Below are 144,179 nucleotides of genomic sequence, written 5' to 3' on the forward strand. Positions count from 1 at the left end.
TCTTACTTCAATTGAGGAGAGAGGAAGTTCAGCATCCCATGTCTTGTACAAAGCAAGTATGCACCACCTGAAGGACCATGGCTGCACACAATCCCAAAAGCTTTAGATTTATCCCAGAGGAAAGAACTTGTTCCTTATCCATAGCCCCATCTATATGTTTTTTTTCTGCTCCAATCTACTTTTGGGGAAGTGTGACAGTTTTCAACTTGGAAAAAATTGTTCATTCCAGGCATGCTATATTTAGATCTGCAAAATGCTGGTACTTTGAGAGTAGAGGTCTAGGTTAGGTTACTTCCCTATTTTACATATTTTTCTGCCAAGGATCATTAAATCAGATAAAACTGTTCCCTTAAGGAAGTTTCTAGAATTTTCTAAATAAGTCTTGGCATTACCATCATGCGAGCAATTACAAGCAGTCATATTCTTGGAAAGTCTCCCAGTGTGATTTCTACTTCATGTGAGTGTCAGGCCTTGACAGTGAGCTTTTATTCTTTATAGTCATTTTAATTAAAAATATGCAGGGGAAATGGACTTTCATAGCAAAGCACAATCCTCTAGTATCCTCTAGTCTGAAGAATGCCTTTGGGATTCACATAGGTTTGATAGGTATTCTTAGAAAGCAAGGGGGGGTGGAGGGGGCTACAGAACTGTATTTGGGGGAATGCTGGCCAGCTAAGCAAAAAAAAAAAAAAGGAAGCTAGGGAGCTAGCAGAATGGATGGCCAGAAATGGACTGGAATAACTTCTCCCAACTTACCTTCCTGGTAAATTGATGTTTTCTGCCTATGTTATTATTTGTCAGAGTGCCCATCAGATCCTCATCTATGTCTAACATCCCAAAATAATTAGTAATCTATTCTTTAGTTATTGCATCATCTACATCAAAGTTTATGACGAGTGGGCAGCCTATGGTTCTAGAGTCACCTGTACCCCACCCTCCCAACCTCCTGCTTTTGAAATCTCTGGCAATGATTTCTGAAAAGTTACAGTTGCTTGCCATTTTGAATTAACAAATATATGGAAACTCTGAAGTAAGCCATTAAAAAAGCAAAGAACCACTCCCAAGTCCCAGATTGTCTTATGTGTCTGATGTGACACCACCTCCTCTAAATTTGGGAAGCTTTAACAATATTAAATGTGTCTCTTGTCTACTCTAGTTTATGAACTTTAAGCAGTAAACCTATGTTTACTTAAGTAAACTTTCAAAAGTTCTAACAACCATTGGTAGAGATCAGTGTGTTTTACATGGGAATCTGATGCTTAGCTCTTCATAAGATTTTCGCATGGGTGTAGATGGGAAAGACCATTAAAATAACTTTGGTGCTACAAGGTCATTCTTCTCTCACTAAGCTTAAGTGGTCAACAGTATCATTGTCATGTCATTGCTATAATTTACCTGTGGTTTGGATCTTTTTACTCTTTTGAAACACAGTTGAAATCAATGACTCTGCAAATGGAAAGCATATTTAATACCAGGGCTGCATTTTCAAAAAGCATGAGGTTCCAGGATAAAGGTGAAAATCGATTTCAGATAGAAGCTACATTTGATTGGTGAAATTAAAATTTGAATTTAAAAAAAATACATGAAGTACAACATATGATTATTCTATATGTTTAAGAACTTTTCCCTTTGACTAAATTAACAATTATAATTTTAAAACAATACTGAAGGTCCCTTTGATACAACTCCATAAATTTTGGGGGCAGAAATATGTTGCATCGCTTTGCACTTTATAAACTAATATTCAGCAAATATTTGTGTCTGATATATGAGACATAGAAGCTTCTGATTGTGAGTTGACTCAGAAGTCATTATGGAAAGGAGTTTTATAATAAATCACTCCATTGGAAAAATTGAAATACATACAGATGAGCAAAATCACAAACACTGGGCTGAAACTCTTGACGAAGAATAGCTGTCATCAGTAACATGACCAAATGTTTTTTTGCAGTGTTTCTTTAAATTGAGTTCTTTTCAAAATCTCTTGACTTCCAATATAACTTGACAATCATGCTTTGTGGGAAGAGTGATAGCAGTGTGGCCTTCTGTCACAGCAGTGGGATAGATGCAACCTGCTACCCATCGCAGCCAATTTGTCCATTGGCTTTCCCACCTTTTCTCCATCTTTGCCCATTTCTTGCCATATTTCCCTTTGTTGAAGTCTCTCTCCTCTCTTATATACTAAATTCCCCAACTATTATCTGTTCTTGCCCCACACTTTCCTTCACTGCTTTTTTTTTTCTTTATGTACCACTTCCTTGTGCGGTTTCTCCCTTCGTTCTACTTTGCCTGCACTGCTTTTCCCAGCTCCCTTCCCTCCCTCCTCCCCCTCCTCCCGTCCTCTTCATACTCATTTCCCCCTTTCACCTTTCTTCTCAGTTTATGACCATATTATTTATTTCATTAACATAGAGACTTACTACAGCTCTACATTAACCAAGCAGAACTAAGATTTTTCTTAAATATATTTCTGAAGAAAGATAATTTCTGGCGATCCCAAAGGTGCTTTTTCAAGAGGCAACTGGACTTTCTGGGTTAGCTAATAGAATGCAAATGACCGGCTGTCTGCAAGGAGTATAAATCCTTCCATTCCCCACCATCCAGTCAGAGCCGAAGAAGCTTCTTGGATGAGAAGCGAAACGTCTTCAAAGAAAAACCAGAAAGTCCAATTGCCTCTTGAAAAAACACCTTTGGGACAACCATGAGCTGGATGACTGAGAATCTCCATAGACAATTTCTGGCAATGTCTTCCCTTATTTACCTTTAATAGTACATATACTCGCAGACAAGAATGTTATTCCGATTGTTAAAGAAAACTGTAATTCCTTAAGTTTGTGTATCTGCTCTATGGGGAAAATAGAATGATCCCTCACTCCAAATTTTTGGGAAGAGAGAGGAACTTGCTTGATACAGGAAAAAAGGAGTTGGCAAAGATCACCTCATTCTTGCCCTTTCAGCAGAAATGTTGCTCTGAATAAAACTGCTGATCTCTTGCAAATCTAGATCCAAACTATAATGTTCATTGGCAGTTATGCTACAGTCTGAGGCAGATTTATTAGGCAGTAAAATATTTAGCTTCTTCCCAGGTGTGAACAGATTGCACCAATACATATTCTTTTTATTATTTTTTTATTTGTCACAACACTATATATAAGCATAAACATGAAAATAACTATATAATATATAAGCATATATAGGAGCATAAGTATGTAATAACTATATTAATTGGATATAATGAAAGGAAACAATAGGACAGGAACGGTAGGCATGTTTGTGCTCTTATGCATGCCCCTTATATCTGTCTATACACTCTGATACGTATCTGTCCGATATACTCTGTCTAACAACAGAATGGTCAATGCCTGGAATGCACTACCTGACTGTGGTTTCATCCCAAAACCTGCAAAATTTTAACCTTAGACCGGCTACTGTTTTTTGTTTTTGTTTTGCATTTATATCCCGCCCTTCTCCGAAGACTCAGGGCGGCTTACACTATGTCAAGCAATAGTCTTAATCCTTTTATATATTATATACAAAGTCAACTTATTGCCCCCAACAATCTGGGTCCTCATTTTACCTACCTTATAAAGGATGGAAGGCTGAGTCAACCTTGGGCCTGGTGGGACTTGAACTTGCAGTAATTGCAAGCAGCTGCTGTTAATAACAGACTGTCTTACCAGTCTGAGCCACCAGAGGCCCCTGTTGACCTCACTGCATTCCTAAGAGGTCTATAAGGGTATAGGAAGCACCAGCGTGCCTACTGCCCCTGTCCTAATGTTCCCTTTAATTGTATTCATTTTATGTATTCAATTCATGCTTATACTTATATATATTATCTAATACGTTCTCGACACATAAATAAATAAATACATTTTGAGAGAGAGGGCTTTACTCCTTGCTATGCAACACACTATAGGTTTTGTGACCTCTTGTATGGTTTGGTTGGTCATGTCGATATATAAAGAGGAAACGCTGCTCTGGTGAAACAATGAGATGAGTTTGTACTTTCTTTCCAGGTCACTGACATTGGCGCTTTTGAAACAGTTTGGCAAGTCAAATTCTACAACTATCACAAGCGAGACCACTGCCAATGGGGAAACAGTTTTGGCTGCATTGAGTATGAATGCAAACCCAACGAAACGCGCAGCCTCATGTGGATCAATAAGGAGACCTTCTTCTGAAGTGAGGCAACTATGTCTGGACAATTGCTTGGTGAAATAACTGATCTTCAAACCAGTGCAAAGCCTTACTCAGGCCCTTGGTTATAGATGTTTTTGTGGAATAAACCGGATTCCTCCCTTTCCCCACCTCACAACACGGTTTGCTTGCAAATAAGTTTCCTTTGAAGCTGACGAGACTTGCTTCCAAGTGAGTAGGTTGGAAACGGTGGTCGTAAGAAATGAGTGTTGCTGGGAAGATGGTTTCCTGCTCCCTCTTTAAACGTGAACGGCCCCTCACCTGCACTGGGGTGAATGGCCAAAAGGCGATATTGCAATACCCAGTAGGCTCTAGAAGCTCCCTTTCCGTAATCATCCTGAGGTGTACTGTTTGTGACGCCCCCAAATCATTGTTTTAGAATGCTATCTGCTATCTGCTACATGGTAATAATGGTTTCTCTATTTTTATGTTCAGTCTGGTTCTCATTCATGCTAGCAAGTGTTGTGAAATGCAGCTTCACTGCTGCCATTGTGCTCTGAAATTCAGGATACCTTCTCCTTTCTATGAATGCTTTTCCAGGACTGAGGAAGTTACTGGACTCATGCTGATTGAGTCTTTTGGTTGTTCTGACCCTCCAGTCTCTGAAAAACCATAGATTCCCCCGTACAGATTACAGCTCACAGTGCTAATTTCAGGCAACGGGGCATCTGATAAAATAGTACTAAATTATTATCTGCTCAGTTATTATTATTTTTTGCTTAGTTTGCACAGCGAAGGAGTAGGATTGCTGAATATTACATAACTTGATTAAGTTTTCGCCTATCAAACCATAAGCAGTGATGGGATTCTTGAAGTTATGCAAAATATCAATGGTTTTAAACTGCGTCATATTTCTCATAATAATTGTATCGGCTACAATTAAATGTATACTAATGTTGCACATCAAAGCCCACAAGTACTCAGATTACCTATCCAGCGATATTTTTTAAGGAAAAATGAAATTAATTTGCCACAAGTAACATTTGAGCTGCAGCAGTTCAGATATTTCAGGTCAAACATGATTTTACCAGGATGCTCTCCAAGTAAAAAAGAAAGCTGTTTGTATATAAGCTTGTGCAGGATTCTGGAATCTGGTGCTATACCCTATATAAACCTGTTTACAGATCTGTGGCAAATGAGAAGCACATCGTTTATCTCTTATTAATTTCAGATAAATGTTGCTTCTTTTACAAAGTACAACTGGATTAATAAGAGGAGGTTGTGTGGATGCTACTTTGCATATTAGTGTATTTGTGCCATTCATGAGAACAATCTGTAAAGTGATACAGCTTTTGATCTTTGTAATAAATGAGTTGGAAACCTGTGTGGCTTATTTAGCATTCTTGGAATAACAATTTACTTGTACCAATTCAGCAAGCAACAGAAAAAATGCCATGCAAAAGTAGGGAGAGAATGCTGAAACTGGCGCATTTCTTCAGCTTCTCAATGTGAGTCAGACCCAGTGGTGGGATTCAGCCAGTTCGCACCACTTCGGGAGAACCGGTTGTTAACTTTCTGAGCAGTTTGGTAAACTGGTTGTTGGAAGAAATCATTAGGGCAGAGAACCGGTTGTTAAATTACTTGAATCCCACCACTGGCCAGACCCATAACTAGAATCAGAAGCAGGGCCTTGAACATAAAGGCTATAGATGATATTTAAAAGTTAAGTCTTTTAAATAACTCATAGTCATCACAGTTTTTTGGCAATGGTATGGAAGTAGATTGCTATTGCTTGTCTTGAGATACGCGTTGATTACTTAAATACTTAGTTCAGCTTTTCCAAACTAATTTGCTTCAGGGGAATTGGTGAATGATCCCCCTAATTCAGATATCTCTGTTGCAAGAATACAGGTAGTCCTTGACTTACAACAGTTCGCTTAGGGTTTTACGATGCTTGCCGTGTCCTGGGGTCATGTAATCACCTTTTGCAACTTTCTGACAAGCCAAATCAATGGGGAAAACCTGATTCACTTAACAAGCTTGTTACTAATTTAACAACTGTAGTGATTCACTTTGATTATAAATTAAAAGAATAGAAGCCAATACAAGCTACAAAAATACAAACTGAAAAATATAAAAGGAAAAAAGGTGGAAAAAAGAGTTCCCCCTTCATGTATTTATTTATTTATTTATTTATTTATTTATTTATTTATTTATTTATTTAAATTTTTATACCGCCCTTCTCCCGAAGGACTCAGGGCGATGTACAGCCAAAAATAAAAACAGCAAGTATACAAAGTTAAAATATCAATTTAAAATACCTATTCAATAGTGGCCGAATTAAAACCGTCAGATTGACCTAACCTAAAATACCCCATATAAAATTACAAAGGATTAAAAATTTAAAATTTAAAAAAAATCTAAAAAATCAGTCCAGTCCCGCTTGAATAAATAAGTGAGTTTTTAATTCCCGGCGAAAGGTCCGAAGGTCAGATAAAGGCAATCTTAATAGCTCTAATTTATCTTTTCACCTAATAGCTCTTCTATAGATTTTAAAAAACCAAATCCAACTTCTTTGTCACCAAAAGCCAGTCAGAGCAACCAGATGTAAATATTTTTCTCTTTTAGTCCTCATCAAATAAACCAGACTCCCTAGGTTTTTAAAAATATCTTTTAAAAAAGAGCCTCAGAATTAGTTTTCTGTTCATCTGTTTCAAACAGTATTTTTTCAGAATTTTAGCAGATTTCTTTTGTCTATCCAATTAGATTCTGTTTCTCACTTTTAATAAAGTCCTTCCAAACCTTAACAGAGCTCTTTTGTATATAAAAAATATCTAAATCAGTTTCCTGGTTCAATATTTATATACCTCCTTTTGGGAATAAAGCGTCCAACAGTTCCATTTGTTAGGCCCACATCTTCTTCCATGTCTTTCTCATTACTTTTTATTAAAAGTAATCTGCTGAACTTGTAATTTCATTACAACAAGCTTTGTCAATCTTATCAAGAAGTGTTATCTATTTTGTGGCAGACAAACCAAATTTGCGCAAGATTTTTTTCTTCATTTTCTTAATCCATTGGCTCCCTCTAGTGTTCAATCGTCAAGATTCCCTTATGAAAAAAAACTCAAAACAATCGCCATTTTACCATGTTAATTTTTTCCCTAATTAACCCAAAACTGGGCATTTATTGTTTATAAAATCTATATTCCAAGCACTCTTGCTGTTTAATGGATAAAGTAATATTTTTCAAAAACATTTAAAAATCGCATTTAAGTTCTTTTTGTAAGGAGAAGGTGACTGTATTAATAAATACAGTATAACTCACTGTTCTAAAGGGTCTTAATCTTTTTAAGACAGCAGGAAAAAAAATCCAAAATGATTGAGAAGTAAAGTGCGGTGGAGCCTATGATTCTTTAAAAAGCTGCATTAATGATTATGAGCAAAGGTAATTCCTCCATCAACTCCCAGCTATTTGACCTGTAGGAAAACCCCAAAATTGATGATTCCTGTGATTTACTCAAGAGTAAGGCTGTGCAGAGTCATGTGGGTTATCTCAAAGATCACTTCTTAATCCAGAGAACCTTTTGGCAGCCAGGATCCTACATCCCCCCACACACACCAATTTCCACTTTGCCATTGCAAAAAGGGACGTTTTAGCTCGCCAGAGCTCTCAGCCAAAAGCTGTATGTTTTCATAGCATCTAATGGATTAATGAGTTCATTGTGAAGCACATCCAACTGCAGTAATTTTGGTTTTTGTGTGTTCATCAATGCAGTGAGGAGCTGAACAACTTTTTCGCATATCGGCTTCCAGCATGACATGGAACTAAATTAAACATTGTGTTCCAAGTTTGTACCATGTGTTAGAGCTGTGCACAATTTCCAAGTCACCTTGGAAGAGATGCTTTTATGCCAGTGCCAGAGCACAAATATGCCAGAGCACAAATATGGCACCTGACTCTTTAAAGCAGTTGCTATGGGGAATAGGAATAGGCTAGAGCAGGGCTGTCAAACTTGCAGGCCGAATGCGTCACGCGGTGGCCACGCCCACACCCCATTTAACAAAGGGGAAAGTCCAGATATGTCATGTGACACCACTGTGACGACATGAGTTTGACGCCCCTGGGCTAAAGGAAGAGATTGCATAGGACAGGGGTCAGGAACCTGTGGCTCTGGAGCCGTATGTGGCTCTTTCACCCCTCTGCTACAGCTCCCTGTCACTCAAAATACGTATCGCAACCGCCAATATGCAACACCCACCGGCACGCAATGTATTGAGCTTTTCAACCTCCGATAGGCCAACCATGGATAAATCCAAGAAAAGAAAAGTTTCAGAAGGAAATAGAATGTTTAATTCAACTACATATGCTAGTTTTGTGGCCGCTCAAGAAATAGTCAGGGTTTTGTGGCTCCCAGTGTTTTGTTTTCTGTGTGAAACGGGTCCAAATGGCACTTTCAGTGTTTAGAGTTGCAGACCCCTGGCATAGGATATATATTGCCAGTTTGGTGTTGTGGTTAAGGCACCCTGCCTGAAACGGGAGCTGTGAATTCTAACCTTACCTTAGGCACAGAGGCAGCTGAATTAATTTGGGCCAATCATTCACTCTTAGCCCTAGGCAAATCACTTTGAAAGTTTTTCCAAGAAAACTACAGGGAGTGGTAGGGGCAGTTGCCAGAAATCAACACTGACGTCAAAGTGTGTGTGTGTGTGTGTGATCAGTGAATGAGTAGAGAAGTGTAGAATTTCTTGGCATTCCATCATAATGTGGAATCTCCCATGAGATAAGTCCAATAGTATTAGTTCGGGGGGGGAATCTTTCATAAATCTAACTATTAAACTATGCAAAGATTATCATCTTGAAAACATAGTATGTTTACTATGGCATCATTTTCTCATCCCTTACCCTGGTCATGGCCATTATACTATTTTATGTGCAAAGTTGCACCTTAGACCCCCAATATTAAGAAAATAATTGCAAAAACCTGACTGGAGTCATGCTAAAATAATCATAGTAGAAATCTGTTAGCCCAGCCTGATCCTAAAAATTATTATAGCTGAGACACTGGGAGATCAATTCAATATTTTCATCAGAACAGGCAAAGTTATCGTGGGCTTTCAAGGACATCCAGATTCCGAAGAAGTTCTATCGAAGAATTTCATGCTTCACCTCCACTTAAAAATATAGCCCACTACATATTTATGGTCACCATAAATGAATAGTGGGAAATCAGATTTTTCCAGCCCAGGTGTAGTAACCATTCTGTTTAATAGTATGAGGAGTCCTTGCTAATCTCTGAGCTTGGTTATTTGCAGATATTTCATTACCCAACTAGGAATCATCATAATGTTACCTAGTCAGGTAATGAAAAGTCTGCAAGAAAATAACCAAGCTCAGAGAGCACCAAGGGCGCCACAGTTCAATCTTGATCTACATATATTCTCTTACTGTAGGAATTTAGCACCCACCCCTCTCCTAGAAGAATGAAATATTTTAGAAAATATTTAAAAGGCAGAATATATTTCCCTGGATGAGAAATGGAGAAACATGTTTTAAAGACAAAGGAGCTCCCTGCAACTTCCTGCCACCCCCCACCTTTGTCAATGGGCCATTAAAGCCTCAACCAAGCTCACTCATTTCCCCCCAGCTTTATCAATGGGTCAGAGGTAGAAACTCAATCCCCCCACCTTTGTTAATGGACCATCATTTGCAACACAATAGAACAGAAACTCACCACATGGCAAGGCAAGCTTGAGAGACAACCTACAAGGCTAGCTAAGACTCCCACCCCCTGGGAGTCTTGACAGCCAATCAGGGTACTCTTCCTGTGCCCCAGAAAGTTCAAAGCTCAGAAAAAGCATAAAACCAGGGAGCACACAGGATCTCAGCCCTTTTCTGTTCAGGAACTCAAGCCATGTGATCCTGACCACCATTAAACCATCTTTCCAAGCAGCCTCCATGATTCCAGTGTCTTTGTCCCCACTTGGAACTGAACCCAGATGGATATTTCTTCCAACATTACACTGAAGGCTAGTACGCTTAAGAGCAACAGTGATTCTTTTGCATTTTTACTTCACTGTCCAAAGAAAATCCACCCTTGTTCTTCCTCTTCCTTGCTTCCTTTCCACCTTTCCCAGGATTAGGTCTCGGGAGAGTGAGATCTATGTACAGTATACCTAAGAATGATAAATTGAGCTTGGTTATTTGTGTCTTTAAGTAAAAAATCCGGATTGATTTGTTTGATATTAATCTGGGTGTTGTTTTTTTTTTTGTCTATTCATGGACTCTCAGAAGTCTTTTCCAATTCCAAAGTTAAAAAACTGTCAATATTGTATCCTGTTTCTTCAAAGTCCGATTTTCACTTTTATAGAGTGTCCTAGGAAAAACTATTGCCTGCACAGTTGCACGTTCTGATTTTTTTGGGGGTATAAACAGATCCTGGCATCTGAATAACTTTTCCAAGGCCCTCATTGCTATTTTGCAGAGTGCTAGTCCATACTAGCACTCTGTGAATGGGGGCACAAATGGCTTAGTGGTTAAAGATGCTGAGCTTGTCAGCTGGAAAACTGATGGCCCGGGTTCAAGACCCAAGTGCCATGCAATGGGGTGAGCTGAGCTCCTGTTGCTTATCCCAACTCCTGCCTACCTAGCATTTTCAAAACATGTAAATGTGAGTAAATTAAGGTAACAGCATTCTGTGCCCCTCAGCGTATAGCCATGCTGGCCACATGACCACGGAAGTGTCTTTAGACAATGATGGCTCCCTCAGCCAAGAAACAGAGATAAACACTGCACCCTAGACTCAGACACAAGTAGACACGGAAACCTGCTCTATGGTATATTCCTTGACTGCTGTTCATTTACTGTTGTTAATTGTAAAGGCAAAAACTATGCACCACTTCAATATCCTTGCTATCAATTTTAAGGCTCGTTGCTGTACCTACTGTGATTAATTTTATCTTCCTTATATTTACTGTTTTTTTTAACTGTGCTCGAGGTGTTATTTTTTTTTTACAAGAGCTTGTAAATCATTTGCATTTTTGGCCTTCAGAGTAGCGTCATCAGCATAATGCAGATTGCAGATGTTTCTTCTTGCAGTTTCAAAATCACGTTCATTTTCTTCCAATCCAGCTTCTCTCAACATGTATGCCATGTATAGGTTGAATAAATAAGGGGAGAGTATACATCCTTGCCTCACTCCTTTTCCAATCTGGATTCAGTCTGTTTTACCATGTTCTCTTTATATTGTGGCTTTCTGATATGCATGTAAGTTTCACATGGGAACAATAAAAAGTTGTGGGATTCCTATTTTTTCTAAGCATTTCACAACTTGAAACAATCAACGCAATTAAAGACCTTTCCATACTCAACGAAGCACATACTGTTTAACTTCTGACATCTCAATTTGCTGAAGCCCAAGATATGAATTTGTAGTCATTTAATTTTATATTGCCTTGCGCTGAGCTTTCTTGAGACCAGAATTCTTATGTTCCATGTTCCCACTGTCATTCTGTATTTGCAGTTTTGGATTTTCTTTTCCTGTATGGCAACATTGTAGAGGTTCCAAAATATTCTCTGTTCTTCCTCATTAGCAGGTTGAGTGCTATCCAACCTGAGGGATCTATTGTTCAGTAAAAGGTAAATGTAAAGGTTCCCCTCGCACATACGTGCTAGTCGTTGCCGACTCTAGGGGGCGGTGCTCATCTCCATTTCAAAGCTGAAGAGCAGCGCTGTCCGAAGACGTCTCCGTGGTCATGTGGCTGGCATGACTCAACGCCAAAGGCACACGGAACACTGTTACCTTCCCACCAAAGGTGGTCCCTATTTTTTCTACTTGCATTTTTACATGCTTTCGAAACTGCTAGGTTGGCAGAAGCTGGGACAAGTAACGGGAGCTCATCCTGTTACATGGCAGCACTAGGGATTCGAACCGCCGAGCTGCCAACCTTTTGATTGACAAGCTCAACGTCCTAGCCCCTGAGCCACCGCGTCCCCTTTTGTTCAGTACTATAACTTAAATCATGTTATATTTTCTATCCACATAGTTTTCTTGGTAAAATATAGGAGTGCTTTCTCCTATGCAGCATGAGATTATGCCTTTGCCATTGCCACTAAACTGATCTGCCTCCAGCATCTTCCTATGCTGCTACTGCCTGCTGTTTTAGCTAGGCAGCATGAATTTTCACCCAACTTCTCTACCAGCCCACGCAATAGCAACAGCACTTACACTTGTATACCACTTCACAGTGCTTTTACAGCTCTCTCTAAGCGGTTTACAGAGTCAGCCTATTGCCCCCAACAATCCGGATCCTCATTTTACCCACCTCAGAAGGATGGAAGGCTAAGTCAACCTTGAGCCTGATGAGATTCAATCTGCCGAACTGCTGGCAGCTGGTGATCCGCAGAAGTAGCCTGCAGTACTGCACTCTAATCACTCCACCACCATGCACCACAATGCACACACACACATTCTTTCATACTCTCATCTCTTCAAATCAACTCAGGTTTCCTTGTTTACCCAGACACAACAATCCTTTCCTGCAGGGATCATTGAAAAAGTTAAGCTTAAAGCCGTCTTCTCCCATATTAGTGCTGGAGAAGCTATCCATAGAGGATAGCTGTGCTCTTACCTGCAGAGATTGTTGGATTAGGGAGGTTACATGGGGAGATTGGGGTTTTCTAGGGTTATTAGGATTTGAGTAGCCTGGATCTGAAATACGTGAGGCAACCCATTCATTCAGATTACCTCATCTGAACTTTCCAGGAAAAGGATACTCCAGAGAAAAGGTTTATGTAATTCTCCTGGCAAAGGTACAGAAGAGATTTGCTGTTAAATTCTTCCACAGTTTGTTTTTTTTAAAACTTCCCAGGCTAGTTTATAAACCTAGGGTTTCCTGGTGTTTCCCATCCAAGCAGTAACCAGATTTGATCCAGGTTAGACTTTTCAAGATAAGCTGTGGTCTCAAAAGCTTGATATTGATATCTATGATTATATATACCATCGATATTGATGATTATATATACCAGTGGTGAAATTCAACTTTTTTACTACCTGTTCTATGGCCGTGGCGTGGTGGGTGGGTGTGGCGTGGTGGGCATGGCAGGGGAAGGATACTGCAAAATCTCCATTCCCACCCCACTCCAGGGGAAGGATACTCCATTCCCACCCCACTCTGGAGCCAGCCAGAGGTGGTATTTGCCGGTTCTTCGAACTACTCAAAATTTCCGCTACCAGTTCTTCAGAACCTGCTGGATTTCACCCGATATATACCATATACCAAAAGCCAAATGGTCAAACCTTTTCCTAATTGCTTTATTTCTGGCAACCAAAGAAAACTTGAAGAATTTGAAGAAGAAGAAAAAATCAAATGGTCAACCTCAATTAAAAGAGTTTCTTAAATGTTATCAAACTATTCGTTTTAAACAAATAGGATAATTGGATAATTTCCCCAAATTAAAAAGTGGCTCACATGAACCTCCCTAAGCTCCTCCTGAGACCCTTCTCAGGGAATCCAAGTTTTCCATAGCATCAATGGCTTATAATGAAAGCCTCTGTCAACTCTGTCAACGATGCAAGCTCCGTCCCTTTTCTTCATAGTGCAACACCATCACGCAGGCACGCAAGGGGAAGAGATTGCATTGTGATGTCACATCACTGAAGGGATTGGACCTTTCTTCTTCAACATTTAAAAGCAACTTCCCTACAGAAATTAAGAGGCAAGTGCAATCAGGTCTTCAATCCACCGAGTGAAAGGAGCACACCTTTATCTTTCCAGTGCTGTAGTATCAGCCGTAATAAGAGCACACAGGATCCATTTATGTTGTCCAATTGCAAAATTCCACATATTTATTTTTTATTTATTTATTACATTTTTACATGGCCATCTCATTATTAAGCAACTCAAGTAGCCTATACACTAAGTATATAGTTCAAAAGAATAGTTCAAAAGAATATTATCCTCTGAAAATATAAGCTTTTGTTACACAATCATATATATATAATCCACTATTTTCTCCCCAAATCTGCTAAATATAGAACATTTTAGAAATATATATTTTAAAGAAGCATTATCTTTATTACATCTCCAACAAAATGCTGTTTATGAGAGTCCTTTATTACAGTATACAAACTATAAAGCACCGTGAAGCGGTATATGAGTCTAAGGGTTATTGTTGTGGCTATAATGGAGGCCAATAAATTCTGAATATTTTTTGTTTGTAAGTCATAATCTGAGGTCCATTGACTCTCTTGAAGTTAAAACACTCTCCCATTGGCTAAACAATATAGGAATCTCTAATTTATTATTTCACATTTTTTAATATTTGCATATAAAATTAATTTAGTGATAACAAATATCTATAAAAGCTAATAGAATGTTTCTTAGAGTTAAAGGGTTTAACAAGTTGTTCTAATGTCTCGTGTGTCTCAGAAGCTGAAAACGCTGCTAATTCAAACAGTGTTCTTAATCAATGTAGTGGTTGTAAATATTGCTATTGGGTTATATCCGATAGATTATATTTATCACTTAACACAAAGTATATTAAAAATCATTTTCATCATTAGCAGTTGGTCCAAAGTCAATGTCCCCACTTCCATCTATTTTTTTACCATATCACCATCTTTTTCCCAATTTGTAAATTTAGGTTTCCCCATAAAATCAATTTGGCATGGGGAAAAGAGTTGATTCTTTTTTTTTAGACATTCTATTCCATAATTTCCTAATTGATAACTTTGTTTCCAGAGATACTAGAGTTTTAGTATGTTTGGATTCTAATATTGGTCACCCAAATTTATCCAAATTGTTGGCTTCCAGCATTTAATACTTGACAATAGATAGGCATGATGATATAGATCCAGATTAGGAAAGCACCCACCTTTTGCATCAATACTGGAATAATAGTATATGGCTTAGAAATTTTTTAAAAATGTCATCTACAAATAAAACCAATTTCTGTGCAACTGGGTTATGTATTCCTTCAAGAGGACTGTAACATTAAGGATATTAACTTGGCTTGCTTTTTACGCTATGCTAAAGTTTGTTTAACTGGCTTATTGATTTGGATAGTTTTCTCACAGGATGATATGCAAAACAAAACAAATGAAATGACAGCTTGTAGAATAATGTTGTTGCACTGATTGCAAATAGAAAGCTTTAGATACTATGCTGAAAGATAAAATATTTAAGCAAAAAACAAACCAAAACCCTTTACAATGCTTATAAGTGAAAAGACAATTCAATGAAAGACATGCCCCTTATTTCAAAGCTATTAGGGTTGCAAACTAATACCGCACAGCAAAAAATAGCTAACATTTACACAAGAACATCTCCAGAAGAGGGAGCTTTTCTATTACAAAGATTTATTTAGTTTCTTGTAATTTTGAGGTCACTTTAAAATATCATACAAGTCATAATCATTTGACAATTTAACCTTTTTTACTGGCAGGTAACTTAATTTTTTTAGGCCCTCTGTAAATGAGTGTATTTTTCCCCCCAAAACACAGTAGCACGTCTAGAGGTTTTGTCAATCAAATCTTATCAAATTACTTTTCAAATGAATCATTTCCCATATATTCCCATTGACGGTCATTTATTGTTTTTGTTGTTGGACCTTTGAAAGCAAGTAATAGAAGGCCTTTGAAAGATACAAATGAAACTGTTACAATAAGAACTGGTGATTGTTTGAAAGCAGTATTCCAACACTAAGTGAAAATAAGATAACATCTTTGGCTTTGGTTCTCTTACCTTCCAGCACATTTAAACTGGCAAAGAAACCTTCTTTTCATTCTGTAAATGCCAGGATCACCATAAATAAAATTCAATTTTAAATAAGTGTTTAAAGTACGTTTGTAAATGCAAACTCAGCTTGTCATGGAGTTGCCAGTCTTACCATTTACTTAATGAGGAAGCCTAATCAGCTGCTTTGGTAGAAATGTCCATGGCAGCTGTTCTGAGAAATCCCTATGGGGGTGAACCATCTCTTCTCTATCCCAGATCTCGGTGATTCATAGCCAAGGGAACGCAATGCTTCTAATGTTCTAATCATCTATTAATGAGTTTTTCGCATTCCCTTTTGGTCTACTTTCTATTACATACTCCTCTTGATAGTTTTAGTTAACTCTTAGCAATGGGACTGGGAATTATACCACGGGGACAGGTGTACACCTGACATTTCAAGCAATAGAAATGACATAATAACCAAGTAAACATATTTTGCATGAGATACACCAGGAAACCACTTCCCCTACTTCTTTATATATTGCAAATGGGGACACATTGGGCTGGATTCTGCAATATTCCATGCTTGATGGTTTTAGTGTTGCATTAAAGAAAATGCAATAGATAGGAAAAGGTAAGAACCATCATATGGCATTCAGTCTGGCAGCACTGCCAATGAAACCCCCTTTTTTTAATTGGTAGAATGAGTTGGACCATATGAGGTTGGGCTCAGCCAAAGACTAAGATTGAAAAGATGTTGGAAGTTAACATCTTCTGCCGAGGAAGTAAAGAAAAGTGTCCTTGAAGGACCCCATTCAAATAGGGGAATGGGTATTTATTAATTAGAGGAGGCGCATGAATGGCTTACCTTTAAAACCACAAATTACAAAGGCTTAACAAAAGACAGAATTCAGTTACCTTTGAATATTGATATACTTTCCTAAAGAACAGAGACCATGAGTTCCAGTTCCAGCTTAGATACAAAGCTAGCTGAGTGACCTTGGACCAGTCCCTCCCTCTCAACTCTAGGAGAAAACCACTTCTGAATATCTTGCCAAGAAAATTGCAAAGACTAATCCAGGTAGTCACCAGGAGTCAAAACTGACTCAAAGGTGTATGCATAGACACACAGGTATACAGAGAGAGAGAGAGACAGAGAGACAGAGAGAACAGATTGTATTTTTCACATCAGTAGGTAATTCTGCATTCAAATTATCCTTGAAAGATAAATATATTTAATGTTATATACTAAATGCATCTTGTTCTTGCAGAACTTGGTGTGCCATAAACAGAGACAATTATCTCATAGCAAGCACAATTATTTATGTATTTGTATAGGGTAACAAAATACATAAATAATTGTTTATTTATAAATATTTATAAATTTATTTATAAATTTATTTATATATTTATTTATATTTTTATATTATATATTTATATATTTATTTATTTGTATATTTATATATTTATTTATAAATATATAAATATATAAATATATAAATTTATAAATATTATATTTAAAAATAAATATATAAATTTATAAATATATAAATTTATTTATAAATAATATTTATATTTATTTTATTTATTTATTATATATTTATAAATAATAAACAATTATTTATGTATTTGTATAGGGTAATGAACTAGGAACACGGTGGCTCAGGGGCTAGGACATTGAGGTTGTCGATCGAAAGGTCGGCAGTTCGGCGGTTCGAATCCCTAGTGCTGCCGTGTAACGGGGTGAGCTCCCGTTACTTGTCCCAGCTTCTGCCAACCTAGCAGTTTCGAAAGCACGTAAAAATGCAAGTAGAAAAAATAGGGACCACCTTTGGTGGGAAGGTAACAGCGTTCCGTGCACCTTTGGCGTTGAGTCATGCTGGCCACTTGACCACGGAGACGTCTTCGGACAGCGCTGGCTCTTCGGCTTTGAAACGGAGATGAGCACCGCCCCCTAGAGTCGGCAACGACTAGCACGTATGTGCAAGGAGAACCTTTACCTTTACTTATAGGGTAATGAGTGGATAGGACTACTTTATTTTATAGATAGAGGATGAGAGCAGTTGAACCCCTTCACTCTCAGCTAAACACTTCTGATATTAAAGCAGCACTGAGGGAAATATTCATGAAACATTTCAACTATTTTCAACCACTTCTGTATAATGGATAAAGATGTGTATTTTAATAATACATGTGGTGATCTTCATAGGAATGCTTCCCACAGACAATTTTTTATTTTCTTTTGTTGGCAAGACTGATAGCCACCACTCAATGCAGCTTGGCCATCTTGAAAAGCACTTAAATGTGTGGAAAAAGTATATTTTAATGGTAGACAAGGTTCTTTAGAGTGAATCAGAATGTAATTTGTAAATAAACTATTGTACTTTGCAGCATCCATTTGAAATGGAAGAAAAACATTCCATTTCCAATTCTAGAAAACAAGTCTACAAGTTTAGAAATATTAGCAGTATAGTTTTTGTTCATTTACATTGTATTGTCACTATCATTTATTCCAGTGGTAGGTTTCAAATTTTTTTACTATCGGTTCTATAGGTGTGGCTTGGTGGGTGTGGCAGGGGAAGGATACTGTAAAATCTCCATTCCCTCCCCAATCCAGAGGAAGGATACTGCAAAATCCTCATTTCCTTCTGATCAGCTGGGACTCGGGAGGCAGAGAATAGATGGGGGAGGGGCCAGTCAGAATTTTTACTACCGGTTCTCCAAACTATTCAAAATTTCTGCTATCGGTTCTCCAGAACTGGTCAGAATCTGCAGAAACCGACCTCTGATTTACTCATGTTTTGTTGAATAAGCCACAAAAAATATGCAAATACTTGTCCAGGCTGTAAAAGTCTGGATAATGACTGGATGGCTGCTGTAAATTTCAGCTTTCAAAATCCCTCTGCTGCTATGTAATGATTATACAAAATTTTCTTTTTCTTTTACCCAAATCTGGTAGCCTTACATCCCAATGGCTAAATTTACATATTATCCTATGCTAATATGATGTTATGGATTAGTGTGATGTATAAATCCAAGCTGGGTTCATACATTATGCTAAATCATGATTTGTTAAAGCATGTTTGTTGAAGAAGTGATAGTGACTGAATTCACACAGCATGCTCAGCTACAGTGGGTGGTTTACGCTTTCACTAAGCAATAAATCAGCCAATCATGTTATGCTTTAGTTATATCTGTGAATGCCTCATATAGTTTAAGAAAAGAAGGGTGGGGCTAGGTTGCATAAATCTAATAAAGTGGATTGCTTAGTTCTCAGTGTACACTGCTTCAATACATCTATAATAAATATTGGCACTGGTGCATGCCAGTGAGAGTTGGACTGTATACAGGAGGCACGTTAGGCAACTGAACCACTTCCACAGGGCCTGCCTCTGTAGAATTCTGAGGATCCGGTGGCAGAACAAGGTGCCAGACACAGAAGTCCTGCCACAGAAGAGCAGGCCTGCCATCAGTTCACACCCTGCTGATGAAAGCCCAGGCACACTGGGCAGGCCATGTTGCAAGGAAGCCAGACCATCGCATCCCTAAACAGCTCCTCTATGGTGAGCTGTCTCAAGGAAAGCGATCGCACGGGGGACAAAGGAAGTGATACAAAGACTCGCTGAAAGCCTCTCTCAAGTCCCTGGATATCAACACCACTTCCTGGGAAACCCTGGCACAAGATCGATCGACATGGTTCATGCTGATCTACCAAGGCTGCCAGACATCAGAGGACAGAAGAACAACCATAGCACAAGAGACGCGAACACTCCGCAAAGCCAGAATTGCAAATGCTGCAACAATGGTGCCCACACATGTCTCCCCAACATGTGGCACAAAGGTGGGTTTCAGCAGGTTCTGATCAGTTCTGGAGAACGGGTAGCAGAAATTTTGAGTAGTTCAGAGAACCGGTAGTAAAAATTCTGACTGGCCTCGCCCCCATCTAGTCTCTGCCTCCCAAGTCCCAGCTGATCAGGAGGAAATGGGGATTTTGCAGTCACCTTCCCCTGGAGTGGGGAGGGAATGGAGATTTTATAGTCTCCTTCCCCGGTCACGCCCACCAAACCATGCCATGCCCACCAAGCCACGCCCACAGAACCGGTAGTAAAAAGTGTTGAAACACACCACTGATATGGCAGAACATTTTGGGCCCTTATAGGCCTTACCAGCCACCTACGGACACATTGTGGATAGCCCACAACCTCTTCGAACACGATGGACGAACATCATCAATAAATATTGGCATTTCTAATTAAGAACAATACAAAATCTGATTAAGATATTTAAACCTGTTATTTTTCTAAAAATCTATGAATGCCTGTATTTCTAGAGTCAGAGATGTGAAAGGAGAGATGAATTATTCGACTCCATTTTCAGAATAAAGCACAACTTGTAGATTGTATCATTTGTAACGTACAAACTATACAATAAATACTATATAATTTGTGTGATTCTTGCATCCCTCCCTTTCCCCATTTTCCACAATGGGGAAATTTAGTCATGAGACCCTAATGACATAGCTTAAATTTATTACATTCTGAATTAAAAAAAATACTAGGCACGATGAAGGCTCCTAAAGGAGAGACAGGTTGTTTGTACAGTATTTGATTGGCCCCAGTGGGAACAGGGACAGCTGTGCAAAGCTTACTTGTTTAATTTTTCTTCTGCATGTACTTGTTATACTTGTATTATGGACTGAAAATAAGGGATTCTATAATTCATTGGCCTATTCATAGAGCTTTATATATTTAATTTAATAAAAGTCCATCATTACACATTAAGCATGAATCTGTAACACAAGCAAAAAGATGATAATATGATCTTTGTTTCAATAAGACTTGGGAAAGAATTTAGGAGAATCCTGATTTTTAATTGTGATACTTTGTCCAATATGTTGAATTCTATTTGAAGAGAAGTTTCTGAACCAACAGGAGCAAAAAAGCAGCTCCTTTGGGCAACTTGTTAAAGTAGTTACATATTTTTCTAGGATGCGTTTTAATAAGTCAGGCAAGTCACTCACACTTCTGCACCATTTCTTTTGTGTTGAATTGGCATTGTGTTTGAGTTCATTGTTGGAATGTATTTTTAATGCAACAACTACAGTAGTATTTACCCAGTAGATGGCATTATTTACAAGTTTGGATCTATGGTATATTTACTCTATGCTTTTTGTTCTAAGTAGAGTTTCCTGTTTCCTGTTACAGTTATATAGTTGAGCAGTAAAGCACATGGTAACTGTACTCTTTGTTAGCTCTGTGTGATGCTTTATATAAACAGAATTTCTAACACGTTCCATTAGCCAGCATAAAATAGCATAATACTCTATTGTCAGTTTTTAGTAATCAAGGCTGAAGGAGACATCAGGAGCCACTAATAAAGGACTTGAGAGCCATATTTACCAGATTGCCATTGCCATTGCCATCCTGTAGTCTTAATCACATAGTTGACACAGTTATGCCATATTCAATTTTACTATCTGTATGCTTATTTTTTTTTTTAAAAAAAATCACCTGCAGTATTCATCTAATAGAAATTCAGTCAGACATTCTGTAAGTTTACATAGCTTGAAAGACAACAATTGTGGGATATGAAGGTAACATATTCTAAAACAAGACTTTGTGTGATGGAATAATTTTTTAAAAAACTCAGTAAATTATTAAAGAGTCACGTTAACTGATAAGTCTAAAAGAACAATGAGTTAGTGTTTTGGTTTAACTTCTGTGCTTCGTTAGTATTTGCATCTGCAGTATTGTGACCAAAACTCGGCTCACCAAAGGCAACCAAATCATTTTGAAGATACAGTATAAATGTATTAAGCATGCAAACAACTGAATTCTGCACAGCTCCCAGCAATGCATTGGCAGCTTGCTGAGCAGCTCCAAAGAAAAATAAAACCATAGCTTACATAGTTCTGTTTGGCCTAGTACATTATGAAGACAAGACAAAGGCAGATACAGTGTAATTACAGCACAACATTGGTATGTTGTTAATAAACTCACTTGGGTGACTTTATTATTTACCTGATTTCTACCCAAACAGAGAAACAGAACGATCAAGTGCAAAAAGAAGCAGTGCGAGTGACTTCCAACTTCCTGCCAGCTTGACTGCTGCTTACAGCTCACCAGCAGCTGATTGTGTAACCAGTCTACCCAGCTTCTGAAGGGTTAGGGTGGGGTCAGTTTATTGAACCTTTGGACAGCAGGGAGTGATGCACCAGCACTGAAGCAACCACAAATATGCCAAATTTTAATCCCATGAGATTCATGGGTCCCAGATTTTTCATGTGTTCTGTAATTTAGCCCATTTGAGCTACCTCAGTTCAAAACCTGTTGTCGTATAATGCATTGTTTCACTCTGTTAGATGTAATAATATGAATGAATAACTTTGGGGAATGAGGAGAAGAGATGCTATCTAGAAAATAATTATTCTGACCCAGCCTTAGCAGAAACAAAAAACAGACTCTTTGTCACGAAAACCCCCTCTTTATTTATCTCCTGTGAATTAATGGCATTCACACACTGAAAAGTCTAGTCCTTCAAAGAGTTAACTGCAGTAACAGACATTATCAGTTCTTTGCGATAATTGCCAGACTGTGAGCTCCCAGGAGCAAAGCTGCAAATTAAGTTCTGGCAAGCAGTCTCTGAGGCACAAAAGAAGATGAGCCAAATCTTCAGAAATCTGAACTGTTGTCTCCTACAACCACCACTCCCCTTTCCTTCTATTTATTCCCCAGCCAGGGAGGGGCCATTCAGCGTCCACGTGTGCCTTGCTTCCCTAGTCGACTCCTTGTCCTCAGTTGTTCACCTCTCCTAACAGCTCTGCACACACGTGCATTGAGAACAGGCCCCAACTGTTCTTCCTCTCACTTATCTTAGCCTCCAAAGGCAGCTGCCTCTCCGGTGGCTGGGAAATGTCCGATGGCCCTATCTTTGCATCCAATGCAGAACATCCATCAGAGCCTTCTCCGGACTCCAGAGCTGGCCCAAGTTCCTTCCCAACCTCCTCATTGTCCAAGTCTGCTGCCAGCTCTGCTGGCAGCTGGCAGGCCACAACAATAATTTGACAAGAGAGGCAGGAGCCTCCAATGATGAGTCAGAGAAAGAAATTTAGGAAGGACACGCCCTCATGGATCTATTAGTTAAAAACATCTTCAGAGTTACAAGATTTTGTTAGTATAGCCTTGCAATAAAGTAGACTTTTAGTTCATCTAGTTGTGTTTCTTGTCTGGTTTTCCTTGAAGGGCTGACCTCAATCTTGTAAGTCTGAAAGTAAAAACTTCACACCACCACTTTTAACTGCTTGATCCATGAAGGCAGGTCCTTCTTAGTTTATTTCTCTTGTTAAACCACCGAGGTCTCTTGCCTCTCTTGTCTGTTTCCTAGGTAGCATCTCTTTCCTTCATTCCCCAAGACCATCCACACATTCCATTACAGTTACAGATACAAGAGTTTTACTTGTATATAGATCAGACCTGGGTGTAGGAGATGACCAGGCTGAGCCCAAAGTTGGGGCCAAGTGCATCATCAGTTTTGAGTCCCTTCATGTCCACAAGAGATCAAAGTCTAGCGTCTCTTGAATTCTACTGACTCTTACCTATTATCAATTTACCTTGAACATTAGTAATTCAGATTCTTGTAGAGAGTGTTAACATGCAATAAACCTGTATTCATTTGAACTGCCTTGATTCCTGATTTCCTCTGCTTGACACAGCATTTTACAGCCTGCAAGCAACATCGGTTCCTTTGGCTGTCCCTAACTGGCATTGGCGGCGTTGGAGGTAGGGGTAGGGTGGCAGCTGGGGATGGGACAGTGGCAGGGGAGACGCGCTATTGGAGTAAGGCACCAGTGGTCCTCCACAACAGTTTCTCATGTGGCATCTTGGGAAAATTAAATGCCCACCCGATATATATAGATCCCTTCCTAGTAGGTCAGAATATTAGCTACACTATCTTTGCGGCATGGTCAGTGAATATAAATAATTTCATTTACAAGGCCACAGATTCTTGTTTGATTCTTCCCCCTCTTGTTACTCAGAGTCACTTCAGCTTGCGATGGATGTTTTTATAAGGCTACTTTAAACAGTTTACATATATTGAAGGAATCTTATAGGCATGGTAATGAATATGTATGGGAGGGGGGAATACCTGTTACCACACTAACAACAACCTAATATAATTGTAAAAAGAAAATGCAGGCCTCTGTTTTAGTCAACACTGAAAACTCTGAAGAAAGGTTGATGTAGATCCTGTAACTGTAATAGCAAATGTGACTATCAATAACAATCGCATTTAGACTTATATCATGCTTCAAAGTGCTTTACAGCAGTTTACAGAATCAGCCTGTTGCCCCAGGGGTGAAATATATATTTTTTTACTACCAGTTCTGTGGGCATGGCTTGGTGGGAGAGTAATGTGACTGGGTGGGCATGGCCAACTTTTTTTTACTACCAGTTCTGTGGGCATGGCTTGGTGGGAGAGTAATGTGACTGGGTGGGCATGGCCAACTTTTTTTTTTTACTTTTAAAAGCATTTTTTCTACAACCCCTTCGGCCGAAGAGCTTTGAAAAATGCTTTGAAAGGATTCTGACGATCCCAGCTGAGTTGCCTGATCGCCAGAACCCTTTAAAAGCTTTTTTTTTATAGCCTCTTCGGCCGAAGAGCTTGTAGAAAAAATGCTTTGAAAGGGTTCTGACAATCACAGCTGAGCCGCGCGATCATCAGAAGCTTCTTTTTTTAAACTTTTAAAAGCATTTTTTCAGCTCAAGAAAAAATGCTTTTAAAAGTAAATAAAATCTCTGATGATCACGTGGCTCAGCTGGGCATGGGGGGGAAGTGGGAGGGCAGGGATTTTTGCTACAGGTTCTCTGAACCACCTGCTGCCATCGCTATCGGATGATCCGGTCCAAACCGGGAGCATTTCACCCCTGTATTGCCCCCATCAATCTGGGTCCTCATTTAACCAACCTTGGAAGGATGGAATCTCACCTTGAGCCTGGTGAGATTTGAACTGCCAAATTGTAGGCAACTTGCAGTCAGCAGAAGTAGCCCGCAGTACTGCATTCTTAACCACTGCTCCACCACAGCTAGATTATACTCTGTTACTGAACGTGTTTGTGTTTTTAAAATGGTTTTTAATATTGACTTTTAGTAATATCTTTTGTTTATTGTGCTTGTTGTTTTCAACCATCATGAGTTGCTTATGTGAGATAGGTGGCTCTATAAACAGAATAAATAAAGCATGATTGTTTGAATTTATAAGAGCAGATTCCTGGGACAGCATCTAACAATTAATTAATTTTCAAAGAGAGGATGGCTTTTGAAACAGAATATATAAAGAATGAATGGGGCAAGACTGATCATCATGGTGGATAGAACTGATGAAGTCCTGAAAAAGAAAGAGGCGACAAATGTAAAGAACAAAAGGCAATGTAAGTAGTGGTCGGTACATGTGGTGGAAGCAACAGTGGTTTGCAATGATGGGAAAGCGTGGAGAGATACAGTGGGTCATATTGATATAAACTATAGATTTATCTATTATTTCCTTTTACTTCATGTCTTAATATCTTTTGTTTATTGTGCTTGTTGTTTTCAACCATCATGAGTTGCTTATGTGAGATAGGTGGCTCTATAAACAGAATAAATAAAGCATGATTGTTTGAATTTATAAGAGCAGATTCCTGGGACAGCATCTAACAATTAATTAATTTTCAAAGAGAGGATGGCTTTTGAAACAGAATATATAAAGAATGAATGGGGCAAGACTGATCATCATGGTGGATAGAACTGATGAAGTCCTGAAAAAGAAAGAGGCGACAAATGTAAAGAACAAAAGGCAATGTAAGTAGTGGTCGGTACATGTGGTGGAAGCAACAGTGGTTTGCAATGATGGGAAAGCGTGGAGAGATACAGTGGGTCATATTGATATAAACTATAGATTTATCTATTATTTCCTTTTACTTCATGTCTTAATATCTTTTTGCCTACTCTTTCTTACTCCATTTTCTTACTTTGAATACTGTTGCTTACCTTAAAAAGAAATAGTATGATGGCTATCTCAGCATATGCTTTATAGCAGTTTTATAGGTGGTGCAGCTCTCTCCACGACGTTTTTTACTTACTACCTAGTCTTTTCAACATTAGGTGAATAACCTTTGTATTTATCTATGCTACTTATAATAATGTCTGATTGTTTTAATTGTGAAGCCTGAAAATATGTGTGTGCATGTTGTGTACTGAAGGATAAGATTTAAAACAGAACCTTTTGATCAATGTTTAAATCTTGTTTTGCCAGCTCATAAGAATGTTAGTATCTCTCACTGTTTGACAAGGGATGTGTACCCTAAGCATGGATTTATGATAAACTTTATTAATAGAAGTTAAATATGGCTCAGGTTATGAGCTTTTCCAGGCCTTTTAAATCTTGAGGTAGTTACATAAATCCAGCACAACTTTACTCAAGATACGCAGTGAAGATGGCAAAATAATATTTAAACTTTCGTCTTTGATCCATTGGCATTGCCAGTCAGTTCTAGTCTAAAGTACAAAAAATCTATTATATGAATTCAACTTACTAAATTCCTATTCTGCTTTAAAATTGTAACATTTCTGCTCAGGAAAAATGATGAGTAAAGGAAATGTTGATTGAAGTGGAATTTAAAATGTGGATGTTTAATAATAGAAACAATAAGTGTAATAATAAATATTGGTAGTTTAAATGACATAAAATGGATTCTGTTGAATCATGAAACATATGCCAGGTATCAAGTAGTAATGTTGTCATCCACACAACCCAAGCTGCTTGTGTAAACAGTGCATATGATGAGAACCATGAATTTTCCTTTCTCCAATGATTCACAAAGTGTACAGACCAATGGCTCCTTGTATTGCTGCTTAAAGGAAATTACAGCTATTCTTCCCTTGAGGATCATAATGATTAGGGGAAAAAAACATAAGTAACTTACAAATGGAAGGTGGCATTATCTTCATCCTTCATAAATTTCTAAAAAGGATGGGAATAACTGCGTAATATAAAGTTTCCTGAAAACATTAAAAAAGAATACTACTCTCTTTGGAATTCAGCTCTATTATATATGGTTATGTAAGATGGATATTAAGAAAGACAGACAAAAGAAATATGGATTGGATGAGATTTACTTTAAGTATTATGAACCACAAGAAGAACTAATCCATCAATCCTGGAGCATGTAAACACCAGAGGGGAGCAAGTGAAGGATACTTTTGTGAGACTATATCCAGTCCTGCTGTTCTTCCATTTGGACTGCAGCCCAGCTAGTGTACTCCATAACCATCCTACTGCAAACAGAATCCCTGACTGAGTTGATGTTTGGTACTAGGTTTATGGTACTAGCAGTTTCAATATCCACTTCACCTGTTTTAATTCTGTTGGTTTTAAACTTTGTTTTGTAACTTTCAAGATATTTGGGTGAATGGCCAAAGTGTACTTTATTTAGTAAGCTAAATAAAAAAGCAGAAATGCAGATACTTTGGATATGTCATGGAGGCAGATTATTGATTAGAAAAAATGATCATGCTTGGCAAGATTGAGTGCAGTAGAAGGAAAAGAACACAGAATAAAATAGATGGACAGGATCAAAGAAAATATTTGAATGACCTTGAAAGAGTACAAGTGACTATCAAAAACAAATTAAGATGGTAAACACATATTCATACGGCCGCAAGAAATCAAGCCCAATTTTATGGCAACTAACCAACTCACACAAATAAACTGCTTCTGGGTACAATTTAAATTCCAATGTATTATTTGAAACTGATTCCCAGTCTCCTCTCCTTTTTAATAAAACCAGAACTTTCATTTTTTAAAGAAATATCACCATTTACTTGCACTATTCATTCAAATTAACAAAATAAGCGCTGAGCTTTACCTTCCTCTTGAGATAAAATAACTATTAATTTTTCCAAGCATATCCTACTAAAATAAGAAAATGTTCATAAATAGTTAAGGTAGTATGCTTACAGCACTTGCAGGTGATTCAAAATTGGGATGGACAGCTAATAACCTTGAAAACAGAAATAACATTCAACCAATGGAATTGGTGGAACGAACGTCTGAAGGTAACAGAATGAAGTCCAGAATATTCACTTAACAAAACGCACAGACAAAGGACTGTAAATCCCTGAAACTGTAACTGTATTTATAAAAGTAAATTGCATGAGTTGAAAATGAGTTACCAGTATTAACAGTATGAATAATTGATATGATAGTGTCAAAAAAGGCAAATGCAAATCACAGGAATTATTCCACCTGGTTCTATCTCATATCAAACATTGTATAAGTTCTTCATTATAAGAATACAGAGAAAGTTCAGAAAAAGCTAACAAGCTTTATTACAGGACTAAAAAGAAAGTCCTATGGAGAGGCAGTAAAAGGGTTGGGTTTGTTTATCCTTGAGAAGAGATTTGATTGCATTCTATGAATATCTGAAAGGCCATTATACGGAAGAAATATTCTCTTTAATTCCAGAGTGCAAGACCCCGAGTAATGGATTTAAGAAGGCATACTCTAATTAAATGTAAACTTCCTAACAATAAAAGTAATTCAACAATGGAAACTATTTTCTAAGGAAATGTGGAGTCTTCACCTGGTTTTGTGCCTAAGGTGGGACTAGAACTCATAGTCTTCCAGTTTCTAGCTTGATGTATTGATGCCAATGCAGCTTATAGCTTTATCCCATATTTCAAAATGTTAATAGATTTAAAATGAACACCTTTATTATCTTTATGCAAATTCTGCTATTTGATAGTGGCCGCCCTTGCAACACTAGACAATTCTATCATATGTCAAAGAGATTTTTCTTTTTCCTACTAGTATAGGAAATATACACTGTATTAAAGCTGTTGGATCTATAGGATTTACAGCCAGTATAGCCTTACTTCTAGCAGTTTAAGAAATTTGGATAATTTGCATACCTGAATATATCTTCTGCCTTAATATAACTAAGAGTGAAACCTGGTGTAAGATTCATGGAAATACAATCTGAGGAAATGTTCTGTAAAAGCTGAAAGCTTGCAGTTCTACTTATAATAAAACTTTAGCTGGCCTAGAGAAGCTAATGCTGCTCCTGGTGTTATGATTTTGTTTTCATTCATGGTCAATTATTTTTTGTTTTAGTTTAAAACTTGCATTGATGACTTCCTGAAAGCTACTCTAATCCCCACATGTCTATTTACTAGGAAAAAAAGAAATATATTTACACATCTCTAATTGTCAGTGAATTTTGATTCTTTTAAAATTCAGAAAAACAATCAAACCAGGATTTTACTGTTATTTTTATTTTGATTTAGTTTACTCTTTTTCACAGCAATACTTATATATGCACACGGGTCTCCCATTAAATAAATTAAAATTTATTTTAATAAATAAAATGTACAGTAAATTCCAAAGGCTGTTCTGCACATGCTAAAACAAGTTGATTGATTTAACAGCAATCATGCTGAAAGCTGTTTGTCTTAGCTTGCAATTGAATATGTATGAAAAATTCTACTGACTTTCTACTGAAAGCCACTGGATTGGAGGTGACAGTTTACCTAAAAGTCTGATTTGGAATTACCTACCTTAAACTTGTAAATTTTCTAAGATAAACTATTTTAGGTTACTGAAAAAGTAGGTATGAAAACGTTTAATATTTGTTGTCTCATTACTTTGGTACATGCAGTCTTGCTCCCAATGTTACTAAACTACACTATAAAATCCTGAAATACAAATTCCACATTATCACTCATGTTAAACATATTATCGTTACATTTGAAAATAAAATCTTTTTTATATTTCCCAAAATGATGCTAAAATTCTTTGATTCTTTAAACAGAGCTTTTACGCTCTCTTTTTTTTCCTGAGTTAGCTAAAGAACTTACAAATATGTATTTCATCTTTTGATGATGTTGGAAGAAATGTCCATCTGGGTTCAGTTCCAAGTGGGAAGAAAGACACTGGAAACATGGAGACTGCTTGGAAAGATGGTTTAATGGTGTACAGGACCACATGGTTTGAGGTCCTGGGCAAAAAGAACAGATGGGTGAGAGAGGGAGAGAGATTTATACCCTCTTTTGGGCCCCGCCTTGGAGCTTCTTCTTCCTGTGTAAGGAATGTACTCGGATTGGTTGTCAGACTCCCAGGCCTGGTTGAGTCTTGCCGGGTGATGATGTAATGAAGGGGCTTTGGGCAATTCCTATTATGGCTTAATGGCTTTGTCCTGGTTTGGATCTTGAGTGAGGGCTAATTCTATCATATCCTGAGGGCCATGTCTTTTGTGTTGTAGATAAGCTGGCCCAGCCTTTGCTTGTAGATAAGTTGTCACCAAAACATCTGCTGGGGGTGTGTCAGGGAGCTGAGGCTCTAAGTTTGTCTTTAGAAACATGTTTCTCCTTTAGGGAAAATATAATATTCTGCCTTTTTAAATAATTCCTAGAATATTTCATTTTCCTAGGAGAGGGATGGGTGCTAACTTCCTACAATGATACAAAGCTAAAGTGGGGAGAGAGTAGTAGTGGGGGAAGAGAGAACTGAATAGCAAAAATAATTTAGGATTAAGGTAATTCCAAAAGCTTTGATGTCAGTTATTTAAAATTAAACCCTGAATTGCCAGTCTCTTAACAAAGAGACTGGCAATTGTTTATTTCCCTCATTCAACCTCCATCATTTATCACTTGGACACTTGCATGCAACCAACTCTTTTTGGAGCATGACAAGCTAAGGAATGTGTGTCACAGTAGTACTCAAAATTGTTGAGCTGTAGTTGAAAACTGTATTGTTGGGTACCGTAATTCCTCAGAAGTATATGAAGTGCCTTCTCCCGCTGACAATTCAAAGTCAATGATATAGCATACCTGTATGGACATATTCATACAATTCTCTTGCAACAATATTAAATTAACTTCCTTAGTTAAAAATGTTTTACTTCCCAATCTTGTCTACAGTTCTACAATTATCAGCCATCTGAGGTAGTCAACATCAGGAAACATGAGCATCAGAGAGTTCAGAAATATTCTTTATTTTTGTAGGGTACAATGACAGAATGTTGAAGTCCTGTCAAGAGTTTTTTCAACATCTTACACTAAAAAAGCAAAGTAGGCTTCTTTTAAGTTTCTTTTTCTTTTCTTAAGACTAATATTTTCTGAACCACCTCCTGTCTTAATACTATAGTTTATTCATCTCTTCCCTGTTCCCAGAGTTAGGATTACCTTCTATCAAAGAAATTCTGTGTGGTTTCCCATCCAATATTAATCAGGCCCAATTCTATTTATGATAAGAAAAGGTTGGCCAACTTCTCTCACTTTTTGAGATTACCACTGTTGGATGTAATAATGGTAGGCTCCTTTGAGTCAAAGTCAGATCCTGGGGATTTCATGAGCACATCCTTGATTTTTTTTTCTCATTCATATGAAAAAAAAGAAAAAAAAGAAACCTGTTTTTCAACTTTTTAAAACAGCTTATAGCATTGGTATTTCCTGCTGATTTCCACCCAAGTGTTAACCATGCTCAGCCCTACTTAGTTTTAGAGATCAACCATGAACTATGGCCACCCAAATGTGGCCATTATTCTTACTGAGTAGTTATTTTTAAGTAGTGTGTGAACAAGACTCATACATGCAGAGTTTCAGCTAACTATTTTATTATATTCTGCCTATAATACAGGAATCCCCAATCTGACAACCTACTCTTAGGAACAATTAGATAAGGCTCCAAGAAATTTGGAGGGTAGACTGGTGATCCTAGCCCTTTTGTGGTTGCACAGTGACTACAGGCTAACTTAACACTTGACCTCCCCTCCTTGCCATGCTGGGTGCTTCCCAACATCATTCCTTCATTATGTAGAAATAACTTATTTGAATTTATTTAAAATAATACTAACAGGTTTTACAGAAATCATACACATATCAGATTTATGCTTTATTTTCTAGTCCTGAAAGAACAGGTACATTCAACTTAGCCTTTAGTAAGTATTTTGCTTTATTTCCCATTCAACAGGCTCAGATCAAATCAAACCAAATGGCCTTAAAATGGAACACAGTTAAAACCTAGTTATTAAAATTAAATGTTACTTTACAGTAATAGCAATATAATAAAACAAATTAAAATATTTCAACTCTCACAATAGATACTTTATGGAACTAGTGCAGTCATATGACAGTCATATGACAATCACAGTCACAGTCATATGGCAATCACAGTCATATGACAATTCCTTACTGCTATCAAACAAAATGTTAACAATTAAAATATGACATTTGCACCTTGTCAGATAAAAGGAACTGAATGTAAAATTTCTCTAAATGTACAAAAAATTTTTTAAAAGACTGAATTAATCTAAGATAGGAATCAGTGTAAAACTGACAGAGAGTAAAGTAGAATACTTTCACTTGATTCAGTCTCACCTGAGTCACACAGATAGAATCTTGAGGATATTGCAATTTTACAAAACCTGTCTTCTAAAAAAAAGAAGTTTATGGTAGAGCATTAAATTGGATTGGGGAGATAGATAAATGAATACCAAAAAACCGCCAGGATAAATCTTTGGAAATCTGTAAGCATCAATACATAATACAGATTCAACTCAGTCGTTCTGTAATGCTGTGTCCTAGTTCCTGTTTAATGGTCGTCTTAGCCTTATCTAGTCCTTGAAATTTGATACATAAGTGAAAGGCCATATGAATGTAATTAGCTTGAAATGCTTTCTCATCATGTAGATCTAAAATTGTCAGATGGTATTAGTGGCAGCAACCCAACTGAGGACAGGATATGCCTTAGTGAAGTTGTCAGCATAACTAGTTGGAACGTTTGGCAGCCTGGCCCCTACTCTTAGTAATGCATGAGGAACCCAGCTAGGGAACTGAAAAAGAGATCCTAAGAAATGAAGTGGAACTTTTGCATAGGAGACATACTTCATATGAGGTCTTAAAATTTACATATGGACTATGCCCTATATAATAACCAAGCAAATGATTTCATAAATAAATAAGTGCTATTGGAATATAATTTATCCTTGTTTTTGATGGCATATATTGGCAAATGTATATATATACACAGATACATTTTCCAAGGTAGTATTCAAAAATTAAAGTATTAGTTGCTTGAGTTCATAGTATCTTTTAATTATTCTCATCTTCAGGCAACAATTTAAAAAATCCATATATCTGGAACATTTTAATATAGGATGGTATTCCTTTTGTTTTATTAAACGCATCTCTTCCCTTGAATTTGGAAAAGTGCTGACTTGACTTTTGAGAAGTAGGTAGTATTGTAACATGACATTTTCTCAAAACATTTAAAAGAAACAGTAACCTTTACTAAAAATATGAGCCTCTATAATAGCAACAAAGAATTTTATTGCCTGTGTACCTTAGTTTTAAAAAGGAGATATTTTGAAAAGGAATTTACAAGGACTCAAGTATTCACATGCTTTGCGGTAAAAAGGAGTTTATAGCTTTCTGATATTCAAAAGAGAAAATCAGTTTATTTAGGTGGGGTCATGAACCATTGTTTCATAAAAATGATTAATGCATTGCAAAGGCAGCAAGTAACAGTCAACTCCAAAGAGGGGAATTGTAAAGGGCAAGGAGCTAAAAATCTATATAAAACAATGTACAGCAATGATATATAGGTCTAATATATTCAGCTCTCACAGTAAAGTTTATTTCTATAAAATGAAGATATATCTTACAAGGTAATCTATAGTTTGCACAGAATAGTTTGAGTATGAAATGGATTTTGCTGGATTTGCAAAAAATACTTCAACTAATAAATTCTATATTTATGTATTTATGAACAACCTGTATTTATAAATAAAGTTACCTCCAGAAGTTGTGGTTCTCCACCACTGGTGATTTTAAGAAAACATGGGACAATCATTTGTCTGAGATGGTATAGGATCTTCTGCTTGAGCAGGGGGGGGTCTGACCAGAAATCCTCCAAGATCCCTTCCAACTCTGTTATTCTGTTAATGTTAAAAAGGATTGCTACTTGTAGGAACTCTTGCTATAGCTGAAACTGGTTGGAAGAAACTGTGAATGAGCAAACTGTAGAAAAGAGCATAATTGCTCCAAAAATGAGAATGAGAAAATTTATGATGTATATGATATATAATGTGCATACAGAAAAACAAACTATTGCAAGAAATGCGGTCAAAGAAAACAACAAATTGTTAAGATTAACAGAAGCAGAGACAATGCAAAAAGGTTGGGGACTCCTGTACTAGTGAATACTACATTACACCAAGAGTGAAATCTAAAATTTTTCCCTAATGGTTCTTTGGGTGTGGCTTGGTGGTGGTGGTGGCCAACTCGATGTCATTCACAGCCATGCCCGCTCAGTCACAAGACCCCCCACCAAGCCATGGCCATAGAACCCGGTAGAAAAACTTTTAAAATTTCTAGTCTGCCTTTTTCCTTTTTGTGAGATGCCTGCAGCTGCAGCCTCTCTTTTTTTTGGGTGGGCCTGGATGCGCTTCTTGTGCTGAAAGATGCAGCGGCTGCAGGCATCTTGCAAACGAAAGTTACCAGTCGCTCCCCTTCTTTTTTTTGTTCAAAAAGTTTTTATTAGTCAAAAAAGGTTTATACAAATACATATCAGGTATGGTAAATTTTCATTTTTCTTATCTAAAATAAGAATTTTACTCAAATTTTTTAACACATACAACAGCCATAAGGCAAGCAGGTGACACGAAGTAGCTAAGTTTGCAAATTTTAAATACGTAATAAAGAAGAGTCAAGAATAAACAGAATATCGTACAAAAGAGAATAAGGAAAACCAACACAATCCCAAATATCTTTATCACTTCCTAGTTTTGGATCTCAGAACTCTGGGTTCAGCCTGACCCAACTCCAGGGCCGCAACAGCGGCAGCCGCTTCAGCCCCATGATCTATAACCTCCCCTTCTTCAATTCCTGGGTCATCTGATTCCAGGAAGGCTTTGTGTTCCTCCACATAGGCCGTAGCCTCCATAATTGTACTGATTTTTTCGTAATGCCCTCCCGGAAAATCATCAATCCCTCTGGCATCAGCCATCTGAAGCCCACTCCTTCTGGTACAATTTGCTTGACAAAAAATAATATTTCTTTCTTTTTTCACGTACCTGTCTGGGAATCTGCCTCAGAATGGCTATCTCCCTGCCCCTGTAAATCAGTGCCCCACTCCTATGTTTTCTAAGAATTTCATCTCTCGTCTCTCTTCTCACAAATTTGACATGAACCTCTCTGGGAACTGCATGCGTGCGTGCATATTGCGAATTAACTCTATAAACTCGATCCACATCCCAATTCATGAAATCAACACCTCTCCCAAGAAATTCTCCCAACAATTTAGTCACAACATCTCTCAAGTCTTCTTGGTCCACTTCTTCCAAATTTTGAAACCTAAGGAAATAAGACATTTTATCCATCTGTAGTCCAAGCACAGCATTGCCTGTCGTCTCCTCTCTTTTCTGCACTGCCCGCATCTCACCCTCAAACCTTCCACTTTCTGCTTGTTTTCTGCTGAAACTTGTTGAGTATCCTTTAAATCCTTTTGGATAGTCACAATTTCTGCTCTTATTTCATCCAATTTCTTGTCCATATTAGATAACTTTTCCAAAATTCTCTCCATCTCTCCAGCAGTTGGTCTCTGACCTTTTGCCATTAAGGAGAAAAAAATACAAAATCCTCAGGCAGGCACGGTATCCTTGTAATTTCCTCCGGATCCACCAGGGGGCACTCACAGGAGCAACGAGTCCAGAGTACAGTTAGTCAACCAGGAAGCCGAAGGGAAGTGATGTCATCAAAATTCTCATAGTGAAGGCGGAAGCTGGGCGCCACCACTGTTCCCCAGAAGGAGGGGCCTCAAACCTTCCCTCCTAAATTTCTCCATCACCTCTTCTCTCCAGAGCTCCACAAAACCGGTAATCTTCTTATTTTAAGTTCTCCTCTCTCCAGAATAACTCGTGCTCCTTCCAACCGCAGGGGAGAGAAAACCCCCCCGCACTCCGGAGCACTCCACTCACGTTTACCGATATTCCCTTCCCTTCTCCTCCTCAATTCTTCTCCGTGCCCTGTTCACCACCAGGCTGCTGCAGTTATAAATCCAATGGCCCGGTGTCACGGGGCACAGCGGCAAGCGGCGACCAAAATAATGGCGCGGCCTGTGGCCTCGAACCCCGCCGAGCCTAGGACGCGCCAGCATCGGTCCCCACAGTCCTGTATGTCGGCTGGGAGACCCCTGGCGAGCCGTCCGTGCGGCAGGTGTCCTTTTCGGAACACCTGGCCCCTGAGGGCCTCGGCGGCGGCCGGATTCGGGCGCTGGAGGCAGGAGAAGCCTTCCAGACGTCCGTTGCCGCTGGATACCGGAAGTCGTCTCCAGTCGCTCCCCTTCTTGAACGTGGCCTTGCCCCAGAGCCGCCTGCCCTTCGTCTTGGTTCGGGGTCTAGGGATGCGCCATTCCCTGAGGACCTGCCTCAACCAGAATGCATGGGGAATGGTGCATTCCCGAACACCAGCCTTGCCCTGGAGCCGCCGCCTGCTCTCTCTTCGCCACACGGCGTGTCCTTACCTTCCTCCAGTGGCTGGTTGCCAAGGAAGGCAAGCCCCCAAAAGTTGCCAGAGCTGTTCTCCTTCTTGAATGTGCCACCGCCATCACCGCCCTGTTCCATGTGCTGGCTGCACAAGCCCACACCCAAGCAGCCACTGATTAATGAAATAAATGGTGTGCACTTGCGCAGCTGGCGCATGGAACAGGGCAGCGATGGCGGCAGCACATTCACATGCTTATCTGCTTTCCACACTGCCTTCCTGGTGTCCCGCTTGCGAAGGCAGGCAAGTGGAAGCCCACGTGGAAGGCAGGCAAGCATGCCAGGGCTGCAGGGAAGCGAGTAAGCTGCTAGCTCCTTCCCTGCGGTCCTGCCAGGCTTGCCTGCCTTCTACGTAGGCTTCTGCTTGCCTGCCTTAGCAAGCTGGTCACCAGGACGCCGGGAAAGCAGCGTGGAAGACAGGCAAGCATGGCAGGGCTGCAGGGAAGGAGGTAGCAGCTTACTCTCTTCCCCGCAGCCCTGCCATGCTTGCTTGCCTCCCATGTGGGGTTCCGCTTGTCTGCCTTTGCAAGCGGGACACCAGGACGCTGGGAAGGCAGTGTGGAAGGCAGGCAAGCATGGCAGGACTGTGGGCCATGGACTGATTTGGGGGCGTGGCCAGCCAGCCATTGCTCCCGGTTCAGTGAACCAGCCCCAATCCCCGCTACCTATTCACCCGATCCGGTAGCATTTCAGCCCTGCATTAGACATTGTGTAAAAGACTATTTTCTTTTTTCTGTCCTAATACTTCCAAGATTTAATTTAATGGGCTGACCTCTGGTTCTAGTATTTTGGGAAGGGAAAATAGTTTTTCCTTGTCCATTTTATACATATCATTAATAATTTAGTACAACTCAATAATACTGCCTCTCATTTACCTCCTTTCTACATTAAAAATCTCAAAATGTTGCAATGTTTCCTTTGGAAGCTGTTCCAGCCACTTGGTCGTCTTAACTGCCCTCTTCTGAACCTTCTTTAGCTCCATTATTTCTTTTTGAGGGGCAGTGACCAGAACTGCATACAATAATCCAGATGAGATTGCACATTTGATTTATACAAGGATATTATGGTTGTGGTATCTCTATTTTCAATATCATTTTTTATTGTCCTCCCATGCTATTGGCCTTTCCCCCCCACAGTGGATGCATACTGCAGGAACACTTTTATTTAACTGTTTACTGTTACAGATATCCCAAAATCTCTTTCCTTAGCAATCACTGCTAAATCTGATCTTATTAGTTTATAGTGAGGACTTTTGGCACCAATATGCATCAATTTACATCTGTTCGTGTTGAATGACCTGCACCATTCTAATACCCTTTCCCTTATAGTTCTATGAACATCCTGGCCCTATGCCTGAGGGAAAAGCCAAGTTTTTACCACTTTCCTGAAGGCCAAGAAGATCACGATCATCCAAATCACTGATGGGAAGCTGTTACACAAGGCAGATGCCATAACAGAAAAGGCATGCTTCCAAGGCCTCACTAGGTAACACTGCTTCACTGACACGAATCAGATCATGCCCACCCTGCCAGATCTAGTAAGATAGGCAGAAACCCTCAAGCATATGCAATTCTAAGTGCTATAATGTGCTCAACATGGAGCTACTTTTAAAGACCATCTGGAAGCTTCGGTTGGTCCAGAAATCAGCAGAATGGCTAGTTATACACATATCACAATACAGCTATTTAACATCTCTACTTTGTAAGCTCTCCTGGTCTATTAGCCTCTAGTGCAATTCAAGGTGCTGTTTGCCACCCACAAAGTCCTTTAAGGAGCACTGCTGGGTTATTTGCAAGACTCCAACCTCCAATTGTATCTGTCTATCCCATGATATCTGAAGAGTAGGCACACTTCAGGCTCTTTCCATGAATCAATACCATCTAATCTAGCCAGACAGTACCTTCTCTATCTCTGTTCCTGCCCTTTGGAACAGCATACCCTTGGAAGCCTTCCATGAGACTTTTAAAATGTGGATGTTCCCTCCAAGCATCCGATTAAGATGAGCTCATCCATTAAACGTCTATGGAGATTCTCAGTCATCCAGGCCTTGGTTATCCCAAAGGTGCTTTTTCAAGAGGCAACTGGACTGTTTTTTTCCTTTGAACACGTTTCGCTTCTCATTTAAGAAGCTTCTTCAGCTCACAGCTCTGAGCTGAAGAAGCTTCTTGGATGAGAAGCAAAATGTCTTCAAAGAAAAAGCAAAGGCCACTTGCCTCTTGAAAAAGCACCTTTGGGACATCCATTAAATGGTTTAGTGTCAAATATATTTGGTTGTGGGGTTTTTTTTGCCTTAGCTTGCGCCATATTAGATTGGTTTTTTTTCTGGCTCTTTTATTTTGCTGTTTTTTTAAAAAAACTCTTATGTTAGCCAATCCAGTCACATTTTACAAGTTGGGAAGAAATAGACATCAATTTAATTGGCTGACCTCTAAAGAAATAAGTAAAAGAAATACTTCGTAGAATGGAGCCCCTGGAGACCATCCAAGGACAAGTATCATCCTCAACTTTAAGTGGACTAGCTGCCACTGCAACAAACTTTTGCTTTCCGTGCAGTTTTCTCCCCCGAACCCCAGGCTCCTAAAAGTTTGCCGGAAAATCTTCTTGTTCTCCTCCAAGTATATTTTATGGTACTAAAATGGAGAGGAGGAATAGTTACACTAGCATCCCCCTAGATGCAGAAGTCTGAATTTAAGAGGACGAAGTCGGTTGAAGTGCCTGTTATTACGTACTGCGGCAGCAGACATCTCACCCTCGCCTCTCCTCCCCTCAGTTGAGGAGCCACAGCCTCCTTTCGCCTCCCTAACATTTTGTGTTGCTTCAGAAATGGGCCGCAGCGAAAGCAGCATTTCTCCATACAGCATGGGCTTCCTCCCAGGCACTCCAACTGACGCCGGCCTCGCCTGCACCATCGCTTCCATTTTCTGCGCTTGTCTACCCAACCCCTCCCCCCACCCCTGCGCGCCTTCCTTCCTTCCTTCCCTCAGTCTTCTTCTCGCCCGTGTGACATCACACGCACGTTCCCTTTCGGCCCTTCGGCGTATGTAAATTTGGTCCCTTGCTTGGAGGAAAGGAGGGAGTTGCCCGGATGTTGGGAAGCACCTCCCCTTTGTTGTTGCTTGCTCGTTCGCGTCTTCGCTCCTTCGTCTCGTCTCCGCCTCCTTCTCTTTTTCTCCCCCCCTCCCCTTTCCCCCTCCCCCTTCTCCAGGTTGCGGGTCAGCGCGAGCCACTGCAGCAGTTAAAACCGTCGGGAACCGCCACGAGCCGCTCCGGCCTTGCACCAAATAACAGCCGAGCGCGAGGTAGAGGCGCGAGGGGAGGCAGGCAGGCAGGCAAGAAAGAGAGCGAGCGAGCGAGGCAAGCGAGGCAGGAAGCAGTCGTGCGCTGCGGTGGCAGCAGCAGTAGCGAGAGAAGACGACGACGACGAAGAGGCGGCTTGGCACTCGGCTGTGGATTTAGCTGCGGGCAAGCCCTCAACACCCTCCCGCCACCATGGTAAGGGGCCGCCGGGTCTCTCCGCGTCCACCTTCCGCGGGCCTTGGCTGAATATTCGAGGACAGTTAAAAGGGATGAGGGGGAAGGCGGGTTTCTCTTTTATTAAAAGAAAAGGGAGGTCCTCCCTCCGCCTCGTCTTTTCCGCCTGCGGAAACGGCAGGCGCTGCTCTCCTCCTCCTTTCGCGTCAGGCCTTCACAGAGCGCCAAGACCCTCTGCGTCAGGGGTTTCCTCTCCTCCTCCTCCTCCTCTCCCCGGCCTAGCAGCCCCCCTTTCCCATAGTTCCCCATCGGCGGTAATGACGTCCTTTTTCACATGGTCCCCGCTCCCTCCGGAGGCGATCCGATCGCCTTTCCCCGCAGCAGCACCCCCCTCTCCCTCCCCCGGGACCGCATGCATTTTCTCTCCTCAACTGAGGCTTCCCCCGCCTTTCCGGTAGTTCCCTTCACCCATTGGTGACCTCTTCCCTGCAGTGCCCCACCCCAGCCAGGCAAATAATGCTTAATGCTCCTTTTTCGCCCGTGAAATGTCCGCTTTTCCCACCTGCATTCCTGAAAGCACACTTCTTTCTATTCTGAACTCCTCCTCCTCATCTCCGTAGGAAAAAAAACCCCTGCGAATTCGCTTCATCCCACGCAGCTTCTCTTGCGCATTCACGTTGCTTCCTACTGCACCCTCCTGTAAATTTTTTCCCCCTTATTTTGTACTCCTGCTACCTACTAAGAACTCTTTCTTCGACTTCCCCATGAATTATTTCTTATTCAGTGTTACCCAATTCTGTGTGCCTCGTAACAGCTTTGTTACCTCTGTGGAGAAACTTCTCTCATGGATGCATGCTAAGAATGGTTGGCTGCATTTAATCCATACAACTACGTTTGAATAGAGAGGAAGGGACATTTCTTAGGGGAGTGCCTTTTTAATTACCTTGACTAGTAAGAAGGGTGTTTAATAACTTATTCAAGAGGGACGATTTATGGTATCAAAAAGGAGCCTTCTAAAACCCACATTATAAGGTTTTGTATTTATTATGGCATAAGCTTTCTTGAGATGGATAATGTCTACTTCATCAGATAAGAGAGAGAGAAACTGCAGCCTAGGCACATCTTTGTGTGCAATGAGCCAGACTGAACACAGTTACACCATTTATCCTAAGTAAATCCAGTGTTAAATAGAATCAGATATGTGTGCATATATAGCATCTTGTTCAATAGATATTTTAACTATTTATATCCATTCTAGATATCCCTGTATTGTACAGTTATACCAAGTGGCTTATTATCCTGAACTTCCACACAGTATATGCTGTTTTGCTATTGTATCTGACCAATCTTATAGTAATAATTGTCCTGGAATTCTCTTTCTTTCCCCCTCTCTCTCTCCTGTTCTCAATGTGTCCGAATTTCTTGTGTAATCTCTCACTAGTATGCTTATTTCTTCATTTGTTTTATTTTACTTTCTCAGGATACCAGCAGTCAAGTCACCCTAATCGTTCTTAAAACTTAGTTCCTCTGGAGGAAATAGATTTTCAGATGCAGTTATCTTTAAAGTATAATTTCCACAACTGATTATTCTTCAGTCCTAAATATGTCTTTGTTGTAGTTCAATCTTCAAACTTCTTCAAGTTTGAATGCAGCAGTAAACAGAAACTGTTGTGGAAAACATACTAGATAGCATTCTGTATATTGACTTGGATTATGTTAAATCTGAAATACAAAATTTGGAACAACTGAGTTTGATTATAATATAGTGGATAAAAATAATAAAGTAGAATAGAATATCTTAGCTGTAAGTCATGGCAATTAAATTGTACTGCTTGCTATAAATGCATAGATTGATACTGTTCATGCAGTATTTTATTTTAAATACTAGGGGTATTTCCTGTTTGCTGCTATTACCAAGAATCAGTTCCCCTTTTCAAAAACATTTGTTAATTTTGTTTATGTACTGTATAATGTATGATATTTCTTATTGTATCCCAGCTGTTTCATGTATTATCTTCTAAAAAGATTCCCAAATCTTTTTTCTGCTTTCTTAATTGGGGAATTTCCATTTATAAACCAACATTTTGAGGAATAATAATGAAAATAAAAGTTGCAGTGGTAGATGGGTTTCTTGTACATTAGAAATTTATGTTAGAGAGAGTAGGCAAAGTAAAAAGAAAGCTTGCAGGCCTTTAACTGGTCTATGGTAAATGATTGATACATTTAATGTTCAAGTAAAATCAAAGTAGGTCATTTTAGATATATTTGTCTATAAATGCCTCTTGAAAAAGCTCTTTATTGAAAAGTACCTGAATCCTAAGATTTATCCTACATGCAGTGGAATTCCAGTTGCTTTGATTTTATTATAACAGTGTTAGTCTACGTAAGAGTTAAGAACCCAGGGATGAGGTTTTTTTGCCATGCATTTTTCTAGCAAATTTGGAAATAAGTTAACTTATTTATGTATTTATTAGGCTCTTCAGAGTTATAAGCATATCCATGTATTGTATGTATTTTACAGAAAGATATTTTTTTTCAACAGGATCCTAAAGCCATTTACTATGTTATAGAAAGTGATGATCGCTGCTATTATTTAGAAGTTAAAAGTGCTAGGTATTTGGTGGTATATACCGTTTTTCAGTACTCATCATTGAATGGAGGCCTGGAATAGAACTAAAAGATATCCATATGGATTTATGCATATACCATGGTCACCCAGAGTAATTAACAGAGAGGTGTTAAATCATATAAAACCAGACACATCACTAGAAGCTAAAATCATAAGACTATGTCTGATTTACTTTGGCCATGCCATGCATGCAAATTCATTGGAGAAGAAAATGATGCTGGGAATGGTTAGTGGAACAAGAAGAAGGGGCAAGAAAGAACATGCTGGCTTGATAAAATCAAATCTGATACAAAGTTGAACAACAATTGAAAGAAGCTACGCTTGACAGGGTAGCAAGGCACTTGCCTATAAAGTCGCCAACAGCAGGACAGGACTAAATGGTTAAAACAACATATGGATTTATGACTGGCCCAGTGTGAGTTGCTTCAGTGATTGCAAAAAGATCAAATTGTATTTTTCTCTATTTTAGGGGTGTGGGTGTTTTATAGTTGCATGGTTAGTGACTTTCTAGCAATCTTTTAAAAAATCGTGTGTGTGTGTGTGTACACTCACGTGTATTAGCTGCTACTAATATGTTCATTAGCTGCACAATTCGATTTTTCAAAGTTTGTTTCTCTTGCCAGGACACCATATGTTTCTATCACTCAGACTACGATATTTTTTATGTATCCAGATACTCTTCTCATGGAAAACACACATAAATATTAAGATTACCTTGTATGTAGCGTGGGTAGAACATTGCTTTCTAGATACTTTCTCTGATGTAACTAATAATAAGAAACTGAATCTCCATTCTCCATTGCCCTGCTTTCTAGTTTAGAAAATCTGTACTTAAAATATTTAAGATCCTATGCCCTTCACAGTAAGGAAATACATTGTTATAATTTAAAATGTGCAAAAATTTATTTGAGATTCTACTATTCTTCCCTTTTTTCCTGTACCTAGCAATTCTTCAACTGTCATTTAAAAGGAATTGGGTCAACTCTAGCAGTTTGGCTGATTCTGTAGAAAGAGTTTGAAAATTCATTCTGTTACAAGTGTTGATTTTATAAAATTACCTTAACTTCATTAAAATATTTTTGATATAACAATGGAATAATAATGAGAAGATCACAAAATATCAAGATTTGAAAATTTAAGTTAAAAATTATGGCATAAACTGGCCACTCCAAGTGGTTATTGGCACACTAGGTGCCATACCAGAAAGTCTTAGATGACACTTAAAAATCTGGGTATTGACCAAAGTTTCCATCTGTCAGTCACAAAAGGCCACACTATTTGGATCCCCACATATGATCTGCCAGTACATTACAAAATCGTAGATTCTTGTGAAGAACTTGGTGTGAATGAAGGCGTTCATTGGCTAACTGGCAACTGTGATTTCATATTGTGTGTATAATGGAATAAGGAACTATTTGTATATTTCCGTGGGAGCTTTTTACCCGGAGTAGTGAGCGATATGCAGTAAAAGTATTAACAATATTTGTAGTTCTCTAAAAACTGTAATCTAAATTACATAATGTTTGATTTTATTAATAGAGAATATTATTTATATATAGAATTGCATAGCTAATCCTTGACTTTTTTCTAGCTGCTACAAGAATGTCTTGTGTCTTGTCACTTAACAATCATTCAAAGTTGTATCAGATCGTCTCAGAGCTACTTATTATCTGTTTTTGGAGTTATAACAGCCACAACGCACCCTGTGATGTTGTGATTACATTTTGGGCATTTGGCAACTGGCTCACCTTTATGGCCATTAGCAGCATCCTGCTGTCACATGACTGCAATTTGCAACATTTTTTGCCAGTTTCTGGCATTTACCTCTGTTTTCTGGCAAAAACACTGATTGGGGAAAATGGATTCTCTTATCAATCATGGCATATTATATATATATACTATATAAAAGTATATATACTATATAAAAGCTGGAATTCACTGATTTATAGGATCAACTACCATCAGTATTTTATATTTCAAAGCACTTTTTCTATGTTTTAACATCTTCCCTTTTTCTGTACAAATGTAAGGATGTTATCTATATATATAGAGAAAGAGTTATTGAGAAAGTGATCCTGCTGCAGCCCCAAAAGATTCTGGAGGAAACTGATTATTTGCACCCTTTTCAGTTGGGATTCAGGCCTGGATATGTGAAAGAAATGGTATTGGTTGTGTTTTTTGGTAATCTTTGGAGGGAGCAGGATGGGTTAGTGCACCTGTCCCTGCTCTACTTGATCTCTCAACAGCTTTTAATACCATAAACCATGGTATCCTTCTAGAATGACTCAAGGGGCTGAGAGTTGTCCTGGTTCTCTTCCTTCCTCTGAAGCCGTTTTCAACCGATGTTAATTGGCAGTGAGAGCTTGGATCCTGCTATACAGGGTTCTGCAGATGTCAGTGCTTTCTCTGCTTCTGTTTAATTTCTACATGAAACCTCTGAGTAAGATCACCTATCACCATGGGTAAGACTTCATCAGTATGCTGATGATAGTTTTACATCTCTGCTTGTGGTGAGTTGAGTTGAGCCATGCCATGACTGCCTTTTTATGGTGCCTGGAGAGTGTTGAGGCCTAGATGGGGATCAACAGGCTAAAACTGAACCTTGACAAGATGGAGTGGTATTTGGTTCAGAGGTTCTTGGAGACTTAGCATAGCTGGTAGTGGTTGTGGTAATTACAACCAAATAGAACTGATGTGTAATATGGAGAATTGTCTGGACTTGTGATTCCTCAATATAATCACGAGCACCTTTGCACAACTGCGAGGTGTGTGCCTATTACACACATTTCTGGACCAGTGTGCCTTCTTCATGGTCACCATACCTGAGTCACCTTCAATTTGGAGTACTACCATGTAATGTACATGGAGTTTAAATACAGTAAATACATTAAATAAATACAGTAAGCTTTTTGTTTGGTCATATCACATCCTTTGTATTGCCTCACTAGAGAAGCCATAGGCTGCCAGGTTTTCTAAGTAGGCTGAATGTTACTTCTGTTAAAGAGAGATGTCAGCCCAGTTGGGTTAAAGAGAAGTTTAAAGGTAAAGGTAAAAGTTCCCCTTGCACATACATGCTAGTCGTTCCCGACTCTAGGGGGCTCATCACTCAACTCTAGGAGTGCTCATCTCCGTTTCAAAGCTGAAGAGCCAGTGCGTCCGAAGACGTCTCCGTGGTCATGTGGCCGGCATGACTCAACGCCAAAGGCGCACGGAACACTGTTCCATTCCCACCAAAGGTGGTCCCTATTTTTCTACTTGCATTTTTTTACGTGCTTTCGAACTGCTAGGTTGGCAGAAGCTGGGACAAGTAACGGGAGCTCACCCCATTACACGGCAGCACCAGGGATTCGAACCACTGAACTGCCAACCTTTCGATCGACAAGGTCAGTGTCCTAGTCCCTTGAGCCACCACGTCCCCCAAAGAGAAGTTTAGGCAGTAATTAAAAATAATGATGCAAATCCTGGCTTCTATCCTTGTAATTCCTAGTTATAGTCTTAAAGCATGTTACATACCTAACTAGAGGCCTGCATGATCAATCATAAAATAACTTGAACTATATCCTCTCATTTGCAGTTAGGTTACTGTAAAGGCTCCACTAGTGTCCCATATAATAATCAACTATGAGTTTTAAATCTTTTGTTCAGGTCAGAATTTGGGGGAGGGGGGTATAACTTATCAATGTTTCTTTTTTTACAATATTGAGCAAAGGATCTAAGGATGCATTGCATTCCTGTCATAGATAAAATAAAATAACCATGTTGTCAGCACACAGGAAAACTGAAAGGGATCTGTCATAGTTTTGGTGGGTGAAAATTGCCATTATTGAGATGTGATAACATATGTAAAAATTGGAGTAAGGATACAGCCTTTATTCCTTGTGTTGCTACTGTACAATTGAGTACTAATAAATTTTCTAAATAATTGTTTTAAATGTTGAAAGTAGGAACCATTTCATTGAAGTACTGGAGACAGGCTAACTTTAAAAAGAACAACCCCTTTATGTAGTTAAATGGATTAAAATATACACATGAGGTTGCTAGTGCAGAATTATAAAACAATGCTGCTCACTTCCCCATATAGGTAATTGGGGAGAGAATGGTTTTGCTTAATTTCACTTGTCCAAATCAGCATCATATTTTCTGATATATAAGATAATTGTAGGTTATGAACAGTCATGGCTCTGAATTCCCTATGGCATTTTTTGCTGCTGCTGCTTTATAAATTCTAAGTTGGGCTTTGAAACGTAAATATTAATTTGCTTTGCTAGAAAATGTCTTCAGGAAGCATTACAACAGAAATAAATTTTAAACACATCAACCCAAAGCAGTAACAATACCAATTAACAATAGCAGCAACCATCAAAAGTAGATCATAAACAAAAACCTAATATTCCCCAAATATTCTTTTCCAGAGCCAGGTTTTCACCTTTTCTGGCAAACTGGGTAGGAAGGCAATGACTCTTATATGTGGAAACAAGTTGTTCCACATTTAAATATCACCAAAAAATTGTTTTATTGAATTGGAGACAGACTTTATACAGAACCCACAGCTAGGCCAACTAAGCATTTTCTGTACTGAAAATTAAATTTTTGTGAATCTAAGGATCTCTTTCTCCATATAATGAGAAGCTATGCCATCTTTGCATATAATACAGATAGATTATATCAGAAAGGAAAAAACGTTATTCTGTTATTTCAATGTGCAAAGAATGTTAATACAGGTATTCCTTGATTTAAAACTGTAAATGAGCTCACAATTAGCAGGTCATCATGTGACCAGACCCAATTTTACAGCCTTTTTTACAGCAAAGTCTGCAGCTGTTAAGCAAATTCATTTTTTGCTTTGGGACATTTTTTCCCAGAAACTGGAAGTAAATACTGGTTTCCAGTGAACATGTCATAAATCATGGCTATGTGACCGCTGGATGCTGCAAGTGGCTGTAAATGTGGTTCAAAGAGTTGCCAAGCATCCAAAATGCAGTTACATGAATGTAGGATGGGTGGGGGACACAGTTCATTGTAACTTGAAATGGCCACTAAGTGACCAGTTGTATGTCAAGGATTACCTGTAATAAAACATTTCTTTAAGATTTCAATTATATTGGCCCACTCCTGCTTTAATTTCTGTATTCATCTCCATAATACAGACTTTCACTCTGCCAAATGTGCCGGAAGACACATTTGGATTCTATGCAAATGAGGCAATAATACTTTCAAGAATGCCTATTGGTTTTAAGAATTGAGGACTCAAGAACGTTATTGCAAACAATATCAGCTGGAAGGCAGTTATCAGAAAACCAAAGTAATAGCTTTTGCCAAAAGACCCAAGGACCATTCCTGGGGCATAGATTAAGCTGGTTTCCTATTTCAAGACTTAAAGATGGTTCTTCATTCTGCATACATTAGAAAACTCTGGATACCATATTGTTCAAAAACATTGACTTCATCTGTTATCCTTAAATAAAGTGTTTTAAGAAGAGGTAGTCATTATATACCTGTCTCTCAAATTACCAGTAGTCCTTGACTTACAACATTTCATTTAGTGACAGCTGCACTGAAAAAGTGACTTATGACCATTCATGCTTGCAGCATCCCCATGATCATATGATCAAAATTCAGGTGCTTGCCAATTGACTTATATTTATGATTGTCCCAGGATCATGTGATCACCTTTTAACAAGCAAAGTCAATGGTGAAGCCAAATTTACTTAACAATCATGTTACTAGCTTAACAACTGCAGTGATTCATTTAATTATGGCAAAAAAAGGTCGTAAAATTGGGCAAAATTCACTTAACAATTGCCTCACTGAGCAATAGAAATTTTGGGCTGAATTGTAGTTGTACCAAACCATTAGTACAGCTTCTCTGATGCCAGTGGGCTCCCTTGTCCAGTGTTACATCACTAGACTTTTCTTCTAGCCAAATTTCTAAGAGCAGCTCTCAAAGTCTATTCGTGCCTCTAGTGCCAACTAGCAACAGTAGACAGAATTTATTGAAGTGGAGCCTAGGCAATGCTTAATTATAGGCACGCATTAGAGTTTTTTCTTTCTTTTTGGTATTGCTCCACAAACTGACTGATGACTACCATTGTATATGGAAACAGGCAGTGGCAACTACAATCTCATAGTCTTCTTTTTAAAGGTTATGATGAGAACAAAATATTTATCAAACAGTATGTGACAGATGATCAAACTGACTTAGCCTAGGCCCCAATCTTTTTTGCCAATACATTGGGTACTGAGCATATCTGAGGTGGAAATCCCTATGCACAGAACGGCTTCACTCTAGCACATTTCTTCTCCTCAGCCATTCTTCAGAATAATTACAGGAAGATTATGTACTTTGTCCAATAGGGCAATATTCTTGTGACTTTAAACATATAGAACAAATGGAACATGTGCCTCTCCAGTGCTCTGACTATAGAGACATTTTGACTTCATTCCAGCATTACTACATACATATTCAGGGTAAATGGAACAATTTTGCCCTTCTCTATATTCAAATGTTAACCCTGAGACAGCATACTGCAATCCTAGATTCTGTGCAACATCATTCAGAATTTGATCTAGCACTATAAATTAGACTCGGTGTACAGATTGCCATATTAGTTATAAATATTCACTCACATTTTATGTACACAATCTCCTATACCTTCTAATATTCCTATCCTCCTTTTAGATTGTGTTACATCTATTATACTATACACACACACACGTTTTACTTTTCACATAATTTCTTTTGGATTTCCACATTTACCTTTTATATCAATATGCTTTTTATTTTTAGATATTTTATTGTATATTATATATTTATACTCCCCTATTATATATAATCTTCCTAATGATTATTCATTACCCCCTTATGCTGCCCTCTGATCGCAATAAAGACTGATTTGATATGTTTTTATTTTGGTAAAACATATTTGTGATATGTGGTAAAATAAAAGTTTAATTTCCTTTTACATTCCCCAGTACCCCCAGCACTTTTACATAAAAACTAAATAACATGGGGAGAGAATTGTATCCTGCAGAATCCTGCATTGGAGCAACTGTGAGATTCATCTAGGACTTTCTGCAGCCGGTTCCAATATTATCCACTTATGACTGTATGACTATAACTTGTTGCTGGCAATCCTTATGATTTATATTGATATATTGATCATCAATTGTGTTGTAAATGTTGTACCTTGATGAACGTATCTTTTCTTTTATGTACACTGAGAGCATATGCACCAAGACAAATTCCTTGTGTGTCCAATCACACTTGGCCAATAAAAAAATTCTATTCTATTCTATTCTATTCTATTCTATTCTATTCTATTCTATTCTATTCTATTCTATTCTATTCTATTCTATTCTATCCCAAGGGGAAAAATGTTGGGGTCTGGGGACAAGTTGTCTAATATAGCTGGAATGAGAGAAGGCTTCTTCAAGAAAAGATATAGTTCAAGGTGGTGGCATCATCCCTTCCACCAAAGAGACACTTGAGAGAGTGGGGGCTTATGATAGCCCTCCTATGTTTTGGTTTTAGAATATGGTTCCTTGGCAGCACACTGGACCAAAACGTAGTAAATATTACTGATTTGCAGTTCCAACTAGTGATTGGGGGAGAGAAGCAACCTGAAGTGGAAGTATGGAGAGTATAGCTTATCATTGGTAATAGTTGCATTTTGTGGATATTTTGGTGTTGGGAGTTTAGGGAAATCAGAGGCCTAAGATTCAGGATTTTTTCCCATGTGGGGTGGTCTTGATAATGATAAAAAGTTGGAGATCAGAAGCTGAAGTTAGGGAAAATTAGGATAGAAAGATAACCTGCTTGGAGTAATGGTCACTTGTGGTTTAAATGCCAAGGGGAAACAGAGTTGGGGTCTCTAAAGTTTCTGCTAGGAGACCATGAAGGTACTTTGATGGACACAGGAAGATGTGATAGGATTAATTGGGTTGGCAGTTTCAGCCTGAATATGTATACCTTGAGTTTGGGAGGCTGGATTCCTAGGTGCCTTGGTCTTAGGTTACTGTTGTGGAGTAGCAGTCTTTATGTAATAAAAACATTCTCACCCATGACCTTATTGTCAGTGAGAAAATGGACTTGGCATGCATTAATGAAACATGGGGTAGGATAAGGCAGTGATGTTGCTCTGTTGAGAGATTGTGGGGATGCTGGGAAACTATTGGATGGAATGCTAGATATAAGTGATCAAAATAAGAAAGATGTTAGTAGCTTTCTTTAATGGTAACTTAACTCTGACTGAAACAAGCCTGGGGGAAAAACCAAAATGTTGAAAGAAACTATCTTAATGTAGTTAATAAATGAGAGGTGGAAGAACCTTTCTGTTTATCCTTAATCCTTGCATTCTAACACTTCATTGAAGTCTCTACTGAGGTTTATATAATATTTTCTTCCTTAATTGTATCTTGCTATGGGGTCTTGCTATGCTTTTTAATATTTGCTGTCTGATATTTGCGCTCCAAGGTTTGGATACTTCAGTTGCAACTCCTGAAGATGTTTGTGACTGTAATGATTCTGTAAGAGATTGATAGTGACTAGAGGTCTTTGATTTGGATAATTGGGTATGATTGCCTCTGAGCTGTAGAAACAGTTAGGAATTGTAGGTGTGCTGCCCAGCACAGTCCTTTCCTCAGTCACTCAATCACTCTGCAGGAATTCTTCCTAGCATTTGATACAGGATGACTTTGGTCTCCATGTCTTTGGATGAAATCTGTGAAAGAAATTTATGCCTTTTGTACCAGTCATGGTTTTTTTCCCCAGAAAATAAAAAGCCAAATCCATTCTGGTATTTAATTTGAGCAGTATTTAAGTTGAGCAGGGTTATGTGGAAGTTACTATGATTGATCCTATATCATGGTTAGATCATTACCTGGGTAATAAGTAGCTCATCAGCACCTGTGATTTCCTCAAGATGGGGAGTTATTACATGTTCTTTATGGATATAATTCATTTCAAATGATATTTGAAGATTTTTCCAATAATCTGGTATGCAGTTCTTCCCCATGCCTCATTAAACTATGGAATTCAGCAATAAAAGTCCTTGGGCAGAATTGCTCACCAATGACTTTTCTCTGTTTACCAGTCTCAGTGGATTCTTCAGTGTACTGTAATAGTAAGACTAATAAATTACTAATATTTCTAAGCTATTAATGCCATTAATGCCATAGTAACCATATGTCACCTGGTGGCACTGTTTAAAGTGGCTTGCTTCTTGTTGGCAAGAATGATTTTATAGGCTAATGTGATAGATATTTCACTAATGATATTGCTCATGTTCTCTTAAGATTGGAATTTGCGAGGGCAGATTCAGTTGAGAGGACTAGGGCAATTCTTTGTCAAGATGTTGAGGGAAAGAAACAGTATGATATTCTGTGTCATTGACCATTGTATCCTAAACTCCATGCAATGGTGATAGATAGGTGGTACTATTTTACAATGGCTCTGATTTTTCCTGAATTTTGAGTAAGTAGCCTTAGGGCTTGTTTCTATCACGGTTTTAAATATCTACCGATATATGAAACTATTGGGAGAGGTTCTCCATCAATTTAGTATAAGATATTGTGAGGATGATACTAAATTATATATCTTTACCTTTGGCCAAGTTAGAGATTGTTAAAAGTCCTCAAGCAAATTGAATCCTATGCAAAATGAAAATACTATTCTTTCAGAGACCAAGTGGCACAAAGTCTGCTCCTTCAGTAACTCAAAACAGATTGTACTCCCCTGCTCAAGGAGCAGGTATGTGATTTGGGGACCCTCATGAACTTAAAGTTACTGCTTGGTCAATGCCCTTGGCTGGTAAACCACTTGCCATCCCTTTTTTTGGATAGAATTATCTTGTGTCATTAGTGCATGTGGTTATCAGTTTGAAAATTGATTACTTCAATGTATTTTATTTGGGACTATCTTTCAAGGCTCCATAAAAATAGGTTGGAGATTGTGGTGGTTTGCTGGTTGACAAATAAGAGCCAATTCAGGCATGTGGCATTGATTCTACAGACTGTGCACTGACTTCCAGGAGTTTTCTGTGTACAATTCAAAATGATAATTTTGACTTATAAAACTCTGTGGATTATCTCTATCTTAAAGACTTAGACTGCTATTTTAAAGACTGCTTGCTTTGATCTGAATGCCTGTTTTGTGTGTTTAGATTGAGGGCTATTTCCTACCTGGGAAGCATATGAGGAAGAAACCCAGGAAATCTTGGGGGTCTCCCTGTTCTTGTAGAATAACCTCTCCCCACAGGCCCCGATCACCCCCACTACTTTAGCAGAGTAGTTAAGACTGTTTTATTGTATTGGGGTAACAGGAAAGAGTTTGTTTTACATTATGATAGTGAACTGGATTATTTTAAAAACAAAGGATGAAGATAAACCACTAGCTTCAAGTAGTCATTAGGAATTGTGGAAAGGAAAATAAATTATAACAAAATCTGGACAGTGTTAGTATATATATTTAAGATTTGTCCTTTAATGGCTATAGTGGGTAAAATTCTTTGCTATGGGGTCCTACTTTCTTTAGTAAAACTTACCTTGGATTTCATCTGAAGAGACTTCATTCCTAGTGGTGGAGCTAGACATATGGGCGATTGCTTGGGTGTTGCATGGAGGGAAGAGGAATTTAAATTACAAGAGCTTGTGTTGCTTTTTAAGTAATTTTAATTTGGTTTTAATGTGAATCTTAGCTCTGTGGATTTTATAGAATGACTTTAGGATTTCTACATTGATTATAGATTTTATGTCACTGAATCACTTAAAGTTAATTTGAAATTGTCCATAGATAAGCATTATAACAGGTTAATTCTTTTTGTTAAGTAAAGCTAACGGGGGAAGAAAGGAACTGAGTGAGGAACAAAAAGACTATCTGGATTTTTGATTTTTTTTTCCTGAGAGAGTATATAGTGCTAAAATAACTCTCAGAAGAGAAATCTGATACTTAGATGGGAAATCCAGTTTAAGAATAATTATATACTACTGTTCATTAAACTCAAGTGCAAATGCAGACATTTCAGGCTGGTTTTCCCAAATTAATTTTTAACATAGAAAAGTGATTAAATGAGTAGAAATATATTTGGGTTGAGCAGAGATACTAACAAGAAGCAAGGATCTAAAGTTCCTGATCCGTTCTCCACTTCTTGTGGAAAGGGAAATAGTAACAATTATTTATAGGTTGTAACTAGTGTATGGTCCTGCAGGAGGACCTTTTTGTTTTAATGTGTGGAATGGAAAAAATGTAAATGTCCTCATGTCCTCATTACAAGTCGGATTCGATAACACTGGAAAATTCTGAGAAATGGGTTTAGGCAACATTTTGGTTTTCAAGGTGTGGATTGTGTGCAACACTTAAGGGGTTTCAAGACCATGGACAAGATGTTTCTTGCAAGCAGCCTTATCAGATTGATGCAAAATACAGAATGCTGAATATAAAATAGAATCACAATCTGAATGATACCTGACTATTGCTCCCCCACCGTCCTAGGAATTTTTTATACAATGTATTTGCCTCTCAAAGAATGAGTAACTCCATCTTGAAGGGGACAAGGTTTTTTTTTATTGGAAATAGACTCTGCAGAAGGATATTTGGAAGGAGGGAGAAAGAGGAGGGGAGGGGTGAATGTTGTGATTATTATCTGAGTGCAGCTGTATTGAGAGAGAGTCACCAAAACAACAATGATTTTTAAGGCAGCTGATTTAAGGCAAGAACATCTTGTTTGTTTCCCCCCCCTCCCGATTTTGGTGAAAGAAAGTAACTATCTTCAAAATGAAAACCAGATCCGGATTGTGCAAAAAAAAAGAAAAGGTGAGAAGTTTATCCTTACTATTAGTCTCATTGGATGGGTGACTATATAAATAGCTCAAATACATAAATATAAGAAAAAGTATATAAATATATATATTACCAACGTTAATAATCTTGGTAATATTATAAAAATATTAAAAGGTTTGGAAAATGCTTGAAATGGAATGATTTTAAAAAGGAACTTTCTGTTCAAAAAGTCTTCAGTTTCATACATATTATGTATTATAATTTTGACAAGTGCATATAAACGATCTTTTGCTGCAAACCAGTGTAGATTTCTTTTCCCATTGTTGTATTTCTCATATTTATATATATATATTTATATATTTATTTATATATTTATTCATATATATACATATACATATATATATATATATATATATATATATATATATATATATATATATATATATATATATATGTATGTATGTATGTATGTTCTATAGAAATCACCCCTCAAAGAGAGCATTGTAATAAATTATAGAAATAGGTTTCTCTCATCATGACATGAATCTAGTTTACCATGATAAATGTGATAAATGTTCCCTTCATTTTTGCTACCATTGTAATATAATTAAAACTCCATGCTTAGTTCACAACAAATTGTACTTTTTACAAAATTCAATTTATTATGCAGCTTTGCCTCTAACTATAAGTTTAGGATTGGAGGCTTTGACTTCAATTAAATTAAGCCCTTCCATTTTTTGTGTGAATAACTGAAGAATAATTATTTCAAAATAATGTGGGCAAGCCAGATATGGCTATTTCCATTATAAACGTGTTTACTTTAAAGTCATTTTTAAAGCTCTGGAAAATTATGAAATATTTAACTTGCATGATCTCATAAATTTAAATGGCACTGGACACTCTGATGAAGTAATACTTAAGAAAGCTCATGCTACAATAAATTATTAGATAGCACAATTCATATAAATTACTATATGAACATATAACATATTTTATAAAGAGGAAAAAAGTGTAACATCTTTATTACATCTGCAGCAGCAACGCCAGGCAGGTCCAACACCAGTACCAGGCAGGTCCAGCAGCAGCAAGCAGCCGCAACATTCTTCAGTGAGTTAATTAAAATCAGAAGTAGTTTATTCCTCTTATTCTAATTACATAATCTATTGCATTTATCCTCTCATATGCTTTATGAAGAGGACTATTATTTGTATTTTAAAAATAAATAACGGAAGCTAATAAGATCTTCCATAGTAAGTTGTTACGGCATTGGGACTTTAGACTAGATGTCCCAAATTCCAGAATACTTCATTAGAATATTAGTACAACATTTTAGGTGTATAGAAAAAATGAATAACAATAAATATTATTAAAATAATATTACTGGTTCTCATATGAAATTAGATGTGTATACAAATGAACTAATAGTTATAAGCAAGCACTTCCCTATGCCAAGTATCAAGAGAGTTTCATAATGTTTTCATCATTTTTTTAAAAACATGTTTGCTCATGCAAAAAGAAAAAAACAGCCCAACCTACCAAAAATAGAACTGTAAAGGACAATCTAGAATATAAATTAAAATAAGCAAGAAAATGGTAAGAGACCAGTTCAAATTGCCAGGACCTGATCAGTTATATCCCAGAGTTCTGAAGAAGCTGGCAGACATGATCTTGGAACTATTGAGCCATATCTTCTAAAGATCCTGGAGCACTGGGGGACCACCAGTGGATTGGAAAAAAATTGATGTGGTTCCCATCTTCAAAAAACAGATCCAATTAACTACAAACCAATTAACCTGATATTAACACCTGGTAAGATCCTGGAAAAGATAAACAAAGATCTGAGAACACCTAAAAACAAGCAAAGATATAACCAGAAGTCAGCATTGGTTTGTCAAAAACAGATCATGCTGAACAACTCTTATTTCATTCTTTGACAAAGTGAGTAAACTAGTGGACCAGCAAAATGTTGTGGGCATACTGTACTTGGACTTCAGTAAGGCATTTTTACAAAGTTAACCACAACCACTTCCTTAGTTGATTAGAAAAATGTGGGATAGACAGCACCACCACCTGATGGATTTGTAACTGGCCGACAAACCACACTCAGCAGTTAGTCCTTAATGAAACTACATCTACATGAAGGGAAATAAATAGTGGGTTACCCTAAGGTTCCATTTCAGGCACACTATTCGATATCTTCATAAGTGATCTAAATGAGGGACTAGAAGGAGAACTCATCAAATCTGCAGATGATACTAAGTTGGCAGGAATAACCAACAGCCTAGAAGATAGGCTTAAAATCAAGATGGATCTCCACAGTAGTGAATATTGGGCCCTATCTAACAAACTGAAAATCAATGGAGAGAAAAGTAAGGTTCTTCTCTTAGGCAAGAAAAAACAAATGTACAGGTACAGATTAGGAGAACCCTGGCTCAGTAGCAGTAACTGAGATGAATCTTGGAATCCTAGTGAACAATTATTTAAATATGAGCCAACAAGTGTGTGGCATCAACCAAAAAAATCAATGCAATCCTAGACTGCATTAACAATGATAGAATCAAGATCAGATGCAGCATTAGTACAGCTGTATAAAGCCTTAGTAAGACCACACTTGGGACACTGCATCTAGTTTTGGTCATCACAATATAAAAAATATGTTGAGACTTTGGAAGAAGTGTAAAGAAGAGCAACAAAGATAATTAGGGGCCTGGAGGCTAAAACATTAAGAACGGCTGCAGAAACTAGGTGTGTCTAGTGAAAAGAAGGACTAGGGGCAACATGATAACGGTGTTCCAATATTTGAAGGGCTGCCACAAAGAAGAGGGGGTCAACCTATTTTCCAAAGTACCAGAAGACAAGCCAAGAAGCAGTGGATGGAAACTAATCAAGGAGAGAAGCAACCTAGAATTAAGAAGAAAGTTTCTAACAGTGAAAACAATTAGTGAAACAGCTTGCCTTCAGAAGTTGTGGGGAGATTTTTAATAAAAGACTGACCAGCCATTTGTTTGAAATGGTATAAGGTCTCCTGTTTGAGCAGGGGGTTGGGCTAGAAGATCTCCATCTCTTCCAATTCTGTTATTCATATAGGTAAAATATTTAATTGAATAACACAGATGCAAATATATTGGCTCCCTCTACCTTCCATTCATCAATCAGTAATTGTTCATTATTGCTAATCATAGCATGCATAGTGATTGACTTTTTTAGAAGAAGCATAGCCAACCTAATCAATTATTAGAGCAACTGTCTTGCCAGAAATAGCATGTAATAAATTAAAAAGTTGATATTTGAAAGTTGCCATTACAGGTATTTCTCAATTGTCAATGGTAATTGGGACTAAGAACTCCTTCATTAAGCAACATGGTTGTAAGGCATGACATCATGTAACTGTGCTGTCTTATAATGGCAGACGCAGTTGCCATTGTTAAGCAAATTCTGTTCAACCAGAATCTCCCACATGATCATTTGCTTCCTCATTGACTTGCTTGTCAAAAGTCTGTAGTGAAAATTTGAAATGGTGATCATATGACTATAGCATACTGTGACATAATTTCAAGCCAGGCACCCAAATCATGATCATGTGACAATGAGGATGCTGCAATGGCTGCAAGTAGAGGAACCTATAAGTATCCCTTATTCAGCACCATCATAACTTTGGTTACTGTATGAGTGGATGTTAAGTGAGGACTGCCTCTATCTTTTGCCACCTGAGTGTATGAATGTGATTAATCACTTGGGTTAATGTAAAAGTTGCCCAATTGGAGTGTTTGAAGCTTATTATTTGGGAAGAATACTTCCCAGTAAAATTACTTTGTGTAAATATTCAGCTGTATATAATTTCATATTGGTCAGATCAAGCAGAATATAAGACTATCATCTGATAAATTTGAATTGCCTTTATAGCAGATTGGAATCAAGTGATAGTCTCCATAACACCTTTCTGTTATTGGGAAGTTTTGAATCTATCAGAAATGTTTAACTAGGTGAGTGAAAGTGGTGATTATAGCCATTTCCATTCTCCCTTGGCAGAATATGCCTTTTAAACTCCTAAACATCTATTCTGGATATTCAGGAGACAGTAGGAAAGTTGATTCTGAGGATTGTAAAAGTAGGGAAATTGCTGAAGGCGGTGTCATATCCTTCTCCTCTCCTCTCCTCTCCTCTCCTCTCCCCTGGCCTCTAATATGGTAGAAATGTTCTGGTTAGAATTTATATGGAGACTCAGTTCTGCCATTGAATAAAGACCTGGACATAGGGCAGAATTAATCCATTTATGTGATGGTTTACAGAATAACAAAAATAAAAAGGAGGTCCCTCTTCTGAATATTTCACAGTGCCTCCTTTTGAACAGCAAGATAACAACATGAGAAAATATATTCAAGTGATTTCTCTTTTCTCCCTAACTGCCTGCCAAACCTCCTTGTAGTAATGACTGTTTGGACAGTGTTTGCAAACTTACTGATTGTGGTAAAGTTAGCAGAAGTAGAAAGTGGTCCAAAGTACTGAATATTTATGATACAGATATAGTGCTTCAAATACCTATGATTTATTTGATATTTACAAATAATTTATATGCATTGTGTAGAATAAAAATAAGGGACTTAAAACATAGCTGCCAGTAAAGAGCAAATTCCCAAGCCATTACAAAATACTTGCTATGAATCAGTAGGAAACATTAAAAAAAATTATGTTAGAGGCCACAGTTATACTTGACACATGCCAGTTACATTATATTTATAAATGTGTAATCTATAAATAGTATGTCTTTTCTGAAATATAATATGTTTTATTATAACTTGTAGTGTAGCAGTGCTTAAATATTGTTATTAGCTGTAAGTTGACCTGATTTAGTCTGTAATCCTAAATCTTGAAATCTCCTTTGCCTCGATTTATTATCTCTGATGTACACTTTTATAAATACGCCGTCCAAGAGGTATTAATCTTCATTTAAATTTCTTATATTGAATATCACTTATTAGACTATATTGATGGAAATAATAATGTTATTATTGAAGAGCAAACATTTATTTTATTAGAATATAGCAGTGTCCACTTGTATCGATAACACTTCCTTTTGCATAAAAATAAGAGATTTCTAAGGTTTTGCATTAATGTAATTGAATAATAATCACCAAGGATATCAAGGAAAATGATAAAAAATGATAATTCCTGTGTAATAAGGGAAATAATGGAAAATATATCATCTTCATAAAGTTTAAATAACCTAAAAAATTAAAGTCAAGATTTTTGACTTAATGGCGTGACTAGATCTCTGCAGAGGAGCATTTATGAATAATGATTATAGTATGCATCTAATATACCTGGTTTAACATGCTGGAGCCTTGCACATTTGTAGGATGGTGTTTTAGAGAATATGGAAAGTAGTACCCTACCAGTTAGGATAATCTTGCTCCCATAACCATTCCATCTTTGCTATCCCATTCATAGCGTTAATAATTGATTGCTTTGATTTCAGAAGTTTGTATAGGCATTCCTATAGCTCTTCTATGCTAATCAGTGCCAATACTGTAAAGTGTATGGGGAGAGCTTTTATTATGACGGCCATATTTTGAATGTATTGCATATATACATAGTCAATCAGTCAAACCTTACCCTCTATGAAACTGTAAAGAGGAAAGAAGATATTGAATACTTCTTACATAGAAATTAGTATTTATAGGATAGAGATGAGGAATAGAAACTGAAACAAAAATAAACAGAACATCCAGTACTAAAGCAGTCTTATGCCTTTCATTTATTTTATTCATTCTATTTCTCATGGCAGGGGATTATAAAAGGAGGTCTTTTATATTTTTTGTGTGGAGGTCCAATCACTTGACTTTGGAGAATACTGAAGTGTTATGCTGGATTCTAACAGTAGTAGGCTTTTCTGAATATCTGGATATTTTTTCTTACCTTAGACTTAATTGATTGTAAACTGAAAATATTTTTATCCAATAATAGGACACTAGTATTTTTTCAAAATACTGTACAAAAACGAAGAAAGGCTGTAATAAGTCTACCAGCAGCAGAAGTTTTAAAATTTGAAGTTGGATAATACCTTTAATAGGATAAGAAAATGGGAAAAAGAATATGCAGGTTTCTTAATTTTTCATTGAACAAAAGATTAAAAGTGGGGAAGGCTGGAAAAGCTTTGAAGAAGTTGCTTTTATGTTTAAAAGTTAAGAAATGCATCTGTTTTTGATGGTAGTATAAAAGTTTAGTGATGGTGCTGGTTCTCTAATGAGGAAAATGTTTTCCAAATATCCATGGTTAAGATTGGACCAATTCCATAAACTGGAATTGGTTTTGATCCTGATGAGTACATATTACATGTTTTGATATTAAATAAAATTACAAAACCATCCTATTTTCAAATGAAAATTAATCTGAAAAAAATCAAGAACAATACTTGCTTATTAAACAACAAAAATGTATCTTTCAGTTAAAAAGGTTGATTCGGTAGAATCTTCCTGATAGTTTCTGAAATCATTAAACCTCAATCTCCCTTTGGAGGGATTTAAATCAAATCAATTTTAATCAGACCTGCCTTGAGTACAAATAATCCATTTATTTGAGAAATGATTCTAAAATTATGACCAATGGTAGCTACACAGTGTCTTCTATACTGTTTGTTCCAGTAGTTGCTAATCACAATTGATAAGCAAAATTTACTATAAGTTAGCAAAGGAATTTACAGTTTCCACATATTTATTTTCTGTATTTTAATTGAGGTCTTACTCTACTTTGATAGTCAACATGAAACATACCCAGTATGAAAAAAGGCAATTAATTTCAATTATACTTGATACTACAGTAATATTTACAAACTTATTTCTAGCATCTTTTTGTTATTACCTTTTAGACAATTTTATTCCTTCATTTTCTCACTGCACGTACAGTATTGGTTCCACATTTCTGACAAAAGTTTCAATTTTTTTATTTTTTATTTTTTATTTATCTATTTGTATCCTGGCTTTATTACTTTTACAAATAAGGCAGTAAACATATCCAACACATCTTTCTAACTGCCCCACAAATTAAAATCATGAATACTTGACACAGCTGTAGATTAAATAATTATTTTCATGCTTCCTCAAAGCATGTTCTTTTATATATTTAAGTTATTGTTTCCTTGAGGCTGTTAACTTTGCTGTTGCTTTTTTCTTTGAAAATCTTTGAATTGTGTGCCAGTTGTGCTCTTTCCTGGATAGGGAGGTCCTGCTTGCTATCACTCATGCCCTTGTGACTAATAAATGCGCTTTATATGGGGCTGCCCTTAAAGAGCATTTGGAAGCTTTAACTGGTACAAAGTACCTGCATGGATAGTAAATGGTGCAGTTAATCCACACATGTAACATTCTGTGAGCTGCATTAGTTGCCAGTGTGCTTCTGAGTGCAGTTGAAAATACTGGTTGTCACTTTTAAAGCCCTTGATCGTGTTAAGATTGGGTTTACCCGAGGAACCCCAAACACATACTTTTTTTTTTAAAGCTCGAAGGATGCAGCTCCATAAGGAACGCTGCCTCACTCCACAACAGTGCTCCATTCTGTTTAGCAATATTTTTCAACTCTGCAATACGCTTGGATAGAGCTAGAAATCTAACCACATACCTATGTAACAGTAAAAAGTAATTTAATTTAACTTTGTTCACCTGTTTCAGGCAGGGTTTTGTTGGGCAAAAGAAGCAAGTAATTGTTTAATTTGGGGTGAAAGTAATGCATTAAACTGTTAATTGTGACATTTTTCTTTAAAATATATCAGTAGTTTAAATTCTGTTTTTTCTGTTTCTTCAGTCTGCTTCTAGGTTAGATCCGTACATTATAGCCAAGACTTAAGTTGATTCCTGTATGTGACTATAAATAGTTAATGAGTCATAGACAGCTGCTTCACAGGTTAAGTGACTGTCAGCTGAAGACCTTCTTTCTGTCATCTGCTTTCAGTTACCTTAATAACTTTTCAATATAAGATTAGGGAAATTTCACTGCAGAAGAAAATTTTCTTGTTAATGTTTCCTCAAAAAATTTAATTAGGCTCTTCTGACATAAAAATAATATATATATATATAATTTGTTGTTGCTTTTCAAAATAATGGAGGTGGGTGGGAGAAGTTTGGTTTAAAAAATAGATATAGATTATGGATATATATTATAGGTCATCCAACTATTCTAAACCACACTGAAGAAGCTTCTTGTATGAGAAGCGAAATATTTTCAAGGAAAAAATCAAAAGAAAGTCCAGTTGCCCTTTGAACAGCACCTTTGGGACAATCATGACCTGGATAATTGTGAATCTCCATTGACATTCTACTCCAGATGTCTGGAGATTGGTTTAAACCTTCCTTTATTTTTTAAGAGTAAAAAAATAGTGCTTTAGGTTTAAGAATTCAGGAGAGAGGGCCCTTTTTTAGAATACAGTACTAGGGTTAATCCTATGTCAACAATACAAATGATTAATTAGAGGATGGCAAGAAAAATAAAGAGGGAGGAGTTGAAGAATATGAGGAAAGCTTTTGTGTGAATCTGAAATTACTTTTATGACCTGGTGATTGACTGTAGTAGAAGAATTGACAGCTTCTAGTTTTTTTAAAAAAATAATTCAGTAGTACGATTTGTATGTTCAGATTAGTCATAGCTAATATTAGTGTTCTCTGTGATGTAGACAGATCCAACAAATGAAAAGATGTAGCGAAAACAAACATTTGCAGAAAATATACCTTCCTCTTTTCATTCTTTGTTTTTCTGTCTTTATTTTAAGCTATTATTTTAAATAGTATATTTTGAATTATATAAGAAGCTGATTTCTCTTCTTACTACTCCTTCTTGCTTGACAATTTGAGAGCTTGCTTAATATTTGAAATATGTATAGAAATGAAAGAAGAATAAACAATGTTCCTCAAATTTTTTAACTTTTTGCATCACTCCTGCTTGAGAGAATAGTTCAGTATTTAAAAGTACATATATACTAACTGACTCTTTCTCTTAGCATTTCAGCTGTGACTTCATAAATGTTAGGGAGCTACAATCAGTAATGGCGTCATTGCAAGTTAGAATAAGATCTAGCATTACACCAGTACCATTTAACTGGAAAGAAAAAAAAGTTTGAGAATTAAAGATCTGGTTCTAGAAATTTAATGAAAGAAAATGAATCTTAGGTATCTATTGGGTGAAGGTCATCAAAATTAGAGGCAGTCATACCAGAAGAGCTGAGTAATTGGATTGTTGAGCTCTGGTGTCTATAAGTGTGAAACTATTACACTGCTTTCCATCTCTTTAAAGCAACCATGGTTTTTCCTAGGATTGTGCTGTTGCCCATTGCAGTTACTGCCTGATTCCAGGAACACGTACTTTTGATTTACTTAGTTGCAAACATATTTGTTTTTTGATTAAATTTATTTGCCTCCTGTCTTTCTGGGGCTACTTTAGGTGGCTTACAACAGTAAAAAGGAAGAAATGAAAAGAGTGTGAATATCATTCCTGTTTGTGGTGTAAACCCTTTTTACAACTGAAATGTTAAACAATCATACAGGTAGTCCTCGACTTACAACAGTTCGCTTAGTGACCGTTCAAAGTTACATCACTGAAAAAAGTGACTTATGACCATTTTTCACACTTACGACTTTGCAGCATCCCCATGGTCATGTGATTTATATTTGGATGCTTGATAACATATGACTGTTGCAGTGTCCCAGGGTCCAGTGATCTCCTTTTATGACCTTCTGACAAGCAAAGTCAATGGGGAAGCCAGATCTTTTTAACAGCCATGTTTCTAATTTAATAACTTTAGTGATTCACTTAACAAATGTGGCAAGGAAAGTTGTAAAATGGGACACTACTCACAACAAATTTCTCACTTAACAACATAAATTTTGGGCTCAATTGTGATTGTAAGTTGAGGAATACCTATACTGTGACAAGAAAGAAAAGAAAAAAATGTAAAACACAATTTATTATTATTCAGATATGCTAATATACAGTATGCAAAGCATCTATCCACTGTCATATCTATGTCTATTTCTCACTTGCTGATATAGATGCTAGAATGATGTAGGTTTTTTTAAAGTATAGATTCAGGTTTTTTTAAGTATAGATTCCAGAATGTATTTTGTAGTAAACCAAATGAGTACAGGTAATCCTTTCTTACGACTTCATTTAATGCGTTTTCAAAGTTGTAAAAAATAACCTGTGACCTGTACTTGCACTGACAACTGTTCCATCATTCCCACAATCACACCATTGCAATTTGGGCACTTGGCAACCAGGTCACATTTAGGATTGGTTGCAGCATCCTGCACTGAATTGATCACAATTTGTGATCTTTTTTGTCAATTTCTGCCAAAAAATTCTCACTGGGGAAATTGGATTTGCTCAATAGCCATCTGATTCACTTAACAACCACAGTGATTTGCTTAACAGTGTCTGGAAAAATTGTTGTAAAAATCAGGCAAACTCAACTTACGACTGCAGTGGCTTGCAAGAGAAATACCAATGTCAATTGTGGTCGTACCTCGAGGACTACCTATAGATGAACTCTTAAAATTGCAGTTGATGTCCATCAGATAATATATACTAGAGAGTAAATAAGATAAATATCTTTCTTAGTTTATATCAAGACAAGTATTACAACCTTTCTTGTATTACAAATACTGTCTTTGGTTTGAAATTGGAAAAAGAAAATTTAAATATAATCACAAGGAAACTGAGGTGTATTGTGGTAAAGATAAAGTTTGTTTAGAAAGAGGAAGCATGAGCCAGTATGTGGGTAGAGAAAAGGAGATAACATGGACTTAATAAATAAAAATTGGAAGAATTAAATGGCTCCATAAATCAAAAAAGGTTTGAATTAATATTTATAATGACTGGGAAAAGGCAGATCCTATCGCCAAAAGATAAGAATTGTAGTTGATAGTCTTATTTCTAAAGAAGAATCAAAGTAACTTGTCAGGTTAGTCCTGTTAATGCTAACATCTCTTCTGTAAGTTCTTGAGTTAACACTCAAGAAGCATGGTTGGTTTTGGAAAGAAGTGCTTGCTCAAAATGTGTCTAGTAGTTGACTTACGGTAAATGTTTCCAAAAATTATTTTACCATACTATGCAGGTTTGTCTATTCATTCTTAAGAACTTAAATGCTGCACTGCTGGACTGGACCTCTGCCCATGTAATCCAGTAGTATTTCTCACAGCAGCCAACTATTTGCATAAGGAGGCTCACTGGTTTCCAAGCAGATGACCTTCAAAGGCTGCTGTCAAGGCTGCTAACCATTGATTCCCATAACCCCCATTAATTGGCTCAATCCTTTTTTGAATCAGACAAGCTGTAGCTTACACATCTCACAGTAATGAATTTCAAGGGTTAATTATACATTGTGTTAAAAAATCATTTTCTTTATCTTATTGTTTTCCAGGATTCAATTACATTTTATTAATAGTTTCTACTACTAATATTTAAGAACCCTATGCACTATTTTTTAATTTTGTTGCCAACAGGCAGGACATGCTGAAATAAATTGGAGCAGAATATATTTAGCATTCATATATTTTGTTCAATAATCAATATAGAATTTTGCATATATTGAAGGTGTCATTTTGATCCATGTTGTGTATAATTTATCTTAATAAATTGCAGATTTTCATTGCTGATACTGGAAATATAATCAGTATCCCAATAATGCATACTTATTATTTTAGTGATAATTGTAATTGTTAATTGATAATTGTTTAAAAACAGAACAAAATAATTTCAAGAAAATATTTGGTGTATTCCATTGGCTCCTTTATGTAAAGTGCCTTTTTAAACAACACTTTTTTTCTCTCATTTTAGGGAAACGAAGCAAGCTACCCACTGGAAATGTGTTCACACTGTAAGTTCAACTTTACCTAGATGGTTTGTAACAAAAGTGCAGCTGTTGTTCTGAGAATACTCTTCTCAGTATGGAAGAGAATAGATAGTTCAAGTTTATAATAAAAAGGCAAAAATAGTTCTTTGCTGTTTTTTTCTCACTATAGGGCAGGGTTAAATTGCTTCTTCCAATAGAGAATGAGCTACCATTGAATAGTATCTGGTTTTTAGGATAACTGGTCAATATATTAATAGTATTTGATTTGTACCTTCAAAGGATAAAAATAAGTGGATTAGAGGTTCTTTATGCCCCACATTTTTGTTGGGCATGTAAGTAATGTATTTTTTAAAAACTTGCATTCTTTAAACTTAAATATTGTTATTTATTGGTATCCCATCTTAATTATTTTTATAAATAACTCAGCATAATAGTCCTTCCTCCTCCTAGTTTCCCTACAGCAACAAACCAGTGATGTGAGTTGGGCTGGGAGAGAGTGACTGACCCAAAGTCATCCAGCCAGGTTTCATGCCTTAAGCTGGACTAGAATTCAGTCTCCTGGCTTCTAGCCTGATGCCTAAACCAAAGTGTCTCTCATTACCTGCTTTAAAACAAGGAGGAAGGCCAATTATAATTCTTGGAAGTAATTCAGCTTCAGTTATAATCTAATATAATAGTGTAGTATATGAAATTTAGCTAAACTGAATTTGTATATACAAAACCTCAATATGATGTTCTTGTATCAGTACCTTGCAAAACTGCTCCTAAGTAATGAAGGGATCGATTGAAATATTGTCTGTGAGTTGGAAAAGAAAGGATGGAAGGATTTGTTATACATAAACACTGTCATTCTCAGTCCTTTTGAACTTCTTTAGCCAAGAGATGTACATATTTCATTGTAATCCTGTCTTTTCAGAAGACTTGAGATATGTACAAAATAATAAATAACAATAAAATAAAACAATTCCTTTCACTATAAAGATACCCAAAGAAAAATACAAGGCAGTAAATCCATATTTAAAATGATTTTTGTTGCCTTCTTAAATGCTGAAATTTAAAGACATATCAGAGCAAAATATTTCATAAGAAGGAAGCCATCATGAAAAAGATCTACCTCAAAATCCATAATCCTGTTGATAGAAGTAGAATAAAGGCTGTCACTGGACAGGCAGGACTATGCTTGATAAGGTGGTGTCTTAATAGCCTCTTGAAACCACACCAAGTAGGGCTTGATAGTGCTTTGAATCCTGCCCAGAAATCTACTGGCAACGAAGTCAGTGAGTGCAATATAAAGTAACATTTTCTCTGTTAATTTCCTGGACGCCAAATTTTCTACCCATTTACACTTCTGGATTGTCTTAAAAAATAATTCCACATAGAATATAGGTATATATTCTACATGAATGCCCAGCTCACAGATACGATACTGCAGCGAACCACAGCCATGGGATTGCCATTTGTGACCTTCCTTGCAGGCTTCCACATTCTCCCGAGGAGCCTTGCTGCAAAATATGAGGAATACAAGTAATCATTTTATAAAGAACCCAAAGTCATAATGAAATGAAATTTCATGAATGAATGAATGAATTTAGTTATCTTATATGGTTCTGTCCAATTGATGTTTGAATTTGAGCAAATGGATGTGACTTTATCTGCAATGAAATCAGCAAAAACATCTAGCTACTCTGGATCCCATTCATCCCATCCCTAAAAATGCTACAGGTTATATTTAGATTAGATTAGATTAGAATCTGCAGATACAGCAAAATCCATTAGTTACATTTATCACTACTGTGAAAGCCCAAAACCTTCTTGTACTGTTGCTTAGTCAAACTGACTTTTCACTTGCTTTATTTCGCAATACTACTCAGAACTGTTAGGATTGATAACTGAAAAGAGGCCTTGCAGGAACAATTTCATCCAGTCATGTTCTCCCCAGCATGAACCAGATGCATTGGGAACTTCCTATTTTATCATTAAGAGAATCCCCAAGTTTGAAGTCTTTTGGTTTTGTTCTCAGTTTGCTAAACATTACATTTACAATATTGCACTCAAAAAATTTTTTGAAGACTTTTTTGTAGTATTGTCAATTCTAATTGTACACTAGAATTAAGATTTTGTTACGTATATGCTGTTCCTGAAATCATACTGGAAGAATATCATGCTTTCAGGATTGGTAAGTATATATTCAACGGATATTCCACTGGCTTAGTTCTTTCAATAATGTGATTAGATAGATTGAATTTCAGTGCATGATATTTGAAAATTGAAAGTACTACTTTTAGTATGAATTCAAAATTATTTTGCACAAATGCTAATAGTCACAGTATGGTTCTGGTTCTTTTTGCTCCCAAATTGGAATAACACATAACACAGCTTTTTTCCCACCTTTCCAGAGGCTATTATACAATTAGAATAGAACTCTTATTTTTCAGAGTTCTATATTGTTAACTTCATAGAAAGTGTTTTACAATATTATGCCACTTTTTGGAGAAAAAAAATGCATGTTGTAAGATGCTAATATATATTTAAAACTGTATTATGTAAATACAGAGCACCACTACACTAATATCTAAACTTGAGTTTTGAAAATACGAATTTGAATCTTGTGTTCATAATCCAATGGATTGCTAGTGGCATAGCTAGGTTACTATGGACTTAATCTAATATCGTGGAATAGATCTTTTTCTTTTTCCTGTAATGTTGGGATGGTGTGATGTGATGTAGAAGCAAACAATTAAGTGACTGACGTCCAGTCACTAGCTGATATTCATCTACTAACAGGTGGATACAATTAGTTACAATTCCTTCAGTCTATAGGGAAATTCCTGAACATTTACAGGTCAGTTTCAGATGTACTCAAGGAATATGTACCGTGTTTCTCCAAAAATAAGATCCTGTCTTACATTTTTTGAACCCTGAAATAAGTACTTGGCCTTATTGCCCTGCGCTCAAAAGCCCGATTGGGCTTATTATCAGGGGATGTCTTATTTTGGTGGAAACAGGGTAGAACTACACACATCATACACTTTCTGCTGCTTATTCTGCTACTTGCAAAATGACATGGTGTGGCTATCTTTTTTTTTTTTTTTTTTTTGGATGTTGGATACAAAGAAAATGATACATAATTCCATTTCATCCTAATGTTAATTTTTCCTCAAAGAAAAATATCCAGGCTTATATTCTATAATATTATAGAATGAAATAATATACATTTCAGCCAAAAGAGACAAAATTTGGTAAGATTTTATTTATAAAGAATATTTGATATTTAATAGACTGTTAAGGAGAATGGCATCTAATTCTTTGTTTGATAATTTCTTTATAGTGTTATAAATTTAATATTTGATCAACATCAGTTCAGTTTCATAAGGAATTAAAACTAAACATTTAAATAAACTCATTTTTGTATGCATTACAGCTGACCTCACTCTCATTCCCTCCTATTTAAAAGATAACTGACGTGGTTAGATAATTAAAAGGAGATTTGTACTGGGCAGATGCTTGTAAACATAAGGCTGAAGTTAACTAAGCACTGTTAGTCCTTTGAATACTTGAGTCAGTGTATATTAGGTTATACAGAGCTGTAAAGTAAAATGTGCAATGGCTCGTCCTGTAAAAGGTAATCCATTTTAATATATTAAATTTAAAGTTGTTTGTGTATAAGAGCAGGGGGATATCTTCACTCTTAAATAGTCATTTTTGAACCTGAACAAGAAATTGTATTAGAAGAAAGAACTATTATATATTCAGTTTGGGTTTTCATATTTCTCTGTCTTCCCCCTCCCCCTTTGCCAGTTGATGCAGATGAGATTAAACGATTGGGGAAGAGATTTAAGAAGCTTGATTTAGATAACTCTGGTTCTTTAAGTGTGGAAGAATTTATGTCTTTGCCTGAATTACAACAGAATCCCTTGGTACAACGAGTAATAGATATATTTGATACTGATGGAAATGGAGAAGTAGACTTCAAAGGTAAGAAAAGTTTAATTTGCTATACACACATATTCAAACTGTCAGCTTTCACCTAATGTGATAAGATGTAGAATTTTTTTAGCTTTTCAAAATTAGTTATAAACTTCAGTTATTCATGTTCTACATGATAATGTACCTTTCCAGTTGAGAAATGTTTGGTATTATTAGCTAGGAACGATTCATAATGCTTAATAAATAGTTTCTCTGAAATGTTGGAAAGCATTTAGCAGTTTGGTAATTGTATTTCTGTTTGGAGAAAGGAAAAACGGTTTGTCTTACTTATGGGTGCAATTCCCTCAGTGGAAGCACCTCATTTGATTTAGTTTTTAAAAGTTCTAATAATCATAGGTTAACCATCTAGGAAATAGTTTCTTGGACAGTTGTGCTACAGCTGAAAACCCTACTTATCTATCCGTGATATAATTACAAATGGCACAGAGACTGCAAAAAAGCCATGAAAAGTCTTAATACTTAATTGGATTAGTGTGAAAAGAAATGATCTTGGAGATAGTCATAATACTTCAGAATTTGAAAAGTTAAAACGTATCGAAAAGTAAAATAAACAAAAGTCCCCAGGCTGTATTTTTTAAAATAATAATTTAGGAGCATATTTAAATAATTTAATCTGTCATCCTAAAGAAACAGGATTTTAAGCCTCCACATTTAATACTTTTTATCAGGTCTCTATGATTCCAATATATAGTTTATGTACTTACACGGAACTTATTTGCAATCCAGAGATTACGGGCTTGGTGCTAGGTGCATCTCCATATAACCCTAATGTGATGTGACAGTTAAAATGTTGTAGTTGGGTTAGACGGACACAAATTTTATTCCATCCCTATTATGGAAGTTCCTTGTATCACTTGGAATAGTTATACAGATAGTTCTTAATTACTGTTCATTTAACAATAGTTCAGTTATGATGGCACTGAAGAAAGTTGCTTACAACTATATCCTGCAATCCTGCAAACCGTGTCCTGCAATCACTTGATCAAAATTCAGGCACTTGGCAGCCAGCATGTATTTACAACACTTTCAGCTGGGGGATTATGTGATAGCCATTTGCAATTTCCCAGGGGACTTGACTAGTAAAGTCAATGGCAGAAGCCAGATTTGTTTAAAACCATGTGAGTCACTTAGTGAACATGACATCTGCTGTAGTGTGGAATTTTATTTATTTATTTATTTATTTGATTTTTATACCGCCCTTCTCCCGAAGGACTCAGGGCGGTGTACAGGCAGAATAAAACCAACAAAGAACAATATACAATATACAAAGTTAAAATATCAATTAAAAACTTATTAAATGAGCCTGAAAAATTTAAGAAATTTACCATAAAACCAAAAACCCCATTAAAATTGCTAAAAATTTGAGTTTAAAATTCCTGTGTAAAAATACACAGTATTTACACATTAAAAATACTGTGTAATATATAATATATAAATGCTATATATGCCATCTTGAGCTCCTGAAGGAAAGATGCCGTACATTTTTTTTGTGGGATTCTATACTATACAAAGCATACAAAAGAGGAGAAGGTCAAAGAACACAGGAAGATAAAGAGACAACATCAAAGACATACCACAACAACAATTAACAATGGTTGAGACCAACAGAAGAGCAAGAGCCAGAACTTTGTATCTCCCTCGCCACCCAAAGCGGTAAAGGAGGAAGTAAAGAAGAAGTAAATTTTTGCAGATGTTGTTGAACTCTTAACAAGCTCATCACAATGATTCATCCCATTTGCCAGACCCCTCTTTGGAAGCAATATTTTAGAATGGCAGATTCTAAACCTTCATAACTCCTTTGACTTTTTCCAAAACTCATATCCTACAAGTTGCACGGGAACTCTCTCTTAATTTCTTCAGCAAGGTAGAACTTTCTGTTTCAGTTAGAAAATCCAAAAATCTCAACCACACTGCTGGCACTGGAGAAATTGGGGTATAAATAGTATCAACCTTCATTTAGACTGAAAAATACTTCCCCGCTCAGTTTTGGTGCAGCCAAAATGAATAAGGATTTAGGCCTTATAATATTTACAGCAATTACAATTCATAAGCTATGCCAGTCTTTTCTATCTCTGCTGCTTTATTGCTACTTTTTCCGATAGCAGATCATTCAGCCTTCTTTAGGTCTTCCTTCATGCTATGGAGTTTCATTTTAGATAGATTTGTGAAAGCATTTTCTGAAACGTAGTTCCCAAACAAGCTTGCCACATGCCAAGATTGCCCAGATCAGGAATCTCCCTGCTGCTGCCTCAAAATCCTTGAGTTGAACTGCTATCAGTTTTCACTATCTTTTAGGATTAACCATTGGATCTTGCACCATCAAACTTGTTACTGCAAGAAGTCCTTGTATAGTGACCACAACTGAGACTGGCAACAGGTTCACTAAACAAAGGAGTTGCTAAGAGAAACTTGCAACTGTGCTTATGATCTTACTTCAGCTTTCTTTTGCTTTACAGCACTGCATAGGTCATTAATGTGAGGGTTGGTCATAAAGTTACTTTTTCATGATTGTCATAACTGAAAGCAAAGCAGTTGCTTAAAAAAAGAGTATTGTATTCTGATCAACCAACATAATTTTTGAACAGACTGCAGTTCTTTAATACAGATCATGAAGCGTCCCGACCTTCCATTTCATATTTTCAGCTTTCTGCCTAATTATAATGGATTTTCAGAATGACACTATTTGGGTCCTAATTCAAAGATTTCTTCCGTCAGTAATTAGACCGTTATTTTGTGTCCCATAGTTGATTTGGCTTGGCTCTAGATACTTGTCTTTAAAATGATAGCCAATAGTCAATTGGATGTTTGATGTGGTTAAAATGCAAGGAGATTATGTTTTTCTATTCATTCCCTTTCAACCATTGCTGACTCTACACCAGGGGTGTCAAACTCACAGTGTCATGGCGACGTCACATGACATATCAGGACTTTTTCCTCTTCGCTAAATTAGGTGCGGGTAGCACATGACACATCCGGCCCGTAGGCCGGGAGTTTGACAGCCCTGCTCTACACAGAGTCCCTTGACTCTTGAATTCTTGAGACCTGTAGGAAGATCAAAAATAAAGCATTCTGTTGCATTGTTTTAAGACCCCTTAACACTTACAGGGAAAAATAACACCAAAAACAATAATTATACCTACATCCAACTGTATGACACTTTTAACAATTAAATAAGGTAGTCCTCAACTTCTTATAACCACAATCGGGATCAGAATCTTGATTACTGAGCGAAATAGTCATTTAGCAAGACATCACATTCCTGCAATCCTGGTACACCTGGTTGTGGCCATTAAGTGATTTTGCAGTTGTTAAGCAGATGAAATCCCATGTAAACACTGGGTGCCTCGGGTGGAGGAGGTTAACACACATAGCAAGTGAGTTGGGCAGAGTGCTGTAGTGTGGCAATTGACCAGAGCTGCTCACCCAGCCATCGCCTGGAAAGCCTCATCTCCTTCCAGTCTGCCAACACAAACAAAGCTGCCTATAAGCTCAAGGCTTTGCTTGAGCTTATAGGCCTGGTGGGCAGTGAATCTTTCCAGGCCACAGCAGCCTTGTTTGCCTTCTGGGACAGGTGAGCATTGAGATAGGTAGGTGGAGGGAGCTACAGCATCCCTATGGTTGTAAGTTGAGGCGGGCTGCCAAGGATCTGAATTTGTTACCACATGATAAAAATTGGTGCTGCTGCAATGATTGTAACTTTGCATATGGATCATAAGTCCCTTGGTCCACCACTATCATAATTTCAAACAGTTGCTCAAAGAATGGTTGTAAGTCAATGATTAGCTTTAAAAGCTGTATTTTCATGTATCTTCTGAGAGTCACAAGATGTCAAATATGAAAATGTAAGTACATAATACCTAACTAAGGGTCATAAAAACAATAAATAAAACTTTTAAGATTTCTATGGAAGAAAATTTGAGGATATTTTCCAAAATTTGGGAAGTATAAAATATTTTCTAAATTCTTTGTATACCTGTATTCTGTAGAATTTATAGAAGGAGTCTCCCAGTTCAGTGTCAAAGGTGACAAGGAGCAGAAGTTGAGGTGTAAGTATATTATATTTTGTTAACTACAAGCTACTATGCTTTATTAGAAAGTTGTTTTTTTCTGTTCTTCCCCCACTTACTGTAATCTTACTTTATAAACCATTGTAAATTTTAATATACCTTGGACTAGATAATTGGAAGATTCATCAACATGATTTTCATATTTCCGAGGTGAAGTAAACGGCTTTTACATAAAAATAGTTATGCTAGTACTTTTCCATCCTTCTTTTTCCTTTTGATACTTTGAACAGTGAGATATTTGCTGAGAAATAGTGCATGGAATTGTTTTTAATTCTTCCTTAGCAATAACATATAGGAGGAAATTATACAGTTCCATAGATGTAACTATTGTTGCTAAGTTTTAGCAATGAGAATTGGACAAAATATACAAAGTATGTTTTTAGATTGTGCAAATTACATCATAGTTTATATAAATCCCATGGAAGTAGGGAATTTTATATAAAATAAAATAGCTATTGGTTATTTTTATAGTGATATCAAACTTTTCATAACAAGTCCTTAGAAGATTAAATGAGATTACTATTACTGACTTAGTTTTAGCAACCTAGAACTAAGGAGAAATTTCTTGACAGTGAGAACAAATAACTAATGGAACAGATTGCCTCCAGAAGTTGGGGGTGCTCGATCACTGGAGGTTTTTAAGAAGAGATTGGATAGCCATTTGCCCAGAATGGTATAGGGTCTCCTGCTTGTGCAGAGGGTTGGACTAGATCTCCAAGGTCCCTTCCAACTGTTATTCAGCCTGAAATTTCAAAACATCATCTGCTGTGATAAAATTCAAAATCATACTTCAGTATTAGAACACACAAAGTGATTAAACAGTCTTATTATTTAGTTAATGGCCTCACTTGCTGACTTTGATTACTAAGATAAGAAATACCTAGGAATATTTAAGCTGCTTAGAATTTACTAAGCTATTCCTTAGAGCAGGAGTTCGTAACTCCCGGGCTGCTGCAGCCCACTACTGAGCCGTAGCCGAATGGGAACTGGGCCACACGAGCAGTGGGCCAGTATGCATACACACAGCTCGATTCAGGCAAGTGGCAGGCCAGCGTGTGGACTGGTTACCCCCTCCCCCCAATCCAGTTGCCAAACCACAAATGTTGGGGACAGCTGCCTTAGAGCAGATGGGGCCATTAGTAGAAAGAAGCAGGAAGTCCTCAATTTACAATTGATGTTTAACGGCTTTTCAATATCACAGCCAACCCCTCAAAAACTATTTACAGCCTAGTCCCGAAGTTATGGCCACTGCAGCACCCCTGTGGTTATTTATCTTTACTACAAGCCTTCCTGCTATTTCCTCCACCCTAGTCCCCACAGGCCTTTCATTCCCCCACTGGGTCCCCACAGGCCTTTCGCCCCACCAGGTCCCAGCAGGCCTTTCCTTCCCCTACCAGGTCCCTATAGGCATTTCCACCCCTAGATCCTCACAGACCTTCCTTCCCCCACTGGGTCTTTTCAGGCCTTTTCCTCCTCTGTTGGCTCCCCACAGACCTTAGGTTTGATTCCCACCCCACTAGACCCCATACTCTCCTCTCATACCTTTTGAAGAGCTCCTGAATGACACATGGCATTCTATCTGCGCAGGTAATTCTATCACAGTAGCAATAGCACTTAAACTTAAATATACCACTTTACAGTGCTTTAGCCCTCTCTAAGCAGTTTACAGAGACAGCACATTGCCCCCAACAATTTGGGTCCTTATTTTACCCACATCGGAAGGATGGAAGGCTGAGTCAACCTTGAGCCAATAGTTCTATCCCAGAGAGTAGTCAGAATGAATGAAGAGTTGAGTATGAAAGAATGGGAAAACAGGCTAGACAAGGTGGTGTTATAAATAAAAAAACCTTCTCCACCCAAGTTTGTCACAGATGGCTAATAGGACCAAGAAAGCAAAAATGACCCAGATTTCAGTAAGATTTCTTTCATGCTACATATGGAATTTTGAAAAATGTAAGAATTTCCAAGCCTGAGTTGTACTGATTCACTAGGGCAAAATCTCTTTGAAAACTTTTTCCAAGTTCTCTTAGTAGCTGCATTGAATTGTTTCTGTTAAAATAAACATTCAAAAGCCTCATCCTCAGCTTTCCCAGTCTCTCAGAAATTCTTACTCAGAACTGTTATTTTTTTCCCTTGGTAGTTGCCTTTCGCATCTATGACATGGACAAAGATGGTTATATTTCCAATGGGGAGCTTTTCCAGGTTTTGAAAATGATGGTTGGGAACAATCTCAAAGATACCCAGTTGCAGCAAATTGTAGACAAAACCATAATAAATGCAGATAAAGATGGTGATGGAAGAATATCCTTTGAAGAGTTCTGTGCTGTAAGTGTATTTTTCCCCTATCATTGCAGTTAGTATTTTCAGATATCAAACAGTTTATTCAATTTCTGCTATTTCACCTTTATTTGGCAGTTCTCTTCATTTATATGTGTCATTATAAGGTGTGTGCTTCATAACAATCATGTGTATAAGTGTTCTAAAACATTTTTTTCCAACACCAACCCACCCTCAGTTCAAAACAATCAGGTTGGTTAGGAAGAATTGAAAGAAACCCTGAACTATAGTTCCTTTCTCGGTTATATAATTGAACTCTAGGCCAATTACATCAATTTTATCTAATGTATTAACTAACTTATGCCACTAATAATTTATTATTAATATTTTAAATCTGATTATTCTTGTCCTACTTATTGTTTCATGTCTTTTTAATTCTCACAGTATTCTTTATCAATATTTCAGGTTGTAGGCGGCCTAGATATTCACAAAAAGATGGTGGTAGATGTGTGACTCTTTATGATACTACCCAACACTTTTGCTTTCTTCTCCATCTCTGAAGATCTGCTCAAGACGTCCAGCAATGCTCTCTGTGTATTTAAATGGAAGTATTTTTCTCTGTGAAACCACATTTTCCAACATGAGCCTCATGAAGCCAACTAAGTGTTGTTGAACTTTCATTCTCTCAATAACGCAAGTGTAGCACTTTAAAAGTCTGAAGGACAGCAAAATGGAAAGAGCATATCAGTATGGTGGAGAAAGGGAAGGGGGTTGGCTTTTTAATTTATTTTTCTCAACTTTTATAACAAGAAAATATCTATCTATATATATGTGTGTGTGTATTTATATATAGATATATATATGTTGTGCTTTCTATTTAGTAGTTAGGCAAGCTTTAATTTAATATACTTGATTTAGGCATAAAAATAGAGTACAAAAGTGCCAAGCAGATTATTATATAGTACAACACATATATACATCTTTACTTTTATGTCACACAGATACACACATGCAGACAGATATACTTTAGAAGAATATAATGTTTTAATGGATGTTAAATCAACTTTTTTCTGTTTCAGATGTTTATATATTGACTGGCTGAAATAGCATCATTTCCTGTTAATTTATCTTAATTACATTTTTGTATGACAGGAATGTAGATTAGTTTGTGTATATATGTACACTATTTAATAGTATGTGCATGTATATGTACGTACACATACTATTTATGGGTATTAAAATAGTGAGGCATGTTATAAAAATTTAATTGCCAAGAACTAGATTGTATGTGCAAAAAGATGCTTATGATCATTTCATTTTTTCACTTAATGAACACAATTGCATAAAATAAACATAGTAAACATTGGCTCTTTCCATTTAGATAAAACAGTTGTAAACACACTTGTTTTTCAGTACTAATCTTAATAGTTAAGATTAATCCTAAAGAATTTAGGATTCATTTCCTAGGATACCTTCTGCAGTGAGATTACAAAACCTCTCATGCCATTAAAATATCTTCCAACTATATAGTTTCTCTAAAGCATTTACTAATTTAAGTTGCATAAAACCTGGTAATATTTTATATATGTGTATATAGGTTTATTACAGGAGAAATTAACCTCTGCCATAGGGAAAGAGGTAAGGTTCACATTATCTTTTTTTTTTTAACCTCCTGATCTTCAGTTGGAGAATTCTTTTTTCTAAATTTGTTTTTATCATGACTTGTAATTGACAGTAACTTTATATGTGTGATATAAAAGTAGCAAGGCATGTTATACAACTTTATATCATTCTTTTTCTGCAATGGTACTATTGGCTAGAAGAAAATTGTTAGAATTTTAGGATAGCACGCCCTTTCCTCTAGCAATTTTTCTATTTGAAATGTTTTATAATTCGCAGTGGAAAGGCAGGTTGTTCAAACTTAAATCAATTGCCTCCCAGCCAGCCATAGCTGTTCCTTCGATTGAGTGCTGCACATCATGGGCTCTGTCTGTGAGAGAGAAATCCAGGTGCTTGGTGTCCTTGCATGACATGAAGTTTTGCATGTAGATCGATTTGAAATGTTCCTCTTGTTTACATGATTTGCATAATTTAAAAAAGATGTTGCCAAACTTTTGGTAAATGTTAAAACAGAAAATCTCCACTACATGTATCTTTCTTCCTCTGGATCAGTATGTGGATTATAATCCCAGCCAGTGGTCGTATTTGTTCCATTGTCAACTGCCATGTGCTCTGCTTCAGGGGGAACTAGTCTTTTGTGAATTTTTTTGTACATAAATATTTGTTACAAATATTTTAGCAATTGCTTTCTATTTCTTAATTGCTTGTGCATATCCTTCCTAGCATAATAGAAAATAGTGCTAATGTTACTTTCGTACTGGGGGAATGAGCTTTTTTAGGTTGTGTGCAAAAAAAAAAAAAAGGGTTATGTTGAATGTTTAGATTTTTCCTCTGCATGCTATACCATACATTGTTGGAACTATAGGAACCTTCATAATGTATGAATAAAAATAAACTATTTGAACTTTATTGCATGTGTTAAAGCTTCAGTTGAAAAAAAAAATATTCTGAATTTCAGATCTGATTGTACTAAAATTATTTGATGCTTTTATGTATAATTAAATACCTGTAACAATATTTGCCCATTTTTCTCAGTGACAGTTCATTTAACAAATAAGTAACATCAGATTCAACGTTTATAGGGATAACCATTTCCCAAATTAATTTTTCTTTTGTAGACATGTTAACTATCCTATATTAGTGAATAGGAACAGTAAGATTGAGACACATTAATCTGTAATTTTATGGAAGTTTTAGGCATACTTAATGGGAAAAACTTTTATTTGGTCAGTTTTATTCTTAGTTTCATGGTAACACCAATTTTATTTTAAGCATAGCATTTTTTCTAATTTTGCAATCTTGACTCATTGCACATATAAGGAAAAGTCCCATCTGAAAGATATCTACTGGTAAACATCAGGGAATAATGAATTCAGAATTGAATACATGTACTTGTCCATGTCTACTTCAACACAGAATCTTATACCTTTTAAAAACAGTATCTTAGATCGAAAGAGCCTCGTGTATAATTTAAAAAAGTCCCCTTGAATCTGAAAACTGGGTTTTTCCTGTAGTATTTCTGAAGCTATTACAAAACATGAGGGGTTGTAACTAAGAATTGACACCATATATACAATATGTAAGTCAAATACTCATCAGTCTGATTTGCAAATTGGCATTAAGCATGACTAAGCCACTGGGAATTTACAAAGTAGTTTAAGGACTCATTTATGGTACTAAAATTATAATTTTCACTATGAAAGGATCTTTAGTTTGCTGTTAGCAAGCCCTTATTAGCATCTGCATTCATGAGGTAGGACATCTTTTGTTAGCTTTTTGCAGAATCTTGCATCAAAAAAAAGTTATTCCAAAAGCTGCTGTAAATTGTCTACACACTTGGGCCATGAAATAATACAAAATTGGCTGTGATCCAGAAATGCTTTGATGCCAAATTACTAAAAATTAAGCATTAACGTGAAGAGGTTCTGCAAAGTTTTTTTTATAATGGATACATATTTATGTCCTGAGAGCCAGTTTGGTATAGTGGTAGGCAGAGACTGAGTTTTAGTCCTGCTTTAGATAGAAAGGCAGGTAGGTAACTCTGGGTCAATTCCACAACTCTTCCAGAAGAGTAAAGCTACTTCCCAAAATGTCTGCCAATAAAACAGCAGACTCGTTCAGGCAATTGTCAGGAGTCAAGACTAATTTGAAGGTGTAAGGTTCCACTCCCCTCCATTTTTGCTTTAATTTCTTTGGTGCCATCTCAAGTTTAGTTTGCATTCTGTCTATGCTGTAGAATTATAAAGGCAGGTTGGGGCTGCAGTGGCTCACGTAAGATGCTGGGCTTGCACACCACTGAGGTTGGTGGCTCAGTTCCCGTGAGCGAACAAACTGTGTAGGGACAAGAAAGGTGCTTCCCCCGATTGCCTACCTGCATTCAGGCATCCCACGGGTAAAGATAATACCACCTGAAAATGTTCCTTTCGCAGAGGCAGCCAGCCACCTTGGTGATCCCTGGCTAACATGTGCCATACATTAAAACAACAATAAAATAAAGGCAGATGGCCCTAATGCAAAAGCAACTAACGAGGATCTGTATATCTTCCTCTGTAATGACACAATATTGAAAAAAAATCTTATTTCTCTCTTCTTCGAGGAAGGGAGGGTATCAACATTGTAACAGCTTCCTCCCCACTTCATCTGAAAAGTTCCTCAATAAGAGGGAAAAACATCTGTGATCGGAAACATTTGATCAACTCATTTTAACATCTGTATATAGTTATATCCTTGTTTGCTAGTTTAGTAGACTTTAACCATAAATATATTTGTCTGCTAAATACAATGAGCAGCCCCATTCTGCTTTTTTAGAACAGCCCTTTCCCCAGCAATCTGTTACATTTAATATCTTAATATTTTAAGAGTTGGGAATTTCTGGTAAGTACAATGTATCCAATAGTGACTCTCAGCATACTATCCATAGCTGCTGCTGTATTCAGTTAACCTTGTATCCATTCAATTCAAAAACTGACATACTGTGTTAGCTAGAAGGAAATTCAAGTACCAGTTTTTATTGGACATAACTTCATTTAGAACGTTTGATAACAGATACTTGCTTGAGAACATTGCTGTAGCAATTCTATATACCATATAGACTATATGACATATGACTATATACCAGTCATGTTGGAACTAAAAATTGCTATCAGTTTACTAGGGATATGAAAAATATTCCATGCATGAAACTGCTAGTTTTGAGTGGCCTAGGTATGAATTAATTCAGAAAGAAGTGATTTGGGGCATGGGAGAAAGTGGAAAACCCAAGGATATTGGTGGCAACCGGAAACAAAAAAAATGCAAATATCAGGAATGAGCAGTTCAGGTGGGTATTTCCACTGGATGTGGCAGTAGCTAGTGGGAAGTAGGGCAAGGGAGACATTGGGAAAATACAGGTAGCCTGCCACAAGCCAGGAGGGAAAAAAGAGGCCCAGCCTTGCTCAACTCACCCTTAAAATCTTGGATTTTGTTTCAGCCCAAACTGGACAATCAAAATACTCCAAATTTTGGTGTGGCTGAAATGCCACCCACTTGAAATAGTCTAGCAGAGCTTCTGAAACACAATGTTTCTTTTGGGTTTTAAAGAAAAGCACACTTTCTTGTAATTAGTATTTTGACATTGCTTCCTTCAAGTGTTTTCCAGTATCTTGTGTAGAAGCGTGTGACTTCAAAAACCATGGTCTTAAAATCTTTCTGCTGCTCTGCTTGCTACTGCTCTAATATTGCCATAAACTTTAGATGGAGGACTTCCTGTAGAAGAAAACAGTGCATTAATACAACTGATTTATAGGTAATGATATAATATATTTTTTAAAAATACAGCAAAAGGTCTACAGTTATAATTAAACTATTGATTTAAAAATAGAATTTTAGTTTTCAATGTAAGCTCTTATAAGGCTGCTGTGTCATACATTGTTCTGAGGGAGATGGGCGTTCTAAAAACGTATATATGTGTGTGTGTGTGTGTGTGTGTATATATATATATATATGTATATGTGCATGTTTATATATGTATATGCATTCATGTATTCATTATATATTTAAAATTGGTACAGCTTAGGACTTTTTCTAACTAGAATACCCCTAAATGAAAATATACTAGTTTATATTAAGTACCAAATTCTATATATTTAGGTTAGAATTTAGATGGCAGATGCAGAACAAGGGTAATAATGAAGCCATCAGTTTGACAATATTAAAAAAAATTTTTTTCATTTCTTGCTCCAAAAATGCCTTCCAGTGTGACATATATGGAATGCAGCAATGTTGTGCCATCTCAGTTTTTCTGTGTTTGAATACTCATCCTTGAAAACTGAGTTGTATTGGGAAACTGCCTGTAGTTATTGCTCCTGATCCATTGATCACTGTTTATAGTACTTTATATTATCCCTTCCCCTCATAGAAATGTCAAGTTACATTTCTATAATCAAAAACACTTCCTACTTGCAAATGTTTGCTCATTAACAGACATATTCAAAATATGTTAACAAAGGAATACAAGTTTTACCTAGAATGAGATTGCAAATGGCTGTCCGTGCCATTTTAATGTTCTGGAAAGATCCTAAAATATGAACTTTCCTGTAATTAAAATTAAAAGATCTCTTCACATATAAAGCTTAATATACCAGACATCTGAAGTATTTTATTCACTACACAATCTTATATGGCACTTTATATTTTTATATAAAAGCAGCTCCAAACCAGATTTATTTTCATAAGGTGAAATTTCAGCAACAGGATATGACTTAACTGAGGTTCTTTAATATTTGCATCTCTTATTGCATTATAATACAATTACTATTCTACTTTTAAATATAGTTAGACAACTGATGACCCTTTAGGTCATTTCTAAGATCTGTGCCAAATTCCTTAATGTCTTCAATAATGGCAGAACTTTTAATGTAGTTAAAAAGTTCTTAAAATTCAGATACATCTGCCTTGAAAGTAGCTCATGCTGAATTGTGTATCATAGTCAAACATCAGAAGCTGCTCAAAGGAAATATTTTATGACATTTTGTATTATAGAATGCTTCATTATTTTTATCTCATGTTTTATAAAATTTGCCAAATTTCAATTCCATGGGAGTCATAGATGTGGATTTTGGATGTATTCTATAAAAGTTAGCTAATTTGAGGTACCCTTGACTCAAATACCATTGCCCTATGATGTTTAATCCAGTTAAAGGAGAGTTTTAGTGGTATATAGTTTCTATAGACCAGGGGTCTCCAACCTTGGCAACTTTAAGACTTGCGGACTTCAACTCCCAGAATTCCTCAGCCAGCTTTGCTTTGCTGGCTGAGGAACTCTGGGAGTTAAAGTCCAGAAGTTTTAAAGTTGCCAAGGTTGGAGACCCCTGCTATAGACACTAAGACACACACACCTGATTGTAATATTAAACAATTTGAAATAATGCTCATAAACCTTTTCTATTGCTACATGTTTTTTTTGTAATATGTTGACTGATGAAAGCTAGAAAGCTTGAATATTTTTGGAATCTCTGAGCCAATCAAATCCAGGCATTATCATTATATGAATAATAACAATGCAGCAGATCTAGAAGATCCATCTGCCACAAGTGATGCATGCAACCATATTTATTTGTATATATACTACATTCAACCAGAAGATACATTGTAAAGTCCTGAGGGAGATAGTTTAGAAACATGAAATATGTATTTGTGTTTTCAAGGCAGTATTTAAAAGATCATCTTATTCCTGGGAATTTTATCAGTAGGATACAATAAACTGAAGATTCAGTTTTAATATATCCAGCATGTATAATAAGCATGGCAAAATTATAAATGAAGTTCTGCAATTGCTTAAAAAATACCAAGGGCTATTACACTAAAATCTGGAAGTTTATTAGCCAAGATTCAAAATTTTAAAAATTGGAAACTGATAACACTTACGTATCTGCAAGAACTATTCGCGTCCTTGTTACATTTTCAATAGTAAATTTGGTTTTTCCGCCTTTCCCAGCAATTCTTCCTATTGCTCTTGAAAGATGATCTCCTTTTAAAGGTTTGACTAAAAAGAAAACACTGTTTTAATTATTTATTTATTATTTCCCTGGGCCATTTATCTATGTTAGAATCCAATGAATCATGATTGCTAAATCTGTGTAAGTGTGACTTAGTTCACTCAACAATCAAGATTGTGAGAACCAGTTATTTTTTAATATATATAATTTCAAAAAGATTCACAAATCTCTTATTCCCCCCCACATTTTAATGGGCTATGCTGTTAAATAATAATATAAGAATTAAGATGACAGGATTCTATCATTTTCTCAACACTTGTTTCAGGTACAATAATGAAACAAGGCAATCCACAGAAATGAAACCCAAATCTTTGTTGATATAGAACAGGGGTGTCAAACTCACGGCCCGCGGGCCAGATGCATTACATGCTGGCTCCGCCCCTGCCCAGTTTAGCAAAGTGGAAAAAAGTCCCAATACGTCACGTGACGCTGCGAGTTTTGACACCTGATATAGAAAGTCTGCTAACAACATTTATAAATATATATGTATATATATAAACAACAAATATGTTTTTGAGATACTGCTGAAACTAGAATAAATTCTACAACTGTAATCACAAATCATTATTTTGGTAACATATCTCTAACAATACTTTTCTGTTCAATCTGTATTAAAGATTCTCATGCTAACTCAGCAGAAGGCCTAATAATGACAACACACAATTGTTCATCCTTTAAAATTTTAATGTATCTTTTAAAATCTACAAGACAAATTAACAGTTACAAATGAAGGCTGGCAGTTTTAACAGAAATAGTTCAACTAAAAAATTAATCAATGGGAAATGATATTTCAGACCAAACAATATGAATGCATGTTGCAAAATTATTTTCAGAGGTTATTTCAGATGTATTCCTATCAATGAACAACAATTCTTAACTATATGCATCTCACGTTCCCTAATATCCATTATTGTTCTGATCTTTTGAAATCTTTTTGATTTTCATACTTACCATCTGTTACTTCAAATGATTCTAGAAAAAGCTCATCTAATCTGATTAATGCAAGCGCATCCTGAAAGAGAAAACATAGCAATGTTTTTTAAATAATAACTATGACTTTTAAAAATACAGCATCAAAAACAGTCCTAGTAAGTCACCACAGCATATGGATTCTCTTAGCTTTGCATTACCAAAACACAATAAAACAGGCTAGAAATCTGAAATAATGGACAATAGTACTAAGTTCCCTAATATGCACACTTATACAAACACTTCAACAAATAAATGCCACTACATACTACTACCACTACATACTGCCCTGCAAGTCATCAATTGGCAGGAAATTACCTGCCAATTAAAATGTTCCGATTTCATGGATTTTACCATCTCAATATACTTTCCAGCCTGTTTCCCAATTTATTTGCACATGCTCACAATACACTTAGCCAGGCAAAGAAAATCAAGTTTTGACATTTCATCTATATAAAACCTTATCCACTGAGACATTTATTTATTTAGATAATTTATATAACTGCTGATATCACCTAGGTAATGTACAAAAGGATAAAAGCCAGAAAAAACAACACAAATTACAAACAAATGCAAACACTTTCTGTACATTCAGCAACTGGGATCACAAAATATTAAACCCCTCAGCTAATGATCCCAAAGAACAAAATTTTCCCCCAAACCCCTACGAAGACACTTCTTAGATCGTTTCTGTTCAAGTACCAGCAATATTTGTTCATTCAATATTCATACAATGAAATGAACTACAGTAGACAAGAACTTACCTCAACTTGAAATCCTAGTATAAAAGCTTTTACAAAATCAGCTGCTTTTGTCAAAGCACCTATGTCTTTTGTTTCTTTACAAGTCTAGAAAATAAAATAAGTCTTAAAATTTAGGAAGTGATCCTTGGGGAGATTCATAAAATATTACATGAAGCACCAAAATCAATTTTCCTAAATATTTAATCCAATTCTAAATATTAATTTATAAGCTTCTATTAACACCATATACTATTGCTTCTACTATATAAGATTATTTTGACAATACTAATGAATGAATTTAGAAAACCTCCAAATCTGTATGGGAAGAATTATTATAAACATATTCTACATTGTAGTTGCTTAAAATGAATCGATACATTAATTTCCAACCATTTAGAACTGACTTTTCCAACAACTCAGATCTAAAATGTTATTTTAACAAACCAGCAAGTCATGCCCATTTTCTGAGATTAATGGAACAAACTAATTATTAAAGCATTCTTTACAGATTCAAATATAGCTGTCAAGTATCACTGGGCCATAACAACTAGTGAAGTTGTGAATCAACGTATTGATACTCTTCCTCATTTACAAAGGACAAAAAAAAGAAGGGGGAATTTTTTGTTTATCCATGCCAGTAGCATTGCGTATAATTGCAATATAATTTGCTATCAAATCTGCAACATGTTCTGGGTGGAACCAGATAAAATCTCTTTGTGAAAGATCTGCAGAAAGGTATAGATTCCTATTTAAACAATGCACATTTGCCTTATTCATTTATATTCGAAGGATTATTTATTTCAGTGGAATGCCTTCTCATGTAATGTACCATTGGATTATTTGGAATTTTTATTGACCAAAATAATGAGGTTTATTAAGGCTTACTGCCAAAACATTAAGGTTGTTTTACATTTACTTGTTTTAACAAAATATTTCTAATACCAAAAAGAAATTTAGGAGTGAATTTTTTCTCAATAGCAGACATAAATACTAGACAATATGAACTTTTCAGAAATAGTAGATTTACTATTTACCTTTATCTCGACATTCCTTGTTTTTAAGTTAAATCTAATTTGAAGCTGCAAATGTTCTACAATTGGTGTAAAAATTTTCATCCAATTCTCTTTCAAAGGAGTATATCTATTTGCTGGTACAGGAATTTTTCTCAGTTCATCTTTTCCAAACTAGAAAACATAGTAACCATCACAGAATAAAATATTCAGCAAATAAAATTATTCCATGTATTCAGTTTATGTCAGTTTACATATAATAAACTACAGAAAATATAAGAGATGTAAATAATATTTCTTTCTAATATTAAGTATATCAGAGATTCTTGCCTTTAAAGTTCTACCGTATTCAAAATTAGAGAGCTGTGTTACTTTATGCTAGTATTAGTCTCTATTATTCTGACTGCCTCAGATTCCTTCTGATTTTTGTTATTAAAAATTGATGTCCATCTTATACAGATCTAATAAAAACCCTGATTTCTGTATACAGTATGCATGATGAACTCAGTCACCTGATAACAGTATACTAAGGATCAAACAGAAATTTGTTAAGAGATACTAAAGCAGTGTAAAATGATAAAGATCCTTTGCTTCCAATCATAGGTAAAACCAGCATTTTATCTTGCACCGGGAAGCAAACTGGCCATCAGTTCAACTCACAAAGCAGAGGTGTCACCTGGGCATACTGAGGCAGGCTCATCACTATTTTTGCATTTTGGACCAGTTTGGACCAGTTTTGCATTTTGGACCAGTTGAAAGGTTTTCAAATGGCAACCAGATGTAGAAAGCATTGCAGTATCTAAGTCATAAGGTGCCTAGAACATGAATGACCATCTGAACCTCCATCACACACACACACCCCCATCCAAGGAAGGAAGTATTCTACAGGAGCATAAGGATGGGATGCACCCAGTGGTGGGATTCAGCCAGTTCGCACCACTTCGGGAGAACTGGTTAACTGTCTGAACAGTTTGGCAAACTGGTTGTTGGAAGAAATCATAGGGTAGAGAACCATTAAATTACTTGAATCCCACCACTGGATGCACCATCACCATCCTGGCTCTGCCACAGTTCATTGACAAGGGCGACCAAGACTTATCTCAGTACTAAATCCTTGCCTGAAATCTGATTTTGATTTCCATCAAAATAGCTTTTCTCTCGGAATGAACACCAAAGTGAGGAATGGGAAGATGGGGATGCCTACATTCACATACCTACCTATCCACCCACAATATAATTATAATATTATTGGGTTAGGGATTTTCTGTCTTCACTGTGAGTTGTATTGTGTTGGAGTGTGCACTGAGGGAGCTCCACCAATCTCATTGTACATACATTGTGCAGGGACAATAAAGGTGGTTGTTGTTATTATTATTTACATTATTCATTAAACATGAAACTCAGTCAACTGAACATTCAAAAATGCATCACAAATACCAGTGACTGGTGCTAATGGTTGATACGGGATAATAATAATAATAATAATAATAATAATAATAATAATAATAATAATAATAATAATAATAATAATAATAATAATAATAATATAAAAATAAAATAAAAATAAATAAAAAAGAAGGTATTTGGTTGATACCTAGGACTCTGGCAGCAACCTGTATCAACCATTAGCACTAGTCAATACTATTTGTGATGTATTTTTGAATGTTCAGTTGACTGAATTTCATTTTTAATGAATAAAGTTAATAATAATAATAATAAAATAATAAGAATAAGAATAAGAATAATAAATAAAAATAAAAATAAATCAAATTGAAGATTAAATCTGCGCTTAAAACCAGAGTAAGCCACATTCTAGTTACTACTGGAATGGAGAATTAACGTGGTATTGAAACGCTCGCAGCTTAACCATTTGTAGATGGTCGCCATTCACATTTCAAAACGCAATGCCTTTCCTCGAGAAACGGGAGGAGAAAACGTAACCTGCTCCCAGGTATCATTAAGAAGGGATTCCTGGCGACCCTTTTCTACTTCGGCCAGCCCAGCCCCAGCGCAGCCACGCCAAGAGCCACTGGAGAGTCACTTACGGCAAGGGCTGCCCCGCTAAGAGGGGGGAAATCCGGCCGCTTCAGAGGCATTGGGCTCTCGTTCGTGTCCATCTCGGGCTCCCGGCGCCTCTTCCGCTTGAAGAATTCCGTGAAGCCTTCTTGGTGAGTCTGAGGTTCCATCTCCGTCGGAGGCAGCCGCTCTTCGCCAGCGCTTTCCATCTCCACGCTTCGCCGGACTATCTAGCACGATTTCGACAGGAAGAGGCGGGGCTGCGTCTCGGGCCACGCAAGACAGCCGCTATAGAAGCCTTCCCCTTCCTCCAGTTCGCACTCTATGGTTGGGGATTGCGCTCCCTTTCCCTGTCCCTATACTATAGAGAGAAAGAGAGAGAGAGGAAGGGGGGAAAAAACCCGAAGGCCTAATCTTGGTCCTCCCGAGCCTTTCCCTGGCAGTTTCAGATGGAAAGGTGGTGCTGCGCAAAAAAAGGAGCACGGATCTCAATCCTCGGAATCTCTATGATCTAGTATCCCGGATGTGTGGCCCTTCCGTCGCCTACGCATGCGCGGAGACGCTGAAGCGTGGTGTGGGGAGGGGGGGAAGGAAGGTGGTGGCGAGGATTCCGGCCCCGTCGGGTGCCGTTGGGCTCAGGGGCGGGTTCTTGCCGTCATGTCGGCAGGAGGCTTGCTGGAGAAGCCGCAGATCATCGCGCATACACAACACAGCTTGAATTATACTGTCTTCGATTGCAAATGGGTGCCGTGCAGCGCTCGCCTCCTTTGCTTGGGCAATTTCCCGCGCGGCACCGGCGTCATTCAGCTCTACGAGCTGCAAGGCGGCCGCCTTGTCCTCCTCCGCGAAGTAAGGAAGAGAACAAAGCACCGGGCTGCAGCAGCCCCGGTTTTCCCATAGGAGCAGCAAGAAGCCAATGAATACCAGCCTCGTTCCCAGCACCATATACTTGCCAATCACGGTGTTAATTTTGCTTCCTTGCCCGGGCTTAAGTGGAAGCCCAACCGTGGATTCCCTTCGTCCCGTCCCCCCGTCCCCCCCGGCTGAGATCGAGGGCTGATAATATCAATTCCAATAGAAGACAGTGGTGGGATTCATGTAATTTAACAACCGGTTCTCTGCCCTAATGATTTCTTCCAACAACCAGTTTGCCAAACTGCTCAGAAACTTAACAGCCGGTTGTCCCGAAGTGGTGCGAACTGAGCTCAGGGTTGAATTACCAAGTCCTTGTGCTCTCTGGGCTTGATTGTTTGCAGGCAGGCGTTCCATTACCCAACTAGATAACAACAGCAGAGCTAGTGAGTGTGGGGTTTGCTCCTCCTTTATATACAATAGCATGCCCTGTTAGAGTTGATGGGATGTGGTTTTCTCTTTGGTAGTTCCTTGATTAGAAGTTTTTTTGCTTTATTGTTTGCCTGGTGTTAATCCCTGCGTATCCAGGTGTGGGTTACTGGAGGGAATGCATTCTGGTCTTTTTGTTTCCTTTTTTGTTGTCTCTTGAATGGTATCTAAATGTGTCTATTTTTTTTTTTGGTATGTCTGATAGGAAGTCCTTTAATGAGGTTTTACCATTTACCAGATGAGGTATCTCGGGATTGAGGTCTTGTGTGAATTACATACGTTTTATCAAGAACTAACATCAGGAATTGGCCTTGATCACTCTTTGTGTACTTAGTAAAGATTGCCTGCCCTATGTTGGGTGCATCCACATTCATTTTGTTACAAGTAAGATGCCTGGAGTATGCCTCCACTGGCATTTAATTGCAATGTAGCATTTGTACAGTCGGAAGCATGATGCAAACGCATGGATAAGGAGGAATAGGAAAATGGCTTAAAGATGATTGATCATTTCAGTATTAACCTTTTAATACTGGAAGGCTCAATTCAAATTAATAGAATACATACAACAGCCCCTTAGAATAAATAGTGAAGAAATATATATAGGTAGTTCTCGACTTAAAAGCATTCATTTAGTGACCGTTCAAAATTATAATGGCATTGAAAAAGTGACTTAAAACCGTTTTTTATATTTATGACCATTGCAGCATCCCCACGGTTATGTGTTCAAAATTCGTATGCTTGGCAACTGGTTCATAGTTATAACAATTGCATGTGATGTCATGTCATGTGATCCCCTTTTGTGACCTTCTGATAAATTCAAGGGGAATCCAGATTCATTTAACAACCATGTTACTAATTGAACAACAGCAGATTGAACAACAGATTCACTTAACAACTGTGACAGGAAAGATGGCAAAATGCAGGAAAACCTCACTTAACAAGCTTTTGCTTAGCAACATAAATTTTGGGGTCAATTGTGGCCATAGATCCACAATTACTATCTGTATTGGCATTAGTATCTTTTAGTTATGTCAGCACCCAGTATTTGGCAAAGCAGTATATTCAAGAGTCACACGTTAAGAAATGAGTAATAAAGAATGCCACAGTGCTCACCATGGAAATAGGCATTAACTGTTCTTGTATACATAACACTCAACCAAACACAGTGCACTTAATTACTGTAGCCATAGCAGTGCAAGGGATGCACCACCTTTTGGTCTTAAAAAGCTTTAAGGAGAAATAAAATCCTTTTCAATAGTACAGATTGACTTTGTAGACTACAAAATACAATAATTAAATCCTCACAAGGGGCAAACACTTTATTTTTTGCTATTTCAGGGAAAATGAAATTAGGTTTTAGTTTTAGTACTGTGTTTTCCCAAAAATAAGACCCTTCTAATTGGCAGCTTCTAATTTTTCTATTTCATGTCTATTTAGACTATGCATTTAGATTATGCATCTAGATAGAACAAGGCTAACAGTTTGTAGATACATTCAAAATAAATTGGAGAAAATAAAGGAGAAAGTGCATGGGAGAAGCAGTCTTTATGCCTTTGTAATGATAAGCTTCTTTGACTTATTTGGAATTCTTCCCCAAAAAGCATGTATAGAATTGCAATCTTTATATCCCAAAATCTAATTATTAAAGTCAAACTTGTTCATTCATTTGAACCCTAATTAAACTAAAAAAATTGTGTTTAGTCACTGTTTGACTCTAATATGATCTAATAGGTAGAACAAGACATAAATTGAAAAGAATAATCATTCAATGTAAACATTTATCTCTACTTCCAGATTGAAAAATCACGACCTATTAAATGTGCAACCTTTGGGGCTGCTTCCTTGCAACAAAGATACTTAGCTACTGGAGATTTTGGTGGAAATTTAAATATATGGTAAGAAATGTTCTTTTTGCAAATGTTAAAGATATGGCTTTTTAACTTAAAGTCACTGTAAAATCAGTATTGTTCACTGTCTTAAATATGCTTAATTTAGAAGTGTTAGGTTTTTAGATAGCAATAAAACATTTACTTTGAAGAAGATTGAATTAATTTTATTATCTTTTATGGTTTGCTTTTTCGGAATCTTCCAGCCTCAATTATAAAATATATTTTAAAGCCCAGGTTAATTTTCAGACCAATCTGTGATGCAGTACAGGCAATCCTGATTTATGGTTGACCACTTAGTGATCATTCAAAATTGCAACCTACCTGCAAAAGGGGACTATGACCGGGTTCTGAAGTTCTGACAGCTGCCTCTTGCTCCTCCCCATCATATGTCCATACTTTGAGTGCTCCACAGCATGGCTGGTTGGTGACATGACCAAACTGATTTATGACCATTAAGAACATGTGATTGTATTGGGCAATTTATGAATTATGACCGTTGTAACGTGATTTTAATGGGCAGGCTCCATTATCGTCATGTGAAGGACTATGTATAATAAATTTTTGTAAAAACATTTTTTTAAACTTTGCATTGTAAGTAAATTATAATTTTGTATCTTTACATTTTACATCATGAGAGTATTAACACATATTTTCTTTTGACTTCTGTCATGTTTTAAAGAAGAAAAAGCTTCATGTTAGTATTCAGTTTTCTGTGTAGTAAAGACATGAGTACCCTGTATTCTGCAACTGATACTATCTTGCCGTTGATTCTCTCATCAGAAAATTTATAAATGGCACTAGGTATCAATTTGATGACTGGTGTGCCATGTATGAATAGATGAGCCTAGTTTTTAGATTTAAACATTAAAAATAGTTCAGAAGTACTTTGAATCTTTTGCAGACATGTTTCTCTACTACTCAGTAAAAGCAATCTGTCTTTTTGAAAGTTTCTATATGACTCTTTAAAATGTGGTTACTTCAAGAATTATATTAGCCTTAATAAATTGATTCCTTAAAGGAATTGCATCTTTTCTCTGAGCTTATGTAAAATTCTGGAAACCCCCCCCCCCAGACTATTTTAATGAATAATACAGAGGTGCTGTGACCTCAGGAAGACAGAAACATTTCTCCAGAATTATTTTCTAATGCATAGCTATACTAATTATATTTTGAGTATTAAATGTTAAATCTCTAAGTAGATTTACTGAGAAATATAAATACATTTTTCTGATCTTGAGGTATGAAGTAGATTTTATGGATTACCAGGAAGTGTCATGGGCAATAGGTCAAATTAGGAAATTGTAAAACTTTCAGAAAGATGAGAATGACAAACTTCTTCCATACTGGCATCAAGAAAACTGTGGTATCCATGTAGTTGTCAAGAGATGAACTCTAGATGAAGGAGATGTTTATGAACAAACACAAAGTAACAGTTTCATTTCTGCTGTTTAGGAATTTGGAAGCTCCAGAAATACCAATATATTCTGTGAAAGGACATAAAGAAATCATAAATAGCATTGATGGAGTTGGTGGTCTGGGAATTGGTGAAGGAGCCCCAGAAATTGTGACAGGAAGTCGTGATGGTAAGTTAGTCCTCTTGCAGTGCCCTCAAAGGGGAGAACAAGGGAAGTAGGTTAGAATATGTAAAGGTAAAGGTTCCACTCGCACATATGTGCTAGTCGTTCCCGACTCTAGGGGGGGTGCTCATCTCCGTTTCAAAGCCGAAGAGCCAGCGCTGTCCGAAGACGTCTCCGTGGTCATGTGGCCAGCATGACTCAACGCCAAAGGCGCACGCAACCCTGTTATCTTCCCACCAAAGGTGGTCCCTATTTTTCTACTTGCATTTTTTACATGCTTTTGAACTGCTAGGTTGACTGAAGCTGGGACAAGTAACAGGAGCTCACCCTGTTACCTGGCACTAGGGATTCGAACTGCTGAACTGCCGACCTTTCGATCGACAAGCTCAGCATCGGGTTAGAATAGAATACAGATAATTTAAATCTAAAAATCTGCAATGTTATGAATTAATTTTGATTTTAAATTTAAGATTGTCTTAGTTTTAAATTGAATGGAAAATACATATTGATGAGTTCCTTATGGTTTTTTTTTCCATCGGACTATCAAATCTGACAGATTGTTCTGGAAATCTGCATTCACATGCTATAAACAGGCAGTTTCAATGAGTAATATATTTGGTTTGCATTCAATATCAAATATTATGATTTCTCATGGAAATGATACAGTTCATTGGCTGAATAATATAATCTTCAGTAAGCAACCCCTGTGAACATAATAGAATTTGTTTTTAAGATAACATGTACTGTATGGAATTCACCGCCCATTTAAGAGGCGATTATTATATGTGACTGAAGCTATGAACCATTAGATGTCATAGAAGTATTCAGTCCTACTAATAAGCTGCCACACAATTATTTCCATCCCTAAAAGACTTCATTTGCAAAAGTAGTATATGTAAGTCCATTTTATGAACTCAGAAATAGGTTGCATATAATTGAATGCTTAAAATATTTAGTGCTTTTAATTCTTAAAAAACTGCTTACTGAAAAGTTGCCTTAGTTCTTTTTGCCTGAGGCCCCATCTTTTTCAGTTTAAGAAAAATAGGTATTAAGATATAAGAAATCCTATATATACAGGATTATATCTGTTTATCTGCTTATATATCTGTTTCAAAATTTTCCACGTACAGATATTGATGGTGAGAAAGTGGGAAAAGGAACATTTTAAGAGGCATCTCATTGTTAAAAAAACCAGCATGAGATAAAAAATACCCCTTCACTTCTATACTCTGCCTAATCCCCCATGGAAGGTTGAACAGAGTTAAAAATACATGGTTTATAACACAGGCACTTATACTGTATTAACTATCCATGCCTCGGGGAGTAGGCTATTGTCCTGGCTCATTTGGCATGTAGTCTGCCCCCAGCTCTTCTCTGACCTGGGACTGGTGGATGGGTTGATTTTGACTTCAAGAGCAATGGTATGGTCTTAGCTTTTCCTTAGTTAGCTTCAGAGCTGCTAGGAGACCAACCCTCTTAGTAGAGGGAGAACAAGATTGATACAGAGTTATAAAAAGGAGAGACAAACAATCTTGAGTTCTTGGAGTAAAGATTAAATATAAATCTAATAAATAAATACGGATAGGAGAGAACATGTAAAAAGAAGACAGAAGAGTGAAAATCTGTGTTCATATGTTGACCATCATCTCCCTAGCAATTTCCCTAAATGGCAGAATGTAAACTTTTGTTCCTGGCCTGTCTAGTTGTATGCCTGGAGCTTCAGCAAATTAATTTGATAACTGCTGTAGATTTTTCCCCCTAGATGGAGCAGCAATTACTCTCTCCTAGTGGGAGGCAAAAGCAACAATCCTTATTCAGAATTCTGTATGCTATTTAAGAGGCTTTTATTTTTTCATATTTTGTAAAAAGCTACTGTGTGGCTATATCTCATGCTTTGTAAAATGATACACAGCTTTGAAATAAACCAGTATAGCTATTGCTGTAAGCAGAAGATCACTGAGGTTCAATGTTCATGCCTCCTGTAAAATAATAATACATGTTTTCATATGTCAGCTAATGAATAAATTAGTTGCATATAGTTTAAAGAAAACACAAGTTTTTCTGAACAGTTCATACTTCATTAAAACTATGACATAGATCTGGTTTGCATCCAAACATTAGAGCAAGTAAGTTAATTTGGTCAACTTACTCAAACTCTGCAACCGCCAAATATGATGGACTAATTTCCCACTACTCCCAGCCATAGCCAAGTTATCTGGGATTCTTGGGAATGGTAATGCTGCTTGTTAGCCGGCCACTGGATTGGCAAAAACTGATTAGATCTATAGGTAATCTTTGATGTACGATCACATTTAGGAACAGAACTTCCATTGCTAAGCAATATGGTTGTTAAATAAGTTGTGCCCAATTTTACAACTTTTTTTTTTTTTTTGCTATGGCCATTAAGTGACTCAGACGATTGTTAAATGAATCCAGCTTCCTTCATTGACTCTGCTTGTTGGAAGCACATGAGAAAGTTGTAATTGATGATCACATGATCCTGCAATTGTTGTAATTATATGTCGGTTGCCAAGCCCCCAAATTTTGATCAAGGAACTGTGGGAACATTGCAATAGTCGTAAGTTTGAGGACTGGTCATAAGTCACATTTTTCATTATTGTTGTAACTTCAGTCATTAAACAAATGGTTGTAAATCAAGGAATACTTGTATTTAGAGAATTTTAAAAGCATGACCTTATCTTATAAAAAATTTTTCCTGTGAAATTGAATTATCACTGTTATCACATTTATTAAACAAGCACAAAATATTTTTTGGGAATATCAATGATAACAAGCTACAAATTTATTTTTAATCCAGCAGATTCTGAAGGATTGAAAGAAAACAATTTTACAACTCCAGCTAAGCAGATTAAATTTGCTGGTCATTCCAGTCTATGACTGACATTTCATAGATATTTTTCACTTGCATAAACTTGGTAACAGCATTATAGGCCAGCCTTTTTCCACGTTAGAGTCCTCAGTTGCCATATGATATGGTTACAAGATTCTGCAATAAGATCTACATATGCTGTATGTTCTATTTTGAGTCTCCATCAAACAGGATTTTCACATAAGTCATTAGAGAGCTGGAACAAACTGATAGCTAGATGTATGAAATGAAAAAGAGGAACACAAAATAAGACAGTTACGAAAGTCTAAGTGATTTATAAAGTATATGTAAGCTGGTAATATTTGGCTGACTTTGGGAATAGAAACATTCAGATCTGTTTAATCCTTGAATGAGGAAACTGGAAAATATGAGAGCTATAGATTAGCCTGTGAAGCTGAAAAAGATACCCAAAGAAGGTTATGACATATACTATCAAAACCATATGGGTGAGGCAGAGAAATATTTAGTCAGAAATGTGCTCAGATCAATTTCATGTATGATCCCTAGGTAGAAGATTTTGCTTTTGGGCACCAATTTACCCTTCCTGGGGAGGGAAGATGGGGTTCAGGGCCACCAGGATAACTATGAACTTGTTCTAGGTGAAGATAGGCCTAATTCATGTAGGCAGCCTCATGTTAGAGCTGATTTGTGCCTTTAACCAGCTAAAACATAATTGGAAGACAGAACATTGCATTAGTTCTTTGTGATAGTCAGATCATGCTCTGGTTTCCATGGTGGCATAAACCTCTGCAGGAAGAAGAGAGGACCTCTGACCTCTCTTCAGTCAGAAGAAATTATAGAAACATGGCTTGTCAGAAACACATTTGAGGATGGATATGATCATGCTAACATAATGTTGGCACATCAGACTGACTGAAATATTATCTTTTATTAGAGGATAATTATTAGAGGATAATTAGAACTGCAGAAAAAATAATTGCTACCAACTTGCCTTCCATTGAGGACCTGTATACTGCACGAATCAAGAAGAGGGCCGTGAAAATATTTGCAGATCCCTCGCATCCTGGACATAAACTGTTTCAACTCCTACCCTCAAAACGACGCTATAGAGCACTGCACACCAGAACAACTAGACACAAGAACAGTTTTTTCCCGAAGGCCATCACTCTGCTAAACAAATAATTCCCTCAACACTGTCAGACTATTTACTGAATCTGCACTACTATTAATCGTTTCATAGTTCCCATCACCAATCTCTTTCCACTTATGATTGTATGACTATAACTTGTTGCTGGCAATCCTTATGATTTATATTGATATATTGATCATCAATTGTGTTGTAAATGTTGTACCTTGATGAACGTATCTTTTCTTTTATGTACACTGAGAGCATATGCACCAAGACAAATTCCTTGTGTGTCCAATCACACTTGGCCAATAAAAAAAAAAAAAATTCTATTCTATTCTATTAGTAATATTGTCACTCAGATAATTTTTTGAGAATGAAGAGCATACAGTCGAAGTTGTAGAAAGCAAAATGGTAATCTGCTTTTATACTGAAAACTACATGGATTTATTTATGAGGTCACCAGAGGCAGAACTAAACTCAGATTTTTTTACACACAGACAGATAACTCTGCATGTATATGCATAATGCAAGCTGAAAGTGTGATGTAGAAGAATAAATACAAATTCATTTGATGGTTGCAGGGACAGTGAAAGTCTGGGACCCAAGACAAAAAGATTTTCCAGTTGCCAATATGGAACCAGCACAAGGAGAGAGTACAAGAGATTGCTGGACGGTTGCATTTGGTAGGTCTGAGTTTCTAACCCATTCATGCCATATAGAAATTGATCATGGAATTTATCTTGCTTCCCATTACTTTGTTCTCTGAATGGCTGTTTGCACTTTTAAAAAAAATTGAAAACAGTCTTTAGGTTCTTACACAAATGTAATATTTCTCTAATATTCTCTAATATAAAACTGCTTCTTTTCAGGCTTCAAAATCTGAGAACATTGTTGAGCGGTGTTGAGATGCATACATTTGTATGCAGAACTTGTGCTATATTGAAACAATAAACTGTGTTTGTGCATGGTCCAAAGCATTTCTTCAGAATAATTTTCAAATCATCCACAGTGTATCACAATATTCCTTTTTTCAGATGCTCTGACACAAAGCAGATACAAATTATTAAGGAAATTTGCAAATTTTGTTTGAAATGCAGCCCATAAAATTAGTCCTCTAGAAATCAGGCATCAACCTATTACCTTTAATCCTCTCCAGTATCAAACAGCCAGTTTGAATATGCCAAATCCTGTTATTCAGAGGCATAAAATATGTGCGTTAATGTCTTGTTTAAAATAACATATAAATTCTGCATGATTTTTCTATCTCACTACAAAACTTTTACTAGAAATATATTTCCTTAAAATTGGCGTACAAATACAGGATTGTTAGATTAATGTTTGGTTATTGTTGATTCTTTATCTGAATACTGTCATCTTATTTTAATTAGGCAATGCATATAATCAAGAAGAACGGGTTGTATGTGCTGGTTATGACAACGGGGACATCAAGTTGTTTGACCTTAGGAATATGACATTACGATGGGAGACCAACATTAAGAATGGGGTTAGACTTTTTTTTTCTTCACAAATCTTTGTAGTTCTTTGGGGATGGGTAAAATTTTAGAGTTTTTGTTTGTTAATTAATCAGTTTGTTTTACCTGTCTATTGGACTAGCAGTGTGGGCAATCTGTAATGGAATTATGTCAGACCCGTGGTGCCTCTGCTGGCCAAAATGGGCCACATTTTTGGCCCCCATGGCCTTCTACAGCAGTCTGGTGGCCAAAAACGGCCCGCGGGCGTGTGTGTATGTTTGGCTCCCACAGCCTGACAATATTATGCACGTATTCAAATCTGCCCCTAAATGTCTTTAATCTCTACATTATGGAATTGAGACTATTTGTGCCAGAAAGTAAATATCCCTTTGTTTGGAATAGATGTTTTGAATGCAAAAGGGAAAAAATGCATCTTGAGCCTGTGTCAGATGCCCACCATTGCCACGCCCACAATGACCACCGCCTACCTCAGTCATCAGAGGTTAAACTGATATGGCCCTCAATGAAATCGAGTTTGACACCTCTGGTCTAGATTATGCATCCTTGATGGAACGTGCTTCTAAATAAACTGCATTACAGTTCTTTCTTCTAATGTGTTATTCAGTTGTAATTTATTGGTTGCTTGCTTTAAATTTCTAGGTCTGCAGTGTTGAATTTGACAGGAAAGATATAAACATGAACAAATTGGTAGCTACATCACTTGAAGGAAAATTTCATGTGTTTGATATGAGAACTCAGCATCCAACTAAAGGTTTTGCTTCTGTTTCAGAGAAGGTAAATTATTTTGTTTAAAAAGGGGTTTCTAATTTATAATGCCACATGCCATTGAAGAAGGAGATAGAGGTAGAGGAGGTTGTTGAAAAGCACTCATGCCCTAATCCCTGAAATATTTGTCTCATGCAAAGCTAAATTTGGAACGGATTGGAATATTATTCTTTTAGCTAATAAGGTTAGAAGCCCTTTGAGATGTGGATAACACTTTATCTCAAGATGCACATTTACTCCAGAAAAAGGAGATTATGTTTGTATTTGTATCTAGTCTTCTCTGTGGAAAATGTACATTGAATAAGATGAATATCTCCCAGACGGAGTGCTACACCTAGAAGAGTCAAATGTGCATTTATATATTGAGCTAGATAACTCTGCTATTAAGCAATTAATTGGGGTTGTGATGAATCCTGAGTTATCTTGTAGTTCTGGAAGAACTGTAGAAAGAAAAATGTTTTCGTATTCACCCTGGGCTTTGGGCATTGGAAGAGAGACTTTTGATGCTTCCATTTTCTTCGCAGCTTGCCCAGACGAGAAATCAACCCATGCATTCTTTGCATGCTCTGGCTGCCCCTCCACAACTGTTTCACTCCTTTTTGTATTAAAGAACTTAAGTATAAAGTCTGTTCTCCTTCACCAAGCATGAAATGAAACTCCCTCAACTTCCATCTTCTCTGTAGCAAGCAGAAAACAAGGGAAAATCTCTTACGTTTTACAGAATTAGGTACAGGCATGGGACTGCCAGAATTATATCAACTTCTAAACTCAAGGGCTCATGCTGCTTAGTGATTAGATAAATGTGTGCTCATTCTTTATTGCACATTAAATCTGGAGCATGAACACAACTTTGTAGGTATTTCTAATCATTCACTTTACTGATTTTCTTGAGTCTTGATTTCAGTCTGTTATAGAAAATTACAAAAGAAATTTATTTTCTCTCTCGTTTTGTTACCTAATTTTGTTGTCAGGCTCACAAGTCCACTGTGTGGCAAGTTCGGCACTTACCACAGAACAGAGATGTCTTTGTGACAAGTGGAGGAGCTGGAAACCTTCATCTCTGGAAATAGTAAGTATTTTACTTTCCATCAAAGTTATGTTTTTGAGTGATGCAAACGTTGTACCTCTTGCAGAAGTACAGGCTTACAACATTAATTGCAAGTACTATATATTTACAGACTTACAACAGAACAAAATCATAGAAGTACTCAAGTAATTAAAAGACAAAAGTTGGTAGTGTTTCTAACAGCAACAAGTTAGAAATCAAAATATTGATTAAAATTATATAAACTCCTCAAACAATAAAAACAGTACAAAGTAGTATGGTGCCAGTGCCTCCCTTACCTCTAAAAAAAGCAAAACAAGAAAAAGCAGGCAGACATTAGTGGGATACAAGTTATCACTGAAAGATCTGCTCCAGGCCTTTCCTTTGAGCACACCTCTTCCTTTTGATCTAACACATGGTCAGAAAGTTATTCAGAAGATAAAATGCAAAGTCACTTGGAAGGCATCATGAGGCTTTGGGAGAAAATGGAGGAAGATAGAATAAAACAATTTGCATTGTACATATTCATAAAGTGGTTTTACTCATTTTATTTTCCCTACTTTAGTGAGTATCCCGCACAGCGCTCTAAGGAGGATTCAGAAGGAACAGAAATGGGAGTAGCGGGTTCAGTTAGCCTTTTACAGAATGTGACATTATCAACCCAGCCAATTTCGAGTCTTGACTGGAGTCCTGACAAACGTGGTCTTTGTGTCTGCAGCTCATTTGACCAGACTGTGAGAGTACTCATAGTCACAAAATTGAACAAAATTTGACAGGATTTCTAACAGTAAAAAACGTTCATCTGTATCCTTGAACAAACTTGGAAATTTGTTGAGAAGACACAAGATGTGAAAAAGTTTTCTTCAACTGTGGATTTTACATTTCTAGAAAATGCACTTGGTAGTTTAACATATTAAGACCTATTCACTGTTATAGATGCTTTTAAATCCAAGCTACCTTATGCTTATAGTAGAATTATTGCAGTATAATCAATTTTCTTTAAATGAATTACTTCAATTATTTGGAATTCGTATTTTAAATACCCTATGTTTTGGATTACACTGACTAAAATTTGAACAGCTGTTTTAATAGATTAGATTTGTTATTTTGTTATTGACTACCTGTTTAAACATTAACTTGTGTTCAGATCAGTAAATATTCTGTCTTTAAAAACAAATGTCCTTAAAATGTGTTATTGAGGTATTATAGATGTTAATCAGATTGATGTCATTTAAATATATAGATGTAATTTACCTGATATGTTTATATAATTGTTACAATACGAGGGTCAAATAAACAATTGTATTTTTTGGATTATTTAAGTATAATGATTTTAGATTGTGTGAAACAGCCAAGAGTATAGTCACTCTGTCCTCTAGTGGGAGATTGGGCATATTACAGAAAAATCAAGCAAGATAAAACAGGGTTTGTGTGACAAGCATTGAAAGCTGCCTGTAGGATTTCTAAGGATTCCCAAGGGTTTATTAAGAAATTGTTATCATAGTGGCTTGCATTATGGCTTTATGGTTGTATGATATAATGGTTTGCATGACAAATTGAACCACAAATCATAGCCTATAGATAAATGGTCAGCACATTATGTGAAATGCAATTAACTGGGTTAATTGAGCTATGATTATATTAATCATGGATAAGCATTACACACAATTAGCCAATCAAATTTTAATCTAATTTACTAGCAAACAATTTGGTTATCTTATGATTTAAAGTGTCTTTTAAATCTAACAACAGCAACAATAATTTATTAAATAATTTATTGTGCTGCCCAAGTCATGGTGATTCATTAGATTGATTGAATGCAGCCTCATTTATAATGGGTTCTGCAATAAATAGCAGTTCCCCCTTGTACAAAAAGATTTCATTTGTCTGCTTCGGTACAAAATACACATTTTAAACAAATTTAGAAGTCAGTTGCTTTGATCACATTTCTGGAAGGTGTGAATATGAAAATGAGAATATGAAAAATCTCAACTTGGGTAGCTCTTCAGTACAAAGAGCTACCAAAAAACTGAGATTTTTCATATTCTTATTTTCATATTCATCCCTTCCAGAAATTAAGTCTGATTTTGAGTGCTATTTTTTAAAAATAATCAGTTGAATTTAAAACATTGAGGACAATAGAGCAATATTAACTGATCTTAAAGCATGATTAACAATTTTTCCAATATGTTTCCTTGAATGTAAATTAGTAAAGGTCAAACTCTTGACCACTTCCCCAAGAGTCAAAATGTACAGTATTGCCACAAGATACTGATAAATCTCTCCCGGGTCCCTTTTGTTCATACTTATTGATCAGACTACAGCAAACAAGTCAGGAATTAACACCCTAAAACCTACATCTGTATGTAAAGGAACAAGGATAAGAAATGCTACTGCAGATGCGATCAAGTAGACTTCAATTAAAGAGGTTGAGCTAGTGAGACATGGGAAGGTTGGGGGTGAAAGACAAGGGCTCAGTGTTGGGAGAAGTCTGTGATCCAGTTTAATGAAGTGGTTATAACTGTAACAGCAATAGGTTAGGGTTAGGGTTGTATATTTTTGAATCTTAATCTTCCAATAGGGTAATGCAAAAATCACAAATCAGACCCAAGATCGGCTAGCAGCATCCCCATCAGATTAGTTAACATGTGAAGGCTGGCAAAGCAATAATTATTTTGGAAGCCTGGGCTTGCATCTACCTCAAAGGGAAAGGCAGGCTTAATTAAACACATCCAAAGGAAATCGGAGGATTCAAGTGAGCAACTATCACGATCATGGATACCTACCACTCTATAATATACATGAGGAAAAATATTGTCTCAGCAAATGGCTGCTACTGAGTGAAAGGTTAGAAAAGCTAATGTTTCGGTAGCTGCACCTCTACTTGATTAATACTATTTCTATGGGCTCAAGTGCCTTTATAATTAGGATAGGGCAAGCTGCAAGAAACAGTAACAAAGGGAGATTCCAAATGAATGTTAATTTTTTTGTTTTAAAAAAAATCCTACCTGTAACAGCAATAGGTTAGGGTTAGGGTTGTATATTTTTGAATCTTAATCTTCCAATAGGATAATGCTGAACAGCATTGAATAAGACTGAATAAATAGGATGGCCAGTGTCAGGATCCAGATTAGGAATCCTTCACTGTTTAAAAAAAATAATGGTCAGCAATACAGAAACGTTTCAAATAAAATGAGTCAAAAACACTTTCTGGGGAAGAGAGCTGGTATTCTTTGATATTCTGCTTAAAATTGATTTAAGGACAAAAAATGAATGTGTGACACAATAAACCAATCTTGCATTGCAAGAAATCAGTTACATTGACTTTAATTGTATAATCTTTTCTAATTTGTTTCTAATTTATAACTTTGTATTTTCTTTTTTCTTTTTAAATGTTTATTTACCAAACTTGTTTTTCACCAAAAAAAGATGTAGGTGCTAGATTAAATCCTGCCATTTTGTTCTGACACAGCCTTAGCAAAAGCAAGAAACAGACTCCTTGTCACAAAGCCCCCCTTTTTATTTACCTCTTGTGAATTAATAGTCCTTCAAGGAGTTAACTGTAGTAACAGACCTTATCAGTTCTTTGTGATAATCGCAAGGCCTGAGCTCCCAGCCGAACGGCTGTAAATTAAGTTCTGGCAAGCAGTCTTTGTGGCACAAAACACAATGAGCAAAATCATCAGAAATATGAACAGTTGTCTCCTACAACAACCACTCCCCTTTCCTTCTATTTATTCCCCAGTCAGGGAGGTGCCATTCAGGATCCACATGTGCTTTGCTTCCTGAGTCGACTCCTTGTCCTCCATTGCTTACCTCTCCTAACTACTCTGTGCATGCATCTGGAACAGGCCCCAGCTGTTCTTTCTCCTCACACATATCAGCCTCCAAAGGCAGCGGCCTCTCTGGTGGCTGGGAAATGGCAGATGGCCCTGGCTCTATCTCTGCATCCCATGCAGAATATCCTGCAGACCCTTCCCCATATTCCAGAACTGGCTCAAATTCCTCCCCAACCTCCTCATCGTCCGAGTGCAGCCAGCTCTGCTGGCAGTTGGCAGGTCACAACAGATTTAATCTATTTGATGTTCAAGAGACTTCTTTTAATATCCACTAACAAGCTTTATCTCAGCATGAATCTCCTATCAGCTATTTTTCAAACAAGGAAATGCTTTAATCATAAAGTATAAACTTAAAAAAACCCCAAAGCTAAATAACGTTTGTTCATTTGTCTTGTTTATTTCTATATTTAAAGTTCTGTAAAAAGAGAACTTTGGGAGATAGGACATCTTCCTAATACAATTAAACAGAGGGGATACAATCATAAGGCTCATGGGTTAATGCAAGGTCATGCACAGTTATATATGGCCTACTGTTATATGCCTACATACCTACAAAATATGATTGAAAGGTTTGGCACACTGTTCTTTTCATATTTAGATCTTTGAAGGTTTACCTGCAGTTATCTTTTTTTTACCCTTCTCAATTTGTTTACTCAGCTTCAACTATTTCTTCCGATCACAACTGTAATAGCCCATACACATGTAGTTTATCATTTTGTAGATTGGTTGATATCACACTTGTGCCTTGAAAATGAAATATGTCTTTGTTTTGGGAAAGGCTTTGTGAGAAAGAACTCATGCACACAACACTAGAAGTGAAGAGATCCTACTTTCCTTTCTTGCAGTTGAAATATGATTTATATTTTTTCCTAGGATTAACTTAAAGAGAATTGGCTTCCTGCATGGAATTGCCTGATGCTATTAGGGCCTTGCAGAAGGGCAACAGGTTTGGGGCCAACCTGGTGAAAAAGCTCTCTCCCTGGGTCCTGCATCTTAAAAATGGATGGGATTCATAACAAGCCTCTCCTGCCAAGTTACTTGGAGGACAGGTAGCCATGATCAGGCAGAATCAATTCCCCAAGTAACTTGGCTCTACGCTACAGCATACTGGCAAGCAATGCAGCTCCTGAAACAGAAATGTTACATGTGGACATTGAGAAGTGCCCATCACTGCCCACACTGCTATTTTTGTACCAACTTCAGCTTCCATATGCTCTTCAAGGACAGATCCACGTAGAATGTCATTGCAGTAGTCCATCCAGCATAGCTCTTCCTCCCCAGGAAAGGGTGAAATTGGCACACAAAGTGAAGCTGCACAAAGGTTTTCCTGATCATGGCCATTATCTATTCCACTAACAGCCATGAGTGAAAGAAGCTTACCTAATTGCACAAGTAGGTTGGTCAACCCCACTGATACTTTGGGGCAGTGAAAATACTTCCAAGAGATAAAGAATTCCTGGAAGCAAGGGAGGTCTAAAATCCAAAGCCACCCAGTCTTAGGGATGAGTTAATGCGTGTTCTGCTCCATCCATATAGCCATGATGGCAAACCTATGGCACGTGTGCCACAGCACTGTCTCTGATGGCATGCGAGCCATCACCCCAGTTCAGCTCTGCTGCGCATGTGCGCACGCCTCCTGATCTTCGGGTCTCTGCCGCGCATGCGTGGGGGGCATGGGGTGTGCAGGGGGACTGTGTGTACATGCATGGGGGACAGGGCACATGTGGGGGCCTGCATGTGCATGTGTGGGGGAGGTGGGGCGCATGTTTGGGGCCACACACGCATTGTATTTTGGGGGTTCGGGCGCGCACACACTTTGGGCACTCAGTCCAGAATAGGCTAGTCATCACTGTTCTAAATCATCACTAGAATGGTCCAGCATGGTGATATAAAGCTGGATAAGCCATGGGTTGTTTTGGTCTTATTTAATGAAATAATGCCAAGGTTCACAGAAAGTGGTAAGTGATAAATCACAAGGACAGGATACACAAAGCTCAAAGCGAAGAAGCCACATAACAATCTAACGCAATCCAGTCTAAATCAGATTTTTCCAGATAGCAAGACAAATTGAGGATTATGGAATTGTGGGGAACACATAAGCCCTGTTCCTACAACACCTTAACTCTCTCAGCCATTAATGTAATCAAATCTCCCTCTTAATGCTTGTGGCTGCAGTCATTTTTAAGCCATCATTTTGAGAACAGGAGCTCCCCATCTATTTTCTCAAGAAAGTGTGAAGTATGCCATGAGCTTTAATACCAGGAAAGTATTGATAAGGCTTAATGACATTGCTACCATCCACTCCACTGACCAGGCATTACTGGATCACTGTAGCCAATCAAGGTTTGAGACATGTGTCCTGTATTACAGTGCTCAAGTTCAACATCTAGTCCTGTAAGGCTTGTTTTTCAGCTGCTCAATTTCTCCAGTTCTTTCCGTTGGTGAGCTAGGTATATTTAATGGGTCACTTGACTGGTTTTAGGTCTTTTCAGATCTAAACAAAACTGACTATATGGGGTGGGGTTTCCTTCATTTTACCTCTCACACTTCTGTCTCCACTGCCAGAAGTTTGACAGTTCGAATCTCATCAGGTCAGGGTTGGTAAAATGAGGACCCAGATTGTTGGGGGCAATATGCTGACTCTATCAACCGCTTAGAGAGGGCTGTAAAGCCCTGTGAAATGGTATATAAGTCTAAGTGCTGTTGTTATTTGTGGATAATAAAATTGGCAATGGTCATTAAATGGATACTCCCAAGCAGTTTTCTAGACATTTAATATGGAAGCACTGTGCCCCTACCTTCTTCTATGAGGTGTTTCAATTTCCCACTCTAGTCTGCGCCCCCCAAGAGTCCTGGATGTTCCCACAACCACAACTAACCACACTATTGTTTTGGAGTTAAAAGTAATATCCGAGTGCCACTAGCAGCTGAGAAATAAAGATAGGATTGAATGATGGAATTGCACACGCTTTCACCCGACAGAACAAACCTTGAAATAGACCAGGACACTTGGGGAAAACTTTAAAATAAAGTTTATTTTATAAACTTTAACTTTGTTTAAATTTAAATATTTAAATAATATTAAATATCTAAATATTTAGATTTAAATATATCTGGAGCATTGCAGCTTCTTCCGATCCACCTGCGGCCTCCTCCTAAGGCTTGGCCTTCCATTTTTATAGGGAGGGCGGACGGGCGCTAAGCCGAGAAAGCTCTTTTAATAGCAACAGTACTGATACGCCTCCGGCGACCTTTTTTTGTTCTTTTTCCTCCGCCGACAATGCATCGCCTGCCGAAATGCCTTCCGCACAGATCCACAGGCGGGAAACGGAATCACCTTCCCGTGCCTGGCTCTAAATAATCACCATTCAAAGCAAGCCGACCAGCTCTTTCCTTGCCAGGCTTTCTGCCTTACTGCGCCAAACCCGGAGGGGCACGCCGCATTCCTAACGCAACTTGATCCCATTCTTTGGATCGCGGCTGGTGAAGGGCAAAGGGGGAGGAAAAGGGATCGGATTGGACCACCTTTTCTACGTGGGGAAGAAATCTTCCATTGCTTATTGCGGGACTAGCCGGTCCGGAACAAATACTTGTAGCTCCGCCTGCTTACGTCTCGTCTTTCGCATTCGCACTCCGTCACGTGGGTGGCAAGGGGAGGCGAGGCCGGCGTTGGGGAGGTTGCGCCCTTCTTTTCGCGCGGAAGCGTTGCAGGAGGCTGGGTAGGTGGAGGGGGCAGCTGGCGCTTGCCGTGGGTGGTTCCTTTGGCCACGTTGATCTTGTCGTCAAAACGGGGTTGCGCGGCCCTGAAGGTTGGGAGCAGCCGTGGCCGAAACATCCTTTTCCAGCTGCGCAAAGGACAGCTGAGCCAGCTGAGCAGGTCTTTGAGAGAGAAATGTCTATGGAGCTCCTCAGTCATCCAGGTCAGGGGTCTCCAACCTTGGCAACTTTAAGCCTGGTGGAGTTCAACTCCCAGAATTCCCGAGCCAGCTTTGCTGGCTGGGGAAATCTGGGAGTTGAAGTCCTCCAGGCTTTAAAGTTGCCAAGGTTGGAGATCCCTGATCCAGGTCATGGCTGTCCCAAAGGTGCTTGTTTCAAAAGGCAACTGGACTTCCTGGGTTTCTGCTTGAAGACGTTTGGCTTCTCATCCAAGCCAGAACTGAAGGAGCTCCTTGGATGAGAAGCTCCTTGGATGAGTTCTGACAGCCAGAACTGAAGAAGCTCCTTGGATGAGAAGCGAAACGTCTTCAAGGAAAAACAAAGTCCAGTTGCCTTTTGGGGGGGTAAAAAAAAAAAGCACCTTTGGGACTTTTGAGGGAGAAGTTACACCTTGCGGGGTCAGTGCCATCATCTTTGCCTTTGCTGGACAATAGACTGAAGGAAAGACCTTGGCTTGCTAAGGCTGTGCTTTAACTGGAAGTTCTACTTAGCTGCTGTGGTTGTGGCAGGTGACTGGACGCCTGATTTTAACCACTTTCTAGCCTCCTTGCTTATCCCCTGTATCATTTTGAAAAGATGCTGCTATGGATTTGGGAGGATGTTGGAACAATCTGGGCTATGCCACTACAAAGCGCCATGTTGTAGCATCTCTCTGAGAGACTGATGGGTAAAATAGAAGCAGAAACACTTTGGTCCACTAGAGCAAATCCAATCTCCAGCATGATGCTTTATCCTGTACAGTATAACTGAAAATAGATGCCAAGGCAGAATGTGGCTTTTCAGTATTATTCAACATGGAGAAATTGGGTCAGTTTTACTTAACATTTTCCAAAATAAAACTGTGGCTAGGTTCATACGGCATTACATATGATAGTGTTGTTTACCTGGTTTTGGCATGGCAGAATGTGGAAGGCTAATTAGTTGGGTTCATTCAATAAACCACATTTGGGGTACACAAATCTGGATGGCCACAAAATGGCAACAAAATGATAAAGAGTTTTCTGCAGCTCTTTGCTCTTATCTAGCGATCTTCTGGATTTTTTGCAGCTCAGATCTGGTAGTCCTAGCTTAAATCATCATTTAGTGCAATATGTGAACCCAGTTTGTTAAAGGGTTGTGTGTGTATTTCAACAAGTGAAAGTTACCAGATGCCAGAATCCATTTATAGACTGTTTCTTGAAAAGCCAATTTTTATATACTTTTTGTCCTGCTTCATAATTGTACAGAGTCCATCAACTGCCATTTAAAGCTATTGATTAAGTGGCAGTTTCCTGAATGCTTATGTTTTTATGCTTCATATGATTCAAGAATTTTAATAGGACATGACTTTCCCTTATTTCAATGTTGTGTTTTTCTATAATTGGGCTCTGAATGTTTCATGAGTCTAGTTATGCAATCTAACATTTGTAGTTTGTTAACCAAGATTTATGGTATATGCACATCCAGTTTGTAACTTATTCATGCAGTGGTTAAACATCATGGCTTAACAGGTTTGAACCTGGCCTATATATTAAATATTTGAAACAATACCGTAAAGTCTACCAAGTATATATTCCATGTAGTAACTCTCAAGAGTTGATATTTGGTAAATGGCAGTTTGCAAGCGAAAACCCTTTTTAAATGTTGGCATTATTCATATTCCTAAAAACCAATATTTAAGGAATCAGCCAACTCAGAAAACAAAAACATGTATTTTTAAATGTTTGCTATGTCCCCTAAAAACCAAGATATTGGGTATCCTAATTAGTATAATTGTGTGCAGTTTCATGATTTTGAACTATGCTTGGTGGTTGTACAAGTTCATGTTCCTTCCATAGTTCATTCAACATGTTTTATGACATAGCAGTAATAATATTTTTCTATTTTTATGATATGCACCACACTGATGGCACTTTGCTTTATTGACATTTGTTCAATTGTTTTCAGGGTGTCACAGATATGACTACCGGTATTTAGATGGTAAGCCTCCTGCAGTATAGAGTAATTGCCTTCCTAAATCCAGCCTCCATTTTGGTTGGATATTGGTTTTTCACAGTTTCTCTTTTGCAAGCAGCAGATGGAAACTTCCTCCATTGCTCCCTTCCAATTGGGATTTGGAAGCATAACACCCTTAGTTGTATCTCATTGTATAGGTTGTATATAAAATTGTATATAACTTTTATTTTAAAAAATATAAACAAAAAGTAAAAGCTAACACAAACTAATATAAAGTGAGGAAGATACAGAAACATAAACAAAATGGCAAAAAGTACAAGAAAAGAAAAACGCTGAAGAAAAAAAGCAAAGAAAGAATAAAGATAGAAGTGGCTTCCTATTTTTTTACATCAGTTATAAGTACTTATACATTTTCCTCTTTTCATAAGCTACATTATGACTCTCTTCTTTCTATGATCTATTAAATCATCAAACTATAAATCACAAGTTCACTTTTGCACAAAAGTCCACAAGAGGCTTCCAGTCACTAATAAATGTAGATATTGTATTTTCTCTAATCAAAGATTACAAAATTGTATTTCCTTATTTTAGCAAAATCTGTCAAATAGCATCAGATTCAAATGATAATTTATTCAGCCTAGTTTCTCCATTTGGTATTGTTTCCCTAGTGACTCTGCTTAATTATCTGTTTGTCTTTCACTTTATGACTGGGAGAATTTAGAAACCCGTAAATAATTTTGTGGTTTCTAATTACTGTTTTTGTTTGGTAGAATAGCCTCTCAGGTGGTTTGTTGCTTATTTATTACCAATGCTTTTAGGCCAATTCAATTATATAATGCTAAGCAGTTTATATCTTAACATAGAATCCACATTAAGTAAATTAAGATTCAATGAATCCAGATGGTCAGAGAAAGTTCAGGAAGAAATCAAATGACTGCGTATAGGCAGAAAGGACTTTTTGTATAGGTAGAAGTAAATCTAACTGTCTATAAGGACTTGTGATGTTGAGAGATTGCCATTTTGGGAAAAATTGTGATGAACTTTGGTGAGATACAATTAGTTTCAGTATATGTGCAAAATACTGTGTTGAATAACACAAATATTTTGGTACTGGGTAAACTAACAATCATTTGGCAATTTTTGTGATCATGTTTAATAAATATATATACTTTCTAATTAACTAGAAATATTTTTCTATATCTGAAGATACCATGAAACTACTCTAAATGATTAATTGACAGACTAATCGTTTCTCCATTTCAGTTTTCTTTTAAAAATTAAATAATTGTTCTTCTATAACTGCAGCAACATGTTCGTACTGCTGTAAGTCATTAATGTACTGCCTTAAGTCATGATTTGTTTTAATTTTTTTGAAATTATATCCCAACCTCTCCCATCAAAACTCTTTACATCACATTATTTATCATCACTCTTTAAGTCACATCACATTAGGTCACGAAACATGGTTTATATTCACAGTTCATACATTGTGCAGAACTTTAATATGAAATGTTTAGTTTTGGTTTCCTGTGTTTTATGAACCCAGCTATATCACTTTGATTCTCAAAGTATGAAATAACTCTTGTTCAGAGCAAACTTTATTTTTGAATATTGAAGGTGGGAATACGGATCACTCAAGCTACCTTTGTGAATGACTATTGTTGAACAGATGGAGATGATGCAGAGTAGATAACATTTATTTTAAAAAAGTATTTTTATTAGGATTTGAACTTGATGGACATGTGTGGTCCCGAGTGTTGTCTTTTATGATGGTAGTTTCAGTATTTGCTATTTCTGCAACGTATTAGTACTATCAGATTATATACTAAAGAAGTACTTCCTATTCCAGAATAGGTGTTCTGCTATGTAAATAGTTGTGCCTAGACTGGTGTTTGGCCAAGTATTTATTTATTTATTTATTTATTTATTTATTTATTTATTTATTTATTTATTTATTTATTTATTTATTTATTTATTTATTCGATTTTTATACCACCCTTCTCCCGAAGGACTCAGGGCGGTGTACAGCCAAATAAAAAGCGCAATATATAAATTAAAACACGACTAAAACAAACATATTACAAAATGGCCAAAAATTTAAAAACATTTAAAACATTTAAAATAGTTTAAAAAACCCTAAAAATATAAATAACCCCAGATTAAAATTTAATTAGGCCAGTCCCGCTTGAATAAATAGATGTGTTTTCAGCTCACGGCGAAAAGTAACTGAGTCTTCATTTTGATGTTAATCTCAAATGTTACCAGACCTCCTGCATTTAAGAGGCATGATCACACTGGCTATATCGCATTTAAACCTGGCAATAGAATAAGTTTATGTTATGACAGTTATTGATACTATAGGTATCGACGTACAACTACAATTGAGCTCCAATTTTTTGTTGCTAAATAAATTAAGTAATTTTTGGGCCATTTTATGACTTATCTTGCCACACTTAAGTGAATCTATCTTCCCCAATGACTTTGCTTGTCAGAAGGTTGCAAAAGGTGATCATGTGACCTTCGGACATAGCAACAGTCATAAGTATGAGTCAATGGCCAAGTGTGCTAATTTTGATCATGTAACCATGGGAATGCTGCAATGGTCGTAGTTTGAAAAATGCACGTCACCTTTTTCATTGCCTTTGTAACTGAATGGCCATTAAACGAACTGTTGTAAGGCGAGGACTTACCTCTACTACCCTTCTCTTATGTGTCTTTGATTTACATCCTACAAGTTAAGGGCAGTGGTAGCCTTAATGCAGTGGTGGGTTGCATCCGGTTTTGTCCGGTAGTAAAACCGGCGGGAGGCGCTGCCCACCTGCCCCAATGTCATCAAGGGGCTTCTGCACATGTGCAGAATGCACGCGCATGTGCACTCCTGTTGCAAACTGGTAGTAAAGGTAAATAGAGCCCACCACTGCCTTAATGCCATACTGTTTTGCTACTTCATGAACATTATAGCTCGTGTTTTGTATTGTTTCTATAGCATGTGTGAATCCAGGCAGTTGTGACCTATTCAGTATGGTTTGGCACCGTTTGTGAACAGTCTTTGTTTTCTTATTTATTTCTTGGTACTTTTTTGAGGTAGTGAGTGTCATCTTGAAAATGGATCCTTCCGAAGAGGACTACCCCACAGAGATTCATGATTACCTTTTAGCATTTGAAACAGCTGTTGGTTCAGTAGATGCAGTGTTGAAGACAATGATGTCCATATCCAGAAGCGAGCTCCTCCAGAAGGTAAGAAGTGGATGAGAGCAAGGAACAGTCTGCTGCTGTTTAATTTTTGTTTGTCCCCATGATGAACTTGCCTGGAGAGACAACCCAGTTTGACTTTCTGCACATAGGCGTATTTGGTTGATTATGATTCTTATAATTCTTTGTTATCCATGCTGTCAGATGGGTTGGAGCTATAGAACAGTATATCTGGATGGTGCCAATTACAGAGTTACAGTTACAGAGCTTTAGAAGAGTAAATAAAAATGACAGGGACTTGGTGCTTTCTTAACACTTGAGTGGGTTATGCATAGTGACTAAAAAGCAAAGTATATTTCATGCTTTCCTTGCCTCTAGAAGGCAGTTCTGGTATGGAAAGTCCAAAAATGTTTCATTTAGATGGATTTGTGCTATGTATCAGGGAAAGTCCTGATACCCGGGAGAAGGGCGGTATAAAAATCTAATAAAATAAAATAAAATAAAGTGTTGGTTTTTTTTAAAGTAAAAGGATATATAAGGCATCCTTTGTTCCCTTTTTTAACCTGCAGCAACAGCACAAGATGCTGCCTGAGTTCTTTGTACAAGTACCTATGTACATCCAATTTGTCGTTTCTTTGGGGCGAAATGAGAGCTCATATATCAGGAAATTTCACCCCTGAAGTCTTCAGCCTTTTAGTCAAAAATAAATTATGAGCACAACAGCTTTACAATACAACCCTTTGACAGGTTCCCTGTTCAAACTTGTAGGCTGTGTTTTTAGAAGTCCTAGAGGAACAAAATGATAGATTGGCATTGGCAGCCAAAACTGTTTTTGCCTTTTAATGTGCGGTCGTGATATTTTAGGGTCATGAATTGTGCAAAAAATGATGTGGCAGGTGTCTAGAACAGGGTCCCTCAACTAGTGCCCACCAGAGGTTCTTGACTTTATTCCCATAATTCCTTAACTGGCTGATGGGCTATGTGAGTTCATGTTCAGCACAACTAGAAGGCATTGGAGGGGAGAAACAACTCAAACGGACAACGGTTCTCTCATTTTTCAAGAAAGAACACATACTCTGTTTTAGGCGAGAACAAGGGCAGCATAATGGATAAAAGACTAAACTACAGATAGGGAATCTCTGTCTGAATCTTTTTCAAAGACTTGTAAACTCATTTGTTTAGCCTAGGTAAAAGAGTGTCTTGTTCTGCAATATAGAGGCCTACCATAGCCATGTATTATAATAAACATTACAAGGCATAAAAAAGGTTTGTCACATTGCATGCTTTCAGAACTACTGTGTGGAGTCCAAGTGGCCTCTAGTGACGAAACTTATTTCCATTTAATTTTAGAACTGATATTTCTTAAGCTTACTCGTATACTGAGGGTTTTTTGAATTTTGAATAGCTATGTTCTCCATTCCTCCATAACCAATAAAATACCTTATTCCACCAGACTTGATATCCTGGGTCTAGAAAACTTGGAACTTCGTCGCCTTCGACAGGACCTGGGTTTAGCTCATAGAATCATCCGTTGTAATGTCCTTCCTTCCAATGACTACTTCAGTTTCAACTACAATAACACAAGAGCTACCAACAGATTCAAACTTAATGTCAACCGCTTCAGTTTAGATTGCAGAAAACACGATTTCTGTAACAGAATTATCTATGCTTGGAATGCATTACCTGACTCTGTAGTCTCTTCTCATAACCCCAAAAGCTTTATTCAAAATCTATCCACTGTTGACCTCACCACATTCCTAAGAGGACTTTAAGGGGCGTGCATAAGAGCACAAACGTGCCTACCATTCCTGTCCTATTGTTTCTTCCCCTATATATATATATGCTTATACTATCTTGTTTCTCCTCATATATATGTTTATATATTATATAATCTTTTGTGTTATGCTTGTGTATATTGTTATGACAAAATTAAATAAATAAATAAATAAATAAATAAAATATGTTTATATATAGGATGCAAGATACAGAATGTATTAATGAGTATCTCAAAGTCAAAACTTGGTCACCTAGATAGATATTAAATTCTGTTCGTACCAAATTTTCTTAAACTATTTGAAAGTATGATGTCAGAAACAAGGTGAAATTTTCAACCTAGAACTAAGGAGAAACTTCCTGGCTGAGAACAATTACTGGTAGTCAGTGGAACACTGCCTCCAGAACACTTGCCTCCAGAAGTTGTGGGTGCTCCATCACTGGAAGTTTTTAAGAAGGGACGGGACAACGATTTGTCTGCAATGGTGTAGGGTTTCCTGTTTGAGCAGGGGGTTGCACTAGAAGACCTCCAAGGTCCCTTCCAACTCTTTTATTCTGTTAAATTAAAAGTGTTATGTTTGATCTCTACTGCAAAGTGCTATTGTCCATCTAGCTTTAGGTTGTGGAAGGAATGGCATTCACAGTGATTTTCATCAAGGCTGTCATTTAATCTGATGATTAGTGTATATTAAAATGTTACAAAGATAATTTTATCTTTCTTATTTCAGCTAGATCCTCTTGAACAAGCCAAAATAGATTTGGTCTCTGCTTATACATTGAATTCAATGTTTTGGGGTAAGTATGCAATTAATGGCATATTTAAAGATTAATGATCTTTAATACTCATATGAGTTTTAAATAATTCCCACTTTTCATTATATTTATATTGCTATTGTGATATTTATGTTATTTTATGAGTTTTGTTGGAATGTCAGATGCCTGAATCTCTGGAACTGAGTGATGTCTTAGCAATTAAATAAATGTCAAACTATTTTGTGTGCCTACTTGTGTGACAGGCAAATAAATAAATAAATAAGCAAGCAAGCAAGCCAACTATTTCTTGTGTAATTCCTTGCACTTACACCTGCACTTAATTTTGTAATACCAAAATATACTCTTTTCCAAGTCTTAAACATTTTACATTTTGATTGTTAAGGATTTGACAAAGGACTTTTCCAGTCATGCATACCTATATTTTAAATACATAGTGACGAATACTGTATACTGCTACATCTTTCTAATTAATTCTGATAACAATAAATTCACTTTGCAGTGTACCTTGCTACACAAGGAATAAATCCAAAGGAACATCCAGTCAAACAGGAATTGGTAAGTTTCTTATGTTCCCTACCATGCAAAATTCTTCTCATGTTGGGAAAATGGTTTGCAGAAATTTTGTGAGTTCCAAGCAAAGTACAATTGAGTTAAATATCAATTATTGCACATTACAAATGAAGTCTTTAGTCTGTTTTTTCCACAAAGTATGTAATTGTCAGTGTAAGAAAACACTGTAGTACAGTTCTCTCATATTGTTAATCACCCCCTAAAGGGGGTGATTATTGTAAACAGTCTGTTTGGTTTAACTGCCAGTCAGTATTTTGACAGGAAAAACTGTGAAGGTAACAGAGCAACATTGGAGAACAACAAACCTGTGTCTCACTTATTGTAATCCTTCCATATACATGGTGGAGACCAGAGATGATACTATGAATTGCTTCACTTCTACTACAAGCGGGGAATCACACCTTTTGCTGTTTGTTTGAGGGATCACTTCGTTGCAAATGTTCCTGTAGCAAAAAGCTGGAAAACTACTGTATATCTGTAAAAATCTTGATGACCTCTAGATGGCAGGAAAACAGGAGATTCAGTACTTCTTCATTGCCCTTTAGCTGGTTATCCACATTTTGCAGACCAGATATGATAGCCTGAGGCAAAGCTGCCATTCTAGCTAATCTGTTCTTCATCTCATTTGCTTACCTTGCAAAACTTTGAGGAATAATACCAAGGTATAGTTTTTACTCAAAATGATATTGCTGTTTTCAAAGTAGATGTTTTGATCTCAGTTCAATTCTCAAATAAGATGATCCTTTCCTTCTTTTTCATTTTTTAAAAAATAGTTTGAATTTTGTGCCAACCGACTCTTTCCTTGCAGAGTGGAAAAATGTTACGTGTCTAATAATTATTTATAACTTCCAGTACAGTATGTTTTCCTATAAATACTTGGACTTGTGTTAATCTCTAAGGCTACCTTTTCTTACTCCTGCCTGCCTTTAAAAGTATCATGTGTTTGATTTACTAGCAAAGACGGGAAAGATTCCCCCTCCCCTACTCCAATCCCTCCATTAATTCATTTTCTCAGCAGTAAAGAATCCAGTTCAGCAACAAAGCTAAAAGCTTTTTTGGCACCAGTTATATGTGTTCTGTCCAGTAATTCTGCATTAGTGACATATTTACTGCCTACAATAAATCTTTGAGGTTTGTCTTATAATCCATTTAGAAGCATGAGCAGAGTGTATAAGGCTGGATATCTTAGAAATTCTGCTGACTTGAAGAAACAGATCAAATGATTTAGCTTGGCAGATAGAAAAACTGCAGATCAAATCTACAGTTGACTACCAGAATTGTTACATTCTATATATTGCACCTATCCAGATATGCAGCATTGTTAATACAATAAAAGGGTAGCTAACAAGTACAAGTAATAAATAAAACAAATTACAAAATAAAATTCATAGGGAAATGTAGGTATATACATATATACATATTGACTAGTGGCAGTATGTTGCCCCCCCCTTTTTTTTAAGCAAAACTGCTTTTGCTCAAGATTGACCAAATTGCCACTCAATTTTTTTAACTCCTTCCCAGGTCACATCGCTATAAAAAGTATGTCATGCTAGTAAATATCCAGTACAATAAATATATTGAATGTCAAAAAGCTCAGTCACTGTTATATTTGCTGTTATCTTGAATGTCTCAAGAGGAAAGTAGTTATGAGCCAGCAGTGTGCAGCAGCTGTTAAAAAAGCCAACACAGTTCTGGGCTGCATAAACAGAGGGATAGAATCAAGATCAGGTGAAGTGTTAGTGCCACTTTATAATGCCTTGGTAAAGCCACACTTGGAATACTGCATCCAGTTTTGGTCACCGCGATGTAAAAAAGATGCTGAGACTCTAGAAAGAGTTCAGAGAAGAGCAACAAAGATGATTAGGGGACTGGAAGCTAAAACATATGAAGAACGGTTGCAAGAACTGGGTATGTCTAGTTTAATAAAAAGAAGGATTAGGAGAGACATGATAGCAGTCTTCCAATATCTCAGGGGTTGCCACAAAGAAGAGGGAGTCAAATTATTCTCCAAAGCACCTGAGGGTAGAACAAGAAGCAATGGGTGGAAACTGATCAAGGAAAGAAGCAACTTAGAACTTAGGAGAAATTTCCTGACAGTTAGAACAATTAATCAGTGGAACAATTTGCCTGCAGAAGTTGTGAATGCTCCAACACTGGAAATTTTTAAGAAAATGTTGGATAACAATCTGTCTGAGATGGTGTAGGGTTTCCTGCCTGGGCAGGGGGTTGGACTAGAAGGCCTCCAAGGTCCCTTCTGTTGTTGTTGTTGTTGTTATTCTTCAGCTTCTCTAATTTCTTTGCAGTGTGAAATGGGTGTGATTTCCTTCTAAAGCTCAGTTTGATGTCTATGTCATGTCCTGTATCTAAAAGACCAATCAGATGCTCTTTTATTTTGCTATTAACTTGATACTGAGACCTGACTTCTCCTCAGCCTGGAGAGAAAATTATCTTTTCAGTGAAATACTGTAGTTATTTCATGTTGTTCGAGAATTCATTTTGCATATCATTTCTTACTGGCTCTTCTTTTTTGGTGCTGGTGGTGGATATATTGACCTGGTTGCTACGTAATGCGAAGACATGATTTACCACCATGAGTACAAGTCTGTGCAAGCCTTGATTTGTACTCCCCCTTGCAACAAGAAAGAAGACTTTATCTTGTTTTGTTATTTATATATGAACCAAGAACCATGCTATATATCAGACTGATTTGTTCAGTTAAACCGTCTATGATTAATTAAGCCAAATATTTTGTGATATATTTAGTGACTGAGTTGGGGTTATAATGACAATATAGAAATTCAAGGCCTGACTATCTGGCCTGGCTTATAGAGTCTTATCCACACTATAAGGCTTTGCACAGTGTAGATTTCCAACCTCTTTCCTGAAGTCTGATAGATCACTAACGAAATCTAGTGCCTATGTATATTCCTAATTTGAGGCAACTTATTTGAAAAGTCAGTGTTCTTTTGGTGCCCAGAATAGAGTGTGAATTGCTTTTCTTACTGTTACCTTCCGAGCCAGAATCCATTCTTTATAAGTGCTACAGGTATTTCTCACCTAAATGTAAAGGTAAAGGTTCCCCTCGCACATATGTGCTAGTCATTCCCAACTTTAGGGGGCGGTGCTCATCTCCGTTTCAAAGCCAAAGAACCAGCGCTGTCTGAAGACGTCTCCGTGGTCATGTGGCTGTCATGACTAAACGCCAAAAGCTCACGGAACCCTGTTACCTACCCACCAAAGGTGGTCCCTATTTTTTCTACTTGCATTTTTATGTGCTTTCGAATTGCTAGGTTGGCAGAAGCTGAGACAAGTAACGGGAGCTCACCCAGTTACGCAGCATTAGGGATTCGAACCGCTGAACTGCCGACATTTTGATCGACAAACTCAGCGTCTTAGCCACTGAGCCACCACCTCCCTTATATTTCTCACCTAGTGACTTACAATTGGGACAAGGAAGTTGGTTGTTAAATGAAGTGGTTGCTAAGTAAAATGGCACTTTAACAACCATCTTAATTGTGAATGACCACTAAGCAACTCAGTTGCTAAATGTGGACTTTTGCAGTAATAATATAATTAAATATTATAAACATTAAAAGCAATATAATAAATAACCGTTGCAGTGACATTGCAGGATACAGAATGACTGATGAACATTCCTGCTTTATTCCATTATTTGATTAACATGTCATTAGAATAACAAATGAAATGGAATTCAGACAGATTTGGTTGAATTTTGAAATTTTCATTTAGATAATTTTAACATAAAAGGCTATATTAAAAGAATGTGCTTTTACAAATGATTTTGTCAAAATTAATTTGCACATTTTGTTCAAAAGGCAGTACTAAGATTTGGTAGCAGACAAATTTAAAATAAAGCAATTGCCTTGATTGAATGAACGGAAATCACTTAATTTTCCAGAGAGAGTTGCAACAATTGGGTGATTGCATTTAGCAATCTCTAAATTCCCTTAAAAGGAAACCATAATTAACCCATCAATTTACATATATTGTGTATGTGTGCATGTATGCATGTTGGGGAAGGGGAAGTAGAAGATGGTTTTAATTACTATTAAAATATTTAAAAGGATTTACAGAATTCCTCTGTTAAGGGGATGCTGGTGACTTGGATCAAAAGGTTAAAATTATAATTTATACATCGTTCCTTTGCCAGAATGGCTCCCAAACTAGGTTACTAATACTTCAGGAGTCCCTCCCCTAAATCTAAAAAGAGATGAAATAAAAGGAAGAATTGAAAGGGAAGGGAATGCAAAGCAAGATCTTGGTTAGTGGGAGGGGCAGATATGGCGGAAGTGAGGGGCCATATTGATCTTTGGGGGCGCGTGCTCGCTGTTTAAAAGCGATCGCGCGCTCCGGCCCTTCAGACTTTTCCCGTTCCCTGGGCGGCCAGGATCCTCAGAGCTTGGGCCTTCGGTTGATGCTGTGCAATGCACGGTCCATGGTTAACAAAGCCCCCCTACTTTGTGATCTTATACAGGGGGGGGTCCGCGGACCTTATGGGCATTACGGAGACCTGGCTGGGCACGGAAGGGGGAGTCCCCCTTGTCGAAATGTGCCCACCGGGTTTCCGAGCATTTCACTAACCGAGGGCCCAAGGTAGGGGTGGGGGGGTGGCGGTTGTTATTAAGGAAAGCCTAGAACCAAGGGAGACCACTGTACCTCAGATAGCCGGTTGTGAATCCCTCTTTGTGAAGTTGGGTCATAGGGTTCAGGTGGGCTTGTTGATCACATACCTGGCTCCTTGCTGCATGACTACAGCCCTCCCTGATCTGTTGGAGGTGCTTGCCGGGGTGGTAGTTGAGACCCCCAGATTTATGGTCATGGGGGATTTCAACTTACCATCGACCGGCCTGTCATCGACGGCGGCCTGGGAGTTCATGGCCTTCATGACAGCCTTGGACCTGACACAAATAGTTGATGGCCCTACTCACACTGGGGGAGGCACAGTGGATCTGATTTTTATCTCTGGACAGTGGTTAAATGATCTGGATTTAGGAGATTTAGTTACCGAGCCGTTGTCATGGTCAGATCATTTTCTCCTTCGCCTAGACTTTCGGACCGCCACTCAACACCGCAGGGAGACAGGACCAATACGTTGGTTCCGTCCCAGGCGCTTGATGGACCTGGAGAGGTTCTTGACGGAGCTTGGGCCATTCCCTGAGGATCTGGCCCACGGCACGGCTGAAGAACTAGTTGCGGCCTGGGAACTGGCCGCGACTGGTGCTTTAGACCGCGTTGCGCCTTTGCGGCCTCTAACCCGGCGTAGATCTCAACCAGCTCCTTGGTTTTCCGAGGGGCTGAGGGAGATGAAATGCCAAAGAAGACACCTAGAGAGTGCCTGGAGATCCAGCCGTTTCGAGGCTGACTGGACACTAGTTAGGTCTTATAGCAGGACCTGCCTAGTGGCATTGAGGGAAGCGAAGTGTTCGTATGTTTCCTCCCTCATTGCGTCGGCAGATAACCGCCCGGCTGCCCTGTTTCGGTGACCCGCTCTCTCCTTCAACAGGAAGTGCGGGATGACCCCTTACAGGGCCATGCCGAGGAGTTTAGTGGTTATCTATACGATAAAATCGTTCAGCTTCGGGATGGATTGGATCAAAATTGGGTAGATCCAGGTGAGAGGTCGGAGACTCGTCTTGTTGAGACTGTTTGGGATGGATTTGACCCTGTGACTCCCGAGGACATGGACAGGTTGTTGGGGTGGTTGAATGCCACCACATGTTTACTGGACCCATGCCCCTCCTGACTGATGCTGGCCACGCAGGAGGTCACACGAGGCTGGCTCCAGGGGATTATTAACGCTTCTTTGATGGAAGGGGTTTTCCCTGCCGCCTTGAAAGAGGTGGTGGTAAGACCCCTCCTCAAGAAGCCTTCCCTGGACCCAGCTGTTTGGGAAATTGTCGTCCGGTCTCCAACCTTCGCTTTGTGGTGAATGTTGTAGAGAGTGTGGTGACACGTCAATTACCCCAATACCTGGATGAATCTGTCTATCTAGACCCGTTCCAGTCCGGCTTTCGGCCTGGATACAGTACGGAGACGGCTTTGGTCGCGTTGGTTGATGATCTCTGGAGGGGATCATAATAACCCCTCTGCCCTGTCCTATTAGATCTCTCAGCGGCTTTTGATACCATCGACCATGGTATCCTGCTGCACCGGTTAGGGAGTTTGGGAGTGGGAGGCACCGTTTATCGGTGGTTCTCCTTCTATCACTCTGACCAGTCGCAGACGGTGTTGGCAGGGGGGCAGAGATCGACCGCGAGGCCCTTCACGTGTGGGGTGCCGCAGGGGTCGATTCTCTCGCCTCTCCTGTTCAACATCTATATGAAGCCGCTGGGTGAGATCATCAATGGCTTTGGGGTGAGGTACCAACTGTACGCTGACGACACGCAGCTGTACTTCTCCACCCCAGGCCACCCCAACGAAGCTATCGAAGTGCTGTCCCGGTGTCTGGAAGCCGTACGGGTCTGGATGGGGAGAAACAGGTTCAAGCTCAATCCCTTCAAGACGGAGTGGCTGTGGATGCCGGCACCCCGGTACAGTCAGCTGCAGCTGCGGCTGGCTGTTGGGGGCGAATCATTGGCCCCAGTGGAAAGGGTGCGCAACTTGGGCGTTCTCCTGGATGGGCGGTTGTCTTTTGAAGATCACCTGACGACTGTCTCCAGGAGAGCTTTTTATCAGTTTCGCCTGGTTCGCCAGTTGCGCCCCTTCCTTGACCGGGATGCCCTATGCACGGTCACTCATGCTCTGGTTACCTCTCGCTTGGATTACTGCAATGCTCTCTACATGGGGCTCCCCTTGAAGAGCACCCGAAGGCTCCAGTTGGTTCAGAATGCAGCTGCGCGGGTGATAGAGGGAGCTGCATGTGGCTCCCATGTAACACCACTCCTGCGCAGACTGCACTGGCTACCTATGGTCTTTCGGGTGCACTTCAAGGTTTTGGTGACTACCTTTAAAGCGCTCCATGGCTTAGGGCCAGGGTATTTACCGGACTGCCTGCTGTTACCAAATGCCTCCCACTGACCCGTACGCTCGCACAGAGAGGGACTCCTCAGGGTGCCATCCGCCAAGCAATGTCGGCTGGCGGCCCCCAGGGGAAGGCCTTCTCTGTGGGGGCTCCCACCCTTTGGAATGAACTTCCCCCTGGACTTTGTCAACTGCCGGACCTTTGGACCTTTCGCCGTGAGCTGAAGACCTATTTGTTTATTCGCGCAGGACTGGCATAGGATTTTAATAGTTTTAATATTTTAATATTTGATACAATTTTATAAATTTTATGGGGTTTTATTATTTTAATGTTTTAATTCGGCCATATGTCTAATAAGTTTTTTAATTCATTGTTTTATTTGTATATTACTGTCGTTTTTATCTTGGCTGTAAACCGCCCTGAGTCCTTCGGGAGAAGGGCGGTATAAAAATCCAATAAATAAATAAATAAATCAGGAAGCAGTTCTTAATTTTATATCCATTTTGTAATAACCAGATATTATACAACTGGAAGTTCATGGTAATCTTTTCACAGCTATTTGGAAAGGAAGAAAAGGAGCCAAAAAATCCGGATTTTTTTAAGTTGAACTAGTGATGCAGTTCTACTTCCTATCATACTCTTTCTTATATCCTGTCAGAATGATTGAGATAAAGTAGAGTAGAAGCATGCAGTATGAATCAAATAAAATGTTAGCCCTACTGTTCTAGTGGAAGAAAAATCTCCCATTTCTTTCCGAATTCCAAAAACAATCCTTTTCAGAGATGCTGAGGGCTACCTCAGAACTCTGGCCTTGGGGCAAAAGTGATGGCTGAGAGCACGGGGAAATTAACTGAGACCAAAATGGAGGTCAAAGTCAAGACATACAATTGTCAAAAGAAGCAGTGTTCTCTTGGATTTACTAAGGCTTTGTCTGGGCCCCAGTGCTTCATACTGCACACAGCAGCTTACCTAAGTGGCTGCTTCTTGTGTTACCTCTATTGTAAGATCTTTAGCAACACTTCACCCATGCTAGCATATCATAAAAAGAACCATGGTTGGTCACCAAAGGCATATTCTGATTCTGGAATGACTATACAGGTGCTAAAGATTCCTACTCATGCTATCCAACAATAGACACAGTGGAGCATTACATACAGAGGTGGGTTTCAGCAGGTTCTGACCAGTTCTGGAGAAACTGTAACGGAAATTTTGAGTAGTTTGGAAAACCGGTAGTAACAATTCTGACTGGCTCCGCCCCCATCTATTCTCTGCCTCCCAAGTCCCAGCTGATCGGGAGGAAATGGGGATTTTGCAGTAACTTTCCCCTGGAGTGGGGTGTGAATGGAGATTTTACAGTATCCTTCCCCTGCCACGCCCACCAAACCACACCCACCAAGCCATGCCACGCCCACCAAGCCACATCCACAGAACCGGTAGTAAAAAAAATTGATTACACCACTGATTACATACATAGTTATTACTGTGGCAAGGAGCCATTGATTAGTTAAACTGATTGACTGATTATCTCATTGTCGTTCTTAGCAATCATGTTGATAGACATGCTCCAAAATGATCTGTCCCCAACTTGGCCCTTCAAGGCTCCTTGTATATCCATTGTTACTGAGCCCATCCACCTTGCTGTTGTTTCCTCTTCTCTTTCCTCTTTAATGTTGGTATTATCTTCACTACACTTTTTGCAAATTTTATATGTCAAGAAAGTACTGTGTGTACTACTGCTTTTTATCCAACCTGAATTTCCCATTATTTATTAAACAATATTAATTTGTAGTATTAAGAAAAGGGAGGGGGAGAAAAATACCTTAATGATTCATGCATATATAATTTTTACCCTCTATTTTGCTTTTCTTCTAAAATAGGAAGCCCTACTTTAACCTTTTCTTTTAGGACGGTTGCTCCAATTCCTTGATCATGCGGGTTATGCATGTCTTTTCTAGCAATTCAATATCCTTTTTCAGTATACAGATGCTAAATATAATTAAACAATAGATTTGGAGCAAGGAAAAAAATCTATTTTTTCCTTAATTCATTCTTTTGTGTGTGTGTGTGTGTGTGTGTGTGTATGTGTAGATAGATAGATAGATAGATAGATAGATAGATAGATAGATAGATAGATAGATAGATAGATAGATAGATAGATAGATAGATAATGTGTATACATATATACATACTGGTAAATTCAACCGAATGTATATTACTTTACAGTATTTTGTAAAGTGAAGTGATTTAAGTTTTAATTTGTGTATGTGTGTGTATTTCCTCCAGTTTGGAGATAACATTTTGGTGTTATATACTGTTTCACCTTTTTTTAAAGAACCTAAGTGAATTGGGATCAGCATTCTCTTGTAATCTTGCAGAAGAACTTAAGATATAAAACACGGACTCTGTTCTGTAATGGAGTGTATGAAATTTTTTACACAAACTACACTTAATTAGGATTAAAATTAAACCTTTTCTTTGGACTTGAGAACAACTGATACTTGTCATATTTGCTTAGGTTACAACAATTTGATTTGCTTGGTAGCTTTAAAACCTGCCTTTTGATTATTTTGGCGAACTTCAATTGAAGGAAACACCTAAGCAGGGCCAAATGGCCTTCCTGTCTGTTATATTAGCAATAACGTTTGAGATTTGGGTTATCTGAAAGAAAGAGAGAGTAGCTCAATAACATGGACACTTCACAGGTTGCATTGCCTAGGACAGGGCTGTCAAACTTGCGGCCCTCAAGCCAGATGTGTCACACGCTGGCCACGCCCACTCCCGGTTTAGAAAAGGGGGGGAAAGTCCTGATACGTCACGTGATGATGCCGTGACGACGCAAGTTTGACACCCTTGGCCTAGGCCCTAGGAGATTGCTGTGGATATGGGCTCATCCAGATAACTGTTCACTCATGCAACCAATGAAACCTCCTCATGCAACCTCCTCGAGGAAAAGGGCATCTTACTTGGATTTTTTAATGTATTTCTGATAATACTTGCTCAACATTTGAAAGCCTCCACTGTATTTTGAAATACTGCTCCAACATCTCAGTAACTTCACTATTGGCCTTTTTTTTTCCCCTCGATGACTTGAGTTTGAAAATATTTCTGCTCTTTTTGGTACGATAGGGAATGTGCTTTTTTATATTTTCATGTGTTTCAGGAGAGAATAAGAACATACATGAACAAAGTAAAAGAGATTGAAGAAAAGAAAAAAGCTGCCAGGCTGGATAAAGGCGCGGCATCAAGATTTTTACGAAATGCACTCTACGAACCAAAATCTCAAAGCAAATCTGCAAAGAAAAGTCTCATTCCAGCCAAAAAGAAAAAAACACATTAGAATCTAAGTTTGATATTGATTAGCATTATTTTAATAAAGTTTTATATGTAATAAAATGGCTTTAAAATTTTTATTTTTTCCTCCTATTACTTTTTTTAAAAAAATCTGATCTTTATTTTTATTTCCAATAGAAATGGATATCCAGAAAAGGTTATTCACAAAATGACTGGTGAAATAGCATTTTTTAATTTAAAATCTTTGTTATTTCACAGACAGTTGATGTCACTAAGTACTGTGTTCCAATCTACCCATATTTGTCCCAAAGGTGCTTTTTTCCAAGAGCCAAGTGAACTTTCGGGTTTTTCTTTGAAGACATTTTGCTTCTCATCCAAGAAGCTTCTTCAGCTCCTTGGATGAGAAGCGAAAGGTCTTCAAAGAAAAGCCAGAAAGTCCAGTTGCCTCTTGAAAAAGCACTTTTGGGACAACCATGACCTGGATGACTGAGAATCTCCATAGATACCCATATTTGTCTTCTGGGCATTTTAAGAAATATTTCGCATGGCTATCTTTTTCCATCTTGAATCTGAAAAGAGCATTACATAGTGTTGTGTAGTTCTTCAGGTATTAGATTAGCACAGAGAAGACTCAAAAATCCACCTTCAGTCATGGAACCCACCGAGCGGCTTTGAGTTGATCATGATGTCAACCCATTCATTCATTCATTTGTTAGATTTAAGGCTGCCTGACTCCAGAGCAACTCTAATTCATAGGGTGGTGGTGGAGGAAAATTAGATGAGGGAGTGATATGTATGCTGTCTTGTTTGAAGGAAGGTCAAGATATAAATCTGATGAATTAAGGAGGTATGTTAAGAGAGAATTCATCAGTGCATGCAGGCTGCTTGTCAGTGTTTAAACACATCACTTACTTGGCAGGAGATGTTGGAAGGGTGTTCTGGAGGAGAAACTTAACTTATTGCAATGTGTAAACAGCTGTATTTATCAAGTTCATTCAAATAATCTAATGGGAGGAAGGTTTCCCTGATGTTCTAGATGAATTGGATGACTGTTATTGTTACTGGATTCTGCCCATTCACTTAAATGTCAATTAAATCATACCCCTCTCTCCAAATAGAGCTAATTGTCGAGCCTTCCTTCCTTCCTTCCTTCCTTCCTTCCTTCCTTCCTTCCTTCCTCCCTCCCTCCCTCCCTCCCTCCCTCTCTTCATGATTAAAAAATATATAAACAATGCCTGCTACTTATTATCTCTATTAACATTGATGAATAGTTTTAATGCAGGAATTCTTAATACATATGAATACCAGAGAATTCGCCAAAGTACCCACGGAATACTCTAATCCCTTCCAACATGCAACCTCTCATAAGACACCAGCATGGTTGTTTGACTCATAAGACTCCAAACATGGAGGATATGTTGACCATCACAAAGGATTATATAACAGTGTTTGGGGCTAGTGATTTATAATATAGTGCTGCATAGCAGAATGTGATAATTTATTTTAAGAAAAAATATTGTCAATGTTCTTCATTTGTAAAGTAAATGCAAACATTATATGGAACACATAAGTTGGATTTATTTTAAAATTAAAAAATAGGAAACTTCTCAAAAAGCAGATTAGGTTACCAGTAGGTTAGCCTTTCCTAGTCTGCATGAAAATGTGTGTTATCCAAGAGGGTATTTTCTTTGGAAAAGAGTACCATTATTGATGCCCTGTTTCAGTGTCCTACTGTGGAAAGCTGGCCATGCACACTTTATACTAAGCACAATTAACACTGGATACCACAATTGCCAGCAATCTAATCATATAAAATAAATGGACTCAATGGTATTTACAATTGACTGGAGGAATGGCTAGCAGGAACACTGAAACTTGTCTTGCCTCTGAGTTTTTCAGGATCTAAGTACCGTATATACTCGAGTATAAGCCGAGTTTTTCATCACGATTTTTGTGCTGAAAAGCGCCCCCTCGGCTTATACTCGAGTCTACGTCTCGATGTACTTCGGGAACCCCGCACAGGAGACGCCAAAGAGGCGGTGAGATCGTCCGGCGGGATTTGCCCAAGGCTGAGCAGTTCGCCGCGCGGACCCGAGCCAAGCCGGTCCCAGTCCAGCCGAACGGTGAAAGCGGGCGGCGCTCGGCATGTCGGGAAACCTCCTCCCTCAGCCGAGAAGGCTGGCGGCTCCCGCCCGCCGCGGACCCGAGCCAAGCGGTCCCAGTCAGCGAGCGGTGGCGACATGCGAGCACCGCTCCGCTTTCACCGTTCGGCTGGACTGGGACCGGCTTGGCTCGGGTCCGCGGGCGGGCGGGGAGCCGCCAGCCTTCTCGGCTGAGGAGGAGGGTTTCCCGACATGCCGAGCGCCGCCCGCCACCGCTCGCTGACTGGGACCGGCTTTCAGTAACTCCGCCAGGCTGTGCCGCGAGGAAACCATTTAAAGCCCAGCTTCTGAAGCATGGAGGAGAAGAAAGCCCTGGTGGTGCAGTGAGAGGCGGGCGGGGAGCCGCCAGCCTTCTCGGCCGACGCTTTCACCGTTCGGCTGGACTGGGACCGGCTTGGCTCGGGTCCGCGGGCGGGCGGGGAGCCGCCAGCCTTCTCGGCTGAGGAGGAGGGTTTCCCGACATGCCGGCGTCGGCCGAAGGCTGGCGGCTCCCGCCCGCCTCTCACTGCACCACCAGGGCTTTCTTTCTTCTCCCTCCGTGCTTCAGAAGCTGGGCTTTTAAGTGGTTTCCTCGCACAGCCTGGCGGAGTTACTGCGGACCCGAGCCAAGCCGGTCCCAGTCCAGCCGAACGGTGGCGTCGGCCGAGAAGGCTGGCGGCTCCCGCCCGCCTCTCACTGCACCGCCAGGGCTTTCTTTCTTCTCCCTCCGTGCTTCAGAAGCTGGGCTTTTAAATGGTTTCCTCGCGGCAGGCGGGAAGAAGATGCTCGGTAGCAGCGGCGGAGGCAACCACCACGTCAGGAGGCTTTCAAGAAGGCGGCGTCCGAGGGGAGCAAGGCCATGATGCAGAAGGAGAACTCTACAATATATAATGCTCCCCACTCCCAACCCTTGAGGGCAAGCCAGAAAGATACCAAGATTGATGATAGTAGGAGCCATCCAATTAGAAAAAAAGATACAAGTGAATGGTTGAAGACCTGAATATTACTATTCCCTACTGGAATAGCCTAATATCAGTTTTCTTCTGAATTTACATTAGATAACATTCAACTTATAGAGCCATCTAATTGATTTGCTCAAATAATAGAAGTTAAAAAATATGCCTGTGCTTTGCCATCTGAATTACTTATACAAATAACTCATGATGGCAAACGTATCCAGCAGACATTTTCCTCCCTACAACCACCACACTCTGAGGCGAATATGGCTGAAGGAGTATGATTAGCCCAAGGTCAGAACTCATGGTCTCTGGCTTTCTAGCATGGTACCCTTTAGACCAAACCGACTATTTTTATTATATCTCGAGGAATTATGCCTGGTAGGTAGGTACAAAGTCTAAATTACTTACAAGACATAAAGTACATTGCATTGGGAGACATTTGTTTGTATCTGAAAGCTTTCAAAAACTACTGAAGAAGTTGCCACCAAACTCTATTTTACTATGACAAAAGGTGAAATCTATTTATAATACAGCAGGTGAGTATATTAACTGTATTTAATTAATAGAAGCCTCTTCCTACTTTTGGAAGGCAGCTGCAAGCATTATCCAAACAAACAAGATTTAAGTATCAAGTATAAAAATAAATATTCAAATAAATATTCATGTTATTTTACTTGGCTCTATCTTTATTTTTTACATTGACCAGTAGCTGCCTCATTTCCCACCCTAGGCTTATACTCGAGTCAATAGTTTTTCCCAGTTTTTGGTGGTAAAATTAGGTACCTCGGCTTATATTCGGGTCGGCTTATACTCGAGTATATACGGTATTTTTAAGATTATGTGCAACATCAGGACTAGAAACTTAAAATAATAAAAGATCTTGGGGTACTTTAAAACCTTGGGGGAAAGCCACATCTTTTGTTTGAGGCTAGAAATCAGCTTAATAAGTTGCTTTTAAAAACAAATATCTTCATTATATTTAATAAGCATTAAAATATAAACTAATATAAAGGGGAAAACAGAGAAGGGGAATAATAGAACAGTTTAAAAAGAGACCAAAACACACCAAAAATATAAAACAAAAGTGATCTCCAACTTTTCCAATGCAAATAGAGGAGTACAATATAATAACCTCTTTAGTTTAAATGAATAGCCAATATCTGTATTTAATCTAGAAATAGCAATAGCACTTAAACTGGCCGGTTTAGCTCACGCTGGTAAAGCCTGTTATTAAGAACACAGTAGCCTGCAATTACTGCAGGTTCGAGCCCGGCCCAAGGTTGACTCAGCCTTCCATCCTTTATAAGGTAGGTAAAATGAGGACCCAGATTGTTGGGGGGGCAATAAGTTGACTTTGTAAAAATATACAAATAGAATGAGACTATTGCCTTATACACTGTAAGCCGCCCTGAGTCTTCGGAGAAGGGCGGGGTATAAATGTAAACAAAAAAAAACAAAAAAACTTCCATATCGCTTCATACATTTAACAGCACTCTAAATGGTTTAGAGCAGGGGTGTCCAAACTTGGTCCCTTTAAGACTTGTGGACTTCAACTCCCAAAGTCCCTCAGCCAGCAAAGCTGGCTGAGGAACTCTGGGAGTTGAAGTCCACAAGTCTTAAAGGGACCAAGTTTGGACACCCCTGGTTTAGAGAGTCAGCATATTGACCCCAACAATCTGGGTCCTCATTTTAGTGACCTTGGATGGATGGAAGGCTGAGTAAACCTTGAGCCCATCAGGATCGAACTCCAGTCTGTGAGCAGAGTTTGTCTGCAATACTGCATGCTGACCACTGCGTCACCAGTACCCTACTATCTTAAAATACTTATAACATTCAAAAAATAGTGTGTCTGATTTTGCAGTGTAATGTCAGAGAGATCTCTGAGATCAATATCAACAAAGTCCAGTTTACTTTTACTGACCTATCTTTTCTAATATAAATGAGGCCATTGAAGGGATATTGGTAAGAGTAAATTCAGGTCCTCTTGATAATCACACTGCAGTTTTATTGTAACACTATTTCCATAGGTAATTGTAAGCATGATTCTTTTTGAATGTTGATTTAAAATCAGGGCATGTTAGTTTTTCTCTATCCAGTTCATTGAGAGGAATTGATCTTGCAGCTCTTCTGCAAATTTACTCCATAAAGTTGCTACATCCTCTTTGAACTATTTGATAAGGAGGAGACTTGGTCACTAGTGTATGCTTGTAATTAAATAGTCATATCCTGGTTCCTCTTTTGTAAAAGTCTTTTCCTAATCAGACGCTATGTGCAGATTGAGAATGGTTTCAGGGCAAAAAAAAAAAAAAAGCGGAGAAGAATCATGTATTTAATATTTAGTCTTTAAATAAAAATATTTAAAAATTTTTTTTAAATAGACAAAAATAATAACACAAAGATATACTAGTAAGTGGACAGAGAAAGAAACTTAAGTATTGCTTTGGGAGAACCAACAATACAACAGCCGAGATATTTGGACATTTATTTTATTTATATGGTACTTCAGTCTGCTGGTGTTAATTTTCTTTACCTCTCAGTCGCTGAGTACTTTCCTATACTTTTTTCTATTTAAACTTTTTTCGTGTTTAGTAGCATGTTTTCTCCCAATGCTGTTGAATAAACATTAATTAGCTAGCCAAATGTATAACATATCCCCTCCCAAACACATTTGCAAAACATTAATTCAAGCAACTCAAAATCCACTGTTGAATAAACAGGAGATCAACTCACAACTAAAATATAGGATCTCAGCTTAGCACAGAACACAGGTAACTTTACATCTGGCCTAATACAGAACATTAAGACTCCACGACTGCATTAAGGTAATGTAGTGACTGTTCTCTGCATTATTTTAATGTCTTATAACATCCTATTCTTCCGTGAGTGGGCAAAGAGGCTAGTGCTTTTTCAGGGGTATAGCATAATAAGTGTTTTTAAAAGATTTGTTTTTAAAAATACTCTTTTTAATAAACATGAATCAGGATTAATTTATTATGCAAACCTGGAGATTAAAAAAAATAGTTAGAAATTATTTAATCTCATCTAGTTGGGGAAAAGGAGTTTCCAGTTTCTAGTGTGACACCTTAAACCAGTGGTGGGATTTTTTTACTACCAGTTCTGTGGGCATGGCTTGGTGGGCGTAGTGTGGCTTGGTGGGCGTGGCTTGGGCATAGCAGGGGAAAGATACTGCAAAATCTCCATTCCCACACCACTCCTGGGGGAAGAATATTGCAAAATCCTCATTCCCTCCCCACTCCTGGGGGAAGAATATTGCAAAATCTCCATTCCCACTCCACTCCAGTGGAAGGATACTGCAAAATCCCCATTCCCTCCCCACTCCTGGGGGAAGAATATTACAAAATCCCCTTTCCCTTCCACTCCTGGGGGAAGAATATTGCAAAATCCCCATTCCCTCCCACTCTTGGGGGAAGAATATTACAAAATCTCCATTCCCACCCCACTCCAGGGGAAGGATACTGCAAAATCCGCATTCCCTCCCCACTCCTGGAGGAAGAATATTACAAAATCTCCATTCCCTCCCCACTCTGGGGTCAGCCAGAGGTGGTATTTGCAGTTCTCCGAACTACTTAAAATTTCCACTACCAGTTCTTCAGAACCTGTCAGAACCTGCTGAATTTCGCCCCTGCCTTAAACTACTACATTAAACTGGCTCTATGTGAATTTAAAAAGAGAGAACTCTAAACCAATGTACAGCACAGTGAAATGAAAAAAAAATGGTTCATGCTGTTGGGAGCAAACATAGGCATGTGATGTGCAATGTAACACTGCATCTCTGTATAAGTGACATTTTTGGTCATGTTGGAGAACTAAGAGAATGTTGTCTTTGAAAGAACGTTCTCAGTGTGACAACTGATAACTCAGGTTGGTAAAGCCTGTTATTAAGAACACAAAGCCTGCAATTACTGCAGGTTCAAGCCCGGCCCAAGGTTGACTCAGCCTTCCATCCTTTATAAGGTAGGTAAAATGAGGACCCAGATTGTTGGGGGGGCAATAAGTTGACTTTGTAAAAATATACAAATAGAATGAGACTATTGCCTTATACACTGTAAGCCGCCCTGAGTCTTCGGAGAAGGGCGGGATATAAATGTAAACAAAAAACAAAACAAAACAAAACAAAAAAGATTATACCTGCTCTGTGAACTCCCATGTCTTGTTGGTACTTACACATATTTTATGCCTTTCCCAAAGAAAAATAAAGGTGGTAGACAACAGCTTGCAGTGTTGGGCCATAATATGTAACATGTGGAGGTTAAGGTAAGGATTATGATGTGTCTGTTTGTGTGTGTGTGTGTGTGTCCAATACCACATCCTCCCTCTGTAGATACAAAATGCCATCTGTCTAGAAGAAGTGCCGTTCACTACAATCTGAACACATACAACATCATAAAGTTTGCCACTGTGATAGATTTTCTGCAGACCATTAGAGGTGTGTAATCAAAAACAATGTTAGATACTTAAGAGCAGACTGATCAAATGTTTGGAGAGGAAGCAACGAAAGTGTTTTTAACTTCAAACTGCCAAGCTTGATGCAGGTAACTGGTGGGTGGATTTTGCAACAATAAATCATCCTGTGGACATGTTCCTGCCAGCCACATGTGTATGCCAAGATAACTGATATGGCATTATTTTTTCATTCATAACCAGTGCTACACTTTATCCACTTTGTACAGTGTTTCCCTTCAAGGTTCAGAGGACTGTCTCTTTGTTACTTCCTTTATATGTTCCATGTATAATAATTTACTAGCACTGATGATGTTACCTAGTTTGGGTAATGAAACGTCTGCAAGAATGTGTCTGCAAGCAAGCTCAGAGAGCACCAATGACCTCTCATAATAAGTTACAGGCACTTCTCTTTCTTTCAGGTTCCTGAAGTTAAGAAGGAGCATGTATGTTCTTAAAGAAAAATTCAGCAATTTGAAATAGCACTTCCTTTTGACAAAGAAGATGATGAATTATTGACAGGGCATCAATCTTGCTAAAAGGGATGTAGGTAGAAATTCTAGGAATCTAAATGGTTCAAAGCAAGCTGCAATATGGGATCTAATATTGAACTGGGCGGGGACTCAGAGGCTAGGAAATAGCTAGGCTGATAGATAGGAAGGAGAACAATTGGAACAAGGAAAAGCCTAAGTTTATTAAATCCAATATGTTGTGGCTCTGTGATTCTTCTTACATTTTTAACTGTCCTGGTTTGACTCTGAGGGACAGGAGGTAAATCAGCCTTCCTTAGCCTGTTGCCTTCCAGGTATGGTGCAGTACATTTCCCAAAGGCACGCTGGCTGGAGATGATGACAATTAGAGGCCAACATACCTGGAAGGCACCAGGTTAGGAAGGTTGATATGGAATGACAAGTCTAGTCTTCTGAATTTCCCCCGAGGAAGGAAAAATGACTTTTTCCGAATACCTGGGCCTTAATAACACAGATGCGCTTTTTGAGCATCTGTCTGGCTTTCTTAATCCCCACAGTTGCATAATAGGACTTGGATGGTGTTTTGCTGAAAAGGAAAAAAAGAAGGCTTGAATGTAATGTCACAATTGTTTGCTTTGCAGTGTGATTTCAGGACGTGTGGCGGAAGAGGAGCACAAGGAAGATTGGGATTCTTGCCTGAGAAATTGGCATTCACTCCCAATCATTCTTCACAATTTTGTTTAGGAAGCGGCTCGACTAGACCCTACATCATGAGCTCCATGGGTGTAGAATTAAAAATGGTAAAATGAATGAATACGATTGGGCCCAATAATAATTTTAAGAAGGCAGTGCTTTTGAGGAAATACGTTAAAAAGACAAATTGTTTACAAAGATCTCACACACTGGTTTCCTAAGTGGCATCCTGCTTATTTCAGGATCATCATACTGATTTCCTTTCCTGAACTTTGAACTTTCATAGCCAGCTGGATATGTTTTACCCAAGTCCGTCAGAAAACTGAATTGTAGGCACTGTAAGTCTTATTCAGATCATAATTCTTGCTTTTTTAAAAAAAAAAAACATAAAGGAAGTGCCTTCTCAGAAAAGGAGTACAATGCTTACATAAAGATAGTTGCTTAGGGATTATGGTACAACATATCTGAAGAAGACAAGGTTTGGAAAAATCAAATTAAGAGCCGGACATTGCCCTTGTTCATTCTGCTTTTTAATCTACTCAATTTCCCCCCCCATATAATTATTTCTAGAAACACCTGTCAGGTGAGTTTTTCTGAACTGAAGAAAAACCAGGATAGAAGTAAGTTTGGTTTCTAGTAACTGCATCCAGACAAATGTTTTGCAAGTATTATGGAAATGCAGAAGCATCCATGTGTGGTTGTCAAGGAAGGCAAATTATGTAAAACAAGGCCATGCTGATTCGAAAGCTCTGTCCCTTTTGTAAGTGCATAATAGTACAGTATATAGAGCCATGATGGCGCAGTGGTTAGAGTGCAGTACTGCAGGCTATTTCTGCTGGCTGCTGGCAGCCTGCAATTTGGCAGTTCAAATCTCACAGGGCTCAAGGTTGACTCAGACTTCCATCCTTCTGAGGTGGGTAAAATGAGGACCCAGATGGTTGGGGGCAATAGGCTGACTCTGTAAACGGCTATAAAGCACTGTAAAGTGGTATATAAGTTTAAGTGCTATTGCTATTGCTATATGTGTGCATGAAAGGGCCCAAGCAGCTTCTGTCATTTTGAGGAAAGTATAGGATCCCAAGGAGACCTCTGGTTTGCCCTTACTTTCTTTTGGGAAGTTGAGGTGCTTATTGTTTTACTTCCCAGTCTAGGATGTAGATGATTGCTACAGGAATTAGGAGGCTCACAGGCAATGATTGGAGGACACAACTGTTGAATAAACAATGCTGATTACAAGAGCTAAAAAGCCATCAGGTAAGAAATCTAAGAGCTTCAGATTGTAAAAAGCAAGCCATCACTCTCATTAATTCTATCTCTTTCTCCCCCTCTCCATGTACAATCCATCTATACTATTAATATCTCTGGAGGGCCAGGGACAGGGGTTATTCCTCTGCCCTGGTCCTATTAGACCTCTCAGCGGCTTTCGATACCATCGACCATGGTATCCTGCTGCACCGGCTGGGGAGTTTGGGAGTGGGAGGCACCGTTTATCGGTGGTTCTCCTCCTATCTCTCTGACCGGTCACAGACAGTGTTGGCAGGGGGGCAGAGATTGACCCCGAGGCGCCTCATGTGTGGGGTGCTGCAGGGGTCGATTCTCTCGCCTCTCCTTTCAACATCTATATGAAGCCGCTGGGTGAGATCATCAGTGGTTTTGGGGTGAGGTACCAACTGTACGCTGATGATACGCAGCTGTACTTTTCCACCCCAGGCCACCCCAACGAAGCTATCAAAGTACTGTCCCGGTGTCTAGAAGCTGTACGGGTCTGGATGGGGAGAAACAGGCTCAAGCTTAATCCCTCCAAGATGGAGTGGCTGTGGATGCCGGCACCCCGGTACAGTCAGCTGCAGCTGCGGCTGACTGTTGGGGGTGAGTCATTGGCCCCGATGGAAAGGGTGCGCAACTTGGGCGTCCTCCTGGATGGGCGGTTGTCTTTTGAAGATCACTTGAAGACCGTCTCCAGGAGAGCTTTTTATCAGGTCCGCCTGATTCGCCAGTTGCGCCCCTTCCTTGACCGGGATGCCCTATGCACGGTCACTCATGCTCTTGTTACCTCTCGCTTGGATTACTGCAATGCTCTCTACATGGGGCTCCCCTTGAAGAGCACCCGGAGGCTCCAGTTAGTCCAGAATGCAGCTGCGCGGGTAATAGAGGGAGCGGTTCGGAGCTCCCATGTAACACCCATCCTGCGCAGACTGCACTGGCTACCTGTTGTCTTCCGGGTGCACTTCAAGGTATTGGTTACTACCTTTAAAGCGCTCCATGGCTTAAGACCAGGATACTTACGGGACTGTCTACTGCCATCTTGTACCTCCCATCGACCTGTGCGTTGTCACAGAGAGGGACTCCTTAGGGTGCCGTCAGCCAAGCAATGTCGACTGGCGACCCCCAGGGGAAGGGCCTTCTCTGTGGGGGCTCCTACCCTGTGGAACGAACTTCCCCCTGGACTTCGACAACTACCAGACCTTCGGACCTTTCGCCGCGAACTTAAGACTTACTTATTCCGTCATGCAGGACTGGCTTGAATTTTAATTTTTTAGTTGATTTTATGGGTTTTAATTTTTATTAATTTTATAGAGTTTGATTGTATTTTAAAATTGGGCCAAATTTAATAAGTTTTTTAATGTCTGTTTTTAATATTGCATGTGTTTTCATTGTATTTTATCCTGGCTGTTAACCGCCCTGAGTCCTCCGGGAGAAGGGCGGTATACAAATTAAAATAATATTATTATTATTATTATTATTATTATTATTATTATTATTATTATTATTATTATTATTATTATTATTATTATTATTAATAATAATAATAATAATAATAATAATAATAATGATAATAATAATATCTACACTAACTTCCGTTTTGAAGTTCTAATTTTATGTCTCTTCTCTCCTGTGGTGTAACAGACTAAAACTTTCTCACTTTTGTTGTCATGTTATTGGATTGTAACCACTGAATCTGACCCAAGCTTTTTGTTTCTAGTCTTCATTCCTAACTTCCAAAAGGATCCAGGAAGTACCTACTCATGTTCAGCTAGGAACTGCCACCTCCTAAGACAGAAATGAGTAATAGTGAGTGCCTAGAAAAAGCAGTGGCTAACAAATTTTAATCAGCTTAATTCAGTCTGGTTTAAACACTGGAGTTCTTCTGGAAGCTTTGTGACTACCGTCACTGAATTTTAGGTTTAAAAATCCAGAGTTAATGAGATAAAGGTAAATCCCCGTTCCAACCTTACTTTCCCCTTCTTGTGTATAAATGGCTTTCTTTGTTTCTAACAACAGGACACTCTAGAACAGTGGATGGCGAACATTTTGTGTTTGTGGTGTGTCAAAAGTTTGGAAAATGACTAAGTTGATTCTGCTAGTTTGTCACCCCCTTGCTCTGAACAAAAGAGAAACAATTATTTACATATTAATTTATAATTCAACATATTTCTTGTTCACATGGATGCGAAAGTTGATTTCACACCATCCCTGATTTTCATTTTGGAAACTGTGGTCACAGATATCCTCTGTGGTCACACTTGCATCTTGAAAATGAGCTTTGTTGCACAAGCAACCACTCTGGTGGCTGGAAGTCCACTTAATTGTGCATCTGCCATGCTCCTATTGCATTTTGCAAGTTGCTCTCCCTTTCATGTCACCACCAAACACAATTCTGAAGGTGACAGATCACTTGCTGATATGGATGTTGAGAAGCCATTTGGATGATACAGATTGGTATATTTCTTGTATTAGTGTCCAGTCTGACCTAATCATAGTACATAAAATTATCTACCACAATGTCCTACCTGTCAATGACTACTTCAGCTTCAACCACAACAATACACGAGCAAATAATAGATACAAACTCAAGGTAAACCACTCCAAACTCGATTGCAGAAAATATGACTTCAGTAACAGAGTGGTCAGTGCCTGAAATGCACTACCTGACTCTGTAGTTTCTTCCCACACCCCCCAAATTTAAGCTTAAACGGTCTATTGTTGACGTCACCCCATTCCTAAGAGGTCTGTAAGGGGCGTGCATAAGTGCACCTGCGTGCCTACCGTCCCAGTCCTAATATTCCTTTTTACTTACTCTTTTCATGTATCCAAATTATGTTTATACTTTTACCTATTATCTTATATATGATTGACTAAATAAATAAATAAACAAACAAAATAAATAAATAAATAATATTATTATTAATAATAATAATATCTACACTAACTTCCGTTTTGAAGTTCTAATTTTATGTCTCTTCTCTCCTGTGGTGTAACAGACTAAAACTTTCTCACTTTTGCTGTCATGTTATTGGATTGTAACCACCGAATCTGACCCAAGCTTTTTGTTTCTAGTCTTCATTCCTAACTTCCAAAAGGATCCAAGAAGTACCTACTCATGTTCAGCTAGGAACTGCCACCTCCTGAGACAGAAATGAGTAATAGTGAGTGCCTAGAAAAAGCAGTGGCTAACAAATTTTAATCAGCTTAATTCAGTCTGGTTTAAACACTGGAGTTCTTCTGGAAGCTTTGTGACTACTGTCACTGAATGACAAAAAATTAGGTTTAAAAATCCAGAGTTAATGAGATAAAGGTAAATCCCCGTTCCAACCTTACTTTCCCCTTCTTGTGTATAAATGACTTTCTTTGTTTCTAACAACAGGACACTCTAGAACAGTGGATGGCGAACATTTTGTGTTTGTGGTGTGTCAAAAGTTTGGAAAATGACTAAGTTGAGATTCTGTTAGTTTGTCACCCCCTTGCTCTGAACAAAAGAGAAACAATTCTTTACATATTAATTTATAATTCAACATATTTCTTGTTCACATGGATGCGAAAGTTGATTTCACACCATCCCTGATTTTCATTTTGGAAACTGTGGTCACACTTGCATCTTGAAAATGAGCTTTGTTGCACAGGCAACCACCCTGGTGGCTGGAAGTCCACTTAATTGTGCATCTGCCATGCTCCTATTGCATTTTGCAAGTTGCTCTCCCTTTCATGTCACCACCAAACACAATTCGGAAGGTGACAGATCACTTGCTGATATGGATGTTGAGAAGCCATTTGGATGATACAGATTGGTATATTTCTTGTTCACATGGATGCGAAAGTTGATTTCACACCATCCCTGATTTTCATTTTGGAAACTGTGGTCACAGATATCCTCTGTGGTCACAGATATCCTCTGTGGTCACAGATATCCTCTGTGGTCACAGATATCCTCTGTGGTCACAGATATCCTCTGTGGTCACACTTGCATCTTGAAAATGAGCTTTGTTGCACAAGCAACCACTCTGGTGGCTGGAAGTCCACTTAATTGTGCATCTGCCATGCTCCTATTGCATTTTGCAAGTTGCTCTCCCTTTCATGTCACCACCAAACACAATTCTGAAGGTGACAGATCACTTGCTGATATGGATGTTGAGAAGCCATTTGGATGATACAGATTGGTATATTTCTTGTATTAGTGTCCAGTCTGACCTAATCATAGTACATAAAATTATCTACCACAACGTCCTACCTGTCAATGACTACTTCAGCTTCAACCACAACAATACACGAGCAAATAATAGATACAAACTCAAGGTAAACCACTCCAAACTCGATTGCAGAAAATATGACTTCAGTAACAGAGTGGTCAATGCCTGGAATGCACTACCTGACTCTGTAGTTTCTTCCCCAAACCCCCAAAATTTAAGCTTAAACGGTCTATTGTTGACCTCACCCCATTCCTAAGTGGTCTGTAAGGGGCGTACATAAGTGCACCTGCGTGCCTACCGTCCCAGTCCTAATATTCTTCTCTTAAAAGTAAAGATCATAACAAGATTAATATAATCCAAACATGTATTGAAAATGTATCTATTCATGTAGGCATTTGCTGTCCCATAATAATACTATACTACAATTCAAGGTCCCTGAAATTATGGTGGCATTTGTAGTGGATGTTGTTATTGTTTCAATGGAAAGTAGACAAGAAAGAGTACGGTAAATAGATAGATATTATAGTCTTAAACTGATATTGAGTGATAGCTAGGCCTTGCTTTACTGTTATCTCTGGACTTTAGACAAATTAAAGATCTGCTACCCTCTTGAATTCAATTTTCTAGTTTTTGCTTCTCTGATCATACGTTTGATTGTATTTTAAAATTGGGCCAAATTTAATAAGTTTTTAATGTCTGTTTTAGTATTGCATGTGTTTTCATTGTATTTTAAAATTGGGCCAAATTTAATAAGTTTTTAATTGTATTTTAAAATTGGGCCAAATTTAATAAGTTTTTAATTGTATTTTATCTGGCTGTGAACCGCCCTGAGTCCTTCGAGAGAAGGGCGGTATAAAAATTTAAATAATAAATAAATAAAATAAATAAATAAATAAATAAACTAGAGGGATGAGACTCACATAATCAAATCCATGTGCCCAGTAGCAGTGTGCAGCCACATTATTGCAATTGCTTGGAATGTGACCATGTGTTGAGTGTTTGGGCTGAATGAAAAAGACCCAGTTGGCATCAGATGTAGTTATGCAGACTTAGATTGTTGGGTAACAACTGTAATCACTTCTTTAATTCTGAAGAGTTTCTAACTGTTTTAATACAATGTATGGGTGGGCTTGGAAAATGCCTTTGGTGGAAAAAAATACCAAAAGAAAGATTGTTGCTTAGATTTTTTGCCAGTCATTGCCATATAACATCACTACAGAAGAAAGGAGATTGGCTGCACATTTGCTATGGACCATGTAGCCATTTATAATTAACTTTATATATATCCAAACCACTTGGAATCAAGGAATTTGAGATCCATGGTGAATTAGAGGCCTTTTGGTTGAATCTCAATTCATCTGGCATAAATCAGGAAGATGTTTTTCTTTTTTGGCTATGGCCACCATTTTCCTAATATTCCTTTTACTTACTCTTTTCATGTATCCAAATTATGTTTATACTTTTACCTATTATCTTATATATGATTGACTAAATAAATAAATAAACAAACAAAATAAATAAATAAATAAATAAATAAATAAATAAAATAAATAAATAAATAAATAAACTAGAGGGATGAGACTCACATAATCAAATCCATGTGCCCAGTAGCAGTGTGCAGCCACATTATTGCAATTGCTTGGAATGTGACCATGTGTTGAGTGTTTGGGCTGAATGAAAAAGACCCAGGTGGCATCAGATGTAGTTATGCAGACTTAGATTGTTGGGTAACAACTGTAATCACTTCTTTAATTCTGAAGAGTTTCTAACTGTTTTAATACAATGTATGGGTGGGCTTGGAAAATGCCTTTGGTGGAAAAAAATACCAAAAGAAAGATTGTTGCTTAGATTTTTTGCCAGTCATTGCCATATAACATCACTACAGAAGAAAGGAGATTGGCTGCACATTTGCTATGGACCATGTAGCCATTTATAATTAACTTTATATATATCCAAACCACTTGGAATCAAGGAATTTAAGATCCGCATGGTGAATTAGAGGCCTTTTTGGTTGAATCTCAATTCATCTGGCATAAATCAGGAAGATGTTTTTCTTTTTTTGGCTATGGCCACCATTTTTCCTAATATTCTTCTCTTAAAAGTAAAGATCATAACAAGATTAATATAATCCAAACATGTATTGAAAATGTATCTATTCATGTAGGCATTTGCTGTCCCATAATAATACTATACTACAATTCAAGGTCCCTGAAATTATGGTGGCATTTGTAGTGGATGTTGTTATTGTTTCAATGGAAAGTAGACAAGAAAGAGTACGGTAAATAGATAGATATTATAGTCTTAAACTGATATTGAGTGATAGCTAGGCCTTGCTTTACTGTTATCTCTGGACTTTAGACAAATTAAAGATCTGCTACCCTCTTGAATTCAATTTTCTAGTTTTTGCTTCTCTGATCATACGTTTGATTGTAATAGTGCAGCCATTAAAACATTAAAATGAGATTTTCATAGAATCCAGATTCCATCCATGAATGTTTTCTGCGGTGGAATGTTAATAATAAATGAAGCAGGGCTTGTTTGATTTGCCTTTTATTCGTTGCGCTCGGGGAGAAGAATGACTGGTTTCTAATTCTGATGTTGAGCAAATAGCATAAGCATATCGCAAAGGAGTCACTTTTAACCATGGCAAGTCCTGGTGGAAATCAGGGGTCATAATTAGCTGTTGATTAAAAAAGCTGCATGTTGGAAATCATTAAAAACTAAAACTGAACCGCCTGTACATT

General features: G+C 37.8%; 5 protein-coding genes across 10 annotated transcripts in view; 4 read left to right on the forward strand and 1 right to left on the reverse strand.

Annotated features, from left to right (window-relative positions):
* Positions 1–5,521, forward strand: part of CNRIP1 (cannabinoid receptor interacting protein 1) — a 9,333-nt gene extending 3,812 nt beyond the window's left edge. For both annotated transcript variants that reach the window (XM_058182094.1, XM_058182101.1), the window contains one exon: positions 4,017–5,521. In XM_058182094.1, coding sequence (XP_058038077.1) covers positions 4,017–4,181 — 165 coding nt within the window. In that variant the 3' untranslated portion in view covers positions 4,182–5,521. The remainder of the gene's footprint in view (positions 1–4,016) is intronic.
* A 34,008-nt stretch (positions 5,522–39,529) lies between these two features.
* On the forward strand, positions 39,530–79,108 carry PPP3R1 (protein phosphatase 3 regulatory subunit B, alpha). 3 transcript variants are annotated; one of them, XM_058182163.1, is made up of 7 exons: positions 39,530–39,920; positions 55,340–55,411; positions 66,125–66,164; positions 69,939–70,115; positions 74,114–74,173; positions 76,335–76,519; positions 76,937–79,108. In XM_058182163.1, exons 1-7 carry the CDS (start codon positions 39,918–39,920, stop codon positions 76,982–76,984), a joined length of 585 nt encoding a protein of 194 aa, XP_058038146.1. In that variant the 5' UTR covers positions 39,530–39,917; the 3' UTR covers positions 76,985–79,108. The 3 variants fall into 3 exon arrangements, with proteins under 3 accessions (XP_058038146.1, XP_058038155.1, XP_058038135.1); XM_058182152.1 differs by lacking the exon at positions 39,530–39,920 and adding an exon at positions 54,284–54,337; XM_058182172.1 differs by lacking the exon at positions 55,340–55,411 and having other exon boundaries at positions 39,534–39,920.
* Positions 79,109–79,294: 186 nt separating this feature from the next.
* PNO1 (partner of NOB1 homolog) lies at positions 79,295–89,322 on the reverse strand. Its single transcript, XM_058182136.1, has 7 exons — positions 88,894–89,322; positions 86,873–87,022; positions 85,860–85,943; positions 85,078–85,138; positions 83,996–84,113; positions 82,593–82,663; positions 79,295–81,835 (listed from the first exon to the last, which is right to left on the reverse strand). The coding sequence occupies exons 1-7, from the start codon at positions 89,071–89,073 to the stop codon at positions 81,768–81,770; spliced, it is 732 nt and encodes a 243-aa protein (XP_058038119.1). The 5' UTR covers positions 89,074–89,322; the 3' UTR covers positions 79,295–81,767.
* Positions 89,323–89,429: 107 nt separating this feature from the next.
* On the forward strand, positions 89,430–102,914 carry DNAAF10 (dynein axonemal assembly factor 10). Of its 2 annotated transcripts, none has more exons than XM_058182113.1 (8): positions 89,430–89,713; positions 92,000–92,100; positions 93,547–93,677; positions 98,233–98,334; positions 99,040–99,155; positions 99,784–99,918; positions 100,881–100,978; positions 101,520–102,911. In XM_058182113.1, exons 1-8 carry the CDS (start codon positions 89,522–89,524, stop codon positions 101,725–101,727), a joined length of 1,083 nt encoding a protein of 360 aa, XP_058038096.1. In that variant the 5' UTR covers positions 89,430–89,521; the 3' UTR covers positions 101,728–102,911. The 2 variants fall into 2 exon arrangements, with proteins under 2 accessions (XP_058038096.1, XP_058038104.1); XM_058182121.1 differs by lacking the exon at positions 89,430–89,713 and adding an exon at positions 90,224–90,589 and having other exon boundaries at positions 101,520–102,914.
* Positions 102,915–108,379: 5,465 nt separating this feature from the next.
* Positions 108,380–127,363, forward strand: C1D (C1D nuclear receptor corepressor). Of its 2 annotated transcripts, XM_058182183.1 has the most exons (6): positions 109,509–109,536; positions 110,656–110,688; positions 113,753–113,901; positions 116,358–116,424; positions 116,903–116,958; positions 127,116–127,363. In XM_058182183.1, exons 1-6 carry the CDS (start codon positions 109,524–109,526, stop codon positions 127,290–127,292), a joined length of 495 nt encoding a protein of 164 aa, XP_058038166.1. In that variant the 5' UTR covers positions 109,509–109,523; the 3' UTR covers positions 127,293–127,363. The 2 variants fall into 2 exon arrangements, with proteins under 2 accessions (XP_058038175.1, XP_058038166.1); XM_058182192.1 differs by lacking the exons at positions 109,509–109,536; positions 110,656–110,688 and adding an exon at positions 108,380–108,512.
* Positions 127,364–144,179: the final 16,816 nt, after the last annotated feature.

The sequence above is a fragment of the Ahaetulla prasina genome, chromosome 1 (assembly GCF_028640845.1).
Source record: "Ahaetulla prasina isolate Xishuangbanna chromosome 1, ASM2864084v1, whole genome shotgun sequence".
Lineage (NCBI taxonomy): Eukaryota > Metazoa > Chordata > Lepidosauria > Squamata > Colubridae > Ahaetulla > Ahaetulla prasina.

What these genes read in the sequence shown, in the direction of transcription:
- PPP3R1 (XM_058182152.1), top strand. Translation starts at nt 54,299, where the DNA reads ATGAAAACCAGATCCGGATTGTGCAAAAAAAAAGAAAAG. An exon ending in TGGAGAAGTAGACTTCAAAG is followed by an intron (nt 70,116 to 74,113) that starts GTAAGAAAAGTT and finishes TGTATTCTGTAG; the next exon opens with AATTTATAGAAGGAGTCTCC. An exon ending in CAAGGAGCAGAAGTTGAGGT is followed by an intron (nt 74,174 to 76,334) that starts GTAAGTATATTA and finishes TTCCCTTGGTAG; the next exon opens with TTGCCTTTCGCATCTATGAC.
- PNO1 (XM_058182136.1), bottom strand. Translation starts at nt 89,073, where the DNA reads ATGGAAAGCGCTGGCGAAGAGCGGCTGCCTCCGACGGAGATGGAACCT. An exon ending in TTAGCGGGGCAGCCCTTGCC is followed by an intron (nt 87,023 to 88,893) that starts GTAAGTGACTCT and finishes TATGTTTTCTAG; the next exon opens with TTTGGAAAAGATGAACTGAG. An exon ending in CAAGGAATGTCGAGATAAAG is followed by an intron (nt 85,944 to 86,872) that starts GTAAATAGTAAA and finishes TTTATTTTCTAG; the next exon opens with ACTTGTAAAGAAACAAAAGA.
- DNAAF10 (XM_058182113.1), top strand. Translation starts at nt 89,522, where the DNA reads ATGTCGGCAGGAGGCTTGCTGGAGAAGCCGCAGATCATCGCGCATACA. An exon ending in TTGCTGGACGGTTGCATTTG is followed by an intron (nt 98,335 to 99,039) that starts GTAGGTCTGAGT and finishes TATTTTAATTAG; the next exon opens with GCAATGCATATAATCAAGAA. An exon ending in TTGCTTCTGTTTCAGAGAAG is followed by an intron (nt 99,919 to 100,880) that starts GTAAATTATTTT and finishes TTTTGTTGTCAG; the next exon opens with GCTCACAAGTCCACTGTGTG.
- C1D (XM_058182183.1), top strand. An exon ending in GAAGCGAGCTCCTCCAGAAG is followed by an intron (nt 113,902 to 116,357) that starts GTAAGAAGTGGA and finishes TTCTTATTTCAG; the next exon opens with CTAGATCCTCTTGAACAAGC. An exon ending in ATCCAGTCAAACAGGAATTG is followed by an intron (nt 116,959 to 127,115) that starts GTAAGTTTCTTA and finishes CATGTGTTTCAG; the next exon opens with GAGAGAATAAGAACATACAT.